General features: G+C 42.6%; 1 protein-coding gene across 1 annotated transcript; it reads left to right on the forward strand.

The window, feature by feature from the left end:
- Window positions 1–6,826: 6,826 nt before the first annotated feature.
- rbm19 (RNA binding motif protein 19) lies at window positions 6,827–105,429 on the forward strand. The gene is made up of 24 exons (XM_039772309.1): window positions 6,827–6,968; window positions 7,311–7,493; window positions 12,598–12,741; window positions 15,109–15,301; window positions 15,493–15,740; window positions 15,928–15,990; window positions 18,383–18,461; window positions 19,475–19,546; window positions 19,638–19,841; window positions 21,852–21,982; window positions 22,139–22,263; window positions 24,411–24,507; window positions 27,875–27,985; window positions 28,954–29,154; window positions 32,206–32,305; window positions 32,384–32,544; window positions 34,378–34,438; window positions 35,781–35,860; window positions 37,179–37,234; window positions 38,570–38,686; window positions 73,004–73,109; window positions 74,633–74,753; window positions 95,582–95,685; window positions 105,060–105,429. The coding sequence occupies exons 1-23, from the start codon at window positions 6,933–6,935 to the stop codon at window positions 95,659–95,661; spliced, it is 2,769 nt and encodes a 922-aa protein (XP_039628243.1). The 5' UTR covers window positions 6,827–6,932; the 3' UTR covers window positions 95,662–95,685; window positions 105,060–105,429.
- The last annotated feature ends 38,750 nt before the right edge of the window (window positions 105,430–144,179 follow it).

Below are 144,179 nucleotides of genomic sequence, written 5' to 3' on the forward strand. Positions count from 1 at the left end.
TCAGCACAGACAAAACGATCATCATCAGCAGTTAATTTTTTTATTTTTATTTTTTGCAAATTAACCAATAAATGCATGTGCGCTAAGCTCCGTTTTTGACATTCTCAAGATTCTTTATTTGTCACATGCATATAAAGGACAACACGCAGTGAAATGCATCCTGATCCGCTTATCAAGAACTGTGCAAAGTTAGAAGAATATCAGTTAGATTAACAAAGATAACAGTATAGTGGAACATAATAAAGTAGTAAAATTATGTGAATGAAGTAGAATTAAGTGTTAAGGTGCCATAGTGCAGTGATTATTGTGCAACACCAAAGTTAGACTGGTGCATAGTTAGTTAAATGAGGCACTTTGTTTGTTTGCGCTCCTGTGATCTTTACTTTCTTTTGTTATATTTTCTAATTTTCCTACTTTCTCCACATGTGTATAGCACCAATGTTTGTGAACGTCTTTATGAAGTTTTACTTTGTCTTTTAATTCTAATCCCGATTGGACCTGCTTTTCTTTTTTTTTTTCAGTTCCTCTTGTTCCAGGATGATAATCACTTTTCTTATATTGTGAATTTGCACCTCGATTATTCTTTTTTGCTCTTTTTTCTCTCCAGCGCTTTTGAGTCTCTTTTCTCTGCGCCGCTTTCTTCTTTGCTTAGATGTCGACATTTCATTTATAACGTATTGTCCTTATACATTTTATATGCACAGAGACCCTGGATCTGCGTGTGCTCAAAGGCTTTACACGATTGAGTGTTTTGCTGCTCGTGCTCTTACTTAGTTGTAGAGTGTGTCTTGTAAAAATCTCATGGTGTACGTCATCGTGAGACGGTCTGGGGGGTCAATCTCTTGGCACAAAGTCTCATGTTTAACGTCCCCGCAAGACACTCCGTGGCAATCTTGCGGTTTCTTTTAAATGTCTTCCATGACAACATGAAGATCATATCTCAACTCCCTTGTTTCTCTCCAGGATTTTTTTTTATAATAGAGAGATAGATATTCATTTACAGACACTTCTTACTAAAGCCACATTTTAAAAACAGTTAGTCCTGATGACACATGAAAATATAGAACGAGAGTCAAATAACAACAATGAAGACTCAAACTCGGGGCCAAACTGGCAGGAGTGCAGCACAGTGAGTTCTGAGTGCTAACCACTACGCCACCGGGCCGATCTCTGCAACGAAGTAGCAAAGGGAGTACAGTTGGACAGCAAATTTAAAATTTCTGACGTTTATGCATTTGTTGACAGACAGTATGTTTATAAATGTCCGTGTGCTTGTTTTGAATGCTTTATAAATTGTTTTCTGATATTTACTTTAAATGTGCTTCTGCATGTGATGGACTGATCCTCAAGTGACCCCTTAAATCGCAGTGGTGTGCTGGTAAGGCAGCATAAAGAAGAGGGACGCCTCACGCCTGGACAAACTGGTGAGGAAGGCAGGCTCTATTGTAGGTACAGACAGTGCCAGAGCGACGGGCGCTGAACAGGCTCCTGTCAATCATGGAGAATCCACTGCACAGGATCATCTCCAGACAGAGAAGCAGCTTCAGCGACAGACTGCTGTCACCGTCCTGCTCCACTGACAGACTGAGGAGACCCCACACTATGCAACTCGGGGGGTAAACATTAACATTATACAAAGTTATTGTCTGTTATACCTGCCTCGCACTCTGCACCCTGCATTTTTTAACTTGCACTGTATTTTTTATTGCTCTTTAATTAATATTGTGTGCAGACCCCCGTGACCCTGTAGTTTTATACAACAGGTTGGATAATGGATGTTTTTATCAGTTTGCTGCTGCAAATCCCTCTATTTTTTACACTCTTCTGTTTCCTTGTGATTGTTTGTAAATGTAATCCTCTTCATCTTTTCCCACTTCTGTGTGGTCAATGTTTTCTAGGTTTTGGTGTGAATGATTTCAATGGACTAATAACTAGCAATAACTCCATTGCATGAGAGTGTAAGAGTAAGAGCTAAATGGATATTAGGAAGACAAAAAGGCATTTGGAGAGGAAAGGTGACGCAAAGAAATTCATTTAATAGTTTGGCAGTAAATGAAAAGTGACGGAGGAGGTGAAGGAACGATTCAAACCAAAAGCTCTTAAGACACTGAGCTGGGTGGACACAAGCAGTCCAGGTTTAATCAGAGGCCGGATTAAGACCCCCACAGGCCTACAGGTGACTTGATGGGCTCCTTAATAGAGAGTTTATCACACTTAAACAAAGCAGCTGGCTGTTTTAATGCAGGGAGGTAATTCCTACTATTAATGGCATTTGGACACTCAGTCACTTCATCGAGCAGATTGGGGTCCCCCTCGGTGATTTTAGCCTGCAGACACTCGATTGTTGCATCAAGGAGGGGCAAAGGGTGGTTAGTCCACCTTGGTAATTTCACCCTGATCAACTGTACAAAAATGTTAGACAGTCACTTGGGTGTCACCTCCCCCTCCTAGGACCCCCCTAGTGACAGGAGGTCTGAAACTTGAAAGGCCTCTTAATGAGAAGAAGCTCGGAGTCGCATTGGATCCATCATGGCCAACTTGCAGACAGTGGACAGAACTGATCAAGACAACAAGAAGGATATTCGGTTGTATAGCGCCTTGATGTGTGGCGATAGGCTATGCTTAAGGTTTATAGGGCACAGTTGAGGCCTTACCTGAAACACTGTGTGCAGTTGTGGTCTTCATATTACAAAAAAAAGTCATAATAGTCCCCAGAAGAACAATTAGGCTGACTCTGGGGGTCTGAGCTACTCTAGCTGTGCTCTCCCTCTAAGACAGGTTGAAATCTTAGTAACAATCCTAGACCTCAGCGTATGCAGTACACCACACAATGCTTATGACTCTGTTATATGCCATTTGGTATGGAATTCATGAAATCATTATTAGTATTTGTGATGCATCATCTGTTGGAATGACAAAGGCAGTGCATATGTCTCTATAATATGCCATTTGCTATTGGATTGGTAAAAGCAGCATTAATGTTTGCCTTCTACTACTAAAAATGTTTGTGTTGTGCCGTCTCTTGGAATAAGCGAGACATAGTAACTGGGCGGACACACACATCCACAGAAGAGGAGAAGCTGAAGGAGTTGAAAATTTTCATCTTAAGCACACAGATCAGGAGGGGACAAGACTCAATTGTTTAAAATGACAAAAGGATTTATTGCAGTGGATCCCATTTGTTACTTTTAAAATTAAATCCTGCAACAAGAACATGGAGACACAGTTGGAAATGTCGGGGCAGATGATTGGAGACTGTTTAAGGGCACATGCAAAGTACTAGAGACACAACCCTACTAACTACTGCTGATGATGATAAAAAAAAGGAATTGAAGTAGTGGGGTAGACGGTAGGACTTTAGGGTCCTTTTGTTATTTTTGACCATCCCAGAGAACAGGATGATCAAGCCTGCAGTTTTAATGGCCCGTTCTTATTATCATTGTTCTAATGTATAAATAAAGTAATACATCCTTCCGACTTTTAGATTCTGCCCTGGGTTGGCTCCACCTTGCCAGGATTGGGCCGACATCCTCTGACTAATCCCCACAACAAAGCGACACCTGTCCATTTTCTGCACGCATCAGCGGACACCTGAAGAAGTGCACATCTGAAATCAGACAGGCGAGTCTAAAGAACTGTGAGTTAAAATATGGAACTAGCTATTTAACTCCTTATGTATTATATTGGAATAAAGCTAAAGACGTCAGAGTATCGACCTGTTGTGCTTTAATTGTAAACTCTGTTAGTTCAAAGATCCGTCGTGGATTCTTTTTCCAGTTTAAAACGAAATAGAACAGAACCGAAAGGCAGCTCAGGAGGCGCCGTGACGAGCCTCTTCTTACAATAAGTGGTCTTACACTGCCATCTGGCGGTCTCTGAGCGTCAATGCACATACACACTGCACTTAGGCGATGATTCTGCAACTGCAGACCTTTGTTATCCAGCCGCACACCTTCTGAAGAACGCTTATTGGGAGCAGGGTGGGGGGTAGCGGGTCTGGAGCACACCTTCGGGCAACAATGCAGGAACAACACCTGGCTGGGCTGCCATCCATCACAGGGTGCACACACGATGGAGATAAAAGCCTGCAGACGACGGTGACATGAGCCCAGGGGGCCATCATCTCTGTGTGCAGGCCACCTTGGCAGTCTCTTTGAGGGGCTGCTGTTTGCGTTTTTGGTGGGGTGTCCACTGTGCTCAGGTACAATTTAACGGGAGCTTTTGACCTAACTTGCCCACGAGGCAGGGGTAGGGTGATAGCCATTCTTGCATTATTTTTAGTACCTTACAAGCGTAACACGACACGCCATCACTGCTGATGACCCCAAGTCCTCCAGGGACCCAGAGGGTGGTGATAGGTAGGGCAGGAGGATGCTGGCTATTCGTGTATTTCTTAACTTTACAAGTTCAGTACATAGTTTAGTTCTTGCACTGCCCCCTGTCCCGCCTTCCCTGTGGCCAACTGCATGCATTGATAGTTGGGTGCTGTTAGTCTATTGCCTGCTGTTTTTGGGAACAGCTTGGTGCTGGAGGTGGGTACACCATTTGGAGACAATCCTGAGACCACAAGGAATAACTCTGAATGGTTACACGCCCCACATGTGTGTGTGTGTGTGTGTGTGTGTGTGTGAGTCCAGTGTCACGTATCACCCTAACTGGCAAACATTTAGGGTGTGTGAGGAAAAGAAAAAGCTTCAAGAACGTAAGAACTGTCCCACCTCTGACAGGGAGGAACCAAATTAGACTTTGAACCCGGGACCCCAGACTGGCGTGCTTTCTTTCAGTTCTATGAGCGGCTCACTTAATGGCACCGACTAACAGGAGGCTGTCCAGCTGATGGGTGAGGGTGGACTCCATCAGGATCTTTAAGGCCACTGGTTTACCTGCTCTTCACCTCATGTCTACAGACCTGTGACACTAGTAGTCCTCTTATGGTAGACCACCTGTAGTTTGTAAATCAGACAAAGACTGCGGTGGAAGATTCAATTATCTACCTGCTCTGGCCACACTGTGAGGAGGATGTTTTTTGATTTCTTCAGTGGCTTCAATACCATCCAGCCATCTGTGTTAAGTGGTCTGCTCAGAGATATGCAGGTGGGTGAGCCGGTGGTGTCCTGGATGATGGACTGTCTGACGGGCAGACTGCAGTTTATGATGCATGGGGACTATGTGAGCAACACTGGAGCGGCACAAGGAACAGGCCCGTCTGCTTTGCTCTTCACTCTGGACACCTCCGACTAATAAAGATAACAGCAGGTCAGATCACTTGCGGAAATTCTCAGATGATTCTGAACTTCAGGAGTGTATTGATAAGGGGCATGAGACAGAGGAGAGGAGAGGAGTCAGGGGGAACACTTGGAGAATTGGTAACATCACTTCAGCGGACCCTAGAGCAAAGTGGGACAAACAATAGGAAGCAGAAGAAGAGTCCATTGTACATCAGCAAGAGCTCCACAAGGCACAGTGTTCACCCCTAAACTCTTCTCTCTCCATGCTAACAGCTTGAGATGATCGGGTCTGCAGATGACTAAGCTCTGACACCTCCAACAATGGGGCACATTTTGAGGACGTGCCCAAGAGGGCATGCAGGTGTACCAGCAGTAGGACCTCCACATAAATGCGAGGAAGACAAAAGCTCATTAACTTTAGGAAAAATGCTGAACCGTTACAATCTGTGGTCCTCAGGGGAGAACAAGTTGGGAAAGATGTTCATTTTAAGTACATATTGGATAGCAGCCATCAGCACAGCCAGATATTAAGAAGATCAAGGAAAACAAACATCTCGACTAGCATCAAACAGAACTACGATAATGAGTCCTATTGAGAGACGGGCGCTAAGCAAACTTCTGTCAATCATGGAGAATCCACTGCACCAACTGAACAGTGTCATCTACAGGCAGAGGAGTAGCTTCAGTGACAGACTGAGGAGATCGCTCCTCCCCTATACTATGCGACTCTTCAATTCCACCAGGGGTATAAACGCTAACATTATTCAAAGTTATTGTTTATTTTTACATACATTTTTATTACTCTATAATTTAATATATACTGGTATACTGCTGCTGGATTATGTGAATTTCCCCTTGGGATTAATAAATTATCTATCCATTGGTCATTCCTGGTCTGGTTTGGAGGTCTGTCTGTGAATAATAAAAATAAACTGGGGCCTGCTCTTTGTGGACCATCACAATATGGACTTCAAGAATTGGTCAGAAAACGAACAAAACGAAAAGCAGTTAAGACCGTAAAGGACCAGACACACTGCTGTTAACAAATTTGACCTTCTGTGAGGCCAAACTTGCTGCCACAATTTAAAACAAATACAAGTAGAAATGGCTTTATATTAATGACAGTAATAAGACATTGAAATTGGCCAAATACAATTTTGTTGAAATGACCCTGTAGTTAGGATATAGCGGGTTTGTTATGGATGGATGGATGAGCGACCATTCTAGAATTATGTTTTTTATTTATATAATATGTCATTTATTTGTATTTTATTACATGCCTTGTAATGAGCTCTTATTTTGCTGACTCGATCAAAGGAAATTTCCAGTTGTGGACAGTAAACAAACTTAAAAAAACGTCCTTTACTAGTTCTAACAGCACAGAATTGAAAAACTCACAGGAAAGGCGCTATACAACCTGTTCTAGAGATGTTTTTGTCTAAATTGTTCATTAGATTGACCCAAATGTTTATGTTAATGAAAAAAACAAACCCGAAAACGCATCAGTCCCCTCGGACTCGCTCTGCACCGGGGCTTGCCTCGTGACGTACAGGGGCGGAGTCTCGTGGTGTGCGTGACGTACGCCGCCCGGAGTGACGTTGCGTAAGCAATATGGCCGCGCTGTGTGTGTAACGTGCGTTTCTGTTTACATCGTCAACCTTGTCTCTTCAATCCAGTTCAGAAGTCCGAGAGAACTGGCGAAACATGTCGCGTCTTATCGTGAAGAACCTGCCGAATGGAGTAAGTACTTTTCAGAAAATATAGGAACTGTTAAGGGCAGTGAGAGCGGCGATCTCTTTGCTGGTTCGCTCGCCCTTAGACCCTGTAGTACTACGGTGTTGTACCGTCTTAGCCATTATGAATGTAGTAAGAAGTCAAGCAAAATGACATCTTTTATTGGCTAATTATACAGATTACAATATACAAACTTTTAAAGGGTATTCAGGCCCCTTCAGGTAAGATGTAATGTTTCAGACCGTGGAAATGTAAAAACTGCATCGGAATCGCCTGCTCTTGTTTTGCTAAATGCTCCTGTGTTTTTTGTTAAATCTTGAATGTTTTTAATTTTATTTTTTCGGGCAGCTGAAGGAGGATCGCTTTCGCAGCATGTTCGCCGCCTTCGGCACCCTGACGGACTGCTGCTTGAAGTTCACGGCAGACGGAAAGTTCCGCAAGTTTGGCTTTGTGGGCTTCAAATCGGAGCAGGAAGCCGAGAAGGCGCTGCAGCATTTCAATAAAAGTTTTATAGACACCTCTAGAATAACGGTAGGTAACCGAAACGGGAGGACTCGCCACTGACGGACTGGGGCCACCCGCAGATGGATGACTGAGCTGCTTTTGTCACCGATGTGCCACTATGAAGCGACGGAGCTTTATTCGGATATCGAATAAAACCGATGGCGAGATATCGAGAGTACAGTATGGACAGACACGGGCCAGCGGGCCTCACTCCTCGAATAGCATTATGCTGGTAATACTAGGAAAAGTGTTAAAGCAGGAACCAATCTAATAAAAACTGACAAATTTGATGTGTCACATCCAATTATACACGCAGTATAATATGTAGTGACATGCAGCCGCGACACTTCGTCTGAATGGCTGGTATCTCCGATCCATTTTCTTTGTCCTGGTCCGACATCACTTGTGGTAGAAGTTCTGGAAGGTTAAAGAGGGCACACTGAGCTGGTGGTCCTGCTGCGGGCCGTGTCCAGACTAGACGGTGATACTACTGTACTGGGCCAAGCTTTAATTAAAGGGTGGACAGTGCAGCACTACAGATACCTGCGGACAACTGGCTAAACTTTGATCTTAACACAGAAGGGTGGGCAGACTTGGCCTTTCTTTCTTAAACTCGGTAGTTTCTTAATGACACTTTTTATTGGTCATTTTTTATTAAATCTTTTGCCACATTTGTTTCTTATATTTTGCTTTGGCAAACTTGGCATTAACAACTTAAATTACTAGCCATGTTACCCATCAAAGACAGGTAATAGTTAATCGGTGATAACTTAGAAGTACTTGCTATCTCTTGCCCTATAAGCATCATCGGCACCTTTCCATGATATCCTCATGTGTCTGAATCTCTCTCGAGTGTGTGTCAGTAAAGCCTGCCTAGACTCTGTCCTAATTCTTGAGGTTTCTTGCTCACCTCTCTGTGTGCCTCTTGTGTCTCTTGCTGCTTTTCAAAGCCAAACTGTCTAATCGGATTGCTGTAAGGGACCAGACACACACACGCAGACCTGAGTGTTTTTATTATATTGTAGATTTTAATGATTAGCAGCAAAGTGATTGGTTTGCAACAGGCTCTCTGTCATTGAGCTGTATCATTAACATGGTAAAAAAGGCCCGACTTGATTCTCTCTAAGAAGCCATCATCCTTTTTTTTCCTACATTTCTGCTGTTGCTTTCAGGCTGCAGATTTTCAGGGGAAAGAACAACAGATTCTTTATATCCAGAGCTATAAGCATTTTGAATTTGGTTACTTGTAAGGATGCAGCTGAATGCAGTATTTCTTTGTGCTAATCTTGAGAGAGCTGCTTGGCTTATTTTCTTGTATCTGTTTAATGAGGCTTCATGTTTTTTTTTACTTTTCTGCTGTGTGCCAGTTTCTCTCTCGGATAATAAAGTCTACCTAACCTTACACTACATTCTGTCGGGATCCTTTCAGTAGAGTTTTTAAAGAAATTCTTTAGCATTTAGGATGGCAGCCTCAAATCCCAGAGGTGGTAGACCCATTGTCATGCTGCCTTCACCAACAAGTCAGTGTGCCTGGACCAGGTGAGTCCTCCTGACTCGCGATTCTTGGCTTGGATTACTGACGGCTCATCTCCTGGTTCTGACCCTCTCTACTGTTTTTTGACTTGTCCCTTGTCTTCCACTTGCCCTCTGAAGTCTCGTGCCTGCTGGGCATAACAGTAGTAGAGTAGAACTGCCTGACCTCAAAGTTTTGTTTTCATTACCTGAAAAGTCTCCAATAATTAGCATTAAAAAGTAAACCTGTAATAGACTGTGAATTTGCATTGGTCATTGTTTTATAAATTAGACAGTTTCGTCTCTTCATGTATTCATGTTATTTAATCTCAGGTAGTTTACAGTGCCAGTGCCCCATAAAACTGCTGCAATCATAAACACACCGAGCAGCCTGATTACGATGAACATTCAGAGAAGGCAGACTGACGATGAGTTGCGTTCATGTAGTGCATCTGAAAGTGTTAGTTTGCCCTCCTGCGTGTGAATGAATTAACGTGTGCTGAAAGGTGGGTGTGTTACTTCTCTGAACAGCCAGACGTCTGTAGTGCTTTAGATGATATGGCAGATACTGTGAATTAACTGTGGGGTTAGACCCCCACCAGCTGGCAGAGTGCGAGTAAACAGCAATCTTGGTGCACATGGCAGTCTGAGTGAGGGTGATGAAAATCATGAAGTACATTTGTCTGAGTTTGCAGGCATACTTGGTGAATGAGAATTAATGTGTATCTTGTGTGTAGTGGGCAAATAAATCAGCAGAGCTTTCTTTTTGTATACAGTATATTGACAGGTAATATAACAATAAAGGCCTTTTTACATATTTGGTTGTAACACGTCCTGTGATATTGACGTATGGCTCACAGTTAGATGAGGCCTCGCGTTAGCACATACAGGTGCCAGTCATAAAATTAGAATATCATGACAAAGTTGATTTACTTAAGTAATTCCATTCAAAAAGTGAAACTTGTATATTAGATTCATTCATTACACACAGACTGATGTATTTGAAAATGTTTATTTATTTTAATTTTGATATTATAATTGACAACTAATGAAAGTCCCACATTCAGTATCTCGGAAAATTAGAATATCAATTAAGATCAATGCAAAAAAAGGATTTTTAGAAATGTTGGCCAACTGAAAGGTATGAGCATGTACAGCACTCAATATTTAGTTTGGCCTGGATTACTGCAGCAATGCGGCGTGGCATGGAGTCGATCAGTCTGTGGCACTGCTCAGGTGTTATAAGAGCCCATGTTGCTCTGATAGTGGCCTTCAGCTCTTCTGAATTGTTGGGTTTGGTGTATTGCATCTTCCTCTTCACAATACCCCATAGATTTTGGTCAGGCGAGTTTGCTGGCCAATCAAGAACAGGGATACCATGGTCCTTAAACCAGGTACTGGTAGCTTTGGCACTTTGTGCAGGTGCCAGGTCCTACTGGAAAATGAAATCTGCATCTCCATAAAGTTCGTCAGCAGCATGACCTCTAAAACTTTCTGGTAAACGGCTGCATTGACCTTGGACCTCAGAAAACACAATGGACCAACACCAGAAGATGACATGGCACCCCAAACCATCACTGACTGTGGAAACTTTACACTGGACCTCGAGCAACGTGGATTCTGTGCCTCTCCTCTCTTCCTACAGACTCTGGGACCTTTTTTTCCAAAGGAAATGCAAAATTTAATTTCATCAGAGAACATAACTTTGGACCACTCAGCAGCAGTCCAGTCCTTTGTCTTTAACCCAGGCAAGACGCTTCTGATGCTGTCTCTTGTTCAAGAGTGGCTTGACACAAGGAATGGGACAGCTGAAACCCATGTCTTGCATACATCTGTGCCTGGTGGTTCTTGAAGCACTGACTCCAGCTGCAGTCCACTCTTTGTGAATCTCCCCCACAGTTCTGAATGGGTTTTGTTCCACAATCCTCTCCAGTGTACAAGCGGTTATCCCTATCGCTTGTACACTTTTCTTTTTCTTTTTTTTTTTCTACCACATCCTGTCCTTCCCTTCGCCTCTCTATTAATTTGCTTGGACACCGAGCTCTGTGAACAGCCAGCCTCTTTAGCAATGTGTCTTGCCCTCCTTTTGCAAGGTGTCAATGGTCGTCTTTTGGACAACTGTCAAGTCAGCAGTCTTCCCCATGATTGTGTAGCCTACAGAACTCGACTGAGAGACCATTTAAAGGCTTTTGCAGGTGTTTGGAGTTAATTAGCTGATTAGAGTCAGTGTGGCACCAGGTGTCTTCATTATTGAACCTTTTCACAATATTCTAATTTTCCGAGATACTGAATTTGGGACTTTCATAAGTTGTCAGTTATAATCATCAAAATTAAAAGAAACATTTGAAATACATCAGTCTGTGTGTAATGAATGAATCTAATATACAAGTTTCACTTTTTGAATGGAATTACTGAAATAAATCAACTTTGTCATGATAATCTAATTTTATGACCGGCACCTGTACAGTGGGAGTAATGACAGCCATAGGCTCACCAGCGGGCTTCAACATTAAGAACAGACCACTGCTGCAGTGTGGTGCTACCTCTCCAGTTCTGTACATCAACAATCGATATTAAACACATTCACTGAATGAATTCTTCTTCTTTCAGCTGCTCCCATAAGGGGTCGCCACAGCGGATCCTCTTCTTCCATATCTTTCTGTCCTACTCGTCTCTTGACGTACTGTTCCTTCAGAATAACTCCTACTCAATTTCTCCTCCTATCCACTCCATGATAGAACAATTTGAATCCCCCTTCGATCCACCTGGCCTTACTCCCCTTCCATTTAGTCTCTTGAACACACAATATATTAACCTTCCTTCTCTCTCCTTACCAGTCATACTGCCAACATTCAAAGTTCCTACCCTCAGTTACACTCTCTTTACCTTCCTCCTCTCCTCTTTCCTCCAGGCACGTCTCCTCACCATCTCAACCCATTGGCCAACAGTAGGCCAATTTCCACCAGCGCCCTGTTGGCTAACAGTACTGGTGGCGGTGGTCGTTAACCTGGGGCTCGACCAATCCGGTATGAAAATTTGTATTGTCTGCATATTGATTTGGCAAAATTTTACACCGGATGCCCTTCCTGACGTTACCCTTCTTATTTATCCGGGCTTGGGACCGGTGTGAAGAAACACACTGGTTTGTGCATCTTCTGTAGCGGGGTTCCATTCACTGAGTGAATACCCCACCAAAAAATAGACTTTCAAACCTGAGACCGACTCCATATTGTGGTAATGGCACAGAAAACATATTCATAGATGTTTGGTTTGCTGTTGTTCAGCACTGCTCCCCACTCACCTTTTGTTGTTCGTTTTTTATTTTCAATAGTGCTTTTCACCAAGTGCCGTGATAATCTTTTGGGTAAAATCAAAAACAAAATGCAAGTAAACATTTTACAAATTATTAAATAAGAGTTATAAAGACTCAACACATGAGACTAAATGCTTTTCCTGTCCATAACTACAAACATGGGGTAAGTAACAAATAAAAAACACATTTTTGTAAAAAGTATTCCAAATAAGGCACCACTAAGTGCACTGTAGTGGTCCGTTGTAATGTTTGCGTCGCAAGTGAAGTGACCAGTGATGGTTTCTCACGGACATTTTAATTCTTCAGGTGGAACACTGCAAATCCTTTGGGGACCTCACAAAAGCAAAACCTTGGAGCAAGCATTCTCAGAAACCCACCGTCGCCTCACCAACCGCCAAGAAGCCCGTAAAACCAACGAAGAAGGAACTGCCACAGGACAAGACCAAGGAGGTAGGAAATTAAGTATCTAAACGACAACTCAAGCCCATGAAAGAGGAGAAATCGGGCCTTTTCTGGGGGTGTTTCCTGTTGGGCTTGCCTCCATCTTTGGGTGGATGATTTAACTACATACACCAAGTACATAGTCATAAATACGTTCTTGTTATGAATGTGATGAAGATACCAAATCAACACTCACCATCTTCATGTACTGAGAACTCACGCTTTTAAGATCCCTCAGCATTGTCAACACAGAGTTGTGTGTTTAATGTGTCTGTGGGGTTAGATAAGCAAATACAAAGCTGTCATTTTATGACCTCCTGTTATTTGGGTCTGATTTATACGAAGGCTTTGGTGCCTCTTGACAACCCCGTGGAGGACACTGGTCTGTTGTCCACTCTGGATTCCAGGTCTAAATTATTATGCAGACATTTAAAACCCTTTTCTGATGTCCTCTTGTATTAGAGGGGAGCTGTGATTAAATATTTGACCAACGTCACACAAATCTAAGTCCCTTCAATGACTTGGAATTCTTTCCTATCCAACTTTTGTTGTTGGGTGACTGCTTTCTGCCCAGTCTATAGCGTCTAAACACAGGTGGCTGGTGTAAAGCAAGACAAATCTGTGTAAGCATCCCATCATTGCATTCAGGGAAGGCTTTCATGAAGGCCAGAATATGTCCAGAGTTGTAGTGCCCAAGGTAGATTAAGGAAAATAACCCAGTTTGAACCCAGGACTGTGTAGCTGCGCGGCAGCAGTACTAACCACTGTGCCACATAGAGGAGTCGGCCCCTTGCTTATTTTATCCTTGCTGTTACTTATGTTTGCCAGTTTTCTTAAACGGCCTTTTTCCATTTATTTTCATTTCAGAAATTGTTTTCAGTTAGTAAAATTATTTCATGTTGTGTTGGTTGCCATTTTGTTTTTTTAATGGAGGCACTGCCATTTTGGTTTTGCCATTGTCATGACGTCCTGGAAGTAAGACGGTTGAACTCATTAGCATGATGATAATAAGAATCGGCGTATCAGATGCATGACTGTCCAAGTTTATGAATATTCTAATAATACAACCTTCATGCGTGAGTTCAACATTGCTCTTAGATTTATTGGTTCTTGACTTCAGCTTCTGAATTCCTTACTACAATATTGGGCATTGGCTCTGAGTAGACGTACTGTCAGACTGACTTTAGGCTTTGACTCGCTGGCCTGTTTATGGTTCTCCTCCCCTTTAATGTGATTGCTTTCTCTTGTGTGAGGCGGACACTTGCTGCCCAAAGGCCCTGAAATGGAGGTAAGGTGGGAGAATGCTGTGTTGTGCTGTAATAATGGTGCCACATAAGCAGACCACACAACTGTCGCAGGGACACTGAATGTCGGAATGTGAGAAGAAATACAGATTTTATATGAATGCACTTTCCATGGTGCCAAGAAATGATACACTTTCCATTTGTTAAAGTCATTGGCTTGTTGCAGATCAGCGTGACTGACTTACCAAACTGACATTGCTCTGAACTATTGTAACATCTCGCTATATAAAATCACGAGAGAACTACTTCATGGATTTAGATTGGGTTTTTTCTATAATTTGAACATTACAGTTGATTTTGTGACTTCTCTCATCGTGCTAAGTATCATAGTTCACTTGCAGTACTGATTTATTAGCGCTAATCTATGAGAGGGCAAGCGTGACATCAGGAGTGGGGAGCCGGACAGGGCCCTCCTTATGGTCCTGTTTCACTTTGTCGCAGGGGACGGCTAGTTACTACTAAATTTGTGTATAGTGATGTTACTTATCTATTTACAGTTTTGGTTTCTCTTCTAATGAAGCAGTCTGACCAGCGTGTCTGTGTTTTTACGCAGTACCGTTAAGGCAAAGTAAAGCAGATTTTCCAGCTCTTTAAACTACTCTGTCTTGGTGCCCTGTCCCATACTTGAGTTTCGTATCTGACTGCAAGTGTGGCTGGCTTAGCAGAGTTGCGTTGTAAACGTGACATATGAAACTGTCGACACCAAGACAGCAGTGGGGTGTCGGCTCACTGAAGCCCCTGATACAGACAGACAGATACTGAAGACCTGACGAGGACAACCTGCACAAAATTAATGTTTTAATTACAGAAGACAGCATTTTGTTCAGTTAAAGGCCTAATTTCAAATTATGCAGCCACTTAAGACTTGCAGTATTAGCATCAAAAGGAAAAGGTTCAGGGGTCTCCATACCTTTGAAACAATCTGTTAACTCCATGTCAGTTCATCTTCTGCATTTTATTCTGTAAAGAATATTTGTTTTGGTTTAATGAATGATTTTGAACATGGACACTGCTTTTCTGCCTCCCTCTCTCTTTTTGGTGGGCTTTACTGACTCTGCTTGTATCTCTGCAGTTGGACGCCTCCACTGAATTTCAGGAATTTGTAGCGGTGCACAAAAATCGCACGCAGGCCCCAGCATGGGCCAACGACAACCTGACCACACTGAAGATGGGGCCCACAAAGGAGGCCGCTGCATCCGATTACCTGAACTTTGACTCCGACTCTGAGGAGAAAAGTGATGAAGACGAGGATACACAAGTGAACAGTAAGTGAGAAGAAGTTGTAGATCTTTTTGGAATGGTAATCTGGCTCTAAACACAAACTATGGGGAGATAAATTATGGTGTAGTCAGCAGAGGTGATTGTTGTCTGCCATGCAGCGTAGTCAGGCTGTGGAGCCTGATAAATTGGAGAATTTGTGCTCATTTGGTGAAAAATGTATTTCTCTGATTTTTAGCCGACTCCAATAGCAGCACAGCTAAAAGTACAGCTCTATCGGATATGCAGTATTTGCGCACAAAGGTTGTGAAGATTGTTGAAGAGAGTGACAGTGACAATGAGAGCGAGAGTGATGGTGAACAGGATGATGAAAAAGAGAAACTGGTGCCAGAGGAGTCCAGTGTCAACGATACACCTGAGAGAGGAAAAAGAGCTCCATCTGTAGTGAAGCTGGAGAAGAAGACGGCGGGCAGTAAAGCCAAACAGGTGTGTACAGCACTGTAGACTGGCTGGGTGGCACACTTTATACGTGGGCCCAGTTCTATCGTCTGACAAATAAAAGGCAGCAGCATGTGTCTCTTTAAAATTACGCAGGCAGGGAGTGAAGTGACGGGAATCTTTTTGCATGTGTCTGAATTCAGTAAATTCTAATTATATTTTTTTCTCTCGCTAGCAGATGGCACCTACTACACTTTACACTGTGAAGCTCAGAGGGGCACCATTTAATGTAACAGAGGTGAGAGCAAATTTTGGCTAAAGAGCTGATGCCTTTTGGACTGGAGTCACTGTTAGTCTAGATGTGTGTAACGGTAGTTCATTTTTAGAACATTCGAACAATCTGAACGAGAACAGGCCATTCAGCCCGACAAATCTCGCCAGTGCTATCCACTTAATACTTTTAAATATCCCTAAAGTCCTGCTGTCCACTACACTACTTGGTAGTAAACACTTCTCTCGTGTTCCCTCTTCATCTTCTTTTACTTAAACTGTAAAGGCTCCGCTCTTTTAATCTTACCTCATAATTCATCCCCAGCAGCCCCCCGTAATCGGCCTAGTCGCTCTTCTCTGGACCCTTTCTTGTGCTGCTATGTCTTTTTTGTAACGTGGAGACCCAAACTGCACACGACTCCAGAGGAGGCCTCACTAGTGTGTTATAAAGCCTGAGCAGAACCTCCTGACTTGTACTGCACACATCAAGGCGCTATACTGTATAACCTGACACTCTGTTAGCCTTCTTAATGGCTGCTGAACACTGTCTGGCAGTTGATAGTGTCATGTCCCCTATGATTACTAAATCTTTCTCATAAGGTGGACTTTGGATTTTCAGAACTCCCATTTTTACTTCCTATGTGTAATTCTTCACATTAACTGACATTAAATTTCATCGTCCACAAATCTGGCCAAGCCTCTGTGATGATTTAAAGGATTCCAGATTATGTGCCAATCCTCCTATCTTGGTATCGCCTGCAAACGTAACCAGCTTGTCACTTATATTCCTATCCAAATTTATATAAATTGAAAATAGCAGCGGCCCTAGCACTGACCCCCGCTGGTCACCACTCTTAACATCGGCCAGTTCTGATGAGGTTCCTCACACCATCACCCTCTGCTTCCTGTGTCTGAGCCAATTCTGCACCCGGCTACACACAGCACCCTGGACTGCAACTTTTAGTTTGCCCACCCTCTCATGTGGCACCTTATCAAATGCTTTTTGAAAGTCAAGATAAATAATATCATGTGCTCCACTCTGATTTTATACTTCAGTACTTATCATGTGCTGCTCAATCTTATCCTTAAAAAATAATTTTATTAATTTTCCTGTAATGCACGCAAGCCTTGCTGCCGTAGAGCTGCTTGGATCTTCCCGGTCACCCTTTTTATAGAATGGGGATGATATTTGCCATTTTCCAGTCCTTCAGAATCTCTCCAGTGCACAGTGACTTCTTAAAAACTTGAGTCAAGGGTTTATATCTATACTCGCTAACCTCCTTCCTTTTCTACCGACTCCACTTTTGCTGCACAGGGACATTTATTGGCAATATTTTGTTTTGAGAAGCTCTAACCTTCAAGATTAACACGGAGCAAGTCACTTGTAAGAATGTATAGCGGCTCAGATTGAGCTTCTCCTGGCTTTCCCAGGAAAAACCACAAGTCTGGCAAATGATGGAAAATGTGGTATTTCAATAAGTAGTAAGTATGTGAAGGATTATAATGGATTACTGAAATCAGGTTAAGGGGGCGGAGGATGCACTGGTTTGCAGTCCCACTGTCTATCTGCCGCAGCCAAGTCTTACATGGGCGAGCCCTTGGTCTGGTCCAGCCACTCTGGTCCCCAACAATGAGGATCTTATGAGCTGGATCACCCTCGGGGGAAACACAACCTTGGCCGTAGTGCCGTAACTGACGCTCCCTCACAGTGCAGGTCACGTGCTTTATTCGGGACTCCATGAGCAGCACAAAGTCAAACCAATGCCACCCAAGGATTTTCTGGAGAGACACAGGAGTCCAGTCTCCATCTCAGGTCACTGGATAGTGTCCATGTCTTGCAAACAGGAAGCACCAGGACTCTGAAGACTTGGACCTTCATCCTTTTGCATAGATACCGGGAGTGCCACACAAACCTTTCCAGCGACTTCATGAACCCCCCCATGCTCTCCCAATCCGTCTACTGACTTCACAGGAAGAGTCACCAGAGACCTGAATGTCACTGCCGAGGTAAGTAAACCTCTCAATGACGAGGTTGACACTCCCTCCTCAAACAGACACAGTGCTGATGGCTGTGCCCAAGAGGTCACTGAAGGCCTGGCTGTTGGTTTTTATCAGGACACTCACAAGCCCAGGCACTCAGACTCCTCACTCAGTCTCTCAAGACCCCCGATCAGAGCCTCCAATGGCTCCGTGAAGATCACAGCATCGTCAGCAAAGTCAAGATCCATGAATCTTTCTTCAACACATGCCGCACAGCCACCAGACCCCACGACCTTGCCCAACACCCAGTCCATGCAAGCACTGAACAGAGTAGGAGCAGAACACACCGCTGACAAACCCCAGAATCAACTGGGGGAAAAGGCATAGTAATAATAATAATTCTTTGCATTTATATAAATGTCATCTTTTCCCCTCTGCAGGAACAGGTCCGAGAATTCTTTACTCCTCTGAAGCCTGCAGCAATTCGCATTGTCAGGAATAATCATGGGAACAAAACTGGTGAGTTAAGTGGCATTTTGTTTTTTTACAATCTAACAAAGCCTGGTGTTATAGTGGGTGGCGCTGCACTGCTTGGCCCTGGGGTTCTGTCCCAGGAAGGTCAACTTCTTGTATGAATTTTGAATGTTATTTCTTTATTCAGTTTGACTTTATTTTTGATTTGATAGACTTTACAAATCCCTGAGGGGAAACTGTATTTTCATGTGACAGGGTCAGCCAATATACAGTGCCAGGGTCTTGCTCAAGGGCCCAATGGAGTAGGGTCCCTTCTGGCAGTAACCACTGCCTGCACTGCAGAGATGCATCGTTTGAACTGCTATTTTGGGATTGTTAACTTAAGTGTGCCTTGTCCAAACCCCTTATGACTTTGTCCTGGAAACATTGGGATGACCTCATTATATTTTTTTACATAATTACTCCAAAGTACAGCAGGTTCTTAATGAGCAGCTGATTCTTGCTGTTAATTAAACCCTTTATTTAATTCCACAGCTTGTTGCTGCTCTCATTCTGCTACGGCAGACATTTCTAAAACTGATTTTCTGTTTTTTCTAAGAACACCACCTCAGAGATCAACCTTACTGAGCTCCACCTTTTGTTTATTTTCAGATTAGCTGGTCATGTGGGCGCTCGTTTTGTGTCTCAATATTGTTTGGTTGCTAATTAAGGAAAAAGAAACCATTAAGGGGTCTGAGTGAAGTTAATTAAAACTAAGGCAAAAAAAGTTAATTAGCAGACAAAAATGGGCCCTAATTAAGATGGTTCAAATGAAAACCAGCAGCCACTGCGGCCCTCCAGGTCTGGAGTTGGGCACCCTTGCTCTAAACTCTATCTTCATCTACAGGCGGTGCCTGAATGCTTTTGGTAACTGCAGGCTACATTTCTTAAACCGTCCTGTGAGGACTAAACTCTCCATCTACGTACTTTACAGAGACTGCATGAAACCTAAAGAGATTGCCTGTGTTGCCTTGTTTGCTGTCATTCATGTATTCCTCTCTGTCGTCTTTTACCTCCAGGTTGTATCTTTGTTGATTTTAAATCCGAAGACGAGATCAAGAAGGCAATGCAAAGAAACAAAGACTATATGGGTGAGTCTTATAGCCAATTATAAACAATCATACGCGACAGCTATTCTAACAGTGGTGCCGTGCATTTCTTAAACATTCTCTGTGTTTCTAGGTGGGCGCTATATAGAGATTTTTCCTGCATCTGCTCCTAAACATAGTGGTGCAGGTAAACATCAAAGTAAACAAACTGAATTTAGTCGAAATTTGAAGGAAGACGAGGAAGAGGAGGAGTTGGCAGAATCTGGAAGGATTTTTGTCCGGAACCTTCCGTATACGTGTTCAGAAGAAGATGTGTCCAACCTGTTCAGCAAATATGGTGGGTGTGAAACAGAGCGGAGAGAACGAGCATTAAGTCCTTATGAGTCCAAAGAGATCACGGAAGTGCATTTTGGCCTTTCTTTTGACAATACTCGACATTTGTTTTTTTTTTTTATGAAGTACACAGCCAAGAGCAGTGGTTAACTTTGCCACTCACTGTGCACTTTTTAAGACGTCTTTTTATCGTGTTTGGCACATCTCCGTAAGGTGAACTACTGCTGTGACTGCATTAATAGAAAAATAATGTACTGTTTATATCGATAGGGGAATGCAGTGGGTTTTGTCGGTGTGAGTTGAAGTTTTTTTGATAACTTTTAGAAAATAAATGGTTAAAACAAATTTTTCTTAAAGATAGTTTGGGGGTAAAAGGGAAGTTTGATTATGAACCAAACCAATTCAGTTCAGCTGTAGCACCCTTGACTGAGTGCAGGCTCGGCATGCTGTGACAGATTCACAAGTAAATGCAAACACAGAATTACTAAAATACACCCCGAGTACACAAGACACACGGGAACAGCAAGGGTTTCTGGAACTGACTGACGTAAACGGAGCCCAGCGACATCTCTCCATTAAATCACTGCTGAACTACAACCACCACCTGAGGTGTCGGGACTTGCTGTTGACTCTGCCCTTTAAAATGTTAGACGTGTCTGTTGCCACCTCAAATGACTTGGCTGTGATCCTATACCAACAGAGGACCCCCCAACTCTCCCTGATCGACTCCAACATGGAGCTTACAACTGAGTTACTTGCTTGGTGCCTGCAGTCAGCACTCCATAAACAAACGCCCCTGCCAGGCTGGTTTCATTTGTGGCAGCCATGCAGCAGAGGAGGTTGCCCGTCTCCTTCGTGGTACTCGAGCAGCTTTAGTTTCACTGTGTCCACCAGGCCGTCTCTTACCAGAGGCTGGGATGCAATTCAACCACATTTAATGGAGGCCATTTATTGATAAATGTGTGAAGTTTAGTGCTGTTTGGGAAGACATTTATTAACATGATGAACTTCTGCATATTTCTTCACTTTTTCATATTTCAAGTGCTGTCACCATCCATTTTACTTTTGTCACATTCTCAGTAGTGATCATTATACAAAGTGTCCCCCAGAAGTCTTGTCGTATCCTGACAGCGTCCTGCTGTTTCACAGTTGGTATCTTTTTTGGGTTTACCTCACATTAATTTGAAATGGGTGCTAATGGGAATGTAACCAGAATGGTGACAACAGAGACAAAATGCACCTCTTGTGTACATGGGCAGCACTCCAGAACTCTCAAACTGCAGGTGTCGTCTGTAAGAAGTTAGCTATATAATGTCATACTGAACCCTTGAGCCCTAACTGCTGGCTCCCGCTGGGTTAGTCCCCTGTATTTGGGGTGCAGAGCCCGTGTTGACGACTGTCTATAAAAACTGGGCTGAAATGTCACTGAAGCAGTGTAGCGATTCAGATAACAGTTTACTGGATTGTGAGTTTTTTGTTTATATCATGTATGTTTTATATAAGATTTTTTGGAAGGTGGTGTATATAACTATATATTATCTGTAATACAAACATTTCAGAGAGCCACTTAGGCCAGCTGAGTATCCATTCTTACCAAAGACGATCAAACACTCGCAGGACCGTCTTTACCAAAGAAGTGTTCATTTGTTGAGACTCCCTCATTAAACAGTTTAAATGTATTTTTAACATTCAGAATTCTATACAGCAGTGCTTTTTGTGTATTTAAAGCCATCTGTTGTAGATGACCCTGGTATATTTTAAAAAATGAAATCTTGCCAAGGCCCTCATCTGGACCAAAGGTATACCGTTGGACGTATTTTACATTCTAGCAGCGGTGCCATGAAGATTAAGTACTACACAAATGGGTGAAGAAAGTATGAAGGTTGAAATGCAACACAAACTTGTAAAGTCAGTAGGATTTGGTCCCAGACAGTCCACACAAGTCTTACTTTTATGTGTTAAAATGTTTTAAAACGCCTGCTGGAGTAAAGACAAATGGTTTCTTTTCATGCAGGCCATATCTCAGAAATCCATTTCCCTATAGACCACTTGACCAAGAAGCCGAAGGGCTTTGCCTTTGTCACCTTCATGATCCCTGAGAATGCTGTGCAGGCCTTTGCAGAGCTTGACGGACACGTATTTCAGGTAGGCCATGTCGACGGGAGCATTGGCTTATCTGGTGTGCTTAATTTGCCAGTACGCATGTTTTGTGCTTTTGTATGTTTGAGTCGTAAGCAGCGTTCTGAGTCCAAGTACATATTCCATACTATATGACTGGCTGTGTTGTTTAATTCTGTTTAGGGCCGAATGATCCACCTTATTCCTTCAACAATCAAGAAAGAGAAAGCAGAAGAGACCCTTGGCAACCTGGCAGTGTCCTCCTACAAGAAGCAAAAAGCTCTGAAGGAGAAAGCAACCAGTGGCAGGTGAGCAGTCCCAGACTCTTAACTCTCGCCATAGTCAAGTTCCCAGCATGGCTTTGAAAGGCTTTAGCCTTCCTAATATTGTTGTTCATCTTAGCTGAGCACTGGAGCGTGTTTGTCTTCACCATACCATTGAAGTAAGAAAGTTCACATTGAGGTCTGAGCCACACAACTGCAGGAGAGTGCGTTTGAGTTCTGGCCCAGTCACCTACAATCAACGACTGCGTGGTTTGTGTGCTCGGTATAATTTGGGTTGGAACAAAAACCTGCAGCCACTGCGGCCCTCCAGGAATGACTTTGCCCACCCCTGTTTTACAGCATTCCCACCTCAGGAACTCTGACCCTTTGTAGTTTCTCTTTGTTCAGTATGGTGTTCAGTATACCCAAAGTCAGCAAAGTTCTGCAGCTTTAGTGTGCTCAATGGGATTCTGGCAAAAGATTGACGCAGTGAAATGATTCCACAGAGCAAATGTCTTTGTTTCAAAAACTGTAGTAAAATTTAAAAGTAAAGTAGTTCACACAAAAAAAATTGTGTAGGCACGGTGGCGCAGTGGCAGCACTGCTGCTTCGCAGTTAGGAGACTCGGGTTCACTTCCCAAGTCCTCCCTGCGTGGAGTTTGCATGTTCTCCACGTGTCTGCGTGGGTTTCTTCCCACAGTCCAAAGGCATGCAGGTTAGGTGCATTGGCGATCCTAAATTGTCCCTAGTGTGTGTGGGTTTGTTTCCTACCTTGCGGCCTGTGTTGGCTGGGATTGGCTCCAGCAAACCCCCGTGACCCTGTAGTTAGGATATAGCGGGTTGGATAATGGATGGATGGATGGATGATACAACAAAGAAAAGTTCTTTAAGAAATGTTCTGTTTAAAGCTTAAAAATCTTGCTTCGTTTCTTTTAAATTACTTAAACATTTCTAAACAGTCAGAAAAGTGTACACTTATCCCATTTCTCTGCTGTAAAGGGGTCTTTGAGTCCCTGCTAGCACCGAGACCTGCTCTAAACAACAGACTCCATTAACACACTGAATCTTAGTTATAGCAAGAAAGTCTTATCACTTATTAACTTAAAGGGAGTAAAAGACGATATCATTGTCTATGACAATGAAAGAAAACGATATTCTCTTCAAATGAAGCAAACACTAACATGAGTTTAACTCAAAGCTTTAACTTTTGAAGACTGGCTCTTAGTCATTTTTTTGCATGAGCTTTGGGGGTCAGAGTGTAGGATTGGCCATTGTACAGTACATCAGTTTTGGAGCAATTTTCAGCTTAAGGGTCTTGATCAAAGGCCCAACAGAGTAGTATCCCATCTGGCAGTAACAGGATTTGAACTGATGGAGCTGATTGCAACAAAATGGACAGAAAACGAGATTCAGGCCTTGTTAATTATGTTTGGGTGTGATGATGATGATATTCAAAAGGAATTGGAGTCCTCCATCTGAAATAATATTTATTTAAAAAATTTAGTCATGTTTGGCTGAACTGGGGATTAATCTCGGTGCAAAGTAGTGTTGTGAAAAGGTAAAACAGAATAGTAGAAGTGGTTCTGATGGAAAAACCAACACATGGTCTTGCATGCTGGACGCTATTCTTGGTCACAGACCATCATACTCTGGAGATGCTCCTGTGAAGTAACAATAAGGGGGGGGTGTGGCATCCCCTGTGTGATCACATGGCACTGCGCCACTCTGCATCGAAGCAGTGATCTCCCACGTGAAGGTGCGATCACTTTGTAGAAATTTAATCTCCCTCCATGAACTCCTGGATTTACATCACTTCTCACCGCGTCACTTTTCATTGCACATCACTAATTTTTTATAAAGGTTGGAGTTCCTCTTGTGTGCTGGGTGCACAACACAACAAAATGTACAGAGCCCACAGGGTACCGCACAACATTGGTTCCTGACAGCAAAGTTACTGCAGTGGGAGCGCACCTACTGTGCAGAAGGTTTCCCTGTAATTGTCATTTCTATTTTAGTTTTTGGTTATCCTGTTTCCATGCGTCACTGTGGTTATACTGTAAGGAAAGGAGAGATGTTTAACACTCAGTCACGTCGTCTTCCCCTTTCATTTGATGTCCGTGCACAATGCACACTAAACTGTGACTACAAACAAAATACCCAAGGTGACCATTTCTTTGTTAATTTACTTTCAGCTCCCATAACTGGAACACCCTGTTTCTGGGCACCAATGCGGTTGTGGATGTCATTGCTGAGAAGTACAACACCACAAAGATCCAAGTTCTTGACCACGTGAGTAGCATCACTCGCTGTATTTGACTGACTTGTGAAATGGCCCTTGTTGTGTGTTTGACCTTCATTCAGTAGACGGGATGTGAAAATGAAACTTGTTTGCGAGATTGGAAGGTGTTGGTGAAGTCTCCTACATTAACATTGTCAGAGTGTTGACAGTTGACATGTGACACAAATAATCTGTAAGTGTACAAATGACGAGAAGTGACTTGAAGCAGGAGGGCATACTTTTAATACCACCTTGACCATTGAATGAAGTGACATACGACTCCTCAGGTTTTATCAACTTTGACTATTCAACAATAGAATGGGCCTGTACTGAAGAGGGAGGGCATCTTGTAAATGAATAAAATGAAAAGAAAAATGGAATAAACCAGTAAATATTAGATAAGAAAAGAATTTTGACTACAATCATGAAAGTCTAGATCTTCTAGAGGGCTCTCCTGACCCACATTCAGGTCAGAGCTCCTCAAACGGTCATCCTGGTCTGTGGGGCCATATTTTAGTTTAGTCCGTTAAGTACTTAAGTAATTTTAAAGCTTAAGCATATCTACTGTTTGCTCACATAAAAGCGTCACTTATTGTTGAGCCATCATATCTGTGATGTCTTCACAGGTGTTTCAATTTCTTGTTTTATTTCTGCATGTTGCCCTCTTCTTACACCAAACAAGGATGGAAAACACGATTACCACAAGGAGTGATGCTTCAGGCCTTCCTTTATTTGTATTAAAGGCGTAAAGACTCTTTGGCAGCCCCAGAACTCCTCTCTGAAGTTCCTCACTGCTTTGTACAGCTAATGCTAACCATGTCTAGTCCTTCTCCACCTTGTTCCTAGTTGCCCACTAAGGTGCACTGTCTCTCATTTGTGGCTGAAGGAGTCTTTACTGGAGAAGATTTGTGAAAGTCTCCATTACTGCCTGGTGCTGTTGCCCTATTTTGGTGTCATCTGCTTCAGGGTTTTCACAGTAATATTAGCTTAGTACTGTTAACTCCTCTCCAGATCCATATACTAAAAGGCCACTGTGACATCACGTCTGGAAAGCCACCCACCTAATGCTTTTTTTGTGTTTTGATATATTTACTGACACTTTTTACTTTAAGTTCAACTTTAGAAGATCATGTCTGAGGCCTACAACCTGGCCATCACCCAGCCAGAGCATCAAGAAATGCCTGGTTTAAAAATGAAATGCACCTTGGGCTTTCACCTTTCAAAATGTCCTCATTTTTAAGATAATATGCAGAACTTGTCCATTTTACTACACTGCATGTTCCCCTCCAACAACCCCATTGCCACACAGCTGGGAGGAGATTGGAGGTGAGGGCCCAAACAGCGACAAGCAGCGTGAGTGAGTCCATCGTGTCAGTATAGCCACATCTACTGCTGGGAGGTTGAACTGCCAACATGGACTTGCTTAGCAGATCGTTGTACAAAATCAAGTAGAAATCAGTCATTAGAACGTTTGGAATCAAAAGTTAACTGATGAGTTTACAAAATTGACCATCACAAGTGAAGATCTCCAAACCAGAGAAAACACAAGACCAGCGACTCTTATGTTAGCTGCGAAGAGCCTTGCATCAAAGCCATTGTTGATTACACATTCATAGCAGAAGGCAGTCTTCAGACACTCCCTAAATAATCTGGATGGTGTTCCACCAGCTTGAAGCTGCACATGAAGAGTCTGGATTGAAACTTGATGTCACACAGAGTTGGCATCATCCGACGCCATTTATAAGCAGCCCAGAGTGGGCAAGGAGTGTCCCATATACATAGCTGCTGACTCACAGACCACTCTTTAGGCAAACATGAAGGGTTTGAACTTCATACGTGTGGCTCTACCAGAAAAGATGACGAGAGGATAAATAACCAGAAATACAGCAAAACAAAATTACTAGTAAGGTTCTTGAAATCTTGCCTCAGATGTATAGAGTCTGTATGCCACGGTTCAAGTCAAGTTGAAGTTTAAGATGTCAGAAGCCATGCACTCCCAGAGGACTATGGGAATGATGATGTAGCAACAGGGCACAGTGGAGCTCACAAGTAAACAATAGTGGGGTTGTGTAATAAAGGGGAAAAATAACCAGCCTTTAAATAGAGAGAGAGAAAAATAACATTAGAAATCCCCAACATGTATATTTAAAAAATGGCCAAAAAGGTCAGAATATCTCACCTGCGTTTAACAGAAAGTGAACCTGTTTAGCGGGGTTTTTACACACGGGCAACATGGGCAGCCACAAAATTAGCAATGGCGATTACAGGCTGAGCCGCTCAGCCCATTAGGGATGCTGTTTACGAAAGCTAAATAGTGTTCTGTATGGAGCACACGCCACTTAGCTCTTATAGGTGGCACCCCTCAGGTGACAGCACACAAACAGTACTTCTAGTCTTCAATGACACTTCCCCCTTAGTGTCTGTAGTGTGTGCCCCTTCAGTTACGTAGCTAGGGCCCCTCTGTGTATATTCTATGGCATGTAAAAAAAAAAACGGCACATTTTATGTAACTGAAGTCTAAAATTTACTTCCAGCTATGGACACCCCCAAAAAAACCCTGCCTAGGGCACCAAATGGGCCTCTACTGGCTCAGTCTCTTAATGGCTTAAAAGTAATGGCAGTACATTGAGATGGTGGAATATTTATTATAGGGCAGACTGGAATTGTGCAAAGAAGCTTCTCTTGTCGGCCCTGGTCAGTGGCATTCAGAAGAAGCCAAACCAGTCCATCCATCTCTGCTGCTTGTGAACCCAGTGATGTCCTGAAAGTGATGGAAGAACCCACGTTAAAGGCCAAGCCACCCACCCACAGACACTGGGCATGTACTGTATTACATGTCACTGTTCTCAGGGCTAAATTGGAGGTGGTCTGCCAGTGTAGTTTTAGATTCCTCACTTGGCTGTTATGTCCAATTTATGTTAAAGAAAACACCATTTAATATTCAAGTATCCAGGTAGACAACAGGTGGCTGGATATGCTGGGCTGCCATACCTGCTGCTTTGACACACACGCACACACGCATATCGTTATTTCCATGTACGTTTTCCTGGAGCAGCCTGAAATTGATTTTTTTAAACCTCTTGCACTGTCGACTTACATTTATTTTTCTTGAAATGCCATTGATGAAATACGCCTCACCCTGCATTTTTTTTTTTTTCTTTTGTAGAAGATTTATTTGGGTCAGCTTTGCTGTCAAACATAATAAAGAATAAAAATGTTAAATATGATGTGAATGACAGTGAATGTGAAATGCGTAACTCCCATGTTAGGTGCTTTGAGATCTTAACTTCAGCCGCCCTGCAAGAGGTCCACACCGAAGTGGAGAGTTGCCTGAAGTCATTGAATTATTTTCACTCCCTTCTCACTTCTCCATTACAGGAAGCCAAGGGAAGTATGGCTGTGCGTGTGGCACTGGGAGAAACGCAAATTGTTCAGGAAACCCGACAGTTCCTGCTTGACAACAAAGTAAGCTTGGATTCCTTCAGCCAGGTATGTGGACATTTTGGGATGTAACCTGCTGGCATTGATGGACATTTGCCATTTGATACAATGCAGTGCTGTGTCATCTTAATCGATGTGTGAATTGGGTTTTAGCTTTCATAATATTCTAAAATGTTTGAGGAAATGAGCTATAAACGGACACATTTTAGTACTTAAATTTCTATAATATCAGGCTGAGTAGGTTTAAAATGGGTCTCTGGTGACGCGCCTTCAGAAGAAACATCAGGATGGCGTGTGGCCCCTAGGCTCTGTTTCACTCGTATTCTACTGTAGGCAGAACATCACATGATGGTGGGCCACAAACAAATGGGAAATGGGTCACTCAACTAATGCAAAGGAGGACTTTAAATACCAGAATTCATGTGATTTGAACAATGTTAACAATTCCTTTATATTAATAGCTGAATAACTCGTTAAATCTGAAGTTAAGGGACACAAACGATAAAGAAAGCATATTTTATGCCTGATGAACAAAAAAATTGAGCGGGATATAAAATAGTGAGAGGAAGAGATGACCAATAACCATTACAGCAGTTACAGTGATGGGTCAGTAAAACATTTTATCTGTTTGATGGGAAGTGCACAGGTGGCTCCTCCATACTGTCATTTTATCTGCAGCACACATGTGTGGTTTGTCTACAAGTCCTTTTTGGTGTGGTACGTGGTGATTGTTGGGGGTCCTTGCTATAACAAACTGCAAGACACAAACTTGGAGTGATTTGATTGTTTTTGCTCATGTCATTGCATTTGTAGGTGGGTTATGTGCTTTTTGAAAATTTTTAACAATCAATAAGCTCTTATACAATTATATCTTTTTAATATTTAGAAAAAGCCCCCTAACTGTTTTGATGCATATTCCTGAACACTTTCTTTCTTGGCTTCTCCACTCCTGAAGTTCCACGTGTCTTCTTTACTGCTTACACATTTCCTGTCATTCCCATTCCTTTCTCTTGCAGGCTTCAGACCCCCGTAGTAAGACGGTCTTGCTGGTGAAGAACCTTCCAGCGGGTGTGCAGGTGGCTGAGCTGGAGACAGTATTTTGCCGGTTTGGTACACTTGGGCGAGTCCTGCTTCCTCCTGCTGGCCTGACTGCTCTCATCGAATTCCTGGAGCCCACTGAGGCAAAGCACGCCTTCACTAAACTGGCATACACTAAGGTGAGATCATCAGGGCTGACTTTATGGACAACAGTCAGGCCTAGATTCAGTCCGACATTGTAATCACGACAGTGAAGGGCTTAGCTGAAGGTCTGTGTTCTTCCTTTCAGTGCGTGCCCGTGTATGCTATCAAAAGCCAGTGCTTTGGGCACATCCAAATTACTGCTGCTGGTTGGCACATGTCAATTACCCGCCAGCAGCTTAAACCGCCCTGTAATTTTCTTAACTTGGTACAGTGGTGTTCTGCTATCATGTCCCAATCACTATCGGTTTAGTGCAATAAGAATGCTAGGTTATGTCCATACTACTACATTAGTCTCCATTGTCCACGCTACCCCAAATGATTTCTCACCACTGAGAACGGAGACATTTGATAAGTGCACTTCAGAGCTGTGTGTTTCTGAAAATGATGGATCAGTGCTGCAGTGTGTGAGGGGGAAAATGGAGAGGTTTGAAATCACAAACTCTAATTGTGTTCTGATTGGTTCGTGCTTATTATAAGCCTCTTCCTTGATTGGCCCCTGCTCTATATGTTTTCTTAGCTGCTTTGCTCATTGTATACTTGTGTGTTCCTCCTCCTAAACAATTCCACTTCATTATCCACTCAATCCATTATTTTTTAAAAAAACTTGCCACTGCTGTTCTTTGTGTAAACGTAAACTACAAATGAATGTGTAGCATTGGGAACACTTCCTCTTCCTGCTTACGCTCACATGCCCAGTGCATGCAAATCGCTGCATCACATGCAGTTTTTGTCATTTTATTGTACACAGATGTACTTTTATAAGTAAATGGTTTGCAATCACTGGTGTTGGTGGAGCCGTAGGTCAGCAGTTTCTGCTAATCTTCCTGGATTAAATAACAGGGTTACCTCGGTTAGTGGTAAAGGTTGCCATATCCTCTGATTGAAGAAGATGGACACATGTGGCCAGTAACAATGGGAATGATGGACTGAATGGTCTCCTCGTTTGTCAAATTTATGTTCTTAACAGCAGAGACGTGACATGCATTTACTGAAAATGTCCAAATTGTAATCTACCTCCAACCTAACCAGATTTTCATTTATTTTAAGAGTCAAGATCACTTAAATAAATTTCCCCCCTTCTTAATTTTGCAGTGGACGTTTATTCACTTTTTGTACTTCATAGCTCAGAATGAAATCTCCCGTACGTCGAGGTAGCGCTTATTTGTCTAGCTCAGCATTTCAGGCAGGACCACCTTTAGACTTACTAAAATATGGGGAGGGGAAGGCATTTTGTCAAGCCAGCAAGTATCCACTTGATGAAATTCCTCCTTGGCAATGTTCTGGTTAAAATGGGTATTAATCCATGACTTTGCATCTTGAAAGTGATGCACATTATGGTGCACTCGTACTCTTGTGCCTCGTTCAAGCATGAGAAGGTAATGGCACTCGGCTTTTCTTTTAATGATCATCTAATGTCCTGAAACAAGCAGCTGCACCGCCAGCTCATCATCACCAAACAGGACCAAGAGCAACTTACTTACTTGAGTCTCCAGTTTTATCTTTGCAGCTGTGTCCGCTTGGCTTGGTGGAAAAGGTTCAAAGGCTCGATGGCTCAGTGACTTCAGAAAGGACAGCAGCCTGAAATGACACTGCCATGACAAGTGCTCCGTCTGTGAGGGAGCAGCAAAGCGGCAGTAAGCCCTGTTGCATTAGCCAAACGTTTCGTACAAAAAGGACTCCTGTAAATCAGTGGTTCTTAGATTTGGTCCTGTAGGTTTTCACCCCTTAAGCAATTTCATTTTTTAATTAAGCAAATTTTTATTTCCAGTTAATGTATTTCTTTTATCAGTCCACAAGTTACAAACATGTCGTGCTTCATTCAGTAATAACTGAGCATAAGTGTGTGTGCGTTACATGAGTCACAATCCATTCTTTGTGCTTTTTAACCCTTTTTTACTTTCCCGTATACAAAGAATAGGGAAAGTATTGGAATCCACCAAAAATCCCATATTTTGATAAATCTCGGCGGTTTAGACCTCCCGGATTCTGAAAATACAATTTTTCAAATTGTGTGTGTGTGTAAACACTGTTTCGCTGTTATGTGCAACCGTGTCTGCTCTGCTCACCTTTAACTGTCCCTATAATTAAGAAAGAACTATTTAAAATAAAAAATGACAAAACGGAACTAAACATTGAAAGGTATCGCAAACAATACAACTATTTAATTTCTTATAAATGTAAATTTCATGCAATTGCTGTTTTCTTAATGCAAAATAAGTAAAGAGGGAAATAAGTTAGCTCATTAAAGGTGGAGATTAATTAAAGGTAAAGTGCCTGACTAATTGAGGATTTGGCTGAAATAAAAACCTGCGGCCATCTATAGGGGGCCAAAAATCAGTACAACTCCACACCTGCAGCTCCTTTTCTCTCTGTAGCCTCACATCTGTAAGTTCTGATTGTAAAGCAATGCTCCACCCAAAAATGACGTGCACTTACTCCATGTAGTTTATAGTGATGGCAAAGAGTAACTTAACAGTCCTGTTTTAGTGGAGAATGGAGATGGCAAAGTTTCTGATCAAATGGGTGACCCATGGTGCCCAATGCCGCTAACAATATTAGAAACCTTCGTGAGAACATCTCATCTTGATCATGGCGCAGAATCTGTTCTGGTGACGGATCTCCCTCAACATCATACAGTATTTTATTATGGCTGCTGCCACTATGTTTCAGTAACTACAACATGGCTAGGCTCAGACATGACCTGATGTTGGCAGTCTTCCTACTTGCTCCGAGTTTACGGAGCACATTTTTGTGTATCCATTTCCTGGCTAAGGCCATGTGCATTATGACTGATGATAGATTGGTTTTGATTTGTGGTTAACTAACTTGACGTGAGTTTTGTTTCTTCTCCTGATCTGCTTCAGTCTCTTTGTGGCACTACATCTCCTCAGGTCCAGTGTTCACAAGTGTATTTTCTTCAGCTGTCCTGAGCCATATAAGACTGACATATATTTATTTTTGTTTTTCTGTACTTTTATGTGGGGTTTTTCCCCATAGTCACTTGACGATTGTACTCCTGTTTTTAGTTCCAGCATGTGCCACTGTATCTTGAGTGGGCTCCCGTGAATGTGTTCTCCGAACCTTATCAAAGGCCACTCGATAAAGAGAAACCTGGCATCGCTCAAGGTAAGCGGCCTACCCAAAAAAGGCCCAGTCTAATTTTAAATGATTTTTTATGGGAAACGTAACCAATGTCATTTTCAGAAGGTGCAGAGGAGTTGGAGAAGAAAACAAAGGAAGTCGCTCATGGTGAAAGTGTGGAGGAACAGGAAGGAGAGGAGGAAGAGGAAGATGAGAGTCTACCAGGGTGCACCCTCTTCATTAAGAATCTCAATTTCTCAACAACTGAAGATGTTCTGAAGAAGGTAGACATGACCGAGAGCGCGCAGTAGTGCAGTGAAGGGGTGAATGCGTGTTATCTTGCAATGTGAAAATAGATTCATTCAGCACAAAAATCACCTTAAGGAAAAACAATAAAACCTGCCAACTAGAAGTCCTTATGCAGAGCTTTATAGAGCCGCGAATCAGACATGTCTGGCAGTATCTTCCCACCATGCATCTGAGTTTGACAGTCATTTTCTAACCTGCTCAGTCCTGAACTGGGTCGTGGGGGTCTGCCAATCCCAACTAGCATAGGGTGCAATGCAGTAACAAAACCCTGGAGAGGCTGCCAGTCCATCGCAGGGCCAACGCACCCACACACACAGGGCCAGTTTAGTGTTGCCAGTCTAGCTAACATGCATGTCTTTGGACTGTTGGTGGAAAGCCACGTAGACATGAGGAGAACATGCAAACTCTACATAGGGAGGACCCAGGATGTGAACCCTGGTGTCCTTACCGTTAGGCAGCAGTGCTACTGCTGTGCCATCATGCCACACATCATTAAAATAAAGCAGAGCAATATTTATGACATGGAGTGACAGAAGGAGTGTGGATCCTTAACTTCCATGTAAATGCAAGTTTAGTGATGGGGGGCAAAATTCAAAATCTGCTTCTCTATGATGTTGAAAACCTTGAGCAAAGCTGATTTTAGCTTGGTGCCTGTCTGTCTACGAGTCTGTAGAAAATGAAAATGGATTTTTTTCAGATTATCCGTGTTTTTGCATTGTGTATGACTACTCCTGAATGACTACTGTATATCCCAGTCTGTCCAGAGATATCAGCCCTGAACACAAACTGAAGTATAACATTAACTTCTAGACTGCATCGAATTTGCGTCATTACAGGTTGCAGGCCTGTCATTTTTGTTCCAGTAGTTATGCCCTAATCCTTCCAAAACCATCTGACCTACAGTATGTCCAACGATAGCTGCACACAAAAGAAATTACTAGATGAAGGTAACTGTCGGCTTGTTTGCCTACCAGAGCACATGCTGGGTGAACACAGACGCACCACAGTAGACCTGCACAGAGACCTGAAGACACCACCGTACCAATCTGTCTGTCGGTGCAGCTTGTTGGCGTCATGTGACCCAGTGGGTTTAGTTTCAAATTGAATATTACGGAAGTTGGTCACTTGATTCTTTGTTCTGTTAGTTTTACTCTACGTTTGTTTGTGTATACTGGTACGGAAGAAAGAGAACCGAATCAGCCACATTATAAAATGTCCAGTACCGGCGATTTTGGATACTCCAAGTAAACGTGGGTTCTCCTTTCGGTCCCTCACCCCGTCACTTGTCTTAGCGCTCTTTTGAAGTTGTGGAAAAACATCCATTTCATAGACTTCACGAAACAAAACTACATGCTTCGATGTGATTGGAGCTTTACAGAGAAGGACGATTGTGACTTCACGACTGCCAAGAGCTAAATGGCGTGTAGTGTGATGTAATAGCGTGCCACAGCGGGTAGGCCGTAGTGAGAGGTGGGGTTTTGGAGTTCGCCATTATTTGCAGTTATTTGGTACCAACACTAAGGTCTGAAAGCTGGTATCAATATCCAAGTCTGAGTTTTAGTGTGGATCCAACACTAGTACATAATAAATATTATATAAATTAATGTACTTGGTTCTGTATTATTCTACAGCACAATCAGTTGTATTGTAACATCTTCTGTTGAGCTATTATCTGCAGTACCACTAAGGTGAAATTTACACTGGACCATTCCATACATATTTTCTTTAAGTTGAAAATATAAACTGAATAAACTTATTTTGTTTAATACAATTTACATTTTTGTTATAACAAGCTGTCTTTTTTGCAGACATTTTCAAAGTGTGGAGTCATAAAAAGCTGCACTATTTCCAAGAAGAAAGACCGATCAGGTTTGTTCCTTTATGTGCTCTTGTAGACCCCTCTGTGTATTTATTCATACTGTCCTCCTAGTGAAATGTCGAGGACTTCTGTTTCTTTTCTCTGGTTTTGATTGGAATAAATAAATTAATCAAGGAGAAGTCCCCAGCTATAAAAGTGTTCTGCCAACACCCAATTTTCAATTTTATTACTGAGCAGCAAACATACAAGCTATAAAAACCTGGACATGGACACAAACAAACGCACACATGCTTGGTCCGCAATAGAAATAAAATCCTGCAGCATTTCTTTATATTCCTTGCTTTGTACCCCAATAAATACAAGTTATCGCCAATATACTTACCCAATTGTGCTTCACTCACTCAGCATATGGAACCAATGTAGGAAGCATTTTAAGACCAAAGCTTTTCTGTGGCTCCTCTAACATGATGGCCGCTGTGTTCCACCCTCGCAAACAAACATACGCAGTTTTTAATGCCTGGAAACCAATTATCCACACCTTTAACTTGTGGCCCCATTTTCTGATTTCTGACGTCCCATTGCTAGTTTGACAGGTCTAATTCATAGGCTAAGGAATGGAAAAAGGGCTGAAAGCAGTCAGGCTTGACCTGTTGGAAGTTCTATTTTCCCTCGTTTTGCTGTTGTAGCTGTTTTGATGAAGACGCTTTTAGTCTTGTTAAACTGAGCAACACTTGAGATATTCAAATTACTGTTAAACTCTAAAATGAAACAAACGAATCAGCTGACATCTTTCATTTTGGGAAAGTTGTGTCCAGTGAGCAGAGTTGAATAGTAAAAGAGAAAAGGAAGTAGTTGGCCGTGATGAAGACATCCTCAGAGCTGCAGCCACTAACATCAGGGAGTCCTTGTCAAGGTAATCTAAATGAGCAGGCCACACTAGGAGGATTCTCTGTTGTCTAACACATTGTTATGGGATGAGACCCGATAACAACGGGGAGTTCACAGCTTTATAGTTCAATGGCGGTGGTTTGATATTGGTGGTCATGAGTTTGTTGTGTTTGGTTTGATTATTCAGGACTGGAGCTGCGGCAGTTTGTTTTGATTGATATTAATACTAAAGTGAATATTTAGTGGAGGAAGAGCACTGAAGAGAGGTGATGCAGCATTTAAGGAGCAAGGTCGGGCTTTGACCTTCTTTCTTATGTTGAGAATGACGTGGGCTACACTTAGACTGCATCTCTAAGTGTTTCAATTGAGATTTTTAGCTCCTATTTTGTTTTTGTACATTTTTAAAGTGATTCAAATCTAAAATAAATCAAGTGAATCATCGTACATCTTCCACCTTGGGAAAGTTGTTTCCAGTTTTCATCCTTGTGTCTTCTCCCCCACTAGGCAACCTGCTGCCGATGGGCTATGGTTTTGTGGAGTACAAGAAACCCGAATCTGCCCAGAAGGCTCTCCGCCAACTCCAGGTGAGGTCTGCTTGCTTGACGTGTGCTCTGGCCAAAGTGCTCAGGTGTTCATGTCTGGACATCTTGGCAAACCAAAGGTGTCCGTCTCCTTTGAAAATTAAAACCTATGAAAAGGCTGAATTTGAACTTGGATGGACAAGAATTGTAAAATATCTGGGCAGTGAAAACACGACTAATGACTCAGCATCCATATTTGATAGATCTAAAGAGATTTTAGATTTTAGGAACCAAATACCAGCAATCTGAAGTCCGAAAACATCTGTGAACCATCAGGATCAGTCTTCAGTTTATGGGCTGCTACATGATAATGACTTCATAAGTGTATGTGTGTGTGTGTGTGTGTGTGTGTGTGTGTAAGGAGGTTGTATATTTTAAAGTATGTCTTTCTTTAAACACTTAGACAGCCCACCTGTCCAACCCTGAGGCAGGACACTCTATAGCTGGTGACCTTTCCTGCCCAGCTTCACCAGCTCCTTGGTTGTGAGGAGGAGGTGTTTGCAGTGACCACAGCTGCTCACCAAAAGACCCTTGTGCTAAACAGTTTGAGGACGTAACCCACTTATGTCGGTACAGAGCTCCGTGTGACCTCCTGTTAAATGGCGTGACCACAAGGTGGTCTACAAGGCGCACAACTCAAGATTGCAGTTGAAATTGTTACAATGAAAGGGAAACTAAGCCCCTGGAAGTGCCTTTGGAATGTGTGCCAGTGTAGCTAGAGATAAAAAAGCAGCAGGAGGGTCGGGCTGTTCAAAAGTAAATGTAAATGCTGGGTGAGCAGATTCTACCAGCAGATGTGGAAGTGGGAGCAGCTGGAAATGTCACTAAAGAAGCAGCACAGTAGAGGAGATCCTTCATATCACAAACAAGCTAAATCAGATTGGAGCAAAAGGTTTCAGCTACACACCAGCTAAACAGAGCAGAAGCAAGAGGACATGACTTGGCACCTTCAGCATAGCGGAAGACTGCTGGAGGGCTGGGGGGACAGAAGGAGCCGGACAAAGTTAAAGGGAGAGGCCATGTCTGTCCTGAATGGAGCAGGATCAACTTAGCAAGACTTGTGGAGATCAGAACATGCTGGAACTTTGGGGGCAGGTGATCAGCCTGGAGTAAGGAGAGAACGGGTGAGAAGATGGCAAGGTTTGAAGGGAAAGTATGATGAGGGTCAAGGTGGGAAAGATTCCAATGGGATGATAGATACTTTATTAATCCCAAGGTGAAATTCACAACAGAAATAATTTTGTATGGATTACTGAATGTGAACGCGCCCTGTGCAGATGGCTGCTGTGTTTATCTACATTTGTATTTGTGTCTCCCACAGCATTGCCAAGTGGACGATCATCAGTTAGAAGTGAAGTTATCAGAGAGAGCTACTAAGTAAGTACTTGCTGACGTTTTGGGCAGGATTTATGCATTACAGAGTGTCAGTTGAAACAGCGCCTTTCACTTTTTACACAGTTTGATGCTGAAGCCTTGCGCTAAAATCGTTCAAATTCACTTTTTCTCTCATCAGTCAGTACCCCAGAATGACAACGAGAGAACAGGATTTTTAGGAAATTGTGTGTTTTATGGTCCGGAATCCATTGTTTGTTTTTTTTTTTGTTTTTTTTTTATTTATAAATCTAAAGAAACTCTCAAGCATGGGCCTATGTGAGCAGATGCAGCGAGTCTGCCTTCTCCCCTGACCTCCTGTTGGTTTTTCTTTTGGTGTTTGTTGGACTTGAGTTTCTGGCCTTCTGTTCTTCCCATCAGACAGCGGTTGGGCTCCTGCCTTCATGTAGCCTTTTGGGGAAAGCACCCATTTTAAACCCCATCTTACTGAAGGGGCTTCACCTCTGCATCTTCTTCAAATCAGCAGGTCACAACCCCATCATGACCCCCAACCTCTGATGTTCAGTTAAAATTACAAATACCCTGGAATAACACTGCGCCACCTGTCACAGCTGGTGGGCAGCAGAGCCAAAATGGCCTCCCCCAGATAAGCACTTTTTAACACCTAACGGCTTATGAGACTCTGCCGCCTTGTCTCAGTGCCTTATCGGCTATGTTCCCTGTTGTGTAGTGTCACCTAAGCTCCAATTTTAATATTCGTTCCCTGCCAGCAGTTACTGTGGAGTTTTTGTGGGGTGCACTTTGATTCACTGTCCACTCTGCATAGTGACCAGAAGTCTCCGTCTCAGTCTCTCTCTCTCTCTGTTATCCAATGGCAGGATTTCTTCTTCCTCTGGACTGTTAACTCACCCCTTGCATTCACACTGAATGAGTTACAATACATAGTTATGTTCTGGTCACTTGCCCTTAGTTAATTGGTCACAAAATATCTGGAAATAACTAATAACACCAAGCAGAAACTGAATTCGGAGAGAAATTTTTTCATGCATGCGTACCAACGTTCCTGATCTCAGATGGAGTGCATTACTGAAAATCTGGGAGAAGAGACCAGCTGACAATTCCAAAGGAATTGCTGATCTCCTAGAGATAGTTGTCTTTCTCTGAACTTGATTAGTCTTTTTTGTGTAGTGCCTTTAATCATGAGTGCCATCTTAACTCTCTTTAGAACAACCCCAATAACACATTAACGGTTGCCAAGTTAAGAAGCACTGCATGTTTGTCCAGAGAGAGAATCCATCAGTCTCCGCATTGCTCAATGAGTGTGAGAATGTTCTGCTGTCACCTGAGAGAATTTGTAACGCTTTGTTTTTTGTGTGACAGACCTACAGATTTGTCAACAAAGAAAAAGCAGACGGCCAAGAAACAGACCAGTTCGAAGATACTGGTGCGCAACATTCCGTTCCAGGCCACAGTACGTGAGATCCGGGAGTTATTTAGGTAAGAGCAACTTTAATGTTACAATGTTTTCAGTGGCTAAATGACTTTCAGACATGGAGAACTAAAGACCCAAGGCCTTAAAATGGTGTCTAATTCTCAAGAGAGAAATTGAAAACTATTTGTAGCGAAGCCTGCTGCGTGTACTGCGTTGTCCTCTGAAGCTGTGAAATGAAATTGGACGGCTGAATTCTGAGTTAAGCAGGAGGAAGATGTATTTAAAAAGGAAAACGGACAATGTGGCAGTCCAGTCATCCGTTCTAAATGACGTCCATCTATATTCTAAAATCTTAGGGGCCACGGGGGTCTGCAGCTCATCCTAGAGCTTGGATGGGACGCAGTCTTCACAGGGCACACATAGAACTGTTCGTGCAGGGATGAATTAAAGTCACCATGAGCCTAACCTGCCACGAAGCAGGAACACCCGCAGAAACTTGTGGAAATGTGCCAACTCCAGGTGGCGTCAATAGCAACCTCCCTACTGTGCCACCCCTGTGCTAATGGACCTGCAGCACTTTGCTGCTCTATGGTGCCACATTCAGGGAGTATCACAGCCTTAACCTTAGACTTTGGTCTTCCTTATCTGAAATATCTACCTTACCACAAAGGCAGAATTATAATAGAGTGTGAAGTAAAATGGAATATATCTGATTTACTGTATGCTGTATACCGACCGGCACTTCCCTCTTTTAACCTTCGTCTAACATTTAGCACCCACTCTCAAAAATACTTTATAGTCCAAGTGGGTGCCAAGGCTGAAACGTCTTTGTGTCTTATGATTTGCTGTAAGACGTTTAAATGGGCACTGAACCTTTATTTTCTCCTTTTAACAGTTAAACTGAGAGTTTTTAGCATTTAGCTGTTCTATGCATATTGACATTGTCTGTGGTACCCAGTGTCACCCGGGTATATTTGCACAGTGGGTTAAGGTAAGAAAGCAAATACAGTATTTACAGGTTTGTGTTTTTGAACTGTGACCCTTTTGTCACAGCTGGCTGTCCCATCCATCATCTCCGCTATCTCTCTGTATGCAAAACCTAACCTGGTTAAGGCAGCACCCTGGGGGTCTTAGTAATCTGTGTTTACATGTACAAGTCCGCTTCTGGTTGTCATTAAACCATGCAAAAAAATGTTAAATGTTATCGGCCGCCATGAATCTGAAAATAAGCATGACGCCTGCGAGAATTGATGCATACTCAGTTCCTCAGTATGTAAATGTATCAATTTCTGAAATATTGAGACAACTGATTTTGGCCACAGGAATGTATAATGCGATCGCCTGCTCATTGACCTCTGCAAATGTATTTTGTGGATGCTTCTTCCCATGGCTGCTGAAAGCGAGTGTGGCACAAAGAAAAATACATGCGGAGGCTGACCGAGTACAGCGGGCATGCAAAGACAGTCACCCAGTTAAGGCTTTACATGGCCACACATTTGGGTTATTTGAGGAGAAATCTACAGATGTTAACCTGACTTCTGTAACCGGAAAGAGGGTTTACATGGCATTGTAGAAATCGGGGGCACTGAGGTACATGTGAACCTGCCCGCAGTTTCTGTGTCTGATTGCTTTCCACAATTGCTGCAACTCCTTGCCAGGTTGGCACCATGAATGCCACTTCTTTGTTATCTGGTTTAGTGTGGTTTGACAAATAGATATCTAAACACACATTAATAAACTGGACAGCTTGCTGAATAATTGAATCCTTGGACTGCAGAAAGCATCCACATTAGAAGTGACTAGAGGGATATTGAGGTACACAGACATCTCCACAGGTCTCTGTTATCATTACCAGTGACAATATTCAGAAATGACTGAGATGATTTAGTGTCGATTTATTCAATACTTTAAATATACTGCAAAGCTGTATTGACATCAAAGCAGAGAATTATACCTGCCTCTTGATAAAATGGACCTAAATAAATGGCTACCATCAAGAAACAGTAAGGGCTACTAACGCTGTCCTCAGTAGTTTTCGCCTTCCATATTATATACATCGATAGATAGATATTTAAGTGTGGTAGACAGGATTAGACAGACATAGTAGTAGGCAGGATAAGATAGACAGATACTAATTAAAACTTTACAGAAGCTCAAGTGAGATATATATGTATGTATATAAACTAGCTGGCCCCTGCAGCTCTGCCCATGTGGTAGTTAAACAGGACAAACTTTAAAAAACAATCAACAAACAAGTATTGCTAGCTAACCAGAGGCAAGATACACTCCAAAACGATGAAAGAAGTCATAAAATACGGGCTATGAAAAAGATAAGAGTTTCCAAGTCCCCCTGCAGCATCTCCTGGCAGCACCCATGGCATCCAGCCGGGCTGAGAAGCTAAACTCCAAATCCCATGGTGCCCTGCAGGAACCTGGGGTACCATTATGCTGCAGGGATATTACCATCTGGCATCTTTGGGGAGGCAGTGTCCCTCCGTAGCAGCTTTCCCCCCATCTATCTCCTCTTTGGCCGACCTCCACAGATGTAACCTATGAGTTGTTCCCTGAAGAAGGCCCATGCCTGACTTTTCCTTTTTATTTAGTTTTTTTTTTTTTATTGGTTTTTCTTAACATAAACTTTAAATTTTAAACCTCTGGCAGTCTACTGCTCACTTTTTCACCATTTTCGGTCATTCGTTGCATTTCAATTGATTACATCTGAAGTCAAACTGAAAAAACGGAGGTGCTGTTAAACTTTTGACCGGTAGTGTATGGCTTAGTCCACGCAGGAAATTTAGGATCACCGAATGAAAAGCAGATAATATGTTGAAATTGTCTAAAAAGTACGTCTAGTGTCACACTGGGACGGAGTGTTGCCAAGCAGAACACAGTGAGGCATTTCCAAAAAAATCCCTTCATTGTCTGCTCACTGCATCATCGCTAAAGCATAGCGAGTCTCGTAGATGCACTGGGACAGACCAGCCAAGCAGGTAACAGGCACGTCCGTGAAAGCGGCTGATTATGGCTTAAAAGTTGAAAATAAGAAAATCAATTTTGCCCAGGTGAGTAACTTAAGATGAACATGCACTGATAACAGGAAGGTCAGCGTTTTCTTTGAGACCTGGTGGGTCTGTGTTTCTGCTCTGAAGCCATGTGATAAAGAATCCTAATTAGTTTTCCAGCTCCAGAGTCATGGGTTCAAGTCCCTGACCCAGCAGCAAGTCTTTCTGTGAATCTTTCTCTTGGTAACCTCATTTCTTTTCACATTTCAAGCCAGCTTTGCGTGTGTGAATGTGCCCCAGTACTGACTGGCATCCCGTCCAGTGTTAGGTACCCCCTTGTGTCTAAAGCTGCAAAGGAGAGGCTTCACCCCAAAATTCAGGCAGGCATTAACAAGCGTAATGGACGGAAGTACTCTGGTCATCTGAAGGTCTGCTGTCACCGTGTACCATAAGGTGTCACCTCCTAAACGTACGAAGCCACTTCAAAGTGCTGATTTTGGGGTCACTCTTGGACTTCTTGAGGCGTGTAGAACACAGGACATGACGCTTGCACTGCATTGTTTTCGCACTTTAACATCAAATTAATACACAGGCCTGGCCTCTTACGTTTAAGCCCTAGTACCATAGTTCTTCAAGAATGGGTTTTGTTAACATTCTTATGACCGGTGCTTCTCTGTTGTAAAATTTAGACATCTGTAATAATCAGAAATTGTTCACTGCTGGTGATTCCACATCTCAAACTGGGCCCCTTGTACCCATGAAGACAACAAAAAAAAGGGAATTTTAACAGTAAGCGTTGACAGTTATGCTTCATTTATGTAGTACTTTTCTAACTAATTCTGAAATAACCTTTTGTTCTTTTATAATTAACCATTTTTCTGATACAGTATCGATCAGCCTATAGCAATTGAATAAAACGGACTTAAAAAAAAAAAAAAATGGTCGAGACCTTTATCTGAAAATGGCAGTGACGAATGCGAGGAGAGGCCAGTTGCCGCCTTGTCTCCCATCGGTGATGCTTTTTCTTCTCTCTCACATCTAGAACAGACCCCCATCAGGGAGCAGCCCACCATATTACAAAAAAAAAAAATTAATTAGAGGAGCCGCGGTAAATTAAAGTCCCGTGTGAACTGTGCACCTGACTTAGCGCAGTGCTCTGGTAATAATCACATTACATTTGTCCTCCGGTGATGCTCGTCCCATACGACTGTCGCTTAACTGGCCTTTATTCTTTTATGTTCTTGAATGTCACTCATCGAGGCGTTAGTTATTGTACGGTATTTGGATGTCGTATTGCATTTTAGAATTTGATTTTTATTTAGTGCAGATGATCAGGTGATAAAAGCAGGTTCACTTTTTTTTTTTTTTTTTTTTTTTGTCCAGGCTTAATTGTGGCAAATTGTTGTGGCATCGCAGTTCACAGATTTAGTCATTTGTTGGTGGTCTGCCATGTTGAAGCTCAGGGAGCAGTTAGAGGGGAGAGGCTGATCTTCAATTCAAAAGCACAGCGTTAGACCAATGTGTTTGCTGATTTTATCCCACAAGCATCTATTTAAGAACATTCCAGCAATAAATGCATGCCTTTTGCACATTGTGAGCGTACGTCTAGATTATGCATCACGGGGTATGTGAGATTTTTCAAGTTTTGTGCTGGTCAGTGTTGGTCTTCATAGACATAAATTTTATCAGCTTTCACTACAAATCACATGGGGTAAGTAACATAAATAAAAAAAAGAAAACATCATTTTCGGGTGGAGTATTCCTTTGACAGTGGTGTCAGCTTTCTATCCTTTTGATGTCCTTAACAGTCACGGGAAGGGTCCAGCTGCAGATCCCCATGATGGAGGAGCTCTCCTGGACAGCCATTTGGGTTTCATGCTTATGACACTCACTTGAGTCAGATGCCCCTCTGACAGCCCTAGCCGTAGAGCATCAGAATAGTCGAGACAAGGACAGGCCATTCAGCCCAACAAAGCCCACCAGTCCTGTCCACTTATTTCTTACAAAAGAAAACATCAAGTCAAGTTTTGAAAGTCCCTAAGGTCTTACTGCCTACCACACTACTGGTTGCTTATTCCAAGTGTCTGTTGTTCTCCGTGTAAAGAAAAACTTCCTAATGTGAAGGGGAAACATTCTCATTTTAAAGTCACTGTCATGATTCACTGTACTAATTCCTTTCATCATTTTAAACAGTTCAGTCAGGACTCCTCCTCTTCATCATCAATGTAAAGGCTCGGCTCTTTTTTACTTTTTCCTCATAGCTCATCCCTGTAGCCCTCAATCAGCCTTGTCGCTCTTCTCTGGACTTTCTCCAGTGCTGTTATGTCTTTATGGAGGCCCAAACTGCACCCAGGACTCCAGAGGAGGCCTCACCAGTGTGTTATAAAGCCTGAGCAGAACCTCCTGTGACTTGTACTGCACACATATATAACCTGACACTGTCAGCCTTCTTAATGGCCTCTGAACACTGTCTGTCAGTCCACTACTACTACTCCGAAGTCCTTCTCATAAGGTGGACTCTCAAACTTTCCGACCGCCCATTGTATTTGCAATGTGGTGCAAAGCGACAGCCTCCTCAAATGAGTGGAGCTCTGGGGTGCTGCAGCTGAACTCGGTTTGTAGCAAGGCTTGGTTTTGTTGTTTGTTTCTGTCAAATGAAATTTAAGAATGTATTTGTACAACTGTTATGAACAGATAGTAAAACTATTTACTTTTTTTAATAAAACGTTCACCAATGGCTGTTAACAAATCAAAAGGATAATCGAGCAACTAACACTAACAAAATAGTCTTCAGCTAAAGCCTTAATATATAACAGTTACTCAGTTTATTTTACCTGTCCATTCTACTTCCATAATCTAACTGTTCATTGGGCCTTCAAGTGCAAGGGCAGGAAATGACACTCTGATGCACACACCACGCACAGTCACGCCAAGTTCAGCGAACTCTTGGATGTCTGGAAAAAGTGGACAGAAACCCACTTGGACATTTTGAGGTCTTCACACAGAAGGTGACCAGGACAGGAAATGGGCAGCAAGGTGGTGAGGAGACTAGAGGCCGTTTATACTCGACTGCAGATGTGGTCGCACTGCTCTAAGAGTTCCTGCGTTGAGTGTGCAGCATCCCGGGACTTCCCCTTTTTCTTTGCCTTTACCTATCGGTCCATTTCTGCCTGCACAGACGGTCATCATTGGCCTGGTGCAGGTAGCAATGAGTCACTTCACACTGCTCTTCCTCGAATGAGGTCTTGCTTTCTTGTCTAGCAGATGCGCAGGACTGCAGAGTCACATGGTACTAATGAAAAGACCTTGAGTTTCACGTCCAGGGTGTTCCTAGTGTGGCGTTTACATGCTCTCCTGTGTCTGTGTGGTGGACTGCTGATTTTAGGACTATGAAATTAGACAAAAGATTACATATGTTCAAATATATTATATAAACAATTCTGGACTTTACATGTGCTTTTGTAATACTTTATAATTCTAGTTACAGCTTCACAGCCGGAATAAGCAGCAAAAGAAAAAAATATTCAAGCAGCACTCAGGAAACTTAATTCAAATATGCATTGCAATACATTTACAGCTTAGGGACTCCAGCTGAGTGCTACAAGACCCAAAGTGACATTGTCATAATCACTTGTGATTTGCAAAAAAAAATAAGAATAAAAAATATGAATATGATTGATAATATAGAAGAACACCGTCCACGTGTGTCTCATAATGGTATAAGCTGCTTTTATGGCTCTCTGTCCTGACCAGGATCAAAAAAGGACAACACGGGTCAGTTAACAAGTTCACGACAGGGTGACTGTGACAAGTGAAGTAAAAGAGCAGGTGACAGAGGCAGGCAGGCAGCTCAGGGGTGGTCTAGTTTTGTTATTTTGGAGGTGTCCAGTAGGCAGCAGCAGGGTAACGTTCACATCACAGCATTCACAGTCCATGGATTCACCCGGAAAAACAGCTCCTGCGTGGCTCATGGCGTCGTCATGGTATCAAGTCAGGGTCCACACACTCTGTCTGCAGATACAGCAAGATGTTAATAAAGGTGGCCGAAATGTGTTTAATTACACCCCATTGTTTTAAGCATCAAGTGTCAAACCGACATCCATATTAGATGGAGACTAATTGTAGGACTCGGCTGTTTCAAACAATAGCCCCAGCATTAAACGATAGCCTGGGACCTCTGGGTTTTTTGTATTGGGACCGAATCCGATGCAAACTGAGACATTCAGGGAAGCAGAAAAATCATTTAGTACAACACAAATACTCTGTGAAAGGGTCTTCACTAATGAAGATAACAAGCTCGCCATTCAGAATTAGCAAAAGGCTGATCATGGGAAGTGAAAATACTGAAAAGCATTGCAGCTCTGCCCAGCATGTCTGGAGCAGCTCGATGCCAACATTAGTGCAGGTAAAACAAGTTGCTGTACTTTGACAATTGAGTGTCCACTTTCGCCTTCGAGTCAGACCTTTTTGTTTAAATAAGTTTGAATTTTGGTCAATTAGTTCCACTCGATATGATGGCCCTGCTGCAGATTCAGAACTGGCAATGTTAAAATGGCCCCTGTGACTCTGCTATGGATAAATGGTTGGATATGTTTAACGTATTTCAGATTTGTGTATTACAATAGAAGGCATCAAAAATGCAACCCGTCACGACTTTCACAGAGTGAAGCTGAGATGCTTAAAGGTTCTTAAAGCTGCCAAGCTACAGATTAAACACAATCATCCATGTGTCCCCCAGTTCATTTTATTCAAAAATGCACTACACAGTCCTTTAATTTGCTGCCCAAAGACCAGCACCACACAGTGAATTTTACACAAGCACGTCACATCCAGCCCCACGCTGTCGTTCTGTCTTTGCCGGGCCGTTCCTGGTGCTCTTCAATGGCTAACAGTGAAATCTCTAACACCAAACTGCAATTCTCTCCAGTGGCCCCCCAAGTGCGAGTTTCTGGTTGAGAAACCCAAGCGAGTCAGTCCTGTCTGGGATTCCACCTAACCCCCGAGTCAATTTGCCCCGAGTGTGTGTGTGTGTGTGTGTGTGTGTGTGTGTGTGTCAGGCAGGCCCATGAGGGGGCAGTGCAGCTCCACGTTGTGCAGTGAACCTTAGCCAGCGGAGCCCAGGGAATGGTGGAGGACAAAATGGCACTGCCACGGTTCAGCGCTTTCAGGCGTGCCTGCAATATTGTATTTGTGCAGAAATGGTGTGCGCCACAGCATGAAGATGTGAAGATTAAATAGTGTTTAAATGTAGCGTGTGGCCAGAGAGACGGGGGAATGTGTGCTTAATTACTGACTGAGGAGAGTGCGTGTATGTGTGTGTTTGTAGGCCTCTTTATATTTGTGTCTGTTATTAATTTAACACACAACTCTATCCAATACCAAATAATTACACCTTCAAGCAAAATTCCAATAAAATCTAAATTTAAAGGTTATGCACAATAAACACTTGACACCAGTGCCCCACGGCTTCAACCGCTTCCTTTGAAAAGGGCTGATAGCAGAAAATGTGGAGTGTAATAAGCACTGGCCTTTAGTAGCTGGCAGCATGAGAATAAAGAAAGGAATGCGGGAAGAAATCCTCTCCGATTCCGAGCCAAGGCAGCCGTGACATGGGGATCCACGGGGAAGAAATGTCACTAATTCTGCAATTCAATGAAAGCAAATTGTAAGACTCGCAGCTTCATTACTTCAACGGTCAAGGTTACCGAGGTGTCAGAGTAAACAGTTCACAATGGAGCCGCTACATGTTTGGGACGGCGGTGGGCCTGAATAGACTGACTGCACGCATGGAGGTACTAATTCACGCGTATGGAGTCGTCTGTAGACACGTCTGCCATTGGTATGGAGCATGTCGTGTGTGTGTGTGTGTGTGTGTGTGTGTGTGTGTGTGTCTCCAAATGAGACGTGCTGTACGTGTGTGCCTTCAAGTGCCTCATGACTTGGGGGGCAGAGGGTACACATTGTAAGGCTGTCCATCCCCAACCCCATAAATGTACAGCATGTGCTGTCGCACACCTTGGCACGTGTCTTAATGTAAAATTGAAACCGACATTCTTTCTTTGGCACTTTTTTTGCAAATACGATTAAACATCACAGGTTTCATAGAGCCAGCGTGGTGATGCAGTGGTTCATGTGGTGGCCTTATAATAGATTTAATGTCCTGTGTGTGTTTGTGTGTGGAGGCTGCAAATCCCCCTTGTGTCCAAATGGTTTTTACTCTCGCATCCTAAAGTATTCTCCCAGGATGGAAGGCAGGTCAGTATAATGAGGGGAGCAGAAGATGAAATGGACCAAAGCTTGTCGGTCAAACTCTACAAACTCTTTAGAGCTAAAATTCAGAAATGTAATTGTAGTCTTCTGGCCAATTACAGTGATGAACAGTGGCTGCCATTATTTTATCAAAATTTCCAGACTCTTTCTTTGGGCTTCATTATAATGTCCTGAAAAAATTCTAAAGATTTAAAATGGTTGTCTTCGCTCAAAAGGTAAAGCTTAACAGTTTCAACGTGTCCAGCGCCCTGCGTTAAGATACTAAATGTGTCCATTGATATGCAGCTGGCTGTATTTTTTCTACATTTGCTTTCTCTTTCTAAATACCAGAGTGAAGTTTAAATTATGTTAGCCTCTGAAATGTGTTTAATCTTTTTTTCGTTAATAGTCATTTTTTGATATGTCACTCAAAATAAAAAATTAAAGCTCGCGGCGTATGCAGCATTCTGTTTGCTCTACTAATTGTTAATCCTGTAAAGTGACAGCTAGGCCTGGGCTCCATTTTCTGCATGTTTGTGACGGACGCCTGTATTCGTTTATATCCCCCGTCATATCCACACCATCATCAACATTCTGCTTATTTGGCGAAAGAGTCCGAATGTGTGGAGATTTGTATTAAGGAATTGCTGCTTCAAGTAGTAAATGATACAAACCCTGGTGATGAGGACTCTGCCGAGCTCGACATTGCATCCAGCCTCTCGGGCCCTGGGTTCAAATCCACACCTGCTCACTGTGGAGGGGCTTCACTCTGTCCTGCACTCGGCCAGCATCACAGTTCCAGGATGACTTCTGGGTTTGAGTTTAGAGGTCAAGAGGACCTGTTCGTTATGTGAACGTGAGTGCCTAATTACCTAATTAGGAGACTGTTCACCTCACTACATCTCCATTAATAAATAACGTTAATGCTCCTTTGTCATTTGAATGTTTCGTCTTCATTTGACATCCTTCCATTTTGCTTACTCCTGTCTTTTGCGGTTCGCCCAGCTGTTTAGCAAAAATTGCTAAACCAAATTTTCACAAAATGTTGCATGTAGGCTGGCACGGCAATGACTTGAATTATCGACTGTATGGCGTTTCAAATATTTAATCAGAGAGGGCAGTCTGAATGGTGGGTACTAATCAAAAAGCTGCTTATTATACCAAAAAGTCAAACTTAATGAAGTGTTGCGCTTCTAATAAAGCTGAACCAACTTAAATTTGAGGTTACATAGTCTTTTAAAAATTTCATCAGGAAGACCAGTTGTAAGGGGGTGGGGGGATAGAGGTGGCAAAAATGCATCACTCCCACTGAATGAACTTTTGCATGCATATTACTGTTAACACAGCTAAAACTCTCAACTCGAAGACCCTTAAAGTTCCATCAGATTGTAATGGGATCAGGTGAGTTAGGGTCCGTTCAGCCAATGGCAATGAATTTGGCATCTTGTTAGGTTTGGGCCTGCTTACAAGGTCGGCTCCATTCCATGTCAGTGATTCCATGGAACGGACGGCATGTAGTGTAATGGAGGGCCGTGCCGACTCAAAGGGCAAACCATAACCCTAACGTACAGTTTTCCCCAATAGCCCAAATTTAATTTGAATAAATATGGGCTTTTAAATGCTCTATTTCAAACTGCTTTTGGTTGTTTTTAAATGAAATTCAGTATTTATTAGAAACTTTGGTTTAGCTGTCTCAGTTTTGCATTTCTTAGTGAATAATAAAGGCAACCTTTGCACAGTATAATAATATGAGAAATAATAAATGTAAGTATTTTAAACTTTTATTAACAACCTATTGCAGTTGGTTTTGAGTTTTCTAGGCCTTTAGACTTAGTGATGGAAGTAGGGTTAGAGAAGTTGTAGATAAGACTTGATCTACATAGTCTGTGTGCCAGTGCTTTGCCCTCTAGGGGCAGTACCCCTTCAAACCCTAACCTAACTTTAGTATTCACAAAACTTAGAATGTCGGCTCAACAATTTCACTGGGAATTAGTAACGGGAAGGGCCAAAACCATAAAAAAAAAAGTGGTGGTTCATGCAATTTCGCATGTATGTAACATGGAGAGTTTATGGAGTTTCAAAGTGGCTCACTAGGGGGGGAACAACACAAAAGCCCAGAGTTTTGCCCAGGACACATGCCACATCCTTAATTCCATGAATCCTTCCATTTTATTAATGTGGGACTAAACATCTGGTTGTGGAGACATTGGCTCATGGTTCAACCCAACAAGGACTTAGCACAATTATGGAATCGAATCACACACAAAATGAAGAAATTCTCAGTGCTTGGCAGCAGTTAAATTGATACAGAGGTAGTGGAGATGATGGATTGGGTAGCCAGCAGTGACACGATGGTCAGCATTTTAAAAGATGCAAATATTTGCTTTCTTGCTGTAACCCATTTGTACAAATATAGCTGGACACCTCTGGTCACTTTGTTTTTAAAAAAGGCCTTTTCATGGCTGACCTGTCACCTGAATCGCATCAGTCTGACAGTCACTCGTGTCTGATCCGACTCAGACAGTCTGCGGCAAATGGCCTGTCCGATTTGTACAGCTACGTTGGTGAAATGACGGCAGGACAAATGAAGGATGTGTTTCATGTGTAATTCAAACAAACTTTCTTCCTCATTTATTGCTGTTGTACCCACACAAGTACTGGGCTTTGCATTAGAGTAGAGTTTAGGAGTGAAACTGGGAGAACCCAAAGAAAACATGACATGGTGTGCTCAGTCCTTAAGATGCATCTGGTGAGTTGAGAAAACAATTTGAAGACATGGTGTAGAATGTCGTCTCCATAGATGGCTTTGGCAGACCCCGATGCCCCCCCCCAGGATCTGAGAAACTTGCAGCCAACACACACACCATTGATGGAGATAAGGCACGACACTGGTGTGGGTGCGATTCCTCCAAGCGTGTCATCTGATGCAGTCACCTTTAATTGGCATTCTAGTGCCATGTGGGTTTGGTGCTTTTCAGGTTCTTGATCCTGTTTGTATCAGCTTTTAAAATGCCTGCCGTGGATGAGCGGATCAGAAAATGGATGAAGAGAAGGTGCTTATTTATTTATTTGAGACGTGAGACTTTTTGTGTAATTTACAGACTAGTGCTCTCCATGTCGTGATGCCCTCAATACAGTAACGTGCTCTCCATGCTCTGTGTTCACAGACTGAATGTAACTGAGCTGCAGTGAAGTCGCTAAGATGGACAGTGTGTGTACCACGTCCTGCACATTCCACTTGTAGCATCATCTTGGAGTGCCTGCACTGCGTTTGTCTAAACGGCTCAATCACGACGTATTGTCACATCACAATGATTGGCCATTTTGTTTTTTCAGAGTCACACCAATGCTGATGCACTTCGCTTACAACAAAAGAAAATTCATTTTCGGATGAAACTAAGATAAAACATCTGGGCAGCCCTAATGTGGATGCCAGGCCTCCATGTAGCTGGCGAGCACACTGACACAGGGAGTGTTTCTTGTTCTCCTTCTTTCGGCTGCTCCCGTTAGGGGTCGCCACAGCGGATCATCTTCTTCCATATCTTTCTGTCCTCTGTATCTTGTTCATTAACACCAATCACCTGCATGTCCTCTCTCACCACATCCATAAACCTCCTCTTCAGCCTTCCTCTTTCCTAATGCACTTTGAGCTACATTATTTGTATGAAAATGTGCTATATAAATAAATGTTGTTGTTGTTCCCTGGCAGCTCTGTCCTTAGCAATCTTCTCCCAATATACTCATCATCTCTCCTATGCACAAACCAACGCACTCTCACCTCTCTGACTTTGTCTCCCAACCGTCCAACCTGTGCTGACCCTCTAATGTCCTCATTTCTAATCCTATCCATCCTCGTCACACTCAATGCAAATCTTAACATCTTTAAACACCAGATCTGTGCCATCGTCTCCAGCCCATATAACATAGCTGGTTTCGCTACCGTCTGTCACAAATCACTCCTGACACTCTTCGACACCCATAAATTTACAGACATGATCTGGTGGACTGCATCCTGTTGAACCAACCCTAGACTGACCAGCTTGTTTGGTGTGTCTTAAGCTTGCAAGGTCAAGGTTGTGCCCCTTGTCCCTCATTTGTAGGCCTTGGGCTCACAGCTCTGCTACAGACGGGCCTGCCATCACAGCCACGTGACAAGCTGGCACATTGGAAAGCATTAACAATATACATTTTTCATTTTAAAATTGATCACACTTGCCAGACCTTGTAGTGCGGACAAGCGTACTTATCTATGGGTCAGGCAATGTTCTTCCACAGACGATGGCAGTGTAGCTAGTGTCATTGCATTGTTCTTGAGAGTATTTGCACCAGTGGTTTGATAATGTGACAGAGCAGAAGTGAATGGTAAAGAACACACCTCTCCAAGTGAGCCGCTGGAAACAGAGCTGACAGTGACAGAAACCTTAAAATCAGATCCGTGCAGCAGGTGTGTGTCCCATATGTAAAGGCTGTTTGCTATTGAAAGAGAGAGAATTGCAACAAAATCCGCTCCAAGCAATTGGGGGCACAAGGCAGGAATCGGTTGTGGCAGCGGAGGAGGTGCCCATCTACTACATCGTTATTTATATGCTATATAGACACACACGGAGAGGCAGTATACATTGTCTGATATATAAAGCTGGATGTGTCTGTCTTAAGATGCTTTTTAGCATTGTGGAAACGGGACCACATATGTCATAGAGCTAATACCACGGGAAGGCGCTATATCAAAGCCAGAGGCTGTGTGCCAAGTCTCCGTCAACACAAATCCCTTCTGAACTGAACTCTGCGTGTCCATCTGTAAGTGAAGTCACTCACTGCTGTTCAGGGTCCCAGTGGCTCGAGCACTTGGGCACAAGTGACAATCTACATCTATCTGGTCATAGCATGCAAAGGTGACTTGCTAATTCACGTAATGAAAGAGCTGAAATTGGGCAGGAAGTATCCGCTAAGAAAGGACATTTTGATAGATCAGTATTTAGGAGTAGTACCTCACTACAAGAAAACTAAATACTCTCAAATCGCAAAAATGCTTGGACTGTTTTGATTCAAATTTGGTGACATTATAGATAAAAGAATATTCGCTGCATGTTTTTTTTTGTTTTTTTTTTTTAAGTGTTGATCAATTTTCTATGAGGGACGTTCAAAAAATTTCTACACTTATATTTTCATTGGAAACGGTGAAGGCAAAAACATTTTTTGCTGCTGGCATTAAAAACTTGGTACGATTGCATTGTAAAGGTTGGTGACTGTAGAAAAGTGATGTTTGTTTTTGAAATTCTTAATAAACAGAGTTAGTTTGAACGTCCCTCGTGTTATTTTTTTGTATTATGTTACCATATGTATGGGGCTTTATGTAACTAACCAATAGGGTTCTGGACAGGACAAATCAGACTTGATGACACTGTTTTTTCTTTTTTTGGACAAATGTAGAAAAATATAGAAAAAAGAAAGCCGACTTGTGTTTTATTTATTTGTGGATATTAGTCAAATAGTTTATTCTGTAAGTGGGTACGGGGCCACCTCTTTTTTTTTCCGCTGAGCGCAGAAAGAGAAATGAGGATGGCCTGTTAATGCAGTTTAAGACAGAAGTGTAGTGTAAGGACCTAAACATGCAGTACTTTCTCTGTTCTCATTCCTCATGATAATACACACACATGAGCTGGATTCTCAAGTGCGATAATACACACATACTTTGAAGAATGGAAATGGGGTGGGGGGGGCGGGGGTTTGGTTTAGGTAGATTTCCCCGTTTGTGGTAACATACCTGCAAAATTGTGGAAAACTTTAATGTCCCATTGGAGGTCAGACTGATTATTAATTTCTTGTGAGCAATTCTAGGTTAGAGTTATGGATTTTTACAATATATACATTGTTTTTGAGGTTGAAGGACTCGATTACAAGTTTTTTCATTAATTGCTCAGTCTGAACTGAAAGTTCAGTATTTTTAGTTTTCTGTGGGCACAGTCATTTCAGGACTTTTGTGTTGCTCTTTGTCTTGGTAATTGTCCCAGAATTTCCTGGGATGTGCAGCACTTGTCTTAAGTTAAAACAGTCTCCACACTAGCCTTGTCACATCGTTTACTAAAGTGTCTTAACTCAAATGGCCGTAGCCATTCACCTACACTAAACAGGAAGAGGATGAGTCCTCCATGCTCGACATTCGTTTTCTGCTTGTGCGTGCATGAGAAGAACGGCAATGGAAAATACGAAAAATAATCCCCAAAGGTTTAGATGCATACAGGATCAACACAACAAGCACCATGGAAAGCAACTCTTCTGTGTCCATGGCGTGCTGGAATATGGTTTACCTCGACAAAGGGTGGCCAATCAGGGAATGAGATGTTGTAATGAGCCTATCCAATCAGGGAAGGGCCATGTAGGAAGCACAAACCAATCGGTGTGCGATTAGAGGCTACGTTTTCAAAACTCGACTGGGTAGCGTGGACAAAAGGCAGAAACGAAGACTAATGTCTCCTAATGTAGCCTCCAAACCTTTTACACCTGGCCCTTTTTTCTTAATTTATTTGTCACAAATGAAACTGATGGACAGTTTAAACAAGCCTTTCTAGTTTCTTAACCAATTCTGAGAACGGAGCATCACGGGCTGGTCTGCTCTTCTCCAGTCTGCAGATGCGAGACATTTAATCTGTTTGCTCTTAACCGGTGAGGCCCTCGCGTGTCGATTTCACCTTGACGGCCCACTCTTGCGGTTGACTTAAACACTAAATATAAAGGATGTCTTAATGACTGATGACCCCACCACCAGGATTCTCCAAATTTTTACCTGTTGAGAAGAAAGCTTTACTGGTGACCGAGTACAAGTAGAACTCAAAGTATGCCCTTCTTGGTACAGAGTAATAAGATGGGCATATGACCCCCATCTCTATGAGAATCACTACTTGTGACATGTGGCTATGTCCACTCTGGGGTGACAGCACTGGCCTGGTACTGCCTGAGAGCTCCTGGCTGCTTGCGCGGAGCTGCAGTTAGAGCCAAAGCACCAGTCGGCAGGTAATGGATGCGCCTCTCTGTTAATTTGCTTTGATTCCAATTCGTCAGTGATGAACGCCGCCGCTGTCACTCACTCTGACTGGCACCTCTCACATTCTGTGTTAGAAAGGCCGGGCTGTTGCTGTGCTTTGACTGACGATGTGCCCTTATCAGTGAGTCTGCTCTAATGCCTCTCAAGTGGAAAATGAATCTCAATTCTCTGGCTTGAGTTTGTCCCCATTTAAATTTCACTGGTTAATTTGGTCTGAACTTATCAGGCAGAATGATTTGGCCCTGCCGGATGTATCCCTTCTGATAGCTCGACTGGCATACCCCGAGGAAGCGTGCGATTGTGCGGTGGGTGGGGTTAACCCCTTCAGCACCGAAGTAGCGTTCCGTGCCGGTCCTTGCAATGAGCAGCACTGCAAGGAATCCGACTTGTTCAGCTGGAACCGGGAGGTGACCGGACCTCAACCCACACAGAGATTTGGATGAGCCAGTTAATTACAGGCGGTGTAAATGAGGCCACTTTGTAATCAGAATTCACATTTGGAAAGGAAGGGCACAACATGCAGTAGCAACATGGCACTGCCTATTCTCTTTTGGACGTGTTAGTGAATGAAATGCAAGTGCGGAACTGCTTGCAGTAAATGTAGAGGTGGTGAAGACTGCCAAGGGTCAGGGTCAGGGACAGGCTGCCTAGGGTGCACCCAGATTCGGAGGAAATGCCCACTGACAGGACAGCATGTCGTCAGAGCCTCGGTGGAAGGAAAGTGCCATTTAAATTCAAATGGGCTGCTACAAGGAAGGGAAGAATGGCAGACCCAAAAATTACAAGGCAAATGGACCACCAGACGAAGGAAAAAATCGTAAAAACAAAAAAACAGACTGGGGGTCAAATGCCAAATAACCTTTCCCAATACGCAAGACAAATCCTGGCAAACCAGAAGGTCTTTTACTAACTACTTTTGCTGTGGCTGATTTAGAAAATAGACACAGATATGTCCGGTGTCACGATTTTAGGAACAATCGTCTTGGACATAGACATGTCATGAATAGTGAAAACGAGATGGCACAATGGCCACATTCAAAACATGGCATGAAAGTAAACTGGCAAGCACACAACCAAAGTGAAAATGACGTGTTGTGTTTTATTTTGTATTTTTATTGGCCATTAATGTACACCCTTCTTATTTTCTTGTGAAGGGCACAATATTGTTTATCTAGTTCGTTGTTTTATTTTTAACTCTGTGTGTGTGTGTGTATATATATATATATATATATATATATATATATATATATATATATATATATATTTATATATATTTATATTTATATTTATATATATATATATATATATATATATATATATATATATATATATATATATATATATATATATATATATATATATATATATATATATATATATATATATTTATATATATATTTATATATATATATATATATATATATATATATATATATATATATATATATATATATATATTTATATTTATATATATATATATTTATATTTATATTTATATATATATTTATATATATATATATATTTATATTTATATTTATATATTTTTATATATTATTTTATTATTATAAAAATATGTACACTAGCTGAAATACCCGGTGTTGTCCGGGAGGAAAATAAAGGTGTTTTTTTTTTTTCTTTTATTGTTTGAGAAAAATATAATTAAAAAAAGCACAACTTTAAAATTTAAAACTTAACAAAAAATGAAGACTCACCAATGTGCTTGTATTGTTCACTGAAGTGCCTTGTTCTTAGTTTTTCCATCTTTAGCTGATATCTAAAGGTTCTTAGGACTTCCCTGCCTTGAACACGCCACGTAAAGCTGTCCATGTGAGAAGCAGGCCGTGGCCAAATTGATTCCAACAATTTTCAGGGATTGTCCTTGAGATTTACTTATTGATATGGCAAAAGCCAAACGAACCAGAAATATGTGACCTATACTTTACCTTTGATTTTGATAACTTCCTATTACTGACATTTCGTTCATTAATTAATAAATAAAAGTCACAAACAGAACTGCTGCATCTACAAAATAAGCATAGGCTGTTTATGGTAGATAAAAAATCAAATTGCTTACTTATATTAAATATAATAGCCTGTATTGATCAAAATATAATTAAGAAATATGTTCAAGGTAGTATAAAAACGATGGGAAAAGCGAAGGCTTTTTTAAAGTTTTTTTTGACTGAATAATTTTTGTTTTGTGGTGTAGTAAGTTTTTACATGCAGAATTTTTGACGACAAAAAATTATTTGATTGATTTAATCCTATAACCACTATAACATTGTTACAATACGAATAATGCAAGATGAAAATATAGTTAACAAAAACAAACATTAAAAGACGAACAAATAATACTACTGTTTTTTCGTGATAAAACTGTCGGCTGGTTTAACAGAGAACACCAGAAACGTTCTGAGCGTCAACTGGACAATAACATACATACAAGACCACAAGATTGTTAGTCTGCCTTCAATGTATTATATTCTATATATATTTTATTATCATTATGTTGTTATGGTATTCTGCAATACTATTTGGTAGTCATGTGACTCCTCCAGTGACATCGCCTCACAGACTTCCTTATCCTCTCAGTGGATTAAGAAACGTATCCTTACGGTTCGCGGTAGCTTAGCCTTCACAGACAAGTAGAGAGGGTTGTTTAGTGTTTTTGGCTTTGTCTTTGAGATTAACCCTCTTTTTGGTTTCCTCCTTTAAGTTGGCACTCGGTTTATTATCTTTGCCTGTCTGATTTTGTGTCCCAGTCCTTTCAGCTCTTACAATCACATAATGGGCTGCCAGGTCCACCCCTCAGCATTTCACTACTAAACAACATTCTCACAAAAAACAGAGATTCCAGTTGTCTATGTCTTTGGCATTATTCAGACAGAATAAGATGCCCCAGTGTGGCGGAGCCGAGTGTGGGACCTTTGGTTTGTGACATCACTTGTCCATCCATATTTATGGCTGCTCTTCCTCATTGGTTTATTTCCAGATGATGCTTGCTGGTGTGCGCTTGTATTTTCTGGTAGAGGACACGCGCTGGCTCTGCTGTTTAATGCAAGACCAGGCTCTCCTAGTCTCCATCCGACATGACACAGTAACAATTCATTAAAAGCCAAGTGTGCAAAATGGCCTTTTTTCTTTTTTTCTCCTGACTTCTGCAGCTCAAATCATAATGTCAGCCTATGCTTAATATGTTTATAATTCAAGGTCGAGATGTGTGCCAACGAGGAGGAAGACAAGGCCACTTATTCACAGTAACATATAAAATTGGTTGTTATCCACGAAGAGGGATGAATGGAGAGAAGCAGGATGGTATGTTCTGGAACACAGAGAATGTGATGATTTTGTTGTCACCCTGAATTTGCCCAGTTCACCCTTCCGAATAAATATAAAATGTACACGGCCATTAGTGCGGCAGGTGAAAATGAGAATCAGTATAAGAATATTTAATAGTATTATGAGTTGTTAAAACGAATTTTCAGAACATCATATGAAGTGCTCATCAGAGAGTAAGGTCTAATATGGCATGGCCTAGTTTTAAAAACATACGTACGTAAATAGTCATGGACGTTAACAATAATCACACTTGGAGATGAGTTAAATATATAAGAAGAAGTTGGTGAAACTGTGGACTTGGACAGATGTGCACGTCTTACCTTTTAACAGCTTGTTCATTCTTCAAACAGAATCCTTTCTTTAGTCACACTGTTTTCTCACTAAAAGCACTGGTTTCCAAAAACCTCACCAGTCCCATGCTTATCGAAGCCCACCCAGACGCCAGGGATGTGTAGACTGTGATCATCTACAACAAATGAGGCATGATAAACAAAACAAGACGACGAGTGTCTGGAAAAAATAGGGCTGAGGAAAAATCGTAGTCAAAAAAAAATGACACGCAAGAGAAGGCTTTTAGGAATCCAGCATGTGGAATGGCGAGATAATCAGAATGGCGGCTGTTTATCGTTGTCTATGGTGACATCACCCACGACTTCTGGGGGCACCACAAATGATATTTTGGTAAAATTTAAAAAGTAACACTAATAAATTTGTACTTTTTGGTAGAGGCTTTCCAGCAGAATAATTTGTTTACCAGAATGTTCTTTAAATTGCGGAACATCTCACGTTGCTGAGAAATTTTATTGCTTTCAGAAACCATGTTTGTTCGGAATTCATGCCGGAGATCGCTTGTCGAGGTAACCTGGCCTGCTCCTTATGTCCTCCTAGGAAAACTAACGAGCTTTTTTAAATTTGTGACCAAGAGAAGAGATATGGTCAAAAATACCAAAAACAGGATCGAAATCGGGAAGACTTACAATCAACAACCAAATCAAGTAGGCAAACTAAAAATGTAGTAAAAGAACATAACGTGAACTTTCCAAGGTCTGAAGACGCATTCATAAGAGACGCTAGAGCGGCCCTGCTAACTGGAGTGAAAAATGGTTCCCATGTAAGGTGGCTACAGAGATGGTAGAAATAAGAACATCAAAAGTAAATTGATATCAAAACTAATGGCAGATTTGAATTCCACAGTACTCAGAACCCCTAATTACACGGAAAGATCATTCCAAACGACGGGGAATTGTATAAAAATTTCAAACAGAAAGTCAATACGACACCCAGTTTTGTAATATTTTTGGCTTTGCCCATCTTCAATTCACACCATAGGTTTTTGACTGAGTTCAAATCTGGAGACTGAGATGACCATTTCCAAACTTTGACTTGGGGTTCTTCTGACCATTCCTGTGCTGAGTTTGAGTATTTGGGGTCCTGATCTTGTTGAAAGGCCCATCCGTGGACGAGTTTCAACCTTCTGGCAGAGGCAGCCAGGGTTTAGGCCAAAATGTCCTGCTATGTTGTGGAATTTGTTCCAGGAGTGCAGCAACATCACCCCAAAGCATCAATGATCAACTACCATATTTCACCAAGGGGTGATATTCTTTGTGTGCTGTCCCCTATTTGGACCAAAAAAAAATGCTCAGATCACGTGTACAATAGTCGATCAACTCGGCTCTCAGAGGATACGTGGCGGCATACAGTACGTGAACTACACCTTAGTCCCAGGACATTGACCGATTCCAAGATTTGTGTCCCTCCTCGAGTGTTTCTCTTATTTTATACGTTTGTTTTACTGTTTTGACGCTGACTGTACATGAGTAGGTCTTGACTGGTTTATGATTCTGACAAAAGAATGCTTTTTCTAACAATGACCCACCAACTAAACTGATTGGACTCGCATTATTGGGGTAAGTAGGCAGCTTGGGACCCTTACTAATCATAGATGGGCCTCACAAAAAAAAAAAAAAGTGGAAACTTTGTAAGTGCATTTCAAATGTATATAATTGTGTCAAATGACGACGAGGTAACATGTGCACATGTAAAGATTCCTTTCTGCTGTTTCACCCCCACCAATGCTTTGGATTTATGATGGCGGTTTCATTCTCAGTTTTTTATCACCTATTTTTTGGATAACATTTTTTTCACAAAGATAATTGTAGAGCCACCACCAACAGAATCTCTCTCAACAATTAACGAAGTTGAAGCAGAAACTGACATTTATTTGCTTTGGACTGTGCAAGATTGGATTTGATAGACCCAGCCGAGGTACTGCACAGTTGGTGTGTACCTGATAGAAGGTAACTCCAGATTTTTTTTTTAGAAAACTAGGGGGCTTCACTCACCAACCCTACTGCCTGTGCTATGCATCAGCCACTTTGTGTTTCATTCACTCACGTATGTGGATTTCACTTTCACCAAACAACAAACCTTTTAATTCTTGCGGATAGGCCTCTTCATTGGGAGACAACACTACTTTTCCCCGATGGCAACACGAATTAGACGATATACAAGTCTCTGACATAAAGTTTAAAGCCAAACAATATCTACATATATATTCAATCTCTTTGTGCTGTTCCGTTATTTCACGGAGTAATTTCCATTTGTTAGCGCTAATGCGATCTTTACTATCAGTCTTTTGAGACTTTCGAATTTTTGTACTTTCATTATCTCTAAGCTGCTCTGCACGTGTATCGCGCCAAGGTTTTTGAACCTCTTTACGATATTCTACTTTGTCTCCTACTTTTGTCTTTTATTTCCAACCCGCTTGGACCTGAGACCGCAGGATCTGTGTCTGGCAACAGCATTCACACGAATGAGAAATGATTGGATGGTGGACGTGGTTGTAAATGTTTGAGAGGAGGGCGGGACTTGTCAAGATCTCTTGTCAAAAAGTCTTGTCATGCGGGACCTGAAATTATCTCAGAGAGTCTTGTCCCAGGATTTCCTTTTATAATAGAGAGAAATAAATGTTCAGTGCAAGTTTTGCTTAATAACAAAATGCATTTAATTAAGAATATCTGAAATAACACCCAGATGTTTACATTGTCATCAGGAGCAAATCGACCTATTTCACAGTGTGTTAAGAAACAATTTGTTAATAAATAGAGGAATTCTGTGAACAGGATATTTAAGTGTATTAATTGTGGCTGCTAGAGAGATCTGACATGCTGACCAAGTGTTATGGTTGCGTAGTATCTACTATATAATAAGACACTAAGGTCTGTGTGTCCAGGCCCTCAGAGCAGTTCGATTCGTCAGTTTGGCTATGGTAACACAACAAAAGAGAGAAAGTGAGTGAGACACACAAGGAGGAGCAAAGGCTCATGCAGACAGGAAGTAAGAAACGTGTCAGGAGATGAGAAAGGAGCCTTGAAAACAATGACACGGGAACATGGTCAAGAGACAGTGTGCCAATGAATAGACGGTCAGACCGACATGACATGAATACACAGGAAAGGAGCTGAAGGTAGCAAATATTTCTGAATTGTTCTATTAGTGGTCCTAGACCGGTACCGTGGCTAGTACCCTAATAAAAACCTTAATTTTTAAAATGGTACAGTACTGACATTTCGATAATTTTTGGTGTCGTAAGTAAGCTGTAATTTTCAAAGACTTTACACTCAGCTCTTCATTCTTCCTCTCTCTGACGCACTGACTCCACAAGGTGCAAAAAAATCTCCACCTCTTGACAGGGTGAAGACTCGTGAGGTCATACGTTATACTTCGGTCTGAAAGCTGGTACCGATACCAATGTCAGAATTTCAGATCTGATCCAACACTCCCACGTATTAACTTCATGTTTCATGCACTCCATCAGCCTGCATAAATTGAGTTTCAAAAGCTCAAGTTTCCTTGTAGCTGTGACTCCCTGATGCCCAAAATCTTCTGAGAAAGTCGGAAGAAGCGCTCGTGTGGATTTTTATTTTTTGTAATGGACAAGTAGAATTTTTAGCCTCGGTTTCTGCCTTGCATTTGTATTGCCATACCGTGTCCACATTAGAGGATCAAGTCGAGTTCTAGAAGTTTGGTATTCGTCATTATGAATGAAATCAAAGCTTCTGCTTTTGTTATATAGGCCAATGAAATGGCGAGCTTCCTTCACCTTTAGTTCATCCCAACATGATGTATCAAGAAATGAAATGAACACTGAAAGATGTGGTCTGGTCTACATAAAGAGAAACACGCCAAGGCGTTGTCCACCCACAATAAGCCATGAGTGAATGGGGCGGTGGAAGAGTTGGGTTTGAAGATCCGCGTTCCTCGTCTCGGGGCTTCTTGTACCAGGTGGCAGGACTCTCACAGAGGTTTGTGTATTTAGCAACGTCTTCATTTTCGTTTTAACATTGCTGCAGCTTCAACTACAAGGCCACCTACAAGAACAATGGAAAAGGGGGCTGAATGACCCCTAATTTGAATATTTTCATTTCATTATATAAGAGCCCAATAGAACAAAGTTCAGGCCCGCACACTTGGCTGCCAGGAAGAGAGAGTGCTGTCACAGCGCCACTTAACAAAACCCTTTTTGTTTGTTTTGGAGTAATTGAAAATGGGTGGCAGATGAAAGACAAGGTCTCTTTTAAACGAAGTTTGACTTCTTTATTTCCATCGTTTTTAATCATAATGGGATACCATTAAGTCAGATAAAGCACTTCCTTCCAAGGACCCATGAGACTTTTTGCACAAAGAGCAAAGTGGGAAAAAAACGAAGCGAGAATATTTTTTATTTTTGTATTAAAATAAATAAATATAATTATTAGTTCTCTTTCAGAGATGTCATCTGAATTATACCATAAGTGGTTCTGCATAAAGCCAGCATAAATCCACGTGGCAGCTGTGCCAGGCCCAGCACGTCGATGACATCCTTGATGGTTTGTAGATGATATATTGAAAGAGGGATGTGAATAAAGCAAAAATGAAATTATGTTGAAACGACGGCAATCAAAAGGGAGGAATGGGGGAGAGCTGATTAAAAGTTGGTGACAATAATCACGAAAATAATGTACACAAAATTGAGGAAGGGCTTGAGGATGTAGAGAAATCAAACGTGTTTTTGAGAAGCTGACAAGTTAAATGTACAGTCGACCCTTGACATATGACCAGCCTGACATGCGAACAACTTGATTTACGACCAACATCTTGCGTTACGACCCAAATGCAGTCACGTGTATCTGCTTGTGCGATTGTAAACAAACAGCCGAGAGCGTACATAAGCGTCAGTCGGAGCCCAGATACATGTGTTTGTGGATGTAATTTTGGTCAGTGCAGTGATTTATCTATATATATATATATATATATATATATATATAGATGCATAATTGCTAAGGAAGGAAGAGAAGGTAACGAAGGTAAAGAAAGCGATTGTTAAGGGATGTTAGCTAGCGGGCTGGCGCGGCACATGATGATGTCATCAGGCTGAGCCACCACCAGCTTGCTTTGGAGTGTATTATTATAGCAGTTCACAACATGGCCAGCTTTGAACTGAGTGCTCGACTACTGTCATTATTAACTTGAGAAACAGCGATCACGATCAAAACGGAGAAGGAAATTGTGCGGAAATATGAGAGTGGCGTTCGTGACCGATCTCACTAATATGTACAGCATGTCGAAATCCACCATCTCGACAATTTTACAAAGAAAAGATTTGCATAAGGAGGCTCCTTCTAAACAATAACCACCTTCCGTTTCATTCTCCTCCTCCTCCCTTCCTGCAGCCCAAAGATGTCAAATTAAATGGTGAGTACAGCATGAATTGTTTCTGGTAGGCTTAGAAAAGTTAGAAAAATTATTGGTGTTTTGGTAAATTATGTACATTATACAACCCTTTTTATTATGAAAAGGTTAAGTAAGTGTTGCTGTGGGAGGTTCGGAGCACATTATGGGTATTTCCATTATTTCTTATGGGAAAAAATAGTCTTGACTTATAACCAACTTGAGTTACAACCAGCCCTCGCGAACGAATTGAGTTCGTAAGTCAAGGGTCCACTGTAAGTTCAAAACCTGAATCCCCAAACGTTAACATTAACAAAAGTCAACATTAATTAACATAGAATAAGAGTAAGGTCCAATGGACAGGGTGGACAGAAAAAACAAAAAAAAAAAAAACTCCAGACTGCTCAGAAAGGCAAAGCTCTTGATTTTTCTGGTTGAGCTACATTCCTACCCTCAGCCTTTGTTCACGAGATTTGTGTAGTGACTGAAAGAAGTCGATTGTGGATACAAGCGGTGGAAATGGGCTTTCTTTGTAGCTTGTTTGTACCGGGGGTGGGGGCCTTAGAGATGAGCTGAGGAGGGCAGACATTTGAGTTCAAAAGAGCCTCTGCTCCTGCGCTTTGAAAGCAGCCAGTTGAGGTGGTTCAAGCTCCCTGTGTTGTGGGCACGTCTAACGGGGAGGAGACCTCGGGGCAGATGAAGGCCACACTCGAGAGGTTTTTCAGCAGGCCTGAGAACAGGATTGGTAATAGCAGCATGTGGAGTGTTACTTTATCTTATTTCGAGGTGGCGATCATGAATATGATTATATTTTTGCTATTTTCTTTAGTGGTGGTCCGCACCCTCTAAAAGCCACTACCAGACTGTTCAGAATGGCAAATTTTAAACGTAAGCATGTGGAGTTGTTTTAGACTATTGTAAGGTCACTGGTTATGAATATAAGGCAATTTTTGAGTTTGAATCCTTTATTAGCCCTCTATGGACCTCTAGCAGAGGGTGATAAATGACAAAATTAGAATCAAGATTATTGAGATTTTTAGACTGATTGATGGAGATATTTTAATATTTCAAATACTATGATGCAGCTCTTCTTGTTTATTAGGTATGTCTACCTCATGAAGTAAATCTTTATATTTCTTAGGGCGGCTTATGCCAATACAGTAACGCAGCAGCACGAACGTACCTATGCACGTACAACCCACGACCGGTTTTTCGTGCCCCAAAATCCATCTGAACATGGCCAAAATCCTGAAGCACTACCAAAGAAGTAAATACATTCCGATGACATAGGTGCCTTCTGCACTGTAAACAAAGCCTTAAAATGTTAAAAGTGCGCCATTACCCGGTTCTTTGTAAACAACGTTCTTTACTGTGCCCGTGATATTACTGTTATTTAGCGATTTATTTTGTGCTTTTTACTAAATAACAATGGGTCCAAACAAAGCTAAATAGGCAAGCACAAAACCAAAGAAGGTACAACGATCAATAACCATAGAAACGAAGAAAGAAATGGTCAGAAAATACAAGAGAGGTATACGGGTTACTGATCTTGCTGCTTATTATGGCCCAAGTAAATCTGCTATATCCACGATTTTGAAAACCAAAGAGGAAATTAATAAAACTGAAGTCTTTGTGAAAAGGCAAGGGCACAGGGCCGTCTTAGCAGCATTATAGGAAAAGCAGTGCACTGTGGCCCCTACCTACACAACCACTCGGCAACATACATAGATTGGCATTGGGTCCATGGGCAACTGCCCAGTGTGCCCGTGTGTTAAGACGGCTCTTCTAGGGCAATACGTGGTGATATTGAGAATGATTATCCATCTGGGAGTGCTGATAGAGAACGTCCTGTTAGAGTAATTTATTTAATTTCAATTGTGTAGGCTATGCTATGCTTATTCTTATGTCAATTTCTTGCAATGTACTATTTATTCTTTATTCATGTGTTTTTCCATAAAACAATATTTTAATATGCAGAAAACTCAATTATGGGTATTAAATAGGTTAGGCATGGGAGTCTTGGGAGCTCAGAACGGATTCATTCTATTTCCCTTATTTCTTATGGGATAAACTGCCCCGGTACACGACCAACTCAGTCCACGACCAGTTTCCCAGACATAAGAAGTTAGTGCTGCAGGTTTTACTGTACTTTGTTTAATGTGCTGCTGCTATTCTATGCTGGGCTCGTCTCCCTGCTTATGCTCGTCACTTTGCAGTCGCTGGGTCTTAACCTTCACCTGCAGCCATCAAACAGCCGAGTGACCTGAATCACTAAAGTAACTTTTGACCAGTGAGAAAGCAGGATTGGCAGAAATGGCTCTCAGGTTTTTCTTCAGTGACTCCATATGTCCATGGTCAGAGTGCAATAAATTGTGCCCGAGTGTGAGACACTCAGGTTTTTTTTTTCTTTTTCACTTAAATTAACAAAGGTAATGATACAAATAAAAATGAACAAATGGACATGATGACTAACGGTAGCATATTTATTTAAGAAAACCCTCATAAATGAATGGAGAAAGTGGTAGAAGCCTCTCATGCCAAACCGGGCACAGCCACAGGTCGTCTCTTTCCCACATGGAAGCAACCGCAGCGCTCCTGTGCCCCAGATGTGCCGATGCTTTCAAGTGTGCTTGTAGCACTGACTGGCAATGTTAAGCAGCTGAGGATTGGCACGCACAAGAGAGAGATAATATCGCACAATGACACTTGAGATGATTGGCACAGATGGAGACACAACTCACCGTGCTTTTGATGTGTGCCGAGTGTAATTGCAGTTCAAAGACAATACTTTTTTTCTCCCCCCTTTCTCTCAAACGCACTTTTAGTCCTCTCCCCATCATTCCCATGTCTTTTTGCTAAAAATGTCACTTATTTGTCCCACTGTCATCATGTTAATGTTACAAGGTTACTTACTGTATATTACCTATGCTGGGTACAATAGTTTAACAAACACTGCCTGTCTGTCCTGCCAGGGGAGGCTTATTAATGCCCCACTATTGCCAGACAAGCTGCCCACTAATCAGCGCTGCAGCAGCTGGCATATTCTGTCCTACTGTGCCATGCCAGTGGCGTAAGGAATTCCCTCCTACATGTTTGACATTAAAACTCTTATTTCTTAGGGAATGGCAGACACTGCCCACCCGCAGCATAAGGGACAGACATTAGAATCTCAAACTCTCGAATATCAGGGCAGTTTGATGAGAACAGGCCTTTCAAAGCTCAGCAATCCTATCCACCAATGTCCTCTAAAATAAAATGGAGTCCTGCTGTCCACCGCTAGACTTGCTTGCTTATTCCATGTTGTGGTTCTTTGTATGAAGAAAACGTTTTGTTAACATTTGTGCAAGAACAAGAGACTGCCTGATCATTTATGTCAAATCGATGTTTGCTCAGATTGACTTGTTTGTTGCCCCGAGATGGACTGCCGCCTTGTCCTAAGTTGTTTGTTCCCGCCTTGTGCTCTGTGCTAGCTGGGGAAGGCTCCAGCAGACCCCTGTGCCCCTGTTCAGCACTGAGCAGGACAGACATTGACTGACTGACTGACTTGTGTGTAAGCCAGGTGTGCAGCAGTCCTAGGAGTTTTCTAATATCTCCAAATCGTTAAGAAGGAAGCACTTGCTTGTTTTATTTTGCTGCCATTTGTGTAAATCACTCTTAGCACCCGGATTGCCCCTTGAACTTTTGTAACGACTTCATTTATACGAGGTTGATTCAAAAATGATCCGCACTTCGGCTGTAGAATTTATTTAAATCAACTTTCAGAAAAGACCGACACATCAGTTTTTGACACAGTCTCCCTGCTTTTCAATAATCTTTCTCCGTCTGTCAACAAGCTTTCGTATTCCTTCATTAAAAAATGTTTTGGGCTGAGCTGTGGGCCACAAGTGCACCGCTGTCTTCACCAGACGTGAATCTTCGTCCTTGTAGGGCTTCTTTCGAAACCCAAGTGGATTATTGAATAAATTACTGCATAAATGATATGCCACTTGTCTATTCCACATTTCACGTGCGCACGCAATGTTGTCATCGGCTTCTTCATGGCTGACACAGGTGTGACCTTCCTTGAACTTCTCTCTCCAATCATACACAATTCTTTGCGACAAAACACTCTCTCTACACTGTGCACAAACTCTTTGATAAAGTTCAGCACACCCTCAGACCACAAAAAACGAATAGCTGCACATTGCTCTTCTTTCGTGCAGATCACAAGTTGGGCAGCCATTGTTTCTCACACCGCAGTAACAAATGAACTGACGTGTAAGACGTTCACACCTGCACAGCAGTAACAGGGGAGACAAGGACCTCGTACGGAAAGACGGTGCTGCCAACAGACGTTTTAATATAACCGAAGTGCAGATCGTTTTTGACTCGCTCTCGTATATTCGAAGATGTGAGTTAAAGGTCGTCCTAATTCTGTGCCGACTGAAGATAAAGAATGTTGAAGACTGGGCAGCCATGGACATACCATTGTCACGTTGGATGGCCTTTTGCAGCCTTCATTTTCATAATCTTAGTGAGTCAGAGGCAGTTGGTGGTGGCCTATCAAGAAGTACACTCGCCAGCAACTCATTCCAACTAGGCCACGACTCGGTCTGGTTTTGTCTTTAGTTACTGGGATGGGCTCTGTTTGTTTGAGAGCTGGCAACCAATGAAGGCTCAGTTGTTAGTACAGGAAGTGCACAGAATGCAGCGAGGAGGAATAATGAACAGGCATGTTTGGACCTCACAAATGGAGGAGAAGCTCCTCTGTCTGAGGTCTCGTGTTTTATGTACCACTACAGAATGGACAAAAAAAATTAACAAAGGACTGAGGTTGTGTTTAAACTTGCTGTACCTGTTCACCCTTCGTACAGCACCGGCTCTGCCAGGCAGCACATTGTTGGCTGTCAGAAAAAAGGGACAGTCTGGACTGTGCTGGAAAGTCAGCAGCCGGTCGTGTAATTTCAGTCGTGTAAATCGATACGATCCTGCGACCAGCACGTGTGACATCCCCTTCTGCTATAAGCTGTGTATAGTGACGTTTGCTTCTTTCATGACCCTCTACATCCCTTCTGAGGACGCCACTGTCTTCCTCTTGCCACCGATTTACTGAGCAGCTTTTCAAGCGCGGCTCAGTTGTCTCCCCTCATTCTCCCTCCTCACCTCATTGCCTGGACATTTTACCTCAAAGTAACGGGCAACAGCAATTGTGAGTAAAGCGTCTGCTGTCTTTCCTTTGCCATTTTCTTTTCTTTGTGTTGCAGTTGTATTCATTTACGCAGCAGTGGTGAGCAGACTTGATTTTTTTATTTTTTTTTTTCCCAGGGCTGAGCGAAGTGTTAAAGGCTCTTTAAAAACCAGGGAGCAAATAAGAGAGGAAAACAACACAACACAAAGAAAGGAGACAGCTGTTTTGAGCAGCCAAATGCTAATTGGCTCGTCTCCATGTGAGCAGCGTTGGCAGATTCCTCCTGTTTGAACGTTAAATTTAAAAAAAAAAAAAAAAAAGAATACTTTTTTGGTGTAACTTCCTGTCTAGTAGAGCAGCAACGATTAGCTAAGGTGCCATAATGCCCGCTGAACTTTGACCCTCGCACCCCATTCTACATTCACTTTTGCTCAAGCAGCTCACAGGTGATGGACCCTGTGCTGTTCACTCATTTCAGTTATGCCTGAATTATCCTTCAATTAAGTTTCAGTTATGTTGTCCCAAAAGGGGAATTTAGTTTGATGGTAGAGACACCGGGATGCCACATTAAAACGACTGCGACAAAAAGTCAACCATCAGCTATGCATGGGCAGCACGGCAGCAACTTCATATCTTGGTCTTACTGAACATTCTGACCGTTACAATCTGAAACGGTTTAGACTGAAATGTATTTTTTTAACAAATAAAAATCAATCCACCTAAATTCTTTTCAGCCTAAGGGTGAATCATGAAGGACAAGTGCCTTTTCAAGTTGAAGCCAGGAAGCACTTCTTTACATAAAGAGTTGTGGGAGTCTGGAACAAACTACTGAGACACGGAGTTGAAGCAAAAACCTCGAACCTCGTGAAGGACCAGGGTGAGATACTGAGACAGTTTAGCTATTAGTGAAAGAAATGGGCGACAAGCAGACTGAATGTCACATTTCTTATGTTTTAATGTGCTACTGGGCCCTCCTAGCTACTCAGATGCTCGTTAATGCTCCGCCACTCAGGTGTTCACATGAGAGATTTGACAGATGAGAGGAGACCATTCTGACCATCCTGCTCATTTCTTCAGTTAAGTTGTCCCCGTGTCTCATCCAGATTTCTCTTGTAGGTTGTCCAGGTTTCTGCTTCATCACCATGACTCTGTAGTCTGTTCCACATTTCCACAACTCCCTTTATGTAAAGAAGTTCTTCCTGGCGTCCCCTTCATTTCTATGGGTGTCACTGTGCGCTTGGTATACCATTTAGTCGAAAGAAATCGGTTGGATCTACTTTATTGATGCCTTTGAGGATATTGAAGACCTGGATAAGGATTCCATATAGTCTCCTCTGCTCAAGGCTACACAGCTTTAACACTTCTGGTTCACCTCTCTGGAACTGATTCAAGTACGGCTTCTTACTAACTTGATTTTGCTGCCACCGCCAAGCAAACACAGCGCAAGACCTGGGTTTCCCCTTGACTTAACTGTCTGCGTCGATTCACCAATTGGGTGGAATCACAAAGCCCTTATGTTTACAACTCTAATACACCAACAGAACATCACATTTCGAGTCCTCTTGCATGCCTAGAATAGTTTTTTTATTTTACTTTTAAATGTGTTCACAAGTTTTCCAGTAGTTTTTAGCGCACCATTAAAGTTTTTCTTTGAGAGCTTTACCAGATGAAGACTTTCTTCAGGTATACTGAATTAAAATCAATTTATACACAGAAATAACGTAAAATGGTTACTGATACATATATTACTCCATCTTTGGTTAATTGGTATTTTGTAATAATGGCTAATAACCAGTGTGACTACTCGTATTAGTAGAGAACATAATAGGACAATATGATGTAAAGGTGTGTGGACACGAGTTTTCACCCCATGTGATGTAAAAATTGCATTATTAACATACAGTTAGTTGTTCTCATGTTCATCGTGTAAGCACTACAGCTAATCGTAGTTCAAATTTATTAAAAAAGAATGTTTGGAAAGGAGCACTTGATGAAGTGTAAAAATTTAAGTTGAAGTCTCAAGGTAAAATTTTTAGCAGGATAGCACGCCCATTGATGTGCTTTGCCAGTACGCTGTAAAGTCCAAGAAATATTGGACACATTGTGATCTGCCAATTTGAAAGCAGCTGTGAGTATGTTTAGATGTGCTTTAATAATCCAGTTGTTCACAGAAATCCGGTTTCTAAAATGCCATTTGATCCCGCGTTCCAGTTAGGCAAACAGAATTTTTGTTCTCTGAGTACCCGCGTTGACACAGAGAATTCTCCGAGTTGAAGGTTTGATGGGCTGGCCACTTCCAGGCCGCTACCAGGCACAACACTGCTGGCATTTCACCATTTTGCTGTCAGATGGATAACAGGCAAAAACACTCAAGTTGAAGTAACCCCCTCTCTCTAGATAACTATGCCATAGTTGATGTCACAGAATTTTTTCACCTGGTTATTTTTTATGAGAGTTTTTAAAATTGCAAAAATGTGTATGGCTGGCACGTTTTGAGACATCTCGCTGAGATAGCCCGACAAATTTCTCTGAAGATGTGTCAACACACTCGATCTCATGGAAGCGGAGTTGTTTCACGTGAATGTGACGACAACAGTAGGTGCTTTTTTGCTTTTAACATAAATGCACCTAAAAGCACTGACAATTAAAAATTGTCTTCTTTAGTTCCCTTGACCAGATATCAGTGATGCCAGACTCAGTGAACTTAGTGAAAGGGCACACTTTTTTTTTTTCGGTCAACGTGTTCCTTTCAGAGACAACTCTCAAATGTTCTAGAATGAGGTCAGTTTATTTTTATTTTGTTTTGTAAAGATTAAATAGATGTCATACTAATGCTGTCTGGAGGTTTGTTGTCTGTTGTCCCCTGGGTAAGCACTGTATACATTTAAAATGTAGCACATTTAAGACGATTTCCAATAATTTATGTTATCATCCATCCATTATCCAACCCACTATATCCTAACACAGGGTCACAGGGATCTGCTGGAGCCAATAACCTTTCCAAAAATCAAACACTACAAAGGTGACTCTGTGCGGCTGATATGCTGTGATGATTTATTCTTTTCATGACGCCTGGCACATTGGCACATTTTGTTCATACTTGTGTTAGCTGTACACATATAAAAATAGCAGGTGATCCGTATGTGCTTAACGTCCACTGGCAGCACATTACACAGTTTCATGGAGAGACCGAACGAGAATGTCACTACTTGAAAGCCCCCTTTTAACGGTGTGTCTGCTCTGCCTTTGTTTCAAAGCATATTCTGACCAGTGCTTTTAGATTTGTGCTATTCAAATCCCACCCCCCAATCCTCCGCTCCCCCGTCTCTCCTTTCCCCCCGCAGGGTCAGCCGTGCTGCTTCAGCTGTGGTAGCCATCAGCCTAGTGACTGTCAGTCCTTGGAAATGTGCACAATGAATGCCGGCTCGCACTGAGCCACGGTGGCCTGTTTTCCACCACTGAAACAAATAAATAGATAACAGAGGGCTTGGGGACACAGTAAACTCGCTCGAGTGCGCTCTGCCAGTAGGGTGGTGGCACACACATCAATTTGTGTTACAGGAGAGCAAGTAATGTGGCACTGAGGCTCAGGTGTTTAACTCTTCACAAGCTCCTCTTTTCGTGCCGAGCACAGTGGTAATAACAGGGAGCGACTCATCTGCTCGGCTCCCTTTGATGAATCTTTAGATCTTTTAACATGAAATCAAACCCTCCCTCGGACTCAGAGTGGCGACTTCACGACTAGACTGCATTACAGTCCCCTGCTGCTGTTTTGCATTTTAGATGATCTTCTTTCTTTAATGTGCATTGAGGTTGCTTGCCCTGGACTTTACTTACTTATATATTTTTATTTTTCTCTGTTATTTCCCAATAGCACCTTTGGAGAGCTGAAGACGGTCCGTCTGCCCAAGAAGATGAGTGGGACCGGCCCGCATCGAGGATTTGGTTTTGTTGACTTCCTCACCAAGCAGGATGCCAAGGTCAGTTTTGCTCCCAGACGCACACAGCGCCAGCCATGCTGTCTGGCCACTGCGACTCTTCTGCCTTAATGTTAATCTTAGCTCAGGACAAACCTCACCACACTTGTGACAAGAAAGCAACCATTCAGCCCAACAAGCTCATCCTTAATGTTCCCCTGAGAACGTATAGAATAACGTCAAGGTGAGACTTGTAGGTCCCTTAAGTCCTCCTGTCCACTGCACTACTTGGTAGATTATTCTGTTTGTTTGTGCGTGAATAAAAACATTTGTGTCAAATCTGCCCTCAACAAGCCCTTCCAACTGTGCCACTCATGTAGAGCTTGGTGGGCTGAATGGCCTACTCGCATCAAAATGTTCCACCATGATGACATGACTGCAAGTATTGAGCAGTGGTTCCCAACCGCCAGCCCGTGGACTGGCACAAATCTGCACAAAAGTTTTGTTGGCCCACGAAATTGCAGGCATGGCTGTTAAATTAATGCAGTTATTGTCTACTACTGGTCCATTAAAAGTCACAGCGTAGTAAACCTGAAAGCAACATGCATTTATTAAAAAGACTGAGGCACTCTAAACTTAGACTGCAAAACCCATAAATCGCCCCCTAACCGGACCTTTGTTTGTTATTGAATTGAGCTGCTTGAACCTTCAAGGGGTAGACCGTCTGTCACTGATCAAGTGGAGCTAAAAACCCACAGTGTCACCCAATCAAGGTTGAACACCACTGTTACAGAGCTTGTCACGCCAGCTGGTGGATCGTGCTGCCTTGAAGATGTTGGATTATGTGACTAGGAGTTGCAGGGCATGATGGGTTGCACTACTCCAGCGTAGCGTCAAATTTCCTATTTCACCACGTAAGTATTGCAACCTTCTTTCTGCATTATGACCGCCAATAAATGTGCTGCCTGGCGGTGTCAGTTTCTGTACAAATGTTGTCCAAGAACGGCTGCACTCTTGGCCCGCCTTCTGCTGTTCCATTTTGCCCTCTCTTACGAGGGTGGTACAGAAACTCTGCCTCAGTTGGCCTTTGTATTAACAGCAGAGGAGAAGTTAGTAAAGATTCTGTGAGAATGACAAGGGGACAAGACAATACAAAGCTAGGCTAAAAATGAGGGGCTGAGAAAATCGAAGCCAAAAACGCTAACCACAAACTAAATGTCTAAACCAGAAGTCACAAAGTAAATCACATTGCAGTCTCTTTTAATATCCAGATCTCAGATGAGTTGGGGCTGTGTAATGTGACTTTTAATACTGTGGTAATGGGTGATGCAAAATCTCCATTATTTTACACAGTGCAATGCGTTCCATTCCTGTTTACCGCAATTCCACTTAAGTGCCCAGTGCTCAATAGAATAACTGCAAATATCATATAACTAAACAAATTCAATATTGTATGTTACTTGTTAAAATGTACAAACATACGGAGTGTTCTTAATTTCACATTTCAACTGTCCAAAGCCAGTCGCCATCTGCAAAAGTGGACTAATAAAGAAACACTGAAAGTATCACCCTCTTTGTTTTGACAGAAAGCATTCACTGCCCTGTGCCACAGTACCCATCTGTATGGGCGCCGCTTGGTCCTCGAGTGGGCGGATTCAGAAGAGACTGTTGAAGCCTTACGAAGAAAGACCGCCGAGCACTTTCACGGTAAGTGAGTGGTCCTCTGAAGGTAACCGTACGGCAGACAACTGCTTTATGAGGCGGTCTTCAAGGTGGAGGTCTGTGCACTTCATGAAAGGTGAAGCCCATGCGGGTCTGTTGCTCTCGCCAGCCGGTGCAGCAGGTGTCCTTGTCTTGCTTACTTGAAGCTCACGCTGGCGTCTTGGGTTGTGACTCCAGCCGCTGGTACGACTCGGTGCGTCATTCCCCACAGCTCAAAGAGTTACGTAGCAGTGGTGCAGATGTTTAAGAGGACACTGCACACCACATCCATCAGGGTGATCAGCTCGGGAAGTCTGAATGTCACTTATCCATTTGTAATTGTGAATGCAACAGCCACAAACGGAGGACAACCTGTTTGTTACAACTGTGGGATATTTTTGTTAAGACTCAAGTGTTGTTTTAGATGAGCGCTCTCAAGTTATCAGCAGCTCTGTTACTTTCTGAGAAGACATGCTTATCTCAACTGGATGTATAAAGGTCTAACAGCCGCCTGTGGGTCAACAAATCATTAAAATCACATAATGGCATTTTCTAACTCACTTATTCCAGAACAGGGTCGTTTTGTGATGGAGCCGATCCCAGCTAGCATTGGGCTGTGAGGGTCCTAATACCGCACTCGCTCACAGTTTTATTCGTCTCTCATTTCCTCTCTACCATACCACGGTTCTCTTGTAAAAACCCTGTGGTACAGAGGCACGGCAATTATGGCTGCAGCACTAATAATAAGAAAACATTTTTATTTAAGTAGCACCTTTCCCATGCTCAAGGCACTTCTTGAGGGACAATCCCACTTGTGTACACTTGGATTCTGTACGGTCTGTCGCCACATCTGCCTCTGGAGCCACTCTGCCATGCTACCTATGTCCCACCCAAACTGTGAGCGCATTATCTATTCACATGCCACAGACCTGCTATCTCACGTGAGTGCAAGGCAGGAACAAACCCTGGACTAGGCGCCAGTTCATAGTATGCCACACAGACACGGCCCAATTCAGTGTCACCAGTCCACCTAACCTGCATGTCATTAGACAGTGTTAGGAAACTCCACAAAGGGAGGACCCAGGATGTGAACCTTGGTCTCCTTTTCTGTGAGGCAGTGGTGCTGCCACCAATTAATATCATAATTATATAAGAAGAAACGTGCTTTTGGAGAAGCTAATACTCCACAGACAGAATTAAAAGCTGGTATAAAAAAATGTTCATCTTTGATTATAAAAATGGCCCTTACCTCTTTTTTTTGACTTCTCAGTTTCTGTTTGCTACTGTTTCTGTTGATGTCCATTTCTTGGGATTGTTACGCTTTTAAGGCTTCCTACACAATCAGTGGCCATCATCTTTTTGCTGGTCGAGGGGCACACAGCATTTCTGAGACTGACATGCTGATCGTTTCTTGTGTGAGTTAAGGCTTGACTGGACCGTGACGTGAATGGAGTCAGAAGCACGTTATTTAATGATAAACGGTTTTAATTCTTGACACAAAGCTGCATGAGGTTCAGTACGGCCACCGACTGAAGGATCGTTAATCTGTTCATGTTTTTATTTGACTATTAATGAAAAGTTGCTTGTTGAAGATGGATGCATTTAAATTAATCTAGAATTCTTTTTCCAAATATATTTACGTTTAAATCTAAAAACTGCCTCTTCAGAACAGAGCAGATCCCACAATAGAAGTTTCTTTCCCTATTCCACTATCTTGGGGGCTTGACTTGAGTACTGGGGGCTCACATTTGTTGCTGCTTTGGACTTCCATGATATTTAGTAGAACGTCTGGGCCGTGCTGTGTTAGTAGTCTGCCCTTTGACATTTGTGATGTGCCTTTACACCGGGGGTGAAGACATTTTGTCTTGTGCCAAGCTCTGCTGACGCAGTCTTCCCTTTTGGTCCCACTGATAGTAATTAGTTGTGAGTGGTCACACACGTGGGCCCCGAGTGGTCGTGTTATCTGGCTGTGGCTCCACACACTGGTGCTGAGCTACAAAGCTGCACATGTTTTAAAGTGAGCCGAAACGGGAAATATGAACGCTCGTTTGAAGCACAGATACGTTCTGCCACAAGTGCAAGGTCACAATGTGTTAAGCAGCGGTTTGCCTCAATTTGGATGAAAGACCAACCTCAAAATTTCACTTCTGCCTGTGGAAGGCTGAAGGTTGTCGAAGCTTTATAGCATTTCTAATCCATCTCTTTGTGAGTCTGAGGAAACCGAACGAGATTTGGCTATGGATTAGTCTGCCATGCGCTGCATTCACAGCTGCTGCCACTTGAAATGCAGGCCGTGAATATTGGGAATGTTGGGAGCCGTGAGCGGTGGGCTCCAGTTCACAATTTGGAAGAAATCGGCCGGCAGCCGAATCCAAACTGTTTATAATCAACAGAGCAACTTTTATTTCTGCAATTAGTTTCACCTCCAACTTCAGTCCTCTCATTTTACGCCTCCATTTGTTGTAAATGTGACGCGTTTCTGAAATCGGCCTGGGTGATCGATGAAGCACTGGAAATGCCTTTGTGTGTTGGTGGTGCAATTTTATGTTTTAGTATTTTTGTATTCCTATTGAGTACTTTCTACATACTTTAAGGTACGTAAAAAGATAGTTTCTGATAGTTGGTAGTTTAAGCTGGATTTTTGTCCCAGTTTGTAGATTTCTTTAATGGCAAGAACTGTGTTACCCTAATAACACTGCAGAACTCTCACAGTGTGTGTGTGTGTAGGTTTCATGTAGTGGACACTCTTTGGTTTGACCCACAGCCTGCTGGGAGATTAAGCAGGGTTGAACGGACAGGTGACACATAACACTACAACACTGACATGGGGTACATACAACCTCCAGTGCGGAAAATATACAGAAACAAATGGCTGACAGCGCCAGTACTTAAAATACCCAAAATGCCAAGTCTAAAACTTTTGTTGTTTATGTATTTACGCATAAACCAGTTTGAATGGTGAGCCTGCTCCACGAGCTCGAGTGCATACAAAGAAAACAGGGGAGCAGACAGACGGGCAGGCACATTTTGAGGTGTCATTTCAGTTGACTGATTTTTACAAAGGCACAAAAACACACTGACCTGGAAACTGGACAGAAATTCATTACCAAAATGCCCACCCTTCCTTTCACCAACTCAGAAACAAAACCCAAAAGTGATAGCCCATGGCTAGCCAGAAACATGAAGTCTAATATGGTAAAAAGAAATCTGAACATCCACCACAGTCTCGCAAGAAGGTTCGTGCTTTGAATCCACCAACTTGGATGACCAGGAAGTGCACATCGCCAACCTCTTATCCCATCGTGACCATGACATCAGTGCTGCACACTTTCGGTAAACTTAGCATTAGAAACATTATGGCAACTACAGCCTCCAAGGGAAAACCAAAACGGTAATGCAAAATATTTATGAAGGCCTAAAAATTGGATCCTTGCTGAAAGGTAATGCAAGAAGTGAATCCTGTGCCCACAGATAAGCCAGCACTAATTTATAAATACAACCCTAGGGGTAAACCACGTAAAACGTTAATAGCAAGGTCAGATCATAACAGCACGGACCCCTTCCCCTTCTTGGGCGGGAACATTAGTGGGAGAAGGAACACAGAAAGGCGTCCATCTGCAGCAGTGAACGTGAGCGCTGATTGATGGGGAGTTGGGGTGTTCTTGCTCCCCATATCAATTGCCAGCCGTGGCGTCTGCCTGTATTGCCTTTGGCAGCCCGAGGTGACTTTCATATTCTAATTATCACTGAGTTGGTTTTGGGGACACAAGTTCGTGTCAATCACATGGGGAGTCAATGGTGTAGAATGAACTGAAAACCTTGCGGCTTGCAGTCCATCTTCTAAAACACTGGCGGTGTGGTAGATGTGATGTGAACATGGACGTCTGTGTCTGCCAAACACAGATGGGGTGAAATTTGACATTGCCAGTTTCCCTTGAGGTGCTTTGTTACGTTACATTATGTTACATTCTCAAATGGCCATCTCCTGCTGGATCAAGTCTCTAGTTATGTTTTTTGCTTTGCACTCTCCCCACTGCCATAACCTACTGTCTATGTGACAGGAGCGAAAGTTTTAGATTCCTCAAAAATTTCAGTCTTTGATTTTTGATGGATCTCAGTGTTTTAGGGTCCCTAGATATAGAAAACTTTGATATATCAATGATGGGTGCGTGTTTGTGTGTCACGGGATTTTGAGGAGGCTGTAGAGCTAAAATGACTGGATGGAAAAATACCAAACTCGAAACTTAAGACTGTTATGAGATGATGATGTGCTGATTAGATTTTGAGCCAAATCATGTAAGAGAATACCATCAAAAGCCATCATTATGCAATTCATTCTGAATTCTTCTCATCAATAGCAATCATAGTAACCTACATTACAATCTGAAAGATCAGCATCAGAACGGTAAATTACTGAAATGTCAGAGCACAATTTGGGTAACTTAGTTCTTAGAGCGCAAAGCCTACTGACGCTCACATCCGAATTGTTTTGTTTTGTCTTGATGTGACTACTCATGCAAGTAAAGGATAAATAAATAACTAGGATGTGTCTTCCAAGATGGCCACACAGTGATCTCTGAGAAGGTGAGGCAGCCTCGATCTATCTGATCCATTACAGCCAGAATGTCAGATACCAAAAATTACCAAGAAGTAACTTCTAAGATATTTTGGATAAAATTGTTTGCTAAATTAATAAAAGGTAAGACAGGTCATGTGCTGACAGAAAATGGACATTTGTCTTAAGAGATGTTTATTTTGACCCCCCTTCTATTGGGGGGAGTGTTGCTTTTGCTTAGTGACATTAATGCTACAGGAACATGTAAGTGGTCTACAGAGTGGAGACAGGCATGCAGAACAATGTGGATTTCCATGAGATGATGTAAATATGTATACAGCAAGAACCATGGAATAAACAACACGTGCATGTGGAGCAAGAATACGTATCAGTAGTCACAAGAAATATGACTTCATCTTCCCGTAACTGACCTCCTTGAACTTGTCTTGCACACGACCCTAAATCCTGAGCACCCCAATAAATAAGTTACAGCTAACAATGGCCGATCGTTTTTAGCTGTGCTCACCTGTAATGCAAAAAGCGCCTACTGTCGTTGCCACATCTGTGTGTCTGCACGAAAATCGCTCGGTTCTCAGTGAGCCAAACGGTGTTGATGCTTGACGCACTTATTCTTTGAGGTAATTTCAATTTGTCAATGAGATATCTCCAGTAGAACACGCTGTAGATATTTCCAAAATTTCAAACTCCTCTGTCTTGAAACAGATAAACATTCTGTGCGACTTTAATTATTTGCCATTTCAAATGACTTCAGCTTGTACGTTTTGCTATATTTTCCTCTTTGATGTGCACTGCTGGTTAAACAGATCCCCAGTACAAGGCAGTGAAACCCTGACAGTGACGGCGACTTGAGCGAACCTCGGCCCTGCTGCCTGCAGGCCCACCAGGTCAGGTAAATGATCTTTGAAACCAGAAAAACAAAAAAACACAAGTAGGGAAATCGGAAAAAGTCAGGAAAAGGAGAAGAGCTCCATAAGCCATTATGCATACAGGGAGTAAATGCGTCCTCAGTATTGACATTACACTAAAAACATCCCGACGGCTGCTGTACCTGCACATTATTATAATTCAGTCATTCTCTTTATCAGCGAAGCACCACAATCACCTTCTGTCCTTCATGGGCCCATTGCAGGCAGCAATTTCAGCTCATGACTTCAACCTCAATATTAACTCTCCAGCAGGTGATTCTTTCAAAACTTTTATGTTAAAAAGAAATACGAATGACGATTAGCCATACGCCATCCACAACGAAAACAAAACATTTTATATCACTTGTTGTCATCTATGGAGACACCACAAACTTACATGAGCCCTGCTCTTAAAGACAGGATACTTTAAAATGATATTAGATAATAAACTCTGCAATTACTTGTAATTACGTTCTAATCACGCTTGTTATTTTTGGAAACTGGTAAAAAAAAATATTAATAAAAATGTAATGCTAAAATGTGTTAAAATAATGAAACTGAAGTCCTCCAAACACTTTTTTTTTTAAAAAAACCTTTTATTGAATTTATTTAAAATCATATACCATACAAACAAGCAAGTCAAGTTTTACAAAACTAGATGTTAGGCTATCTTGTCGTATTTGTAAACTGAGCACAAAGGTGAAGGCCACGCTTGGTCTTTGATGGCAGGCCACTTACAATACACACGTCAGCAATGCAGAAAGGAGAAAGGTTTGAAAACATTTTCATTTCCCTTCACACACGGGCTGAGAAACGCTGCCTGGGAATGACCAGAGAAGGAGAGAAGCATGATGTCCACATCTTGGTTTCGAGTGCGTAAAGTCAACAGCGTCCTGAAAGGCATTCACCTTCGCTAATGGAGACTAAGGCTACATCCACACTCAGGGTGTCAGAAGTTTTGAAACTATCAGTAAGTATCGGTTTTAACATTATTTCAATACTCAATACCTGCACTTGAATGTTTATTTTAATATTTTTATATATACCGTTTACAAAAGATTACAATAATTATTCAAATAACATTTATTTACGACCTCAGTATCAGCAAAGTGAAAAGGGAAAAAAAAAACTATTGACGGGATTTAAACTTTTATGTTTTATGATTTACCGAGTTTTACTCTCGCCTTGTATCTTAAGCACAACTTGAAGTATTTGCATTTAATGATTAAAGTTTCTATTATTAATCTTTAAAGTAAAGATTGGGATGCATACAGTTCTCCAGTTTAGGATCCAATCGGGGAAGGGCCATGTGACACACATGATCCAATCAGAGTGAGCAGTCTGTGCGTTTTCAAAGCACTCCATTTTCACCCATTTACACTGACGTTTCTGGGACCATAAAGCTCTGGAGAGCATTATCAAAAGGTTAAATATGTTGAGACAGTGAACGATTGTCAAACTGAGCCTGAGACAAAAACTTGCGGTGAGTGTAGCCTAACCATGAAAAGTGAGGGAGTCGGACCCCCAACTGGCATTTACCGGACAGCTGGATGAGACATTTAGGGTCGCATACACTCGGTTCAACACGTCCTTTATATCTTGTGTATTGTCATGAAAATGACGCTCATACAGCAAGACCTTCAAGCATTATGGGCACAGCCGAGCGGGTGGCAGATGTCTTCCCCTCGCCTCTTCTAACCTCTTTTATTTATTTATTTTATTCCTTTGCCTCATTCTGTCATCAATTCAGAAGCACACATGCCAGATTTTTTGAAAACATATTATTTTTAACTAAGCCCATATGAGCAGAATTCAGAGGAAGCCCCTTGCTGGTGTGAATTGGCCACAGGCTCCTCATGCCAGTTCGACAATTTGCCATTATGTTTCCTGACTTCTTGCTGGTTTTCTGAAGGTAGATCAGTGAGCTCGGTGGGGCTTCACCCCAGAGGCTACAAGTTTCGTAGCTGCAAATAGATCTGCAGAGTTGCATTGCTGAGAACATGCTGCCTTGCACACTAAATAAATATTTACAGCGAGGGGCTTGTTTTGACAGCTTTGTTTCCCTCCCAAGAGAGACCCTAGCAAGGCTGTTTGCAGGCCTACAGCAGGCATCCCACGAGCAAGCACGACACCTCCTCGTGAATATTCATGGCGCTCCCTTGGAGCTTGCCAACTTGCAGCGGCTCCTCGGCTAAACACAGATTGCTTATCTTTCCTGCTTCATTATCGTTAGCGGGTGAAAAGCTATGCCCTGTTTGTGTTTGATTAGATGATTTGTTTGCTTTGGGGTCTGTTCTCCTGATCTTTCCCAAAGCTTTGAGAAGGTTTCAGATTTCTTATGTCCCTTTACTTTCTGGTGTGCGCTAAATGTGCCCATCTTAACATCTCATTCTGGACTCCAAATGCGAATGAGAGCTGTCGCACTACCCGATTATAAACATGCAGAATTCGAGGTGACAACATGACCGAGCCTATTCATGGTCTCCTCAGATGGACGTCGTGTAGTGTGGAATGGGAATATCGCCTAACGTGTTGTGAAAGCAGACTTGTGTGTCTGTTCATTGGTGACAGGACCGGGACGAGTGCCCCTCTATTTGTGTGGTCCCCAGCTAGTAAGTGCAAGCAGGCTCACAGGGCACAATGGTGAACCCTAACTCAGTGTCCGTGAGTAGTTAGTATCATCTGGCATTTCCTTTTCATTTTTTTTTTGTGAATTTGAAAGTCTCTTTTAAAAGTGTAGGCATCCATTTTGGTTTTGTTCTGCCCCATTTTTAACATTTGTTTGTTCCTTGAGAGAATAAAGTTGAAACTTTTTCATCATTCTACTGTGACGCCATTATTTATACTCTCCCATTAATCTTCTTGTCGTTTACTCAAATGGACCCACCGGTCTCTCTGACGAATGCTGCAGTGTAGCTGAAGGTCCTCCAGGCTGCTAGGTCCAGTCTCCTCTGTCCAGATCTGACACCTCTGGGAGTTGAAGAGACAGTCTACTTCTGTTGGCTGACATGGGCGCTGGTCTGACTGACCAGTCCAAAACTTGGTAATTGAGGCAGTTGTAGATAGACACTTTATTAATCCCAAGGGGAAATTCCCATACTCCAGCAGCAGCATACTGATAAAGAACAATATTAAAACAGAGTGATAACAATGCAGGTATAACAGACGATAACTTTGTATAATGATAACGTTTACCCCCCAAGTCACATAGTGTGGGGTCTCCTCAGTCTGTCAGTGCAGCAGGACGGTGACAGCAGTCTGTTGCTGAAGCTGCTCCTCTGTCTGGAGATGATCCTATTCAGTGGATTCTCCATGATTGACAGGAGTCTGCTCAGCACCCGTCGCTCTGCCACGGATGTCAAACTGTCCAGCTCCATGCCTACAATAAAGCCTGCCTTCCTCACCAGTTTGTCCAGGTGTGAGGCGTCCCTTCTTCTTTATGCTGCCTCCCAAGCACACCACCGCGTAGAAGAGGGTGCTCGCCACAACCGTCTGATTGAACATCTGCAGCATCTTATTGCAGATGTTGAAGGATGTCAGCCTTCTAATGAAGTATAGTCAGCTCTGTCCTCTCTTGCACAGAGCATCAGTATTGGCAGTCCAGTCCAGTTTATCATCCAGCTGCACTCCCAGGTATTTATAGGTCTGTACCCTCTGCACAGTCACCTCTGATGATCACGGGGTCCATGAGGGGCCTCGTCCTCCTTAAATCCACCACCAGCTCCTTGGTTTTGCTGGTGTCCAGGTGTAGGTGGTTTGAGTCGCACCATTTAACAAAGTCCTTGATGCAGCCCACGATGTCGTCAGTGAACTTTTGCACGTGGCAGGACTCCGAGTTGTATTGGAAGTCTGATGTAGATAGGCTGAACAGGACCGGAGAAAGTCCAGTCCCCTGTGGCGCTCCTGTGATGCTGACCACAATGTCAGACCTGCAGTGCCCGAGACGCACATACTGAGGTCTGTCTGTAAGATAGTCCACGATCCATGACACCAGGTATGAATTGTGATAAAGGCGCTATATTGCGCCCGATCCGGCAGACTGACCCAAAGACTTTTTATTTTTCTTCACCTGTGGGGCACGTCTTCCCACTTAACTCCAAACCAACAAGTCTGCACCCTGTACCACCACTCATCCAAGGCAACCTCGTCCTCTTCCTCCCGATTCTGGCTCCTCTTGAAGGGAGGCAGGCCCTTTTTATAATCCTCCCGGAAGTGCTTCAGATGCTGAATCAGCTGGTGCTAATTGCACCTCCAGGCAGGGCTGTAGAGATGTCCAAGTTGGCTCCAGGGTCCCTGCAGCCCCCCTGCGGTGGCCACCCCAGATCCCCACAGGGTTGGGGAGCACTCCAACTCCCATGAAACCCTGCGGGAAACTGAGGCACCATCATGAGCCAGGGAGGCTGCCACCAAGTGTCCCGGGTGAGGTACTGAGGAGCCCCAGGCTGCTCCCCTGGAACATAAGTAGAAGATCCGGCCACCCCCCACAGAATCTACTCCCATCTCTGTCAGCTTTTCCCTAAGGAGCAGAGGTTGGATGGTGTTGAAGGATCTAGAGAAGTCCAGGAACATAATTCTTACAGCACCACTGCCTCTGTCCAAGTGGGAGAGGGATCCGTGTAGCATGTAGATGATGGCATCCTCCGCTCCCACCTTCTCCTGGTATGCGAACTGCAGAGGGTCGAGGGCACGGCAGACCTGTGGCCTCAGGTGATGAAGCAGCAGCCACACCATGGTCTTCATCACATGTGGCCTGTCCACAGCCTAAAGATGGCCGCCTGGGTATTATGGGTTGTTTATCTTCCGTTGCTGCTGGCGCCCCCACTTGACTTGAGGATGGTATTGGCTTCTTTGAAGGGCATCCATAAAGAAGACCATATTACTGGAGGTGTCAGGACTGCTCTTGACACTGATCTGCACCACTTTGGATGGCCAGTACTTCAGCCTTGATGTTGGCTGAGTAGAGACTGGTAGAAGGGAGAGCCTTTCATCTCTGTGCCTCCTTAGATTCCAGCACCATCCTTCTTCTAGTCCTTTGTGTAGACGTCAGTCCAGTTGATGTGTTCCATGGCAGCGCTTCTTCCTAACCCCAGGAATGATGTATAGTAGTGTATCCTGGGTATGCTGGCCTCACTCCATACAAGGTTCCCAAGTTACTCTGTGGGTTTATGGTCCAGGATGTCTTGACGCCTTCATTCAGGGATCCTTACCTGGCGAATGAAGCTTCTCCTTTTAAGTGCGCCTTTAACTACCTGACACAGCCTGTCGATCCTATTCTATTGGTGGTTACCATGACAATATCACCCAGAAGGCTCTGGGAATATGCAGCGTGTGGCATCACTAGTTGGCATATGCATCTGAGATTGGTGAAGTGTGTTTATGTGGCTAAGCAGCTCTGTAGTGTTTACTTTCTTTTCGCTCTAAGAAAAATCCATTTCTGGTATAATGACTTCTTGGTTGTATTTTTTTTTTTTTTTTTAAAAAGCTTTAAGAAAGATCTTGTGTGTAGAATTCTGAGGAATAAAATGAATTTAATCCATTTTGGAATAAGACTGTAAACATAACAAAATGTGGAAAAAGTGATGCGCTGTGAATACTTTCTGGATGTACTGTATGTGCAGACTTTTTCAACAGCAAGTCTGAGAGTGTGGACTGGTGGAATTTGGAAAATTGTTTTGGGGCTTTCAAAAACCTGATTTACATTAAAATAGAATTTAGCTGATCTACATGGGAAGCTACATGAATCAGAGCACTCCTTTGAGAAGGAACATAGATATGTGAAAGGCAGTATAACATAGACATAAAAATAGACAAACAAAGAAAAAGGGAACTTTATTTGACCCCTGGGGGTAATCTGTCCATTGGTTGTCACTGGCTTTGGATTTTAGTGGTGTGTTTGTTTGGCAGCAGTGGTTTGTGCAGTAGCACCACAACTAAACAAACAAATGAGTGAGGAGGACGTAGTCCTTACATCGCTTTGAGACAGATGAGTACCTGCTGCCGATTCTCTTTGAGTAGCAGAGCACTGAGAAGTGCATTGACAGGTAAAAGGTGCCCCAGTGTGCAAAATCGTCACTAGCACATTTGTTAAATACGCACATTTGAGCCTGAGAAGTAAATGCATCATACCGACATCTACAGAGTCCATCAGAACTGTTAATTACACCATGATATGGATGTCTGGCCATGCTGAAGCTCATTCTCTTATCATTGCCTTTTAAATTTATTAGTCTTTTTTTATTTTATTTTTGTGCTCCTTTTAAAATGAAGACTAACAAAGTTCATATTTGAAAAGGCGACAAAAAGCGGTCCTATTCAAAGAAGTGACATGTCATAGGAGTGACATAACAAAGTAGTGAAACCTCAGATATAAATTTCAAAGGAGTGACAACCATCCAACCAACCATCCAAGTGGTAGATGAGGCGACAATGATGTTTTTGGCGAGCGTACTTTCAATGGTAGGTGACACGTTATGTCACTCCAATAAAATGTCACTCCTTTAATACAGTAATTATGTTACTCCTATGACGTGTCACTCCTTCGCTACAGACCCGACAAAAAGGCCTGTTCTGTTCATTAACTAATCTGTATTGAAAATATACATGTTTTGTTGTTTACAGAGACTCTAGAGAGCGTGGAAAAATAATTTGAGAGGCACAACTAAAGTCCAACTGGACACACCTTTAACTGGGGCATAGTGCAAGTAAAATTCAGAGCTAATTCAAAAAGTGACAGAGAGCTGGCTGAATCATGGCTCTCAAATGAAAACGTCGTTAACAGACACTTGGTCATGAATCCAGCATTTGCAGGCTTAAAAAGAAGAATGTCCAAATAATAAAAAGACTCCCTTTGAGCCCCACCTTACTGATCCACACCCTACCTTCACTTGCTATATATTACCTTTGATTTCTTAAAGACTAATCATATTTTAAGATACGCGACTCATCTTCTCCCTTTGTGAATTTCTAGGTACATATAAGGTATATATAACACACACACATTAGCCATCCCTCACGGCTCTGCCTGCCTATTAGTAAAACAGGAGACAGTGAGGAGGGCCCTGCTTGGCTGTCCACTTCTGACGTCACTCTTCCCCATCCCCTTGGCCTGCAGCCTCTCTCTCGGATTAGTGTGAATAAATCGCTCCTGCAAGCGAGCTCTGATTCTTAGAGCGATGAGAGATGGCGCAAAATCAACTGGAATGTTGAAGAAAATTATAGAAAAAAAAAACAATCCAAATCCGTTAAGTACTGTAGTTCTCTCGAGAAAAGCAGACAGACAGATGGTGGATTTTATATTTTATATATATATATATATATGAATTATTATTATTATTTTTTTTTTTTTTAAACAGAAGCTCCTTAAAAAAATAAATAACAAATAGTTTGGTCTGAACACACACCAGAATGACTTGGCTGTCACAGTCACTTGCGTTCTTTATATTTTTAAGTAATACACTTGCAGTTAAATTTGTAAATGTAGTGCCAATGGACTACATTTACATTTATATTCTTAGCAAACCTATTTATCCAAATCAACTTACAAAGAAGATCAACATAATGGGGTAAAAATCACCAGCTGGGGACTGTCTGGGACAAAGTGTTGCAGGACAAGGTGACACACATAAACAGTTAAAATTCCAAGGTTTCAAGACCCTATTAAAAGTGTACATTTATTTGCTTAGCAGATGCAAAGTGAGTTACAAAAGAGATCAACCAAGTTGAGTAACATCAGTCTAATAGACTGTTTGGGGACAAGTGTGAAAGGACAAGACGGCAAAACTGACAAGCAAAGAGCTGAGCACAAGTGAGCTACAAGTCCCAGATTGACAAAACCTAAAGGCTAAGGTCAGTTAGACAGAAATTGAGCAGAATAGAGGGTCTTGAAATACTTACTGAAGACAATGAGGGACTTGGAAGCTCAAATGCAGGTGGGCAGCATATTCCGCCAGCTAGAAGTCACACATGAGAGAGCCTGGATTGAAATTTGATAGCACAAAGAGGTGGCATCACCAGACAATGAATGGACAAGAAGGAGCACAGGGTCTCACCTGTGGCTCCATACGAGGTGTGGCAGAAATGTAATGAGACTGATTTTTTTATTTACCAAAGTTTTTATTTTTTTCAAACATCAATGTTATCCCCTTCAAAGTAGTTCCCTTGGGCAGCTACACACCGATGGAGACGTTGTTCCCACTGTTGGTAGCAGCGCTGGAAGCCTTCAACTGGTATGGTCTTCAGCATGTCCGTTATACTCTTTTTTGGATGTTTTCTAAAGTCCCGAAATGACGTCCTTTGAGGACATTTTTCAGTTTAGGAAAAAGGAAAAAGTCACACGGACTGAGGTCAGGTGAATAAGGGGGCTAGGGAACCACAGGAATGCCTTTTGAGGTCAAAAATTCTGTTATGGAGAGGGCAGTGTGACATGGGGCGTTGTCATGATGGAGCATCCATTTGTCTGCAATGTCTGGTCTCACGCGGATGACCCTTTTTCTGAGCCTTTCAAGGACGTCTTTATAAAAAACTTGGTTGACAGATTGTCCTGGAGGAACAAATTCTTTGTGGACGATTCCCCTTTTGTCAAAAAAACAAATCAGCATTGATTTGATCTTCGATTTGCTCATTCGAGGTTTCTTTGGTCAAGGAGAGTTTGCAGTGTGCCACTCCTGACTTTGCCTCTTGGTCTCAGGATCGTATTCAAAAATCCATGATTCATCACCTGTGATCACACGACTAAAGAAATCTTGCTCATTAGCGATTCTGTCAAGAAGATCAAGACACTTGTTTTTTCGATTGTCCTTCTGCTCAATTGTGAGGTTTTTCGGCACCATTTTGGCACAGACCTTTCGCATGTGCAAATGTTCAGTCAAAATTTGATGAACGGTAAATCTGTTCAAATTTAATTATTCACTCAACATTCTTAATGTTAAACGACGGTCTGATCTCACAAGAGTGTTCACACGTTCGATGTTTTCATTGGTTTTCGAAGTTGAAGGCCTCCCTGAACGGTGTTCATCTTCAACGTGTTTTCTGCCTTCCAAAAATGATTTGTGCCAGCGAAAAACTTGAGCTCGGGATAAAGAATCTTCCCCATAGGCCTGTTTTAACTTTTCGAACGTCACACTTGCCAATTCTCCAAGCTTAACACAAAATTTAATGGCACAACGTTGCTCCAAATTCCGCTGTTCCATTTTGCGTGATGCACAACCAAAAACACAACTTCGCTAATAGCAGTCACAAAAATCACATAGTTAACGGAAGGAGTTGAAACTCGCACTGAGCTATGGGAGGGCACTGATACACGTGCTCTATCAAGGACAACAGCGCAGCGTTGCCAGATCGCTTGCAGTGTTGCCAGTCTCATTACTTTTCTGCCACACCTCGTATATATGGGTGCTGACCCGTTGACTCTTCTGGAATAGTGTGGGATCAGTACTAAATTGAGACTTTGGTGGTATCAATACCAGATTTCAGACCTCCGTACCAAAATGGTTCCAAAGCAAATAACAGATAACTTCAAACCCTTGTCTTACTCTGGCCTGCCTGGTGCGCTGCACTGCATGCTGCTATCCTCTTGATACCCGTGAAGTCCTGACTCCGCTCAAGCGTCTTGTTTCTGTTTGTGAATTTTCTAAAACGGATGTTTTTTCCACAACCTCACTAGTTAGTGTGAAAGATGGGAAAGTGTAGGGGTGTGAGATTGAGGGGAAAGTTGACGTATACTTCTGGCGCTGTACATCCTAAAATGCTGGTACCATACCATTTTAAAATTTGGGCTTTTTGGTTCTTTTCCAGGACTGGTATAAAGCACAACCCTAGTGGGCAGCCATCAAGAATTTGTACATAGAGTAGTACATGCTGCTACAGGGGGCCAGTATGGTGAACGAATAAACAGGATTCTTTCATTACCAAAATGGTGGTTTTTTTACACTGCCTGTTAAGCAAGGCAGGCCTATGAAGATTTGGCCTATTGAGAGCTCGCTGGATAGTCGGTAGAGCAGCCGCAGGTCTGTGTGGATGTTGTGAAGTTTAAACGGTGCATTGTGCGCTGAGCTTGTGAGGACAGTGAGACTTGGCCCCAGTAATGAATCTGTAACGGGCTGATATGTGGGGTGAGTATGGAGCGTAGTAAAGACCGCCCAGGATTTATCCAGAAACATTTACTTGGTCACTTAACGGCCAAAGCACATTAGAAGAGTTTTCCAGACGCAGTCCTTATGTAGTAATAGTAATTCTTTACATTTATACCGCAAATGCTTTCAATGCAGGGAGGACCCAGGAAGTGAACCCACAATCTCCTTACTGCCAAGCAGTAGCGCTACCACTGCACCATCTACACTGTTGTAGTGAGTCAGAAGCCGTCAGTGGTGCGCTCTCAGGAAGGCCAGTCTACTCTGACATAGTCGGCGACTCACGCCCCTCAGACGGGTTCGATTTTGTCTTTAGTTGTAGCGGTTGTCTCTGTGTGTGCACGAGAGCTGACGACCAATGAATGCTCATCCAGAAATACAACGCGTAGAATGTCATGGCGAGGAATAAGAAACATGAGTGTTTTGGATCTCAGAAAAGAATCTTGTGTGCCTGAATCCATGTCTTTGATGTACCACGACAGAATGGAAACAAAGGAGAAAAGGGGCAGAGATCGAGACTGAGCTTGCTGTACATTTTTAACCCTTCGTACGGCTCCTGCGCCACCATCAAGCAGCACGCTATTGGCTGCCAGAAAAACGGTGAGGTGTGACATTGCTGGAAAGTCAGCACACAGTCTTGTAATCTGACATGCCCTGTGATCTGCAGACGTGTTAACTGTTGTGGGTTCAGAAGCGATTTCACAAGCCCGTCACACCCTACAAGTAGAAGTCGCGTAACGTGACATCACCTTAAGGGGCAGTTGGGAAACAGCACTACCTATATACTAGTGTCAGTGCTAGTTGCAATCCCACTGAACAATCCAAAATGCTTTTCAGGGTTCTTGGTGGTCTTTTGTGCCAGCCTGTCCCCACAGCAATATCTCAAAATGTGCCACCACCAGAAGCTGAATGATATTTAAAGGTGGAATTAAAGAATTGTGCTGACGTCCAAATGTAGGGAGCACGGCTGCAGCTGCTGACTTGCAGATTTCTGCGTATTTGCTTTTTTTTTTTGTCTTTAAATGCAGGAACGACTTGAGGGTCTCCTTGAGGCTTGAGGTATGATGGCTGTCTTGTGCTTTTCCTCCTTGATGTGCCATCCGACTCTTCGGTGGAGCTTTGCTAACCTTGTGTTGCCTCCATTTTTGATCGCCAGCTGAGTCTTTTTTTTTTTTTTTGCCTTGCTCCCCTCCGCCGTGCAAACCCCCCCCATCACCGCTCTGTCTGAGGCGCTATTGTTGCTGTTAATGATGTCAGTGATTGAGAGTTCATGCTTTGCTGGCTGCCGTTCTATATCGAGATGCTTGCCTATTACTTCTGTGCAAATCCAATTTCCAGCCCTATTGTCCTGTGTGCGCCTGTGTTCATTACGTCCAAGCAAATGAGATTTGAAAAGTAAGTTTGGGGTTTGGGGTGATGAGGCCTGCAGGGAAAGGAACACCACAGGGCTAAAAACAATCATTAAAAAAAAAAAAAAAAGAAAAAAGGGCAGTAATAGTGGACTTTGTTTTATTTTATTTTATGATTAGGACGATGCTGCTGCCACTTCACTGTCCATTTCATCCCCCTGCCCCGTGTAGGTCACAGTAGCTTACTGGCCAACATTTCATTTTATTTTCAACCTGTCATTAGCCATATTTTGCATGCAACAGCAATGACCACCAGTTGAAGTTGTACATTTTGTGCTTGTGAACTTCTATTGAAATCGCACCAGTTTCAAGCATCTGGGTTCACTCTGTTCTTCCAAGTTGTTCCCTTGCTGAGGATTAAAAAGCAGCGAGATCTCCCGCTCAAGACATACGGCTTATCCCTTGGAAATGTGAAGATCTTGTTCAGACTTGCAGATGCTGCTAAGCCGTGGATTCCTCACGGAGAGCCGGCACTATTAAATAAAAGTATCTGGTGGGTGCTGCGCCGGCTGAACACGTGAGGTCACAGGTTTGTCCTCACCACCTGTCTAGCAGGGTGTCGCCAAGATGACTCGTGTGTGCTGACATAACAAAAAAAATCCAGGAAATGGCCTTTTGTTTCATTTACTACCAGAGATGTTGTTTATAACTGCGTCATTTTATAGATTTATAGAACATCGTCAACCCAGGGAACACACTACAGAGGAAATGTTGGGGCACCTACTGAATCACCCCTTTTAATAATTGCAGTGTCCAGAAATAAATGAGCACTCAGTGGCACGTCAGATAACGAAGAAAACAGAAGCAAACACACTGGAGTGGGCACTTTGCTGGCAGGAGCTCCCTTCTGTGGTCTGCTCTCTCCAGAATGAGATGACCCTTGTGGGAGCGCCTCTGCTTTATAGTGGAGGGCCATACTTGGTTGACCTCAGTTGGGGGGGTGGAAGAGACGATTCCATCGACAACAGTGCCCCTTGGTGTCCGGGACCTCTGATCAGCCTGTAAGGTGAACCTTAGGTGGGCACGCGTGATAATCGATACTGCAATGTTAAGCGCTGCTGACTTCATTTCTAACATCAGCCTGTTTGCTTTTGTCATTTAGTTTCATCCATTTAGTGTCGCGGTAGACTGTACGATTCAAACTGGAAATGTGTAACGTCACCATTGAGACAGCACAGTGTACCTCCTTGTCATCCGTGACTGGATTGTGATGAGATTTAATGTTTTCACTGGTTTTATTATTTCCTGGTTAATAACAACGAATTTAAAACTGCATTTATGATATGATGAAAGACATTTTGGTATCAGACATCCCACAGTATTCAGAGAAACATTTCATCTAATGGTTCTCTGCCCAGTACATTTGTGCCAAATACGTACTTACTGTGCAAACTGCATGACTGAAAAACACCACGCCAAGATATATGGACTACTTTAAAGTGTGCCACCTGTCAGATACGTGGGTAGATGAGCTAAGATGGATGGATAGGTTTTTGTCCCTGGGGGAACCTTCTGTCAGTATCATCAAGCATCAGCAAAGCACTAGTGTCCTCTGTTTTTAATGTTTGCAGATTTCCACCATGGACAAAGGAAGTTAGATGTGAAAGGCACTATATAATAGATAGAACAAACAATCTGTCTATCAATCAATTTTATAGTGCCTTTCACATCTGTCTATCCCTAAATGCACACATTAGAGTGTGTATGGTCTTTGCTTGTGTCTGGTTCCGCTAAATAATCTGATTGGTCAGTTTGGCTTTGGTGACGCCATTGAAATAGAGATGTGAGTGTGAGACACACACAGAGGAGTGCGGAGAGATGCCTTCAAAGACTGGAGTTATACACTGTGCACAATTATTAGGCAAGTTGTATTTTTGAGGATTAATTTTAATATGGAACAAACACAGTGCTATCAGTCAATCCAAAATGTTAATAAACCTGAAACCTGAATGTTTCACAACGGAAATGTGAGTGTGAACATCATGAGGGGAATACATATGTGCGCACAATTATTAGGCAACTATTAGTGTGCAGATTTATTATGCAACTAAAGGAAAAATGAAAATTTTCCCATCTCGCTTGTTTATTTTCATCTGTTATAGTGAGAATAATAAACAAACACCTCAAAATTTACAAATAAACATCTCTGACATTTCAAAACAAATCAATCAATCAATCAATGACCAATATAGCCACCCTTCTTTCCAATAACAGTCATAAGCCTTTCCATTCATGGAGTCTGTCAGTTTCTTGATCTGTTGACGATCAGCTTTTGTGGAGCAGTGACTACAGCCTCCCAGACACTCTTCAGACACTCTTCAGAGAGGTGGATTGTTTTTCTCCCCTGTAAATCTAGCGTTTAAGAAGTGCCCACAAGTTCTCGATAGGGTTTAGGTCAGATGAGGAAGGGGGCCATGTCATTATTCCTTCATCTTTAAGGCCTTTACTGGCTGGCCACGCAGTGGAGAACTTCGATGCAAGTGATGGAGCATTGGCCTGCATACAAATCATGGTCTTTTCCTGTATCACTGTTTGAAGAAAGTGTCTTGAAAAACTGGCAGTAGGTTTGGGAGTTGATTTTGAGTTCATCTTCAATGCAAAAAGGACCAACTAGCTCATCTTTAAAAATACCAGCTCATACCAGTACCCCACCTCCACGTTGGAGTGGAGCTCTGTGCCATTACTGATCCACAGGTCCATCCATCTGGTCCATCAAGAGTCACTCTCATCTCATCGGTCCATAAAACCTTTGAAAAAAATCTGTCTTCAGATATTTCTTGGCCCAGTTTTGACGTTTCAACTTCTGTTTCTTGTTCAGTGGTGGTTGGGTTTCAGCCCTCCTTACCTTGAGCACTGAACACCTTGTACTTCTGGGCACTCCAGGTAGGTTGCAGCTCTGGAATATGAAAGTACTGGAGGATAATGGGTTCCTGGTAGCTTCACGTTTGATTCTTCTCAAATCTTTGGCAGCTAATTTGCGTCTTTTGTTCTCAACACGTTTCTTGCAACCCTGTTGACTATTTGCAACAAAATGTTTGATGGTTCTGTGATCACACACCAATATCTTAGCAATTCCAAAAGTGCTGCATCCCTCTGAAAGACTTTTTACAATTTTTGACTTTTCAGAGTCAGTTAAATCTCTTTTTTGGCCCATTTTGCCTGAGAAAACTAGCTGCCTAATAATTCTGCACACCTTGATATAGGGTGTTGATCTCCTTAGGCCACACCCTCCCTCATTACACAAATACACATCACCTGACGTGCTTAAATCCAATAAGCATTCAAGTTAATACAGCTTGGAGTTGGAATATACGCATTAAAAATGATGATATGGTCAAAATACTCACTTGCCTAATAATTGTGCACACAGTGTAAAAGGAAGGGGACAGGAGACGAGAAAGTCCCCTCAAAATGAGAAGAAGACTTAAAGAGAATGCACTTGAGAGGAGGTGTGCTGGTGTAGAGATGCTTCAGATGCACGTGGATACTGAGGAACGGCGTTGAAGGTAAATGTATAGAAAGAGATATGAAGTATTTTTTAATTGATTCTATGACTTGTCTTTGACTGGTAACATAGATAGTGTGTGTGTGTGTGTGTGTATATATATATATATATATATATATATATATATATATATATATATCTCTCTCTCTCTCTCTCTACTGGTATTAGAGTGCCTGGTAAGTTGGCACCACAAGCGCTAGTTCAGCAGTGAAGTGTCCCACCAGCACTGGTGCTGATCCGCTCATGGTCTACTGAGACTAGGACTCAAACGGACCATCGACTAATTAACGGATGTGGCCCTCTTTATTTCAGATACAGTCAAGAAAAAGAAACGCTCTGAGGTGATGGAAGACATCATGGAGCAAATGGAGGAGGAAGATGAAGAACTGTGATATTGATTAGCAAAGGAACAAACGGTGAGTGCCATTTTGTTTAAGCCTACAGAACCCCCACATGGTTTTGGCCCCTGCAAGCTGGCATTACATTATTAATTTTACTTTCTTTCATTGGTAGTTGTGGGAATTCAATCCTGTTTGCATCCAGATTTCAAATTATACTAAAGTGGCTGCAAAAGTTCAGTCTTCCAATTAAGAAGCAGCAAGGTCAATTGTCAAATAAGTATGATTAGTTAACCCAACCTGTATAACACATTCATATTTACAACATTCAAAAATATTTTATGTAACATTACAACTGGGGTACACAGCTTCTAACATCTTAAACAAGTTATAAAAACATATGTCAGATCAGGTCAAACACCAGAGAGACAAAGTGGCTGTAGTGTCCAGAGTTAAAGCTTCTGACAATGAATAGTCAGGCTGATGCATTTTTCAGGGCCGGACAAAGCGGAAACTGCAGCTAAATAGATAATGTTTACATCTTCAAACACTATATAATTACAGGCTGTGAAAGGGGTATTAAGGGACCACCTACCCAAAGGTACAACTTCTAGAACATGTCTCGGGTAGAGTGTCTCCAATCTAAAAACATGGATCTCTCTCCTGTTTAAAGGGCACATAGCTTGTAAATAGACCCTGGTGTGCCCGTTAGCATCTGAATTTCCCTATGGGATTAATAAAATGTATGTACTGTGATCTAATCTGAATAAATGTCATTGTTTACCTTTGTGCCATTCAGATGATTTGGACTTATTTTGTTTGCCAGATTAAATAAACGTTTTCTGCTTTTCATGTAGAGTGACGGCAGACAGTGCGATCCCCAGAAGTAAAAATAATGTCAAACCGAAGAGTGATAAAGCAAACGTCTCATTAAAGTCGTGTTACCGTGTTGGGCAGGACTGTGGCCTCAAAGGGCCATTGTGTCCATCGCTGCACGTATTTATGGTCGCGAAGAAGGTGCTGAGCTTCCATGAATCATTTCACCTTACAGGTGCCCAAAGCCCATTTAAATCTTGTCGTCCACAAGTCACATTGACTCCTCTTATGACACTGAGATGTTTCACAGTTGGCATACACCCTTTTAAAACTATATTGTTACAAGCATGATCCACAGCCCTTTTGATATTTGAAATCTACAAGTGAAGGCTCCCTTTCGCTGTGTCCACTTCAGACACTTTTGTGTCCCGTTCTGTGTCTTTTTATTTTTTTCTTTTTCCGTTACTCTTTGTAGCTTATTGCTGCTTTTATGAACAACTGATGTTAAGGTTGAGACGCCCTCTGGAAGTGGCACTTACACCAAAGGTCCAGTAAGTGAATATGAACAGTTAATCAGATGTACAAAGTACCAAATATTAAAAGCTGCCATTGATTTCTAATTGGTGTCCTCACTCGGCTGTGAGTTGGAGTGTCCAATCGCCCAACTGGCCTCGTCTTCTTAAAGATGTGCTGGCCGCTCCACACAATGGTGCCTATCAGTTAACAACAAAACTCGCATTGTCCACACCTTCTGTTCTTTTATTTCCCCAGAGTAGTTACAAGTGGAGGTCGAGCATCATCTGTATCTTCTTAACAGAAAAACAAAATCAGCTTTTGAAATTAAATTCAACACCATTATGATTAGAGTTACCTTAACAGCAATAGGCGATGGTAAAACTGGTGTCCAGCAGGGGTCTGTACTGAGGCTGTTGCTAGTTTCAGCGTATAGAAGGTTGATCAAGTGACTCCAGTCCAAATTTCTGGCCTTAATGTGACACACATCTGACAGTGTGGACACAGAAATCCAATCTTTTCAAATCAGATTGGAGTTCCTTTCACATGTGGTCTTAGATCAGATACGTATCTGATTCGTGGCCATATGACATGGATGAGAAGGGTCAGATCTGAACTTATTTTGGCTCTATGCAGGGGCTGAGCGTGGTCACTGGCAGCACAGAAAAAACAACGGAGGTGACGACAGTCCTGGCCCCCGCCATTGCTGGCTTTGTTTTTGTAACCACACATCTCTTAGTGCAGCAGTGCCAGGTTTCGGTTGTCCGTCCTCCCGAGCAAAATGCATTGTGTACATCAGCTACTAGCACATCCATTGTGTAAGTTTTAGTACCACAAGTTGTTTAACTCTTTTAGGGCTAATTTTTTTTTTCTTTTCTCCCTGGGCTGAATATTTTTCAAAAAACTTTTTTTAAAAAAAGAACACAAAACAATTGTTTAACTTATCAAATCAACAAAAAATATTTATTTTTGAATAATATAACTTTTGCATTTTGTATGTGCCTGCATACTCTATAATGTAACATATTATTTCACATACTGTACATGTTACAAAGCAAAGTCCTGCAAAGTATGATAACGCTCAAAGCAGCCAATTGCATGCATTGCCACGTTGCACTGCTTACAATAAGTGTTGCATTGGTGCCTCTTTTTAAGTTGTCTGTTGCTGCACACAACATAGTCAGGCTTGTACTTTTTGTCCTCATGTGTTGCAGGAAAGTGGCGCTCAGTCAGCCTGTCTGGCCTTCCTCGTTTTGCCAAAGGCACTCCAACATATTCTGCCAGCAAGTTGCCATCCACCTTGTGGTGCAAGTGCGTCCCGCGATTCAAAAAATTGCTCTGTGTACCTGTTTGTCTCGTCAGATATCAGCTGAAAAACTGCCTCAGGCAAAAACAGCCTGAAATAGTCCAGCGGCTTGTAATCCGTTGTGTCCAGCAGCAAGCCGTGCCTTCTTGTAAAGTCCGGTAGCCAGTTCTGCTCCCAAGGATCAATTTCTGGGTATTCCTCCCACGCGAACCTTGCCCTAGGTGCACCGGCAGCGCGAATGCGCTCCACTGCCAGCTGAGCAGCTGCGGCGGCATTGGCTGGTCTCCAATCAGGTGATACCGGCTCCTCAATCTCTTCCTTGATTTCCTGATCACTATCAAAGAAATCTGACTGACAAATCAGAGTCTGACTCTGTGATAATGCGCAAAATGTCTTCTGCCGAGTATTTTCTTTTTTGCACTCGCTTCGCTTCCGCATGAGATGTTGATGCCATCTTGCCTTTGTTTCTATTTGTTTACATATCACAACTCGCACACACACAAGGATTAGTTGCTGAGCCAACGAGTCTAACATTCCTCCAAGCAGAGAGGGAATGCCTGTGACGTGACAATGAGTTTTGTCGCCATTAACAGCTGATTGTCGCCCTCTATCTCTGGATGTCGACATTTGTCGACATTCGCCCTCAGCCCCTCCCGTCGGCAAAAGTCGACATCCGCCCTACTTTTTTGTTGTTGGTAATACGGATGACTCGTGTAAAGACCTGTCAATGTGCGTGTGTGTTCACATTCGAGTTAGATATGCTGCAGGTAACTTGTCAACCATCCAGAATGCCCAAAAATCGGAATTGAGCGAGTATATATGAGTTTATGATTTGGAGAGGAATATAAATAACAAGCTGGTCAAGTGGGCCAATGATACCAAGCCAGGTGGACTGGCAGATAATCGAGATTGCATTGAATCATCATAGAAGACATATCTTGCACAGCAAACAGGTTTGAGCTGATTTAGATAGATAGATAGATAGATAGATAGATAGATAGATACTTTATTAATCCCAAGGGGAAATTCACAATTTGCTGGATGATGAAATTTAATGTAAATAAATGTGAAGTATTACAGGTAGAAAGTAAAAAAAATATGAGGTTTGAAAACACAATGGGAGGTCTGAAACTTGAAGAAAAACGTAGGAGTCATAGTGGGCTCAACACTCTCAACTGCCTGACTCGCACAAGACAGCAGGAGATAAAATGAAAATAACAGGAAGATGCGCAAGTCAAAAAACAAGCCAAGATCAAAACCGGGAATCAGAAAAGCCAAAACATGATCAAAAATTTGAGGTCAAAACACAAAAGCAGTGATTCATTAACTGGGAAATGCAAGAAGAGCCAAGGCATTCATCGAGGAATTCAAGGCTTATTCATCAGACTTGGATAACCATCTTTGTACCGTCCATCACAAACGAGCTCACTCCAGGGAATTCTCAGAAGGCTTACCGTGGAAATGTCTGAAATAGTAATTTTATGTGACCATTCCTAGAGAACAAGCAAAATGACATTGCAATAAAATGCAAATAACTTGTAAACTTTCTCAAAGTTTGTTAAACACAAAAGTAAACTTTGGATTCAGAATCATCGAGTCTCATAACCCTAAAACTAACTAACACAATTGATTTTTTGAAAGCTCCAGATCATATCACAGACAGTGTTGAGAAGGCATTAAGAAGGCTCACAGAGTGTCAGGTTATATAGTGCCTTGATGTGTGGAGTGCAAGTCACAGGAGGTTCTGTTCTGCTTTATAACACACTGGTGAGGCCTCATCTGGAGTCCTGGTTTGGTCTCCATAAAGTCATAGCAGCACTAGAGAAGGTCCAGCGATGAGCAGCTAGGCTGATTCAGGGCTACAGGGGATTTTAAAAGATTAAAAGAGCTGAGCCTTTACAGGTGATGAAGAGGAGACCTGACTGAAGTGTTTAAAAAGATGAAGGTAATTAGTGCAGTGGATCAAGACGGTGACTTTAAAATGAGCTCAGCAAGAACACGGGGACAAAGTGGGAAACTTGTTAAAAGGAAATTTTGCAGAAACATCAGCAAGTTTTTCTTCACACACAGAACCACAGACACTTGGAATAAGAGACCAAGTAGTGTGGGAGACAGGAGGACTTTCAAATTTGACTGTTATTTTGGATGAGTTATCTGGAGGTTAGGACTGGTGAGCTTTATTGGGCTGAATGGCCTGCTCTTGTCCAGGAATGTTCTCCTTTTTTCTTGTTATCCTGCTATGGTAGTAGTGAGCTGCAAACCTATTGTTAAAATGTTATTGTACTTTAGTGTTTGGTTCATTTTTTCCCACAGAACTGTTGGTTGCCCAGTATTATTTGGTCACAGGACATTCTCAAGTGCCTGCACTAGGGGTCTTAACTTCGTTGACTTTCATTCCTTGTTCCAAAAAGAGGACTCACTTTGCTGTGACGCATAGTTACATGTAACATTGTGCCTTCCAGCTCCCCTCAAGGCCTGCATTATCAAGTCGCCATCATACAAACCCTAAACCTGCCAGGTTGATGTCCTTTGGCCGTGGAACAGCAGCAGTCCTTACCTTTCCATACTGCCCTTCCACATCTGTGCCACTGTCCTAATCTTTAGTTGTGTGTGTGTGTGTGTGTATTTTCATTTCAAAGCCTCACTCCACGGTCTTGAGGAATTTGTAATAAAATGTATGCTACAGTAAAGTAAAATAATAAGAATATCAGCAGAGCAAAACAAGCCTATGCCATGTTGAATAACATCTAGAGATGTAAAAACCTGATTATCCAACCTAAGAACTGGATATTTAAGAGCAGCGTCTTCATTGTCTTTTTCTATGCTTTGTAACGTGGGAAGACCACTACCTCCATTGGAAGAAAAGTCAAGGAATTCCAGACTAAGTGTCCTTGTTGGAATAGAAGGGATCCTCTGGTCAAGCACCATCTGAAACGAGGACCTCACAAGCAGGACGGGAACAGGAACCATCTCAGAGATTGTAGTGCTGAATCGCTGGAGATGGCTGGGTCTTGTCCGCCAAATGCCTTCCAACTCCTTAAGGACACGGCAAGAAAAAAGAAACCACAGCAGGCTCACAGAAACCTTCCACTGCACCCATGATCTAACTCTGCTGGCAGCCCCCAATTGCAGTGGTTGACAGAAATATGAAACATTCCCCTTGCCGTCCGTCCAAGCACCAGTCAATGGGGGAGGATTGATGGAATGAAAATGCAGTAAAGTAAATGAAGAGGGACTTTCCAGAGGTGACAACCAGTTGATCTTTGAAGGGTGACTGCCCAAAATTCACTTACTCACATTCTAGGACTCATGGAGCCTTTGGCTGTGTCATACATGCCCACTGCAAGGTAGACTGGTTTGTACAGCAGTGTCACCAGTGCATTGAGAACAGGTCACCAGCCAGATGCAGACCGGATGGAGCCTCACACAAGAGATGGGCAGAGGGGCTACAGTCACTCGTATGACTGGATGACCAGGATGAGTTCATGGAACCAGAAATACATGGCCGTGTGTTGGTGGTACTAATTTTGGGTCCACTGATAAGGGTTTCCATGCCATAGGAGAGCTCATCATAATTGATCAGACTCATACCTTCTCTGTATGTGCAACATCAGAAGGTGAATACTCCATGACACAGTGCCATGTACTTCAGAGTAGTGTTTCTCGACCCACAGTTTCGAATATAACCCTCTGGGGGCCTCCTGGCAAATCTAACATGATCATCAGAGTAGGAGGGTGGGGGTTTGAGGCTTCTCCTTGGTGGATCAAGCGCGATCATTAGTCCGGGGTGGGTGTGTTGGTCTTTTCCTTGGTAAATCGAAGAGCACCCACTAGCATTGTTCACAATAGTAACTCGCGCCCTGGTGATGAATGCTGGTTCACAGAATGTGACTCCTGCTCAATGCATCACTTCCACCCTTTGGCAATCGCAGTCCAACCACAAAATGGAGATATGAGCTGGAACGGGATATTTAGACCATTTACCTACTGTAGAAACAATGGAGCTGACCAGGGCCGCCATTGCTCTGCTCCATTTTGAAGAGAAAATGGCCGACCAACTGATATTCACTAAAATGGACGCTCAACGTAAAGCATGCAAAGGACATGGCATTTTTTTATCTTATGCAGTTCCCTGAACAGTGGGGTTTGTGCCGTTGAGGGGCCAACATATTTATAAACCGTTGAAGCTGTAACCTCTGAAGGAGAAGCTGGAGAGACAGAGTGTGTGTGTGTGTGTGAGAGGACGGGTGGGCGGCAGAGGCACATCAAACAGTCCTTGGAGTGAGGGATATGTCACCTTCAGGGTCACTCCATTTTCTTCCAGTGAACTGGATGCCTGTGAAAGGTCTCTGCCCATCATGAAAGGCTGGCACGTGTGGTGTTCACCTTCCTCCCAAGGGGGGATCATTCCTGAGAAATCGCCAATAGGAGACGAAAACCCTGCCTGCAGGCTGACTTTTCTTGTTGTCTGCTTACTGTCTTCACAAAAGGATAGGACAGAGTCTGAAGCCCCCATCTTTCGTATCTGAGTGCATCTGCACGTCCATCTTGAAACTGCTTGCCTGACGCAGGCAGCAGCAGCAGCCGGCCACTCTGCCGTTAGCGAGTACAAACCCGTGTACTCCGGCGGTGGCTTTTGTTTCGTCAGTCTCCAGACTTTCCCAGATGTTGACGCCGACAGAACAAAAAGAACAAGCGTCGACGCCGCACCTTCACAAGTGAGACCATTAAAAGAAGGACGTGTGACGGCATGAATCTGTTAGCATTGTTTCACAGCCCGTCCTCTCCTTCCACTTTCCAGATGTCCTGTTGTAGATGTAGCCTCCCTAACATATGGAGGTATAACTCCTTTGGCACGTCTTGCTGTCTGTCGCCTGCACATGTAAAAAAATACGTTTGACTTTCCTCCCCAGAGGGGACGTGAAGTTTCTACCTGTGACAGGACCGGCCCCATAGCTGTGAAACAGCTTGCGTTGACGCTTTATTCTTTGTTTGCCATCCTCTTAGTCACAGGAGAGCGAGGAGAATTGTCTATTGTTTGCAGGTGAAGGGGCAGAGCCACGCAATGGACATTGCCGCACCACATTAATGCCATAAGAGACAGTAAATTATTGAATCTCCTACATGGCCACCACAAATTATTGCTGATAAGGGAAAGGGCAACCAAACTATTAATCATCACGATGCCAGACAAGTGTTGGCTGCTGTACGGGACACGCTGAAATGGTGGTTTTTTTTTGTTTTTTTTTTTAACACTTATGCTTCATCGTCCAGCTGCTCTTCCAGTGTGCTTTACACTTTTAAGTGGCAGCCTTGCGAATTGCACCACAATTATTTAAATTTGTCATTAGGATGGCACAGTGCAGCAGTGGGTAGTGCCGCTGCCTTACATATCCGGTATTCGGAGTTTCAGCCATGCGCCCGCTTGTTGTCCGTGGACATGGAGTTTGCACGTCTCCATGTATTTACAGCAATTTGCTTCCCACATCCCCCAGAGACTTGTCTGCTGGGTCAACTGGTATTTCTGATTTGGCACCACAGGGGCCTATTGAGTGTGCCCTACAACTGAGAGGCACCCTGTCAATGTCACAGCTCTGAACTGGTTCATGCAGGCTTGAGAATATGACGTTATTAAAAATCATTAAGGCTTGTAATGCCGATGTAAGGGCTGGCAGTGTCTTCAGGAGTTGGCATCTTGTCTGGTACTTCATAAGATTCACCATGGCAGTGTTTGTCCAAGCATTGGAACAAAAGTGGAACACACCTGAGAAACGTCCCTTCTATGACTGCAAAGCTCAGGCAATTAAATGTTGAAGTGTTTCTTTGTTAATGTATGAATTAATCCTTAATTACTTAACCTGCTTATTTATCACCACCTAGTGGCCACACAATTTTGCACCAGTAGTTCCCTCTACTTCTTTCCTTAAACTGCCAGTGCTCACATTCACTGCACTGTACATGTGAATGGTGTCCTGATTTGATAAGGCACTATATAGTTCAGAAGACCAAGATGGACTTCCCTTTGGACCAAATGAGACACTTCATGCCGTTCAAATATGGAGACCATTTGTTCTCGACTGTAACTATAAACTGGTCTGGGATTGACCTCTGAGACTGAGCCCCCCTGGATCTCTGGCTCAGTCCTCCCACTCCCCACAGACTTGTGTGAGCACGAGCGCCAACGATTTGAGAACATGGGACCAGACCCTGAGGGTCTGTCCTTCATGGAAAGGCAGTGCAGAAAACAAAGATGAATGTGCAGAGGATGCTGGTGATTAAGATGTCACCTGGTCACAGCTGAAGTGCCTTAAGACAGTGTTGACTATCACAGGCGCTATATAAAACAACAGTCCACACTACTGATTCACAGTCAAGATGTTTGTACCTCACACCTTTGTTATGTAAGCCATTCTGGGAAAAAGTGCAAGCTAAAAAATGGAGGGTCTTCAAAACAGAGGTCAGTTAAGGGGTATATGACAACATGCTGCGGGGTGTGGGGATAATATAGAGGGTGTAGTTTCATTTTGCTAAGTCATTTTTCCCACAACTGCAGTAGTGAGTGTCGAGGGAAATGGGGTCAGGGAGTAGGATTGAGAGGAAAGCTGGTAATAAAAATCCCGTAATCCTGGTAGCGTATCATATCTTTTTGAAATATGGGGGTGTTTTTAGTACTGGTGTACCGCACAACCTGGCACTATGTGTCGTCATCTGCTCACGCATCCGTTATTACAGGTGTTGATTTATCAAGTAGTAGTATTTTATAAATGCTACTAGAATACAAAATGGCTTATTTTAACAATACCTTTTATGTCCTTAGGTCAGAAGGAGAGCCCCCCACAGGCTGCCCCTCAACAGACTAATTCTAAAGGTCCCAATCACATGGACCCTGTTCACAATAACCAAGAACGTTGAAGTCGGCCATGGAAAGAAGTTCAGTCCAAAGGCGAGGAGGAAGGCGCCGCTTCATCTGTGCTTTCTGTGCTCTGCTCTTTGGTTTCATTCAAGTGAGCAACAGCAAATTTGCAATGTGAGAGTTAATTATTTTTGTAAATTGATTTTTTTTCTCTTTTTTAAGTTATGGAAGAAAACTGCTCAAAAGACTTTTTTTCCTTTTGTATTCTTATTATTATTGCAGTTAACTGCTATAGTTTTATTCTGAATAAAAGCAAAAAAATTCAAGGATGCCACCCCTCCCCATCACACTGCTGTCTTTCATGAAGAACGTGTCACAATGGTCTGTCACCGACACAAAAATAACCAGATTGGTAAAAAATATATATATATATATATTTATTGATGAATTACTGCATTCTAAACATTGTCACCTTCTCTATAGTACCCCTCGTGATCTCCACATCGCTTTATACGTATCTTCCACTGAGCGAAACAGAGCTGGAAGTCTTCTTTCTTGAGGCTCTTCAAGAGGCTTGCCGTTTCTGTCTTCACTTCATCCATTGAAGAAAAATGTCTTCCCTTCAGGTCACTTTTGATTTTCGGGAACAAGTAAAAATCACAGAGGGAGCTAAATCGGGTGAATAGGCAGGATGATCGAGGACAGGAATGTTTCCGTCAGTCAAAACTGCTTTACGGAAAAAGAGAAATGTGATGTTGATTTTTTCACCCAACATTATCGCGGCAACTCGAGTAGCGATTGTTGTGCAAATACTGAGTGGGCGCTTGACAGGATATACCTAGCCAGCTGGTCGGCACTGTGAGAGGGCGTGTAAGGGGGTGTATAATTCTATGGTTCACATCCGGCTTCCAGAAAAGCCCAGTCCTGTTATTTTTGTGTCTCACCTCGTACAGTTTTTATGTTCATGGTGGCATAGTGGTGGCTCTGCAGCTACACAAGGAGAAGCCCGCCATTTATGTCCTGGCCACTCTCTACGTGGAGTCTGCATGTTCTCCTCGGGTTCCTAACAAAGTCCAAAGACATATCAGTGAGTTGGACTGTCATTGCTTCATGTGATGTCTGGCACCAAAACGTTAGCAGCAGATCCTTTAAGTCCTGTAAGTTGCGAGGGTGCGCCTGCATGGCGCATTGCACAGACACTCAATCGGATTAAGATCTGGGAAAACTGGAAGCCAAGTCACACTTTGTCATGTTCCTCAAACAGTGTGTCCTGCTGAAGGAGGTCACTGCCGTCAGCGAATACCGATCCCATGAAGAGTGTATGTGGTCTCTAACAGTCTTTAGGTAGGTGTTCCACGTCAATGTAACATCCACAGAAGTGCCTGGACCCAAGGATTCCCAGCAGGGCATTGTCCAGAGCACCACACTGCCTCCACCAGCTTGCCTTAGTCCCTTAGTGCTTCTTGCCACCATCTCTTCACCCTGGTAGACGACATACACACACCCGGCCATTCACGTGATCTAAAAGCAAATGTAATTCTTCAGACCTTCTGGTCTCTGTTACAAAAGCTCCGGAGATGATCGACTAGGATGATAAGATAAGGAATTCTGAGGAAAGACTGAAAGGGAATCTGTTCAGTTAAAGGAAAAGGAGGGTAAAGGGATGGCACAACTCAAGTGTTCCAGTTGCAAAATGGTGGATTCTGGCTGTGACTTCAAAATGAGCTCCTCAACAACCCCACAAGTACACAGGCAGAAGCAGAGACCTCGAAAATTTTCTTCATGCAGAGGACCATGGAGACGTGGACTACATTGTGAAGTAAGGTGTTAGATACCGTGGCGGTACTGTGGAGACATGTAAAAGTTGAATGGATGAGATTTAGTGAGAGGACAGGGCCTGAGCCACATTGGGCTGAACAGGCTGTTCTGATTTTCCTCCTCACTGGACAACTTGTCACCACCGCTTGCCCCTTGATCTTCTGATGCAGCCCCTCTCTGTCACCCATCACCTGGTGAGTTCTGTGTTTAGTGTTACTCCTGTGTTCACCTACCTCAGCCAGCCCTGTTTCATTTATTCTCACTGCCTTCCTGATGTGGACTCTGCTCTCCATCTCCTCTTCTACCGACCATCAGTTCCTTTTTTCTTTCCCATTTGGAAACTCTCGTCGGTGTTAATTATTGTCAATTAAATGTCACGGGGCTGTCTTGTTGCTTTGAGTCTGCTGGCTCTTGTTTCACTTCTAGACATGGCCCCTTGTTCTGATCTAAAGTGTCTCCAAAGGCACTGTTCATTTCTTGCATGTCCTCTGAGCCAATCCAGCCATCACTCTTTTCGTCTCCATCCTGCTGGACTGAAGGACAGGGCTGCCTTTGCTACTAATTTTATGTTACTAAATTTAAAACAGAGGGTGGTACAGTGAGGCACTGCTGCCTCACAGTTAGGAGACCTATATGGGTTCTCTTCCCGGGTCCTCTTTGCCTGGAGTTTGCATGTTCTCCCCGTGTCTCACCCACAATCCAAAGACATGCAGGTTAGGTACATTGGTGATCCTAGGCTGGTGCCTGCTTGGGATTTGTTCCTGCCTTGCTGGCTCTAGCAGACCCCCCATGACCCTGTGTTAGGATAGAGCAGGTTGGATAAACCGACTGTCTGACTGAACGTTAAAACTGGGGTCGCACTTCCCACGATGCAACTGCTTACTCTCCTCTGCACAAATCCAAGGGCTGCTATGTCTTTCTTGTACCGTGGTGTGAAGTGTCTGCTCGTCGCTGGCCAACTTTCCGCACTGTACAAGGTGAAAGGGCAGACGACTGTCTAGTTTTATCTTCGCCTTATGGTGGTTTGGCCTTATGTGGTCGCCATGAAGAGATGACTTGGGCTTGCGAGTCACAGAGTGTCACCATCAGAACAGATGAGCAAGCCAAGGTCTTGAGCATCCATGCCTGTGGTCCCGTCTGCTTGCAGGCTGCACTCCATGTAGTCCGTTCAACATCCCCATAATGACGCAACAAAGGGAAGAAACTGTAACCTATGTGTCACATCACCTGACGTTGGAGACCCCGACTGCTTGCTGAGGTTCAAGGGTGTCCTGGTTTAGACAGACAGACAGAGTTAGAACTGCAAAGAGGCGGTGGTGAGAAGTTCGCTGGCCGGCCATGAAAGGCACTACAAGTGCCCTTCATTCCCTGTGCCGCCTCACTGCCGTGATTCCATTACGTCTGCTGATCTCAACAGGCAGCCACTTGGCCCCAGTAGCCATTCTGCTGAGCCGCCCCAAGTCCGTCATATTCTCAGCTAGCAGAGCATCTCATTAACATGGCTGGGTTTCCCCGCAGCTTTCAATGGCAGGATAGGAAGCTCTTTATCATTTTTTTTTTTTCTTCCTCTCTCAACTGTGAGAAAATGTAGCAGTAGAAAGTCAACTAAAAAAAAAAAAAAATCCACACTGTTATCGCAAATAGCCTATTTGGCATTTAACATCTAATTACTCGATCTCAGGCCTGACAGCTCTGGGGTGAACGTGAACATCAAAACAAACAACAGCTGTGAAGGGGCTTGGCTGTGCACACGCGTCAGTGCCGACACCTATGAGCCGCACACGGGATGGGCTGTCAGGCCGGGGAGGAGGTGGCAGCAGCGGCAGATGTTCATCACCACACTGGAGATGAAACCCTAATGGGAACACCAGGTGAATTTGCACTCCATCCCTCACAAGTGCAAGTCCACTTGCCACCCGTATGTTTAGCTAATAGCTCCCTGTATCTCATTCATGTCCTTCTGAAAGGTTCTCCAGGTTTCTACTTCAACTCCGTGTCTCAGTACTTTGTTCCAGATTCCCACAGCTGTGTGTTGAGAATTTCTTGACCCAACTTCAGTCCTAAATGCATGTCCCCTTGATTTGCACCCCAGTACTAAATCTCTTTCAGAGGTCACTTCCTGCAGCTCGTGTCTCCCATCTTGTATTTCTAACTGACGTTCCTTTTGCCCACTTGTAGCACTGGTATCCATTATAATGCCTTTCATAGCCATCTGTCCCCTCTAAGCCCCTCTCTTAGCCACTGTCAAGGGGAACTGAAAATGGATGGATGAACAATAGCAACTGCTTGTGCATAAAGGCCTGCAGGTTGGAAGAAGGCAACATTTCTTGTGTTATGACTCACTTTTTCCATTGCTAGATGTCTTCCCGACCCACCAAGGGAGGGTGGGATTCCCATTGTGAATCGAGTTCAGTCGACTGAAATCCCGCATGGTGATTCGAGCCTGAAAGTCAAATCGGCGAGGAGAGCCCCCTCTTGGAGAATCCAGTGTGATCGTTGGAGTGGGAAGTGATCGACTGCGATGGGTGCAGCTTGAGGCACTGTGGTATAGAAACACCGAATGAAACTTCAAATTCTGCCACCTAGAGGCAAAAACAAAAAACTGCCAGATAGAGAATTCTGTCAACACAAAAGGTGCCTTCTTGGTTCTTGTAGTCAGCTCATCCTGCCACTCACTGGCCTCCAGCCTCCAGTCTCATCCAGTTAAATATACTGTGATGGGAGGGATCAGGGAATAAAAGAAAAGCATTGTCATGATCTGCCATTCATTTTATATTTCTCAAAGGTTCTCCTTTGCCTCTAAACGTGATGGAGGATTTGTTTGGCATTTTTAAAAGTCAAAGTATTTGGTCATCACATTGCTTTCTTTTTAATCAGACATTTTTAATGGTGTTGAAAATTACATATGTACTCCTGTGGTCTTTAGGAACACCACTATTTGGGGCACTCAACTGTAGTTAGGCATGTGCTCACAGAGCGACTCCCACAGGTCATGCTGGTTGATGACTTGTAAGTCATGGAGGGTCCTCGTTCAAATTTGTGGATTCAATCCGACACCAAGTGTTACTGTTTGAGCTTTTCTTTTCTTTTTCTCTGTTCTGGTTTCTGGTTTTTAGTGCTATTAAAGATTTAATTCTTACAATTCCTGTCTCGCACCCTGGGCTGTGTTTACTAAAGCTTTTCTGTGTGGTTTCAACCTTGGTTATTTATTGATTTTTATGATCCATCTTATGATTCCGCCTCAAATCATTATGACTGTGTTATGATTATGAATTTTTTGCACACTAATTTTTTTTTCCCCTGGTGATATTTTGTGGATTTGCAACATTTACATAAGGCCAGAGAACAGTTTGTTTCATCAGTTTCTAAGTTTTTTTTTTTTTTTTCCTCTTTCGGGAAAAAGTTAGACTTATTTATCATTATACCATACCATACCATATTTATTTGTTGAGCGCTTAAAAACACAGCATTACAACTGACCAAAGCGCTGTACAGTTACAACAAGCAGGACTAAAAGCAACATATTAAAAATAAACATTAAGAGAGAATTAAAACAGAGATACTAAAAACAGGTCAAGGGACCAAATAAAATAGAGAAAATAGCAAAAGGCAAGTGGAAAATGAAACAGGTTAAGAATTAAAAGCCAATGTGAAGAAGTGCGTTTTTAGGCGAGATTTGAATGTGGCGACTGAAGCGGCTTGCCTAACCACTAAGGGCAGGGAGTTCCAGAGCCTGGGTGCACAGACGGAGAAAGCCCTTTCACCACGAGCTTTAAAACGTGCCTTGGGAACGGTTAGGAGCAGCTGATCTGTGGATCTAAGAACACGAGGGGGATTGTGACAATGGAGCAAGACACTCAAATAGGCGGGGGCTAGACCGTTTAATGCCTTATAGGTTAGGAGGAGAATCTTAAAATCGATTCTGAATCTAACCGGCAGCCAGTGTAGGGTTTTCAAAATCGGTGAAATGTGTTGGATTCTGCTACTTCCAGTTAGAAGCCTTGCAGCCGCATTTTGAGCCAGTTGGAGTCTAGAAAGCGTGGCTTTACTGATACCAAAAGGCAGGAATTAGAGTAGTCAAGCCGGGACGTAATGAATGCATGAATTACTGATTCCAGGAGGTGGTTAGAAAGAATAGGCTTGAGTTTGGCGATTAGCCTTAGATGGAAAAAGCAGGATTTTACTGTGCTGTTGACTTGAGCATCCATTTTCAGGAACGTATCCATTTTGATTCCAAGATTGGAGACAGACGAAGTTACTGGAATGGGAAGAGAAACGAGGCCAAGGGGTGGAGCCTGTTTGCAGTCGGGACTAAAACAATGACCTCGGTTTTGAATCGTTCAGGTGAAGGAAGTTTACAGCCAGCCAGTCCTTAATGTCAGATAGGCAGTCGAGGAGAGGTTTGGTGGAGTCAGTTGGCTTGAGGGAGAAATAAATTTGGCAGTCGTCAGCATATAGGTGATATGAAATTGCATGCTTTCTAAAAATTGCACCTAAAGGCAGGATGTAGATTGAAAAAGTAGTGGCCCTAAAATGGAACCCTGGGGAACCCACATGGGAGTGGGACTGATTCAGATGAAAAATCGCTAGCATGACTCTGAGAGTCCTGTTGCAGAAATATGACCTGAACCAGTCGAGGGCTAAGCCAGATACACCAGCCCAGGATTGAGTCGGAGATCATGATGTCGTGGTCGATTGTGTCAAAGCAGCAGATAAGTCGAGAAGAACCATAACCACGTGGAATCCTGAGTCCAATGCCAAAAGGACGTCATTTAGGACACGTAAATGCGCGGTTTCTGTGCTGTGTTGGGGCCTAAAGCCTGACTGAAAAGATCCATTACCTGATGGTCCTGTAGGTGATGAGTTAATTGCTCATAAACTACTTTTCTAGTATTTTGACAAGAAAGGTAGTTTGGAGATTGGACGAAGATTGGAAAGAATGGCAGGGTCAAGATCAGGTTTTTTCACAATTGGATGTACAACTGCGTGTTTGAAAGCATGAGGAACTATAGCCGAGGATAGACTACTAGTTATGATCTTTAGGACATCATATCGAATCACAGGAAACACATCTTTCAGCAGTCTGGGACGGCACCACATCGTCCGGAGAGCCGAAGGCTTCATTGAGGCAACGATTTTTTCCAGATGGGGGAGCGAAATAGGTTCAAAGCTGGTGAGGGAACCGTGCACAGGAGTGGCTAAATCAACAGAGCCAGAAGAAGAAATGGAGATCTGGGATCTAATGTTCGTGACCTTATCCAGAAAAAACGTGAGGATCTGATTACAAAGAGCAGTGGAGGCAGCAGAGAAAACAGTTACGGCTGGAGAGAGGACAGCATTTAGTGTTTTGTATAAGACACGTTGATCGCCAGAGTTTTTGAGATGATGTCAGCGAAAAACGGTTCCTTGCACCTCTGACCGCTCTCTGGTATTGGGACCACGTCTCTCATGCAGTCGAAGGTAACAGTGAGACCATCTTTCCTCCATTTACGTTCTAGCCGCCTACAGTTTTGCCTGATGGAGCGAGTTTGTTCATTTAGCCATGGGTCATGCTTGACTTTGGATTGTCTCCGTTTGAGTGGGGCTACGACATCCATCACAGAACAGCAGGAAGTGTGGAAAGTTTGCAATAAAACATCAGCATCCGTGGATTCACATGATGTGGAGATTGGTGAAAAAGCAGCTGCAAAATCTTCAGCAGCAGAGGGGGGAATGACACGGGAGGGACGAGTGGTGGTGGATTTACCATGCTCAACAGAGACCAAATCCAGATTAAACAGAACAGGCGAGTGATCAGAAAAGCTGGGAGGCAGAATGTCCAAGTCACTGATTCTGAGACCGCGAGAAAGAACCAGGTCCAGTGTGTGAACCTGTCCATGTGTTGGTCTGTTCACTAGTTGAGAGAGACCAAAGGAGTCAATAATGTCCAGAAAGTCTTTTGCTAGAGGATTAAGGGGTCAGCAGACATGGACATTAAAATCACCCAAACAAAGGAAGCGATCATATCTGCAGGTAATATCAGCCAGGAAAGCTGCAAATTCATCTAAAAAGTTCTTATTGTATTTTGGAGGGCGATAAATGAGTGTGCACAGCAGCGGTGGTGAGCAGACTAGTTCAAACATAACAATAAAACACAACACAACATTATGTTTTGTTGTCTTTCCTGTGAGCTCCCACCATTCTGCTGTCGCGATACAATGCACCTTTCCTAAAGGTATGGCTCTGATTGTCATTCATTTTGACATCGTTTATAAGCTGGCTCAGACGGGGCAATGCTGTACCTTAAAAGTAGAAAACAACTTGATACATGCAAATTGTTGGAGATTCAAGTTTATGACGTTGTGCTTGGCTTTCTCACCTTCAGTTCTTGCTTTTTGTATTGGGGTTCTCTAAATAGATAGATAGATAGATAGATAGATACTTTATTAATCCCCAAGGGGAAATTCCCATACTCCAGCAGCAGCATACTGATAAAAAACAATATTAAATTAAAAAGTGATAACAAAGCAAGTAAAACAGACGACAACTTTGTTTAATGTTAACGTTTACCCCCCCGAGTCACATAGTGTGGGGTCTCCTCAGTCTGTCAGTGGAGCAGGACGGTGACAGCAGTCTGTCACTGAAGCTGCTCCTCTGTCTGGAGATGATCCTGTTCAGTGGATTCTCCATGATTGACAGGAGTCTGCTCAGCGCCCGTCGCTCTGCCACAGATGTCAAACTGTCCAGCTCCGTGCCTACAATAGAGCCTGCCTTCCTCACCAGTTTGTCCCTCTTCTTTATGCTGCCTCACCAGCACACCACCGCGTAGAAGAGGGCGCTCGCCACAACCGTCTTGATAGAACATCTGCAGCATCTTATTGCAGATGTTGAAGGACGCCAGCCTTCTAATGAAATATAGTCAGACTCCATTGACATTTTTTACTTTCCTCTATATGAAGTATAGGGAAAATATTGTAAGCGTCCAAAAATGTGATGTCGACATTCTGATGAATCGCAATGTTTTAGACCTCCCCGAGTCCGAAAATACCATTTTTAGCATTCTGTGTGTGTGTGTGTGTAAACAAGATAACTTAAGTATGCTTTCACTCAGGTCAACCATATTTTGCATACAAGTATTTGGTACAAAACGTAGCTTTCTATTAACTTTTGCGCTATTTCTGTTAAACTGAAGTTGTACTTTACCTTTTATTCATGAGTGCAGAGTTTGATTTATTCAACTTTACTTTTATAATAATTGTTCAATGTATTATTCATTTGATTTGTTCTTGATGGTTCTTTAATGTACAAAATATAAAAATGTAATTCTTGTCTTACGGTTTACTTCTCAAATATCCATCCCAATATCTTATTATACAAGAAAGTCAAGGGGAGAGCAGTCCCGCTTTTTCTGATGTTGGCCCCTGCCAGTTTCCTGCTCCTCTCCATTCCGCTTCTGGCCTCTACCCTCTAATGGCAGCTTCCCTGTGCTTAATTATCATCTTCCACCTTCGCTTTTCTCAGTTCTTTCAGATTTCTTAGTGTTTTTTTTTCATTTTGCATGTGTACTTAGGTGGGTGGGGTCTGTGGCATGCAAGGGTGGAGCTTAACACAACACCTGTCAGCACCCACTGTGGATGTTTGTAGGACACGGCGTTCTCCAAAAATGTGAAGAAAAAACAAAAGTGCCATTAAAATGCACTCGCCATTGAATAGAAGTTTTCACTTCCGAATATGCTTTAAAAATAGTCTGAGATCCACAAGTCGGCGCGTCTCAGCCATCCCCCGAGTCTCGTGAAGCACGTCACACTTGTTACCTCGTGTTGCTCTAACGCAGCACTGCAGTCAGCACCACTGAGTTGCTGCCTCGTGGCAACTTGACATTCATTTCAATGAAAACTGAAAAGAAATTAAAAAGTGAAAATTGTCTGATGTTAACAGCCGAGCTCATGCGGAAAAAAAGAGGCAACAGCAGCCGAGTGAGCCGAGCAAGCCAGCCTCACCACTGTGTCACCAGACCTGCTCTACGGCACTCATCTGTGCAGCTCAAGGACGGCGAGTCCCGTAATTTTTACGGTCAGCCTGTCTGTTGTAAGCAGGTGAGGTGGATGAGCGCCATGTACTTCAGTCATATTCTACCAAGCTTTGTGTCTGAAGACATGAGAGGAGCTCCTGCTGAAATCAGTGGAGAAAAAGAAATAATGTGGCCACATCCCACAATGCACAGTGGCAACGGAGAACGTCAAGTCCTGGAGTTGAATTGCAAATTTTAAAACTTTGTGGTTTAGATATTTGGAATAAACCAAACGAGTGCAATGGGCAGAATGGTCACCTCTCACTTTTGTGCACATTACACAGGGTGAGCAGAACAGCCTGTCCTGGCTGAGTGAAGCAAAAAGCTGGAGACGATTGGTTACTCATACTGGCCAGCTGTGGATTTACCAGATAATGTGATTGGAGCAGGGCCTGGACAGCTGACTGCCATCCCTCAATGCCAAGTCACATTACGTGATGTTTCCAGGGATTTTCAGGCATATACTTCAATTACGTAATCTTAGCAAGTCGGAGACAGTTGGCGGTGTGCTTTGGTGAAGGTCAGTCATAGGAGTTGATGACTGCTGAGCGATCATTTGGATAGACTGCAGCAACAAGGGATAAGAAATGCAAGTGGACAACTGTCTGATGTCTCCTATTTTACTTAAAACAGAATGGAAAAAAGAAACAAAAAGGGCAGAGATTGCATCTGAGCCCAGCATACCTGGAAAGCCTTCATACAGCACTGGCTTGATCAGGCAGCACACTATTGGCTGTTTGGAAAATTAGAAGGCCGGCCGATAAATGTGACGAGGGCAGAGATTTTCAATCATTAAAATTGACACGGTCCAGCGTCGAGATCGTCAACTGTGGTCAGCAAGTCATGACATACCCCACGACAAAAAAGTTGTTTAATATGACATCAGCTTTAACCAAACCTCGGACCTCTAATGGAGCATCTGTGCCATCTCAAAGGCCAGAGATAGTATTTTAAATGAGAGAGGACCTGGAGGTGAAACTAAGACAAGATTTGTGGCAATTTTATTAACTGGAAGTCAAAAAGAACTAAACCCAGGAATCAGAGAGAACAAAGGAAACATTAAAAAAAAGGATCTTCTGTTAGAACCAAAACACATTCAAACATCCATCCATCCATTCTCCAACCCGCTGAATCCGAATACAGGGTCACGGGGGTCTGCTGGAGCCAATCCCAGCCAACACCGGGCACAAAGCAGGAACCAATCCTGGGCAGGGTGCCAACCCACCGCAGACATTCAAACATTCAGGTTAAAAAAAAAAAAAGAGTATAAGGATTTGTTAACCATGAAATAAACAAAAAGAAAATGTTTGTAACAGCAACTTGGAGGGGGTTTATCTGTCTAACTCAGTCAACCTTTAAAACTCTTGACTTGGTAAAGTCAGTTGACTTCTGTGAATGAGCCCACCCTCAGCATCTTTGTATCGGGAACCGCAAAATGGTATCACAGAAAAATGCAAACAATTTTTAAACTTTGCTTAGGTGTATCTTCTTTCTTCTTCTTCTACCAGCTGGTCCCGTTAGAGGTTGTCACAGTGGATCATCTTCTTCCATATCTTTCTGTCCACTATCTTGTTCTGTCACCCCCATCACCTGCATGTCCTCTCTCAGCACATTTAGGCCTTCCTCTTCCTCTTGCCTGGTAGCTCTATCCTTAGCATCCTTCTCCCAATATACCCAGCATCTCTCCACAGCACATGTCCAAACCAACGCAATCTCACCTCTCTGACTAAAGTGCATGAAATGCAGAAAAACAATCCTCAGATCTGGAAACTGTGTGTCGACGTCTGCTAACTGGCATTAAATTAGCCAGATACCCTGCTAGAATCTACACAATACAGTAATCCCTCCTCGATAGCGGGGGTTGCATTCCAGACCCCCCACGATAGGTGAAAATCCGCGAAGTAGAAACCATATGTTTGTATGGTTATTTTTATATATTTTAAGCCCTTATAAACTCTCCCACACTGTTTATAAATATTCCCTGCACAGTTATACAGCATAATCCCTTTGTATTCTCTTAGATATTAGGTAAGATTCATTGAAATTATGTATGTAAACACACTGTTTAAATACAGTAAAACCTAAATATTATTTTAAAGATATCGAGTGTCTCCGATATCACATATGTTACAGCCATTACGACAGACAGGCCACCAGCAATACATACGTACAGTTATGGGTACTCGCCAACAATGACAAGACAACTTGTCCGTTAACAATGAGTTTAGTTTTACTGCACAACAAAGGAGAGCGTTACAGCCCTTCTAAAGGAGCCTCTTCAGGCAACTGTATATCACCGCCGTTGTTCTTCTTCAATCCAGATCCCTAAAGCAGATTCCATCCAGACTACTGCCTTATTACGTCCACTTACAACTTGTTTTGCACCCTGGTTAAAAGGACACTGCGGCTGTAGATCTTATATTCCTTTCCTACTTTTTAAATAAAAAGAATCGTAGCCTCATAGATGCCATAATGGCATCCTACAGCGGTGTATCTTTTCCCTTCCTTCAACAAATCCAAAACGTTTACCTTTTCGGCAATTGTTAACATCTTCCGTTTGAGCTTCGGCACGGCCCCTGAAGCAGTAGCAGATCGTTTTGGAGCCATAATGAAGGGCTTGACTACGCACAAAGATAAACACAAAAGAGCACAACTCTTTACACAGCGAAACACGTTGATGCTGAATGAGCGAGACAAGACTTCCTGGTTAACACTGCATTCAGCACACACAAACTTAACTGCATGCTCTGATTAGTTAGCTTCTCAGCCATCCGCCAATAGCGTCCCTTGTATGAAATCAACTGGGCAAACCAACTGAGGAAGCATATACAGGAAGTAAAAAGACACATTGTCAGCAGAACCCGTGAAGTAGCGAAAAATCCACGTTATACACACGTGGACAAAATTGTTGGTACCCTTCAGTCAATGAAAGAAAAACTCAAAATGGTCACAGAAATAACTTTAATCTGACAAAAGTAATAATAAATAAAAATTCTATGAAATTTAACCAATGAAAGTCAGACATTGATTTTCAACCATGCTTCAACAGAATTATTTAAAAAATAAACTCATGAAACAGGCCTGGACAAAAATGATGGTACCCCTAACTTAATATTTTGTTGCACAACCTTTTGAGGCAATCACTGCAATCAAACGATTCCTGTAACTGTCAATGAGACTTCTGCACTTCTCAGCAGGTATTTTGGCCCACTCCTCATGAGCAAACTGCTCCAGTTGTCTCAGGTTTGAAGGGTGCCTTTTCCAGACGGCATGTTTCAGCTCTTTCCAAAGATGCTCAATAGGATTGAGGTCAGGGCTCATAGAAGGCCACTTTAGAATAGTCCAATGTTTTCCTCTTAGCCATTCTTGGGTGTTTTAGCTGTGTGTTTTGGGTCATTGTCCTGTTGCAAGACCCATGACCTGCGACTGAGACCAAGCTTTCTGACACTGGCCAGCACATTTCTCTCTAGAATCCCTTGATAGTCTTGAGATTTCATTGTACCCTGCACAGATTCAAGACACCCTGTGCCAGATGCAGCAAAGCAGCCCCAGAACATAACAGAGCCTCCTCCATGTTTCACAGAAGGGACAGTGTTCTTTTCTTGATATGCTTCATTTTTCCGTCTGTGAACATAGAGCTGATGTGCCTTGGCAAAAGTTCAATTTTGTCTCATCTGTCCATAGGACATTCTCCCAGAATCTTTGTGGCTTGTCCACATGTAGTTTGGCAAATTCCAGTCTGGCTTTTTTATGATTTGTTTTCAACAATGGTGTCCTCCTTGGTCGTCTCCCATGAAGTCCACTTTGGCTCAAACAACGACGGATGGTGCGATCTGACACTGATGTTCCTTGAGCTTGAAGTTCACCTTGGATCTCTTTAGAAGTTTTTCTGGGCTCTTTTGTTACCATTTGTATTATCCGTCTCTTTGATTTGTCATCAATTTTCCTCCTGCGGCCACGTCCAGGAAGGTTGGCTACAGTCCCATGGATCTTAAATTTCTGAATAATATGTGCAACTGTAGTCACAGGAACATCAAGCTGCTTCGAGATGGTCTTATAGCCTTTACCTTTGACATGCTTGTCTATAATTTTCTTTCTAATCTCCTGAGACAACTCTTTCCTTCACTTCCTCTGGTCCATGTTGAGTGTGGTACACACCATGTCACCAAACAACACAGTGACTACCTGGAGCCCTATATATAGGTCCACTGACTGATTACAAGATTGTAGACACCTGTGATGCTAATTAGTGGACACACCTTGAATTAACATGTCCCTTTGGTCACTTTATTTTCAGTCTTTTCTAGGGGTACCATCATTTTTGTCCAGGCCTGTTTCATGAGTTTATTTTTTTAAATAATTCTGTTGAAGCATGGTTGAAAATCAATGTCTGACTTTCATTGGTTAAATTTCATAGAATTTTTATTTATTATTACTTTTGTCAGATTAAAGTTATTTCTGTGACCATTTTGAGTTTTTCTTTCATTGACTGAAGGGTAACAACAATTTTGTCCACGTGTGGTTACATATAAAATCCACGATAGAGTGAAGCCGCGAAAGTCGAAGCGTGATATAGCGAGGGATTACTGTACAACAAAGAGATCTTAACCATGCCTGTGGTCTATGGCTAATCATGACAAAATTCTAAATGAATACGTTTACTCTGGTCGTATCTCTGTATTTAGTCTTCTTTATTGATTGTTCAGACTTTAGTTTAAAGATTTATTTCTACAATTACCTTTAGGTTGATTCATAAAGGGGGCCTGTCTTGTCTCTCGTGCTCACAGGGTAATTTTGTGTCGCTCTCCTCCAAACTTTCTTTTGTAATGTGGAGGCCAAACCTGAACACAGAGTTCCAGTTGATGCCTTATTAGTGTGTTATATAAGTTCAGCTTAACCTCCTTTGCCCTGTACTGCAAGCTTTGGGGAGCACTACATAATCAGCCTATTAGCCTATTTGATAGCTACTGTCCAATATCTGGATATAAACTGTGACGAGTCCACTGGGACTCCCAGGTGCTTCTCATTAAGGGTACTTTCAAGTGTCACACCTCCCACTGTGGACTCAAATCTCACATTTTTATTTTCCACGTGTCATACTTTACAGTTACTTACGTTAAATTCCATCTGCCTCAAGTCTGCCCAAACCTGTATGCAGTGCAAGTCCCTTTGCAACAGTTTAGCTGATTCTCCATTATCTGCAGACTTAACCAGCTTATTGATTATATGCCTATCCAGATTGTTTACGCATATTAAACAGAGTAGCTGCCCCAGCGCTGACCCCTGCTGGACACCACTCTTAACATCACACCTTTGCTTGCTGTATTTGAGCCAGTTTTGACTGGCCACTTCTTTGATTGTTTGATCACTAACCTCTTGTGTGCACCACTCTAGAATTCTCTAGAATGCTCAAATAATTCCAGCATATTAGAAAAATACGACCTTCTTGTCTGAACCCATGCAGACTGTTCTTGATTTGTGCTGCTCCATCTTTTTCTTGATAATTCCCTCTATTAATTTACCTCTACTGCATGCTAAGCTTACTGGCCTGCAGTTACTTGAATCTGCCCGATCAGCTTTTTTATATAAATGGATGATATTCTCCAGCCTCCAGGCTTGAGGACTTTCCTAAAATACGTGTCAAAGGGTTCCTATCGGCGCTCACTGACTGAGCTCCTCCAGCACTCTTTGATAAACATTATCTGGTCCTGGTAATCTGTTAGGTTTCAGCTTCTTTAATCCCTGCGGCACTTCTCTCTCTACAATTTCCATACCGCCAAAATCCAACTATATCTTAAAAAGGCAATAAATAAAAGTCCACTTTCCAAAGTATATTAGAATTCTTATTGGGTAATACTGTGAAAGGCACTATATAAAGCCATCTGGTAGAACTTTTTTTTTTACACTGTAAAGATTGATAGAACTTTATTTTTCCCCAGGGGGAAATCTGGCTTTTCACAGAAGCTTTTTAAATAAATAAATACATAAAGCAGGTAAATAAATCAATAAATAATTACATACACACTATGGTCTAAACACACACAAGAATGACAGAAAAGAAAGAAAACTTCTGACTTGGCAGTCCCAGTGAGGCGCTATACAGGCATGCTGCTGTTTGGTTTAAAGGACCCCCCAGTCACGTTTCTTGACACACCTCTCTGCTCAATGATTTATTGGCTTGTTTTTTTCTTTTTTTCTGTCCTCGGATCTTAGTTTATTCTTTGTTATTTAGTATTGCCTAATCTTTTTTTATTTTTTTAGAAATTTTTCTTTCTTCATCTTGTAAAGCACTTTGAGTTACATAATTTGTATGAAAAGATGCTGCTGTTGTTGTTGTTGTTGTTGTCTGAAAGTCCTCAGTGTTGGTGTGTCACAGAAAGGATGTGCAGAATTGTTCATAACGGCACTCAGTTTTGTTTTAATTCTTTCCTTTGCCAACCCTCCAGGGGTCCCAGAATGGGTGCCATAACTGTGCCCACCCTTTTAATTAGTTTGTAATTAAAGGAGTTACTCATTCTGGTGATGCATACTGCAAGAAACGCTACATCATGAAGAGTATTAGAAATAATGCTGACAGTGAAAGGCACTATATAAAGCGGTCACTTTGTGATGAGATGTGCACAACTCCCCCCAGGCCCATGGTTACTGATCCTGCTTCGTCCTCTCATTTCTGTCCATTTCACACTCCTCTACTCTTTGGGCGCTCCTCTCGGCCAGGAGCCCAGGGGCCCGGCGTGGCATAGCAGTTCATTCTGCGGCTTCTGCTGTGATTGACACTTACAAATTACCCAGCCGCGAGCGGCGCGCTGCTGACCCCGCAGTAACATCTCCGCGGCGACTCACATTTGCTGCCGTTTTGTCATCTAATTACTGCAAATCCCTGGAAAATTCCCGGCTGTTGAATTTTTCATGTGGGCCTCATGGACATGTGCCACACAGCCCTGCTTTCTTTTCCCAGGATGTTTCTGGCTGTACTTTTTATTCCGATTTGTATTTCCATTTATTTTCCTGGTGTGTATTCATTCCTATTCTTCTTCTCTTCATTCAAATTGTTTAACTCTGGGTAGACTGCCCACTGACAAATGGAAAGTGGGTATATAATATAAAATATAGGGGGCAGAACAGGGGGCACTGAGATGTCTGGAGGCACACTGAGCGCCCCCTACTGCCTGGCCACTTGCTCATCCTCTGTGCATCGTCACTGCTTGAGATGGCTACCCAGTGCCACCTGGTCATTTACTTTCCTCTGCTTTGCACGGGCTCATGCCACCCACTTGTTGTTTAGTTACATTGCTTTTTTGTGACGTCTTTGTTTATTTTAAATTATTATTTGCCATATGCTTATTGTAATTATGCCTTTTTTGTAAATATTGTTGCTTATTTATTATTTAGTATCTATTATTGTGCTTCTGTGTTCTCTTATGGTCTTTGTGCTTAGTGGGGGGGGGGCAACTTTGATGTCACCACTGAAGGACCTCCCTCCACCTTTATAGTCTGAAGCTGGGAGCAGACCCTTCAGTAAATTTGATTCTTTCAGACTACCCGACTAAGTGAATGGATTCATATGATTCATCAATAATAACAACAACAACAGTAATAATAAAAACTGTTATAGTCCCCCATGAATGAATCACAAATTGTTTAATTATAATTTACCAGTAACAGCAGACTGCATGATAACGTGCAGTGAATCTACTTGACTTGAGTATTCCTAGTTTTCATCCTCTTTCTTTCTCTGTACGTTTACCATTCGTTTGCTCAGACGTTGATGCGCCTGCTGCTTCCTAAGCTGCTCTTCTTTCCTCCACCCTAGCCGCCTGCTTCTTCTCTTCTTTCGTTGGCATCTTTTCACGTTAAAACTGATTAAGTCAGAGTTTGTGTTGCCATTACTTAGTACGTTTTCTTTAATTTTTCACTTAAGCTGGCACTTAAGTCTTCAATCTGCCTCAAGAATGATTTAAGATATGAAGGGGTAGGTGAAGTGATGGCGAAGGTGGTAGGGAGGAGAATGGCGCCCATATGCATGCGCCACCCTGCTGTCCGGTGCTGAGAGTTGATTCTATAATAAAATAACATAAAAATACAAAGAGGAATAGCCTGGGAGGTCAATCAACACTCCGACAGCAGATACAGTAGTAGACGTCACGTAGTATATGTGTACCAGGTCAATAGTTCAAATGGTTTGCAAGCTACAGGTGATTTAAAATCCTGGGCAGAAAAACAGACAACCATGGTAGTGCATTATATAATAAGATTATTTGTATTTATTAAAGTATATATTCAAAATGAGGGTAATGCATTTCCAAGAAAAGAACATTAGAACAATCTAGACAAGAACAGGCCATTCAGCCCAACAAAGCTTGCCAGTCCTATCCACTTATTTCTTCCAAAATAACATAAAGTCGAGTTTTGAGGGTCCCTGAAGTCCTCTTGTCCACCACACTACTTGGTCGCTTATTCCAACTGTCTGTCGTTCTTTGTGTAAAGAAAAAGTTCCCAATGTTTGTGTGAAAATTCACCCTTAACAAGTTTCCAGCTGTGTCCCCGTGTTCTTGCTGAACTCATTTTAAAGACACCGTCTCAATCCACAGCACTAATTCCCTTCATCATTTTAAACACTTCAGTCAGGTCTCCTCCTCTTCATCTCCATTAAAGGCTCAGCTCTTTTAATCTTTCCTCATAACTCATCCCCTGTACCCCCATAATCAGCCTAGTCACTCTTGTCTGGACCTTCTCTAGTGCTGTTATGTCCTTTTTGTGGCCTGGAGACCAAAATTGCACCCAGGACTCCAGATGAGGCCTCACCAGTGTGTTATAAAGCTTGAGCAATATAATAAAAATTTCATATAATATTAGCCTCTTTGAAAGCTGGACGCATGGAAATATAGTGAAAATGCTGAATTAAAATAAGACACTAAGTTTGAGAATCATAAGCAAATAAAAATTGTGTGACTTTTATAAGGTATTTATTTAGAGATTCACTTCGCAAATCAAATGAAGGGGAATCACGTGACTTGTTCGCAATTCAGATGAGTAAGAATCATGCTCCTCATTCACGAATCCAATGAACGAGAAGCGCTTCACTCATTCGGGAATCCAATGAATAAGACCCACTTGACTCATTTGAAAATCAAATGTACGTGATGGTGTGTACCTCGTTCACTAACCAAATAAGCGAGAATCATGTGACTCGTTTATAAATGAAACGAACAAGACTCCTACTGTATGACTTGTTCTCAGGTAATGATACCACTGGAAACCGAAATGAATGATACGTGCTTGGAGCATTCAATGAGCCGTAAAAAGTGTACAGTATGCCACAGTAAAGGTGAAAGCAGAAATTAGAACTGTATTTTTTATAAGGTTCAGTTTTGTGTGACTAATTAGTTGAATGCACAAAGGCACTTAAACGTATTTAGTTTCATGTTATGTTAACTGTAAATATTCTGTTTAAAACAATTCCCATAAAACATTCTAATAGAAATGTGCTGTTTTCCAGACTCACTGAGAAGAAGATGCAGTGCCTGCAGTCCCAGATGAGATGCCACTCTGGCTGGCAGTTAAAGTCCACACGTAGTGCCCTCCTGCTGCCTGATGGGAACTGTACGTCCGCACTGGTTTTTGGGTTGCCCCCCTTCCATTATAACCCCACTCCCTGATATGAAGTATACCCTGTATTTTAAGTCGGGCCAAGAGCAAGGCACATGCTAAATTTTGTGGAAATCTGTTCAGCCATTTTTATGTGATTGTCGAATGAACAAACAATCAAAAGGCTTACAATTTGACCTGTAAAGATACACAAATGAAAAGAAACAAACAAAAGTGCCAGCTGAGAATTCATCCTTCATCCAAGAAGCCTGGCATTCATTAAACTGCCAACTGGATGCCCACTGTAGGTGGTGCTGTTTAAATACTGATGCATGCTGAGAGAGTCTTGTTGATGGCCTGCATCAGGGAAAAAGACGAGGTCAATGAAATTAAAAACAAGCGAGCATCATGTGCATGCAGTGGCGTCCTCACATATACAGAGAGCACAAGCGAAGTGGCAGCATTACATCCGTCAAAAGATTTTGCTATGCCTGTCTGGACATGCAGAGTGAAGAGAGACACGTAATTAAAAACAAGCCACGCAGACAGCGGAATTATAACAACTCAGAAATGATTTGCAGCCGTTAAGTGGGATTATTTGAACCCGCTAATCTTAAATTGGTGTTGAGTGGTGAGGCTGTTTTTTTAATTGTAGCAAACAATCCTCAGTCAGCTCAAGCGGAGGCCAAGCCACAGACTCCCAAGCCTGGTGTACAATGGACAGTGCAAGAACAGAAGGAAAACAAGCGCAAAGACTCCTAGGGGTTTCTGACCAACTACTGTATATAACAAAAGCATGGCCCCACTGGCACACTGGCCTAACTGTTACAATTGGTCACCCTTGTCCTTTCTAACCACTCTAGGCGGATTTTATAATTCACCTTGCAAAAAAAAAAAAAGGAGTTAGCCAAATAAATTAAACAATAAGAATAATAAATAAAATCTCAAGTATCAGAGTATGGGATATACAGCAGGAACCAACCCTGGGTGGGACGCCTGGGCCTGCTTGCACCCACACTATAAGGGGACCAGCAGAGAATCAATAAATAAATGGACGCACATGTGCTTGGGGTCTAGGAGGAGGAATCCCACACACAGACATGAGGGAACATGCAGGCTCCACACAGACAGCAACCTGGTACAGGATTTAATCACAGGATTTTAAATGCTGTGCTGCTCACCCAGTGCCCACTGGCGGCCTAGCCAACATTAGAAGCAATAAAATTAATGAAAGGTCCTGAAAGAGCAGTGAGACATGTGCCAAGTAATATAATAAAAAAATGCTACACAACATCAAGGCGTAATGTCACTTTTCTACACCACTGCCCCTCTGACCCCCAGCATGTGCTGCCGCCAGATCATCTAACCTGTAGAAATGGGGAAACAAGCACAATGCACCTGAAAAAAGCCTTGAAGGGCTACACGAAAGGCGCTATATACAGACACAGATATATATAAAATCTCTAAACAGTGGTACCTCTGGTCACGACTGTAATTTGTTCCAAAACTCTGGACGCGACCGAACGTAATTTCCCCATAAGATTGTATGTAAATACAATTAATCCGTTCCAGCCCATACGAACTAGATGTAGATTTTTTTTTTTAAGATTTTTAAGCACAAAAATAGTTAATTATACCATAGAATGCACAGTGTAATAGTAAACTAAATGTAAAAAATTGAATAACAGAGAAAACTAACATTGCAAGAGTTCATGCTACGGCCTTGCAAACCGCTTGATGTAAACAACCACAGGGGGAAAAAAATTAAAGTTTGAAAAATCCTTAATTTATACAAAAACTAACCATAAACAACCAAGAAAACTAACTTTACACGAGTCGAGTTCTGGCGTGAAGCAAGTGAGGAGGAAGCTGGATGGAGAGGAGGTTAAAGTTTTGAGGGAGAACCCGGCTCCATGAAGGAAGATTTCGATTTAGAAATTGATAGATTTCTAGTAGATTTCGATGTCTTGTACTCGGCGGCAAGATTGGTAGTATGAATGCCATGCTCATACTTTTCACTGATTTCTTTATTTAATTGGATTTCAATTTTCTTTGAACCTTTTTTCTCACCAACACTACCACTCTACATTTGCTTAGAGGCCATGGTTAATTGCAAAATTAATGCAAAAACACACAAAACAGAACACAAAGAGTTCACAGCGAATGCACGCAAATCTGACCGAGAACGAAAATCACTGGAATGTACGAGCCGGAAGGGAAACTGGCCGCCAGTGTTTTTGTTCGCCACCAGAGTGTGTGGTTGTGAGCAGATGCAAAAGTTTGGCAAACTTTTTGATCGTAACCAGATTTGTACGTGTTCGGAAAAGCAGAGGTTCTACTGTATATATAAAATCCAAAGTCTGTCTGTCTGTATTTCTGTCTGCTTTTCATGAGAGAACTACTTCACAGACTTAGATCGGATTTTCTTTTATAATTTGCTTGAACATTCCGGTGACTTCTGTCATCATAGTTTGGTTAAGAAGCGATATAACTGTGCTAATCTGAGATGGAGGCTGAGGGCCGAGAGGAGGGGGGGAAGCGTGATGTCAGGAGTGGTGAGCCAGGCAGGGCCCTCCTCACTCACACGCCAGCCTCCGTTTGAGTTGCTGTACCTCTGCAGTTTGGAGTGTACCTTGCCTCCGTTTAGCTAGTGATACCCGTTTGTTTATTGATCTTTAAAGTTTGTCCTGTTTCACTACCACATGGGCGGACCCACAGAGGATGGCTAGTTTATTTATATATATTGTCACACGCGCACAATTAGAGGGCAGCCAAAGGACCTGATGTGTCGCTCAAACCCACAAGACAGGGGAAGAAGCCAGTGTACTACCCAGTCTCTCTGTTTTCTCTTCTCACAGGAAGGACAAACCACAAAAGAGCCTGGTACTATGAATTCACCTCCAGTCTTAAATTCAGATGGCCAAGCCACTTCCGTATTCCTCATCCATGTGTCGTCCCTTCCTGATGACATCACAATCCTCCCAGGATTCCCCACTATTCCTCTCCTCCATAAATACGCCATCTTTTCCACCTGAAGGTCGTCTTTTGTTATGTCTACAGTTGTCTGTAAAAACAATAACTTGACTTTTTTCCTACAATATACAGGGACAGATCCCCAACCCTTTAACGCTGTCTCAGTGTGCTTCTTTTACTATATACATTATAAAAAAAATCGTGGAAAGAAAGACACTTAAAAGACCTACGAGACTAAAGAAATTGGCCACGGAGCGTCTTGCGGGGACCTTAAACATGACACTTTGTGCCAAGAGATTGACCCAGGACCGTCTCGCGATGACGTACACCATGAGATTCTTGCATGACACACCCTACTTACAACTAAATAAGACCACGGGCAGCAAAACACTGAGTCGTGTAAAGGCTTTGAGCACACACAGATCCAGGGCTGTCAGCGCATATAAAGCGTATAAGGTCAATACGTTATAAATGAAACGTCAACAACTAAGCAAAGAAGAAAGAGCAACGCAAATAAAAGAGACTCAAAAGTGTTGAAGAGAATAAAAAAAGCAAAAAAGAAAAAGAATAATCTAGGTGCAAATTCAGAAAATAAGTAATTATCAGCCTGGAACAAGTGGAATTGAAAAAAAAGCACGTCCAATCGGGCTCAGAATTAAAAGACAAAGTAGAACTTAATAAAGACGTTCAGAAACATTGGTGCTATACACATGCAGACCAGGTTAGAGACTATAAAGCAGTGGAATTCGAAAGGCTCAAAAAAAAGTTGGCGCGATACACATGCAGAGACAGTTAAAGAATATGAAAGCAGGAAAATTTGAAAGTATAAAAACAAAGAAGGTAAAGATCGCATTAGTGCAAACAAACAGAAATTATTACTCGGAGAAATAACAAAAAAGTGAATAGAGATTGAATATATGGACAAAGGTGATATGTCAGAAGTATGTAAATATTGTAAGGCTTTGAAGTTTAAGTCAGAGAATTTCAAAAACGGAGTTTACCTCACATGCATTTATTGGTTACTTTGCAAAAAAAATTATGATGAAGATCGTTTTGTCTGTACTGAAGTTCCAAACAGAGAAACCTATCCTGAATTATGGTACAAAGTCATTAAACACACGTCTCACTGACCTCTTTAAAAAGATTCAGCACATTGGGACTCTAAAGATTCCAAATATTGTTTTTAACGAAGTTCTGAAATAAAAATGAAACTAATGAAGCAACAACAATTTAAAGAAAAAAAAATCTTAAAAGTGTGTATCCAGAAAACCAAACACAGGGGTTGGCAAGAGGTTTACTGTGTCCTTATTATCCTTTGAAATTCTTCCTTGCATATGCTAATCAATCTCTGGCACCACGACCCAAGAGCGTCAAACTGAAATTCATAAGGCTGTGCACCATCTTTGTCATTTTACACCGAGAGGACACTTACTGTATTTGATTTGTACCTCTTTTGTCTGCTTCTGTAATGCTACAGTTTTATTCTCGGGCTAATCAAGTTTTGATTTACCTGTTATATTGAGCCTTTCATATCATTCTCTGTACCTACCCTTAACTATGTGTATATTATACTGGATGTTTTTTAATAATCTATTACATAGTGCCTTTCATATCTTACATTCTCTCTGTTATACAAAACCTTTCAAATCAATCTGTCAATCTAAGCTAAGGCAAGATAAAGACCCCCAACGTTCAAAGGTGTCGGAGCTCCCTCCTGTCATCATCAGCAGTCACAACATCAAATCCTAAACTTCAGCTTAGTGGAAGGTGGCAGTGTCACGTGTCTGTTTCTCATATAGCTGATGACCATTGTGATGTTATGATTAACTTAACTGATCCTTTTTGTGTTGCTCCCCCAGGTCACATCATCTAATTAAAAGCCCACTTGATCATCCCCCTCAGTCTTCAATAAGCCACTGAGAATCACCAGTGACCCCGTTGATTGGGTCAGTCTAGTTGGCTGGACCAATCGAGGCTCCCAGCACCCCTGACGACACATGAAGCTGCTTCCTCAGATAGGACCTTGGTGGGTCGGAGTGACATCAGTTTCCACTTTAGAAAGGATGAAGGATGGATATTGTGAATGGATTGCCATGTTTCTCATAATGACGTGCCTACAGATCACCACTAAAATTACAGAGCGGTCCGGAATCCACGTACCCCCCCCCCCATTTTATGAAAAGCTTCCTTCAAATCCAGGAATGTCTGAACCTTCAGATAAAGCTAAACAGAGGAAAGCAATTTGGTGTTAACAATGCAACAAAGAGCTCTTGTGGAACACTCCTGGAGTCCACACATTGTGCCCGTGCCTCAAGGCAATCCTGCACAAAACACCACACTTCATTTATTGTTAATTTTTTTTGTTTTGGTGGCTGCCATTGCCTTTCACAGGAGGTCACCGACCTTTTCAGTAGTCCAACGTGTCTTATTTTGATTAAGCTAAGCGAAGGAGCTGTGCAAATCTGACCCTGAGCAGCCTTGACGAGGCCAGCCAACACAAGTCGTGATTATGTTTGTCATTTGTGTCCTCCTAATAAAGAACGTTGGCTTTTCTATATCTGCACCTCCACATCCTGGCCCTGCTGCCTTTACAGTACACGCTGAAGCCTCTCAACACCCTTTCGACGAGCGTTTGGTGGGCCTAACTTGCTGAGCTAGCGTGTGTGTCACACGCTCAGCTCCATTACTTAGACAGCATCTGCTTTCATCAACAAGCAAAGGTCCAGTAGGGGAGGATGTCGTCCATCCCAGGAGGCCTTTTCTTAAGATAGAAGTATGGCAAGAACAGGCCGCCCAGCCCAGTGAGCTCGCCCGTCCAATTCACTTTGATTCTCCACAACAACATTAAGTCGAGATTTGAAGGTCATCATGTTAGGTGCTTTTCTTACAAATACTCCAAAATGTATCATTTTTGGATTATTATTTGGCTATTTTGAAAGAGATTTTATGTTATGTAATTAAGATATAAAAAGATATAATTAAGATATCATTTTTGTTTTTGTTCTCCCACAACACCATTTGTTTCCTTCATGAGACAATATGTAAAACCCATCTGGGTTTTACTTTTGTCGCCGCTAATTAAAGTTGGTCCACATGTCTGACCACCTTTTCTCACCTGGCTAACATAGCGGAGTAGAGCAGGATTCTGGCTGATGTGATGATTTCCTGATGATGCCCAAACGAGTCTTATCCAATCACGTGCATGCATTCACGTTTTTAATATTGCACACCTGCATTCATGCTTCTTATTTGTTGGCAGACCATGTCATGTTTGGCAGACAGGTCATGCAAAAAGCTTCACACTGCTTATTGTCCAGTTGTCTGCCTGTAACATTTTCATTTTGTTCATTTTTTCATCAACTCTGATTTTAAAAACATTCAACTTAGTCTACATCATTAAAGGTGCATTTTTATTTAGTTTTAGTTATGTTTTTGTCACAGAAGAACTTGTCGTTCACATGTATTTTGCATCTTAGTTTTTACCAACAGAATTAACACTGCTTAACTCGGGGTTGAGCCATCCCGAGAAGCCCTGCCAAGTGTGTATGTGACAGAGAGACAGAAAGATGAACAAACACTTAAAGGGCAGAACCTACGAGGCCTGCTGAGATCCATTGGTTTTATAGCTGGTCTCTCGGTTTAAGGACTGAACCTTCAGTATTTTCCTCCCTTTCACTTCCCACTCCTTTCATTCCTTCTGGTTGTGACATTCCTAAAGTTCTGTCTTCCAACACACTACTTGGTGCAAAGATTGCCTAGAATAAAATGATTGGAGGATGTAAAGAGTTGGCCTTCTTCTTCGGCACTTATGAACGGCCGTTACCTTTTTAAAGACTGTTGTGGCTAGGCTGACTCAGGATGACTTAGTTTTTAAATGGGGTAAATATGGAAATACAGATGGGATCCAACTGATCACCAGTGAACCCTCAACAAACACAGGGTCCCCAGGATAATTTTGGTGGCAAAGGGTTGTGTCACTTTGCCCTTTTCTGTAGATCATACTGTGCCGAATGTGGCATCAACGGTTATGGTATGAGCAGTGACATTTTTGGTATGAAAATTCTGGTGGGGTCACGCAAACCTGGGAGAGTGACAATGTGTGAAGAGGCAGAGCCATCCTAAGAAGCTGCACAGAGTGTGTGTGTGTGTGTGTGTGAGACAGAGAGATGGACAAACACTTAAAGAGCAGAACCTATGAGACCTGCTCCTATGGTAAAATCCATTGGCTTGGGTATGCAGCTAATGACCACCTCAGTAAAGGTCCTGTCTTGGATCGGCTGTAGAAGGTGCACTTGGCATTGCCTATGACGGATTGGACAGGCTCATTTCTGTTCATTTTGTCTGTGTTTAACACATTTCTCTAGGCTCTAGTTTTATAAATTGTCCAATCATGAATGGAATGGAAGAATGGAAGAAGACCAGGTCAAGATGCAGTCAACACAAAACACCAAGTGTAATAAACTAGGAGACACCAAAAGCACTTCCAAAAATCCCCACTGGAGGTGGAAATCCCATCAAAAGCCCTGACTAGACACAAAAAGGCCTGACAGAATCTTAAAAAAATGTATTCTTCGCACAAAAAAGTTTTCCAATCATCATGAAGCTCTGTAGAGCACAGAAGGTCAAAAAAAAAGCACCAAAGACAGAGAAAGACACAAACTGACCATGAACCACCAGGAACTGCGGAAGTTTACAGGGTGGAGGCCTGAAATAAATGCTACGAAAATAAAATCTGAGCTGTTATTAAAAGTGGTTTGGTTAAGACAGATTCTTGGCTTTCAGATGTTTCTCCTCCTGGTCACCTCCATTATTTCTCAATGTTGGGTGCTCAGAAAAAAGCAATGAGGGCACCCAGGCTTCTTTCTGTAATGCCAGAGACTCAGAATACACCACCTAGAAGCCTGTGTGTGTAATCTCATAATAATAATAAGTCTTCTTCTTCTTCTACATTGGGTCAGCGTGCCTGATGGACCTTCTCCACACAGCTTTTCTTGAGACCTTCTTTTACCTCATCCATCCATGTCTACTTTGGCCTTCTTCACTTTCTCTTCTCCACTTCCAACACTTTATTATTCCCTTGCCTCTCCTTACCATATGTCACCACTTCCACCTACTTGCTTCTGATGGTCTCATTTCTAATTTTCTAACTCCACACATCCACCTCAGCATTCTATTCTTGGCCACTTTTCACTCCCTTTACTGCCCATGGCTCAGCTCCACACATCATCGCTGGTCTTAAAGACCTGTCCTTTAACCTCTTGTCTTATTTCTTCAATCACACAATACTCGTGATATCCTCTTCCAATTTTGCCATCCTCTCTGCACTCTATGGGTCATCTCTGCATCTAATTGTTCATCCTAGGCTACCACTGATCCTCAATATTTAAACTTTGGTGTTTTCTGTTGATATTTCTGCTGGCTAACTTCTGCGTCCCGGTCATACACCTCAGATATTCCATCTTCATCTTCCTATTTATCCTCAGCCCTCAATCTTCCAAGCAACTGTTTGATTACACAGCCCAGCTGTTTTCTGAGATGATGAGCCTGTTACGTCAGCTGCACATCTACGACACTCAGGCCTCATGCCATCTCAGAACTCCTGTATCAATCTGCCAAGGGTTACACAATTGTACTGTTTTCAGTCGGTGCTCCCAAACTTGCCTCAAGGCTGCACAACAGAATATAAGAAGACCAGAACACCGAGAGAATTAGGACAACTCCTGGGCAACCTCCCAGAACAGATGTCTATGTTCTAAGCCATGATTCACTGTACACTGTATTTTTATAATTTGATTTTTTATGAGTTTGCTAGTTAGTAAATGGCTAATTACTGTAAGCTATGTCTGATCTATCAAGAGTATTAACACTATAAAGGTCTAACCCTTTTACAATGCAGGCACACACCGGACACTTGGCCTCTGAGGGCCACAGTCTAATCGGTGAGTATTCTTTGAATTGACCGTAACACACGATAAGTTAGGCTGACTAACCCCTGAAAGGCGCACTAAAGAATGGCGCTTAGCCTCTGAGGTCGAAGGTGAACTGTTATCCATGTAACACACGCCAAAGAGCTACTCAGCATCGGAGGTTTTACTATCTCCAGACAGAGGAGCAGCTTCAGCGACAGACTGCTGTCACCATCCTGCTTCACTGACAGACTGAGGCGACCCCACACTATGGGACTCTTCAATTCCACCCAGGGGGGTAAACGTTAATATTATACAAAGTTATTGTCTGTTATACCTGCATTGTTATCACTCTTTAAATTAATTTTGTTCTTTATCAGTATGCTGCTTCTGGAGTATGTGAATTTCCCCTTGGGATTAATAAAGTATCTATCAATCTATCTGTCTTTCTATCTATTTAGAGAATCCCAATACAAAAAGCAAGAATTGAAGGTGAGAAAGCAAAGCACAACGTCATAAACTTGAATCTCCAACAATTTAATTATTCTTCAATTTAATATTGTTTTTTGTATCAGTATACTGCTGCTGGAGTATGTGAATTTCCCCTTCGGTATTAATAAAGTATCTATCTATCTATCTATCTATCTATAAAGCACACTCTAGTTAGGTGGCGCTGAACCTCTAAAGTTACATATACAGTAGAAGGCGACTATTAGCCATTGCTGTATTTCTTTCTAAGGGTATTGTCCTGCATGTGCAGTTGAGGATAACCTTTCAGGCTTGACTGAGGAAAGCTAAACCACTTCAGGGTGAGAGGGGGCGCTGTCACTAACACTACGGTCTTCTTTTCCCACAGCTCACAGAAGATGCCCAGTGAGGTCCCCCAGCCCCGAACTGTGATGCTCAGAGTAAGCCTCTCTCCTTCCCGGTTAAGACACCAGACAGTGGCACCTCATTTGTGATCTGGAATCAGGAGAAGACAAACTCGCATGTGACATCCAGTAGATACCTCCGTAAAAAGAAGAAAGTCAATGCCAACTCTAACATCACAGTAACTTGTAATCAATTCATGACTTAAAGTAAAAGTAATCTTTAAATATTAATAATGAAAGGCTGGTGAAATAATTCAAATAAAAACCGTATTCAGTAACTGCATTAACTAACAGCCAAGTGACTCAGGTCTACATCCACCTCCCGATTCACTCAAAACAGCCACGACAGCCTGATGCCACAACACCGCCAAAGCCATGCCACAAATCACGCCAACAAATGGGGGCATCGGGAGCAAAGGAAAAATAAATGATCTCCTTTAAATACATTAAACAGAAGACTAAAACCCACTTTAGAATCAGAGTATTGGAAAAGAAAGATATATATTATAATATCGTGTTATGCTTGTTACCTTCTGTTTAAGATTTCCACGTGTACTCTATGGTCACAAATAGAGAGTTTTTTATAATGTATATAATCTGACAAAGTGAGCACCGCATGCCAATGAGAGCAAGCTAACAAACCAACCCAGATACAGAAACACCATCCACTATTAGACTGAATGTCCAGCAGGGGTCGCCACTGCCCTTCACTTTTCAGGAGACTCTGCTCAGTCCTCACACCAGTGGGCAGCGGAAGGGCGGAAAGCAAATCCAGCAGAATGGCTTCAGAAGGAGCAGAGGCCAGGCAATGAAGTCCCCACACCTAGGTTATCACTTCCTTCCCTGTCAAATGGTCATAAAAGAGCAAAAGAAAAAGGCAGGGCAGGCCATCATGAGGAAGGGAAGCTCGGGTCAGGGCTGAGCAAAGGGAGGGGGGAATCACCAAAGACACACACACACACACACACACACAGAGACACGCTCAGCAGAAGGAAGCCCCCTTTGCTGCGAGATAGCATAGCGCTCAATCAATCTTCTTTAAACAAAAGCACTTGGGCCCGGGAGCCCTTTTAAAGGCAGCTTATTTAATTAAAAGTCCCATTTCCCGTATTTATGGCCTCTTCCTTCAAATATTAACCTTGTGGGCTGCAGCAGGTTTAGATAGAGTGTAGAGGACTGCTGCAGCTCTTCATTAATATCTGCTAAATTTATCAGTGTGCCAACCTGGGGACAGCCTCATTGATTGGGGCAGGCACAGCAGCCGTGCAAAATGAGCATATGTCTCTTCTGCTGAGGTGGAAGCGGGGTCCATAAGAGGAGATGGAAATGACATTGGGGCTACACTGGCAGAAAGCAAAGCCAGTGAGGCACTGCAGTGCAAAGACGACTTCCTTCAATACGTTGTCTGAAGCAACAAGCCCGCTTGACCATGGACTTTGTCCACTTTTAAACTTTTTGGTTTCAAACCAAAAAAAATAAAAAATTCTATCTGAAGAAGTGGCACATTTTTTTTAAATATTAATTTCTAGAGGTCCAGCACCATTTTTCTTTTTGCAACGTCACTTTGTCCATTAGAGTTATTTCCTGTTAAGGAGTTGTGCATCACGTTATTGACAGGAGATGTTGCCATTTCAAATTTGTGGATACTCAAACATTTCATCAAGGGGCAGGGGGTATGGGAGCGGGGTCCGGGTTCCCCCTGGTCATTTTGACTCTCAGATTCTTGATAGTTTCAGGGTTCCTCTATTATGTTTGGTCATTTCGACTCGCCGATACTCTTATCATTTCATCATGGACGAGGTGGGGAGTAATGGGTGAAAAGGACCCTGGGTGCGCACCAAGAGTATCCTTATGGCAGATTCATCAATGGGGATTGTAAGTCATTTGTAGCAGTTCTAAAAACACACCAGAAAACAACGAAGTAAATCAAAACCAACAGCTCATCAGAACTCAGACGGCAGCCTGGTTTCGACTTGTTTGCCTGCGCCTCTGCTCCTGCTCCTGTTCTTGCGATCCCTTCAGCCTTTTCCTCTCCCAGGCTGCACTCCCACTGTGTAATCACAATAGAATATTTTTATTTCTTTTACATACATTTGCATTCAGAGTCATTTGTCAGTAGGACTGTCAGCTTAACCCCAAGGAGCACATCGATGGCCATCAATATCCAAAGACACCAAAATAAACACAATGACCAGTGGCCCCCAAATAACATAGTGGGGTCTTTTTTTATTGCTCTAGCCTATGGTCCACGTCAGATACGATTTTTGTTCCAAACATCCCTTTAAATTTCTGGGCCCTGAGCCTTCAATTGGAACTTTTAGCTTTTTTTGTTTTTCAACATCAGACAAGTTAAGTTCTTTGCTTGTTTTGATGTGCATGTGCTCCACACCTGGGCTCCTCCTGCTCCCCTGTCCCCATTACCAGAGCGCAGCCAGCAAGCAGAAGCTGCGAGATGCCCGTGAGATGAGGGAAAAGTTGATAGATAAAGCTAAACTGTCGTCTCTGATCAGCCCCACGGCTTAAAACAGTCGTTAAAATGGAGTTTTAGTAGGTCACTCGTCTCTCCCTGCTGCTTGCGCTCACCACTAGGCCATACTGCTTGCTAAGCAATCCATCTGTGTGCAATTTTCCTATCAGGCTAAATGAAAAGTCTAAAGGGAATTTGGTGATTTCGGGCGGCGCTGATTTGGCGAAAGGTGTGTGTGTGAGTGTGTGTGTGTGTGTGTGTGTGCACTGCTTGGGATGGCGAGAGGAGGGAACATGTGAAATAGCTTGTTTCTCCAGGGGACAGCGCAGGCCTGGGTTATCACAGGGAAGCGTGGAGACAATAATGCAAACTGACACTTCTGAAATGAGACACTGGTTGCCAGGGCAACAAGCCACGAGGGAGGGGCTCCCAGGAGGGCACTCGGAGATGGAGCCTAAATGATGTTTGATTAGAACTTAAATCATTTAGGCGGAGGGAAGACAGGCCTTTTGTCAGAGAGGGACCTGGGGTCACAGCCGAAGCAGCCGATGGGACCGCAATGGATTAAAGAGGTGACACGGGCCCGTGGAAGGACAAGCTGCTCCTGAGCACTGGTGCCAGGGTCCAAAATGTTAACAACCAAAAATCAGCATTATTGTATATTGGGCTGTGGAGGTGAATGTTGGTGCGTATGTCATCTTAATGTTTTTCAGTTGCCTCTTCATCATCTAATGGCACTAAAAGAGAAAACAATATTATATTTGTGACAACAGTAAGTCTGAATCTGCCAAGCGCTATATTATGTCAAGCAGAAGATGTGGAAGTGCTGTCGGCCCAAAGCTACTTTACAGCAGCGATGAAGATGACGATGCTCCCTCCACCTTTTATTATTATGGGCCAGTGCTCCACACTTCACATTCTGCTTGTGCAGACGTAAAGACGATGAGGAAGTTCATCGAGAGGCTCAAAAGATTCCATTCTTTTTCTTTTCCAGATCCAACAGTCTAAAGAAGCGTTTCCTGATTCCCCCTTCTTAGTTGCTGCCAGCAGATGTCAGCCTGTTTTGCCACTGAATTCTTGCTGGGGGTGGCCTGGTGGCACAGCGCAGTGGTAGTGCTGGTGCCTCGCAGTAAGGAGAGCTGGGTTAGCATCCTGAGTCCTCCCTGAGTGGAATTTGCATGTTCTCCCCGAGGTTTGCTCTGGAAACTCCTCCAATAGTCCAAAGACACGGCGGTTAGGTCGACTGGCGACACTAAATCACATTAGGATGTGTGTGTGTGTGTTCACCCTGCGATGGACGTTCTCCCTTTCTGGGGTTTGTTCCTGTCTTGCGCCCTATGCTGTCTATGATAGGCTCCAGCAGACCTCCACGACCATGTTCAGGACTAAGCAGGTAAGAAAATGGCTGACTGACTGACTTCAACACTGGGGATTAAAGCTCTGTGAAGTCGACATCTAAGAGGCAGACAATTAAGTTTCCATCATCTGACAAAATAACGTATGCCATTTGGCTTTGGTGATGCACCAGTGCCTGACTTCTCTGTGTCTTCTTAGCAGTGCAGTGACCAGAACTGAATGGACTGCTGCAGGTGTGGTGCCGCTGTTATATTCTTGGATCAGTGAGAACCTAATGAGTGAGATAACGTCTCCAATTGTTTGTTATCACTTAGCTGATGATCAATGAGTGCGACAGAGAGAAGACGTTTATGTCCTGAACAGTCACTTTAAGAGAAGCATGAAGAGAGTGAAGAGAGTGAGTCCCACCCGCAGCAAAGTTTGTTACACTCTTATGCCAGCAGGTATGAGATTTAATAAAATAAGCAAAGGTCAGAACCAGGAGAACAACTATCAGTGACCACAGGCAAGAATGGCAAGAACATAACACCACCTGTAGCTGCATTTTCCCAAAATTACCAAAGTTCAGCACCTCTAGCTTAAAAAATGGGATTCAACAAAAACCTGACACGCTGAAATGATTCCACAAACAAAATATCTTCAGTTTTTAAAAGGTGTGAGGTAAAATGCAAAATAAAACAGTTCACACAAAAAAGAGAAAATTAAAATAGCAAGAAAAAAGTTTAAATGTTGTTACATTTCAAATCGTTACAAATCATTTCAAAATGGTCAGAAAACTGTATGCCCATCCCATTTCTATGCTGTAAAGGGGTCTTGTAAGTCCCTGAGTGCTGGGACATGTTTTAAACAACAACTGACTCGATTAACACACCGTATCTAAGTTATAGCAAGAACGTTCTCTCTCTCTCTCTCTCTTACTAACTTATAGGGGGAAAAGACAATAGCATTGTCTATGATTATTAAAGAAATGTGTATTCTATTCAAGTTAAGAAAACAATAATATGAGTTTCACTCAAAGCTTTAACTTCCTAAGATTGGCTCTTACGCTGCCATTTTGTGCTCATTGTTGTCTCTTGGTCTATGCCAAGTGGATCAGATCTGTTGTTTTAAAATGAGTTCCATGAGAACACAGGGCACAGTTGGAAACATATTCAGGGGAAATTTGGCACAAATGTTAGAAAGTGTTTCTTCACACTAAGAACCAAAGACATGTGAAGTAAAAGACCAAGTACAGTAGTGTGGTGGACAGTAGGACATCAGGGGCCTTCAGAGCTGGACGTGATGTTATTTTAGTGAAATTAGACGCACAGGATTGGGGCTGAATGGTCTGTTCTGTCATCGTAATAAGATGTCAAGCAAAATGTCTCACTACATTCATAATGACTAACACGCTACAACACCCTAGTACTACAGTCATCGTAATAATAAAATATGGAGACTTCCAAGGGGTGAATACTTTTTATACAAGTAGGTGCCATATAAATGGTGGTGCGCCAGGTAATATGCCGGCAGGCATCCCCTTTAGGGACGGTTCCTGCTGACCACAAATTAGAAATGCAGACTTATATTAATTCTGTAAATGTACAGAATGCCGTGAGCTTCTCATACAGAAAAGATGAAGCTAATGGTCCTGTCTAATTTGCCAAATTTGGGTGCAAATGGTGGGTCCTTCTGTGAGAGCATCAATCACGCGAGACACTTCTTAACTTGTCAGGCACGCAGCTTCACTGTAGCCCTCCATTACCATCATTGCTTTGAGGTACTCTCTGGCTGGCCATAGTCATTTCAAGGGTCATTTGGAGCCCCCTGCACACCAAATCCTGGACCAGCCACCAGCATTTCAGCATTTCTCAAACCACACGCACACTTCCACACGTCTTATCTGCTGAGGTGCTTGCCCAGCATCTGCGATTGTCCGGACGTTGAAGGAGTAACTTGCATATTGATCTTGTCATTCAGCTGAGCCGCACACTCCGCCATGACCGCATTTATTACAGCCGTAGCGCTCCTTCCTTCCCACATGGAGGGCTGCTGCTCAGCCGTTGCTAGCAGTGCTGCCTCATAATCGACTCGTCAGCACTCTATTATATTATTCTAAGTTGGCGGCTTGCCGGGTGAGGTTCTGATTGTCAAGATGGAGTTTTATATTATTTTTACCCCAAAAATGACTCCTTTAAACCTTCTTCACAAAGTTTTTTCTTGCATAATTGTTCCTTAAAGGTTTAATTACTAATTTCAATTTTTACAAAGATGAACAAATTAAAAAAAAGTGATTTTATACAGAAGTCTCTAGTAAAACCAAGCTGACGGGTTCAGGAATGAAGCAGTGGCCTCTGCAGCCACAGTGATTTAAAAACCAGGGGCCCACTCACCCTGCCAATGACCAGACCCTCGCCGATCTAATCCAGCATCGTTAAAAGCCAAAGCCTGCCCTGTAAGACAGAAAGGACCCCCGGAAGTGGGGATGCCATTCGTCTGATTTCATTCACTAGAAAGCCTTTGTTGATCTTCATCTGAGCATTATCGAATATCATAATGATTGTGATTATAAAAAAATCAATATCCAAAATGACTTTTGAGGTTCTTCCTCGAGTCTCAGAATCCACTGTGCTGCCTTCTTCCACAATAAAGAATGGGCATACCGCCCTGGTAACCCCTTATAACTGAATGATTGTAAGGCAGAGAAAACAAGCAACAACTGCGGAAAAGTCTTCACAGTCGCAAGTCCATAACACAACTGACTCAAAATGGCGGATCCTCTGGTTTTAAGAGGTGGGTTCATGGACACCAAAAGTGACTTCAAGTGGCGTAAACCCGTCAATCTTCTGGTCTGAAGAAGGAAGAAGAGAAAAGGCACTAACACACAGTGCCAACCCCTGGAGCGTCGGGGAATTAGCACCACCAGAGCCTTTATACTGTCCCCTACACACACACACGTGACACTTGTCATGGCCTTACTGTGCTGTTCATCCTCATTCAGTACTGTATTTTGTTTCCTTTGAGTTCCATCACCTGCACATCTTCTGAGTCTTTAATAGGTGGGCACTGTCAATATGGGGTCGGTCTTCCACACAGTGTCAGTGAGCAGAAGGATCTCCAGATCTGACCAGGAGGTCAAAAAATGGAAGCCCATGTGTGAGGCCACAAACGTTGACTCTGACAATGTCACGTTAGAATGTTTGTATTTATGAATTTTGTATTTTTAACTAAGGGAGATTTCATAATGAAGGTTTTATGTTTTATTGTTCTTTTCATTTCATCCCATTCTTTGTTTATGCTTCACTAGCATCACATCACATGAGTACTGTACATACACAGTTGTGGTGACATCACCAGGACTGGGGTATAAATACAGCAGCATTTCCGTTGTGAATTATCCCTTGGTTGGATAAAGAAAACAACATGTTAGTGTCGGTTAGTTTCTTCTTCAAAGCAAGCCAGACAATGACCTAAAGATAACGAACAACACAACACTGGCGTGGCTTTGTGTCAAGTCCCTGAGTGTCCCCGAGTCACCCAGCCCCCCCACAGAACACGTGGAGAGCCCTGAAGATGGCAGTCCTTAGACACTTCTCGTCCAATCTAACAGCTTTGAGAGGAGGAGCTGTTGACCTTTTTTTTCGTTTTTGACGTTGCTCCTCGTTTTGCCCATCAGGTTTTGTTGTCTCTCGGATGGTCCTCTTGGCCTGACGCAGCTTTTGCATTTTCTTTACAAATCTTCTGGTTGGTCCAGGAGCTCACAATAACCCATCTGTGTCAGAACATACCTGGCTTTGAAGAAGTTCTGGCACACCATTTGGCAACTCAGGGTACTGTCATGACCTGGGGAGGACCAACTAGGCTTGTGCAATACACTGGCAATGGAAAAGTACCAAAAAACCCAAATATTAAAATGGTGTGATACCAGCAATTTGGAATTTTCAGTAAGTAAATGTCATCTTTCCTCTCAATCCACCTCAACCCTTGACTCTCACAACTGCAGCTGTGACAAACACATCCATTGTGTGGAGTTCAGGTAATGAAACTGCACAATCAGAACTTCATGGGGAACCAAGAGACCAATCAAATGCCCCCCACCACCACCCTTGCATCAGCAAAATTAGGACTTCATGGGGATAAAACTGACTTTGATGCGATCAGGATCTGGATACAACTCGAAGGCTGGAGCAAGACCAGCGGTTTAGCAGTTGTCTGTTATTTTCTTGATAGCCATTTAGCCCTCCTGTTAAATGAGTGCATCTATAGCTCAAACTGATCAATTCCTTAATGCTACCCATCATTATACCCCGCAGTCACGAGATTTCACTGCAGGCAGAAACACACCGCGTCACACTTGTTAGGATACAGGCCTTGAGTTTATTTCCCTTTTAATTGTTATTGTTGAATTACTATTTTACATGTGTTAGCTGTTTTTATTGACATTTTTGTTTTTTTACCCTGTAGATACAAAATTTCAGCAGGGTGTACAGTGCGGTACAAGCATTTTGGTATACTCAGGCATTACATGTAGTTCGATTCATCCAAAATCAACCACAATCAATGTGCTAAAGACTCCATGGGGTTGTTGGAACCCCAACCCACCCATACGCTTTTCACCACATGGGAGACTCTGAAAGGGAAACGCTTCTTGTGTTGATGTGTGGAAGCTGAAATGGGAGGGGGTGATTTTGGGATTGGGGGGCTGGGTTGTACATTAATTGCTATGGTAACATTTTGATACCGGGACTCAGGTATGAAAGCTGGTATCGATACCAAAGTCAAAACTGTAGTACTGTAGTACCGAAAATAATAACCAAAAGCCCCACAAGCAGTAGGAGCTTGTAAAAAAACAAAACAAAAAAACAATGTATTCAGCAAATGAAGAATCTTTATAAAATAAAATTCACTTTGCACAACTTCTCTGTAGCATAATGAAGCTCGGTTAAGTACAAAAGGAGTTGCTTTCCTCAAAATAGGCAAACCCGTCCCAATATACAAATAAAGAGAAAGATCAAATAAAGTTTTATCAGATCTTCTTCTTCTTGTTTCGGCTGCTCCCATTAGGGGTTGCCACAGCAGATCATCTTCTTCCATATTTTCCTGTCCTCGTCATCTTGCTCTGTCACCCCCATCACTTGCATGTCTTCTCTCACCACATCCATAAACCTTCTCTTAGGCCTTCCTCTTTTCCTCTTGCCTGTCTGCTCTATCCTTAGCACCCATTGCTCATATGATTATAAGCAGCATCTCTCCTCTGCACATGTCCATATCAGCACAATCTCGCCTCTCTAACTTTGTCTCCCAACCGTCCAACCTGAGCTGGCCCTCTAATGTCCCCATTTCTAATCCTGTCCAACCTCGTCACACCCAATGCAAATCTTAGCATCTGCACAATAATAATAATAATCACAAGAAGTCACCAACGGTAGTGCATACAATGTGCCTCAAGGCACTGAGGGTTTTCTTCAGCATTTATAGGGCAGAGGGGGGATCCCTAAACAGTAATAGGCTGGTGGCCCTGCTTCTTGGGGTGCCACTCACTAAACCCTTACAATACAGTAAAAGATACATAAACATGTAAAAAGAAAATTAGCAATAATACCGACAAACCATAAACACGAACAACAGAAAGATAAAGAAAAGAGTCAAAAATAAACAAGCCGTAAAAAACAGGACAGGTTGTGCTCAGCAAGAGTTGGGAAAACATCAACGTCAATGGGGGACATCGTTGAGGGGTAGGAGGAGCCCACCGAGGAACTCAAACTTGGGAGCGGCTGTTGGGCAAGTGAACAAAAACAAAATTAGGCAAAGATCCAAGACGAAGTGAGCTCTCTATGGTAAATTGGAAGCAACGAACTAATCCATAATTAAAGCAACACAGAATGTTTCTCAGTTTTAAGATGTACGGTAGTTAATTTGGTGATGCTTTTCAAAGGGGGGAGGGGTAAGAAATTTCCAAAAACTTGGACGTCATATCTATTCAACAAAAATTGTACCATTTCTTACAAAATATGTGTGCCAAATTTCAAGAAAAGCAGTCCAGTGGGAGCAGACGGACATGGCGATCGTATTTTT

The sequence above is a fragment of the Polypterus senegalus genome, chromosome 12 (assembly GCF_016835505.1).
Source record: "Polypterus senegalus isolate Bchr_013 chromosome 12, ASM1683550v1, whole genome shotgun sequence".
Taxonomy (NCBI): domain Eukaryota; kingdom Metazoa; phylum Chordata; class Cladistia; order Polypteriformes; family Polypteridae; genus Polypterus; species Polypterus senegalus.

Bases quoted from the DNA above. Each gene is read 5' to 3' on its own strand.
- rbm19 (XM_039772309.1), top strand. From the start codon at position 6,933: ATGTCGCGTCTTATCGTGAAGAACCTGCCGAATGGA. The intron at 32,545-34,377 runs GTAGACATGACC...TCTTTTTTGCAG, and splicing joins CTGAAGATGTTCTGAAGAAG to ACATTTTCAAAGTGTGGAGT. The intron at 38,687-73,003 runs GTAAGAGCAACT...ATTTCCCAATAG, and splicing joins GAGATCCGGGAGTTATTTAG to CACCTTTGGAGAGCTGAAGA.